Source organism: Cebidichthys violaceus, unplaced genomic scaffold, assembly GCF_023349555.1.
Source record: "Cebidichthys violaceus isolate CVI_PGR_0920_01 unplaced genomic scaffold, fCebVio1.0.p SCAF_1, whole genome shotgun sequence".
NCBI lineage: Eukaryota > Metazoa > Chordata > Actinopteri > Perciformes > Stichaeidae > Cebidichthys > Cebidichthys violaceus.
This window is the reverse complement of record NW_027176262.1, coordinates 9,034,180-9,178,358: the sequence shown is the minus strand read 5'-3', so window position 1 is coordinate 9,178,358 and position 144,179 is coordinate 9,034,180. Positions and strand designations below refer to the sequence as shown.

General features: G+C 40.8%; 5 protein-coding genes across 8 annotated transcripts in view; 2 read left to right on the top strand and 3 right to left on the bottom strand.

Moving 5' to 3' along the window:
- dync2h1 (dynein cytoplasmic 2 heavy chain 1) overlaps window positions 1-23,496 on the bottom strand; it is a 107,008-nt gene extending 83,512 nt beyond the window's left edge. The window contains 36 exon segments of the mRNA XM_068709569.1: window positions 724-929; window positions 3,777-3,927; window positions 4,066-4,179; window positions 4,332-4,444; window positions 4,621-4,738; window positions 4,846-4,978; window positions 7,156-7,310; window positions 7,527-7,595; window positions 8,955-9,113; window positions 9,851-10,021; window positions 10,594-10,708; window positions 10,804-10,959; window positions 11,612-11,817; window positions 12,041-12,190; window positions 12,508-12,635; window positions 12,912-13,027; window positions 13,307-13,434; window positions 13,919-14,147; window positions 14,418-14,557; window positions 14,822-14,920; window positions 15,087-15,248; window positions 15,497-15,592; window positions 15,710-15,905; window positions 16,157-16,332; window positions 16,615-16,739; window positions 17,224-17,335; window positions 17,443-17,556; window positions 17,967-18,101; window positions 19,098-19,184; window positions 19,335-19,480; window positions 20,476-20,620; window positions 20,976-21,094; window positions 21,717-21,855; window positions 22,254-22,427; window positions 22,631-22,848; window positions 23,406-23,496. Coding sequence (XP_068565670.1) covers window positions 724-929; window positions 3,777-3,927; window positions 4,066-4,179; window positions 4,332-4,444; window positions 4,621-4,738; window positions 4,846-4,978; window positions 7,156-7,310; window positions 7,527-7,595; window positions 8,955-9,113; window positions 9,851-10,021; window positions 10,594-10,708; window positions 10,804-10,959; window positions 11,612-11,817; window positions 12,041-12,190; window positions 12,508-12,635; window positions 12,912-13,027; window positions 13,307-13,434; window positions 13,919-14,147; window positions 14,418-14,557; window positions 14,822-14,920; window positions 15,087-15,248; window positions 15,497-15,592; window positions 15,710-15,905; window positions 16,157-16,332; window positions 16,615-16,739; window positions 17,224-17,335; window positions 17,443-17,556; window positions 17,967-18,101; window positions 19,098-19,184; window positions 19,335-19,480; window positions 20,476-20,620; window positions 20,976-21,094; window positions 21,717-21,855; window positions 22,254-22,427; window positions 22,631-22,813 — 4,965 coding nt within the window. The 5' untranslated portion in view covers window positions 22,814-22,848; window positions 23,406-23,496.
- Window positions 23,497-26,989: 3,493 nt separating this feature from the next.
- On the top strand, window positions 26,990-34,345 carry LOC137871664 (butyrophilin subfamily 1 member A1). 4 transcript variants are annotated; one of them, XM_068709542.1, is made up of 8 exons: window positions 26,990-27,023; window positions 28,810-28,835; window positions 29,924-29,985; window positions 31,298-31,600; window positions 32,392-32,664; window positions 33,364-33,489; window positions 33,631-33,663; window positions 33,883-34,345. In XM_068709542.1, exons 1-8 carry the CDS (start codon window positions 27,021-27,023, stop codon window positions 33,927-33,929), a joined length of 873 nt encoding a protein of 290 aa, XP_068565643.1. In that variant the 5' UTR covers window positions 26,990-27,020; the 3' UTR covers window positions 33,930-34,345. The 4 variants fall into 4 exon arrangements, with proteins under 4 accessions (XP_068565643.1, XP_068565638.1, XP_068565646.1 ...); XM_068709537.1 differs by having other exon boundaries at window positions 33,631-33,670; XM_068709545.1 differs by having other exon boundaries at window positions 33,364-33,506; window positions 33,631-33,670; window positions 33,883-33,928.
- A 57,475-nt stretch (window positions 34,346-91,820) lies between these two features.
- fzd4 (frizzled class receptor 4) lies at window positions 91,821-101,006 on the top strand. Its single transcript, XM_068709526.1, has 6 exons — window positions 91,821-92,483; window positions 95,665-95,802; window positions 95,998-96,384; window positions 96,708-96,853; window positions 97,506-97,753; window positions 97,894-101,006. The coding sequence occupies exons 1-6, from the start codon at window positions 92,232-92,234 to the stop codon at window positions 98,310-98,312; spliced, it is 1,590 nt and encodes a 529-aa protein (XP_068565627.1). The 5' UTR covers window positions 91,821-92,231; the 3' UTR covers window positions 98,313-101,006.
- Window positions 101,007-122,938: 21,932 nt separating this feature from the next.
- Window positions 122,939-131,113, bottom strand: rab38a (RAB38a, member RAS oncogene family). The gene is made up of 3 exons (XM_068717663.1): window positions 130,717-131,113; window positions 127,462-127,742; window positions 122,939-123,886 (listed from the first exon to the last, which is right to left on the bottom strand). Exons 1-3 carry the CDS (start codon window positions 130,916-130,918, stop codon window positions 123,731-123,733), a joined length of 639 nt encoding a protein of 212 aa, XP_068573764.1. The 5' UTR covers window positions 130,919-131,113; the 3' UTR covers window positions 122,939-123,730.
- A 721-nt stretch (window positions 131,114-131,834) lies between these two features.
- Window positions 131,835-138,100, bottom strand: ctsc (cathepsin C). Its single transcript, XM_068709517.1, has 8 exons — window positions 137,774-138,100; window positions 137,063-137,208; window positions 136,220-136,374; window positions 134,746-134,901; window positions 134,447-134,565; window positions 133,070-133,201; window positions 132,663-132,895; window positions 131,835-132,533 (listed from the first exon to the last, which is right to left on the bottom strand). The coding sequence occupies exons 1-8, from the start codon at window positions 137,931-137,933 to the stop codon at window positions 132,267-132,269; spliced, it is 1,368 nt and encodes a 455-aa protein (XP_068565618.1). The 5' UTR covers window positions 137,934-138,100; the 3' UTR covers window positions 131,835-132,266.
- Between the last annotated feature and the right edge of the window lie 6,079 nt (window positions 138,101-144,179).

Genomic DNA, 144,179 nt, shown 5'->3' with positions numbered 1-144,179 from the left:
CACTCACGATCCTGTACCATTAACATTATCATCTTAAGTTATTTAAGGGATTGTGATAGCATCATGGAAGGTGCTTGGAATGGCTCATAACCTGCATAATCAAACTGAACAGTCATCATGTTGGCTTTTTAAATGATTTAGCCACTATAATAAAGGCTTTTTTCCTTCCTTGTTACTTGTTTTTATATTTTGGAGTGCCAGGGTTCCCTTCCAGTTTATCCATTTTTCCCCCCCGTTTTCCAAGACACATCTTTGATCTACGGTTGACAAAGTAACCAATCATTCTTTTTCCCAGTAACACCAGACCTTGAATTTCCCCGGTAGGAAGCTTTGGACAGAACTATCTATAACTCATCAAGCATGTACAAATGTGTATGGGTGCCTGTTACTACATTGTGTGACACTGGTGTGACACTACAAGGGACCACCATTAAGTGGTGGCTGAAATGTGAATGTGAGACAACTAATTAGTAAGTCAATCTACAAAAAAATCAATCAAATTCAGGTGATTAATTGTTCCTGTTAGTCATTTATCAAGTGAAAATACACATTTTCTAATTACCAATTGAGGTTTCTTTTTTAGATTTTATAGTCTGAATGATCAGAAAAGAGTTAAAAAGGTTAACTGCTGCCCAAGAAACATAAGTGTGTCTTTTTTTTTGTGTCCATTTGGTCAATTTTAAAGGAAGAGTGCATCAAACGTCTATCTACATGTCAACACACCTGGTATTCATATGTATAGCTGAATTGCGCATCCACCATATGTATGAGGCAGCATTTGTCTGCTCCCATGTAGAAGCGAAGCTGCTTCTTCCAGGCCCAGGCGTCCGGGCTGGTAACTCCTGCCTGGTTAAGTTGCTTCACCACACTGATGTTGTGAATAATATCCAGAATCAAGGCTTTCAGCTTCAGCTGCAGGACACTGGACTCTGTAACACATGCATATCAGGATGGTAGAATTTGTAAAGTTGTGCAAATAACAAACTGATTTTAAATGAGGGTCGCTTTTGTGTCATAACCAGTAGTCAACGAGGTCAAACCTATTTGGCAGTTGCAATAAATAACACATATGCACCAGCGTAAACAGTGAATTATCAAATATTATCCACTGGGCTGTATATACCTGTTGGTTCAAAGCAAAATCTTTACATTCAATTTCTCTGCCTCCCTTTCTTTGAACAATTAAATTAAATATGTAAGAATCGTATTACCGTTTGGTTTAAAAAGTAATTACTACTTTACTTGGTGTTCTGGGCTCAATATCAACCCAAAGTCCTTAGGTAGTCCCAACAGGTCGCTCGTTTTGCTGCTTTGTTGTGAATAAATGGCTTTTATTGTAAGCAGACAGAATGGCAAAGGGCTTTTTGTTACCATAAAACAGTAGTGTTTGACAGCTGTAAGGACAGCTGCTTAAAGTAAAGACGCAGGATTGAATCAATTGGTGAGGAGAATAAACGGGACCCCTCCCTGTGTAAACGACCAACCACTTAGAGAGGGAAACTTTGTTAGGACATGAATACAGCCACATTCATATTCTGGAAAGTCAATACCACCGACCTATGCATAATACATAAAAATGACATAAAAAACATAAAAAGCAAAAAAAAAAGTAGCCAAATGAACACCATCTTGTCTTGTCTCTGTGCCAGAGGCCTGTGTCAGAGGAGACCACTCTCACTCCCCACCTGGGTTTATAGCCCATTTATGCAGACTGGGTAGTTAAATTATCTTTCATGCCATTACTTTAGCTACTTTAATCAGTACTGCCACTCCAAAGCCTCTTCAGCCTACCTGGTTGTTTTAGGGAGTCAGTCATTTAATGAGATGTTAGCATGGAAATGGGTTCAATTTCAAGTGTGTATTGATGGAAGAGTTTTAAATGCAAGACAGTCCCAAAATGAACCATATTATCTGCAATTATGATAACACTGTGCTGAAATATTTGATATTTAAAAAAATTAAAATAAAAAACGATGTAACTGATGAGGAAAATTGTCGATAGTAACACTTTGTGCAGTTGAAACAAGCACTGTTTTCATAGATACATTTTCATGAGAGAGAAATTTGAAATTTTGCAGCAATGTACCGTGAAATGATGCCACTACCAGGGTTATGGAAGAGCTTTTCATCTCATGCATGAATAAGAAACGTTGATTTAAATTTAAAAGCCCTTTTTGCAAATTCAAGTTCTGTGAAAAAAAACTCAGCTGTCATGTTTTATGTAGCCATATATTCAGCCCCCCAGACATTAAATTAGCCTGCAGGCTGGTGCATCTGCAGCTTGAAAGGGTACTGCCCCTCTGCAGCCTCTAGTGTCTGACTGGCTATCAAGAGATTTACACAAGAGCAGTCATTTGGCATTAATCTCTCGGGCCTAAGTAACAACCCATGATTTTGATCAGAGCTCAATCCTTCGAAACACAAGAGGGAGTCTGATAGTGTCAGGAAAAGCAAGTCGTAAGTATCAAGTGTTTATAGAGCACGGCAAATTGGGGAGGTTGACATTATCAGGAATTTGATCAGAAACCAAAAAAGCAGAAGAAAATGGGGATAAAAGAGCAGGACAACATCCTGAGCATCATTTTAAAATGTTACAAACATGTCAAAGCCTTTAATGATCTCTTGAAAAAAAAAAACATCACAGGGTACAGCACTGCTTCTTTCAGTTTCTCCTGTCTGGGTCTGTATCGGTCTCATGCATCACAAGTTGTTTTGTTCCTCAATTTTGAATGACTCAGATAAAGGTCAGAGTTTAACAGGAAGATACAGGATATGGCTGAATATATTTAAGGATAAGGTAAGAGGGTTGTGTATGCACTAAAGCCAAACTGCATGACTATCGCTGTCAACATTTAACTTTATTCATTCAACATGCATGAAATGTGTCCAGGCCAATGTTTAAAAATGCATTAATGCATTTTGACCACTGGTGGTCAGAAAAAATCCCAAAAAATCCAAAACAAGCTGGATAAGCCCAGACACATAACGCATGGAATCTTTGTCTGTTTACGTGTGCGTGTATCTTCACATATCTGGAGAACGGTTAATCCGATCTACTTCACACTTGCGTGTATTTCTGCGGACCCAACAAACTGCAGTGTAGAAGTTGGTTCAATTCGGTCACGCATCATGTTTAATATCAATACACTTTGAATAAACAAGAAATCTACGGGACATATCCATCAGTAGCGCGTTGTGTACATACTGTACAGTGTATTGAGAGGGAACTTCTATTAACTGTGACAGTGCTGAACGGCATACTGGGTACAGCTTGTTCCCCGCCGCTTGCTTCAATATTAACTGCTACACCGCCGAACAACATGCTGATTACAGCTTGCTCGCTGTGGTTCTAAAAAGTACATTCAAGAACAGATAAGAGAAAGAGAAACCTGACGGACAGACCCGAGATATACGGGACATATTTATTAGGGATTTTCCAGGGAACCCTCCCTCCGATCGACTTCACATTTGGCAAGTGTATTGCTCAGGACCCAAAGAAGTGCAGTGTCAAGTGTGTGTGAAGCGGTTCTCGAAAGTTATACCGGCCTCTTCTAAAAGGGCACGTTTTGAACTTAATTTGAAGCACATTTTTAGAGGCAGCATGGTCACATATAAAGTCATTGAAACAAACAGAGATCAAGACAGATCCACATGAGCAACTTGAACAACAAGCTACAGCTATAGCTAACATCTTTAAAGTACATTGAAGATACACCAGTCTGAGACTGATGCAAATAAATTCACCAATGCACACACACAAACACAAACAGAACTACCTGTATTAGCGTGATCGTCAGAGCTGGTTTCCACCGTAGTGTAATGCTCTAATTTGGCATTGAGTTCCAGCTCCAACTGATGCAAATGTTGCTCTTTTAGAGCTCTTTCCACATCTTCAGTAAACTGGATTTGCTCAGCCAGACACAGAATCTAAAGAAAGTTCAGACACTTCAGTGTAATTAAGATGTTTTTTTCACATTCTGTGTCACAAATTACTGACATACATATGTGATCTTGGATCTCAACTTCAACTAAGTATTGTGGGTTGTGTAAAAAGTGTGTGTGTACCTGTGATGGGTAGCAGGAGGGGTCCACCTCCCCTTTCTTCCCTGCAGATATACATTCAAACAGCAGGTGCTTCAGAGTCTCCTTCATTTCCACAGACAGCTCACTTAGCCACACCTAGAAAGACGGAAAACAGTTCACACAGAGCTACAAATAAAAACAGCATACTGTACATGCGAAGCTGGAAAGTGTGTCATCAATTATACTCTACATCTAACACAGAACATATAGCATATACAGTTAAACAAAACTCTGCAAAACAAACTTACCTCCACGAGGCTGGAGATGCGTATGAGGTTTCTGAGTGATACTGTTTCTCCTTCCAAAGAGCACATGGCAACAATGTGCTGGCACTGCTCATCAAACACAACACTGTGGATGCCTAAATGGATAATACGCACGCAGATTATCTTCACTGTCCAATAGATTATGCCGTGATACAAGGGATACGAGGATGATGAGAGAAGAGCAGAGCAAAAGATAACAGCGTGGAAAAACAGAAATGAGCACAGTATAAGAAAAAAGACAAGCACATAGAACAGAACAGGGGTTTCTGACCTGCAAAGAGTTTCCTGAGATGTGATTGGATGACAGTTGGGTTGGTTGCCTGACCAAGAATCTCTAACAGATCATCATCTCCTATGAAATAGAACCGTGGAAAGGCAGAGCGTTTCTCCTGCGACAACCGCACACAATAAAAAAAAGTTGTGATATTTACCACTCATGTTAAACATACTGTGTGCTATATGTAGTCTCTGCGTACAACAATGCATGTGTGTGTACCTCCAGGAACTCATTGAGTGACTTCTGGCAGCGCTGCAGCTGGTCCAGTATGGTGACCAGGGAGTTTCTGATGCCAGCCCTTGAGCTCAGAGAAACAACTCTGTTGTCTCTCTGAATGTCTGACATTATGGACCTGTTACACAAATAGTGTAGATGTGGATGAAACACATTCTGCCTGTAATACAAATTATATTTGTCCATTTATCCCAGAAAAAGGCCATCCTACTGTTGAACTGAATATTAAGCATACTAAACCTGAACGTTTTAACAGAAAATGAATAATAAATCAAAAGAAAACAATGTGCTGTGGAGCAAGAACAAAATGTACAATCAGTATGGGATATACAGTTGTGGTCAAAAGTTTACATACACTTGTAAAGAACATAATGTCATGGCTCTCTTGAGTTTCCAGTTATTTCTACAACTCTGATTTTTCCCTGATAGAGTGATTGGAACAGATACTTCTTTGTCACAAAAAACATTCTTGAAGTTTGGTTCTTTCATGACTTTATTATGGGTTAACAGAAAAAGTGACAAAATCTGCTGGGTCAAAAATATACATACAGCAACATGAATTAGCAATTTTGGTGACTTAGAAAGTTGTGTCAATGAAATGAGCTTCATAGCATGGCCTCTTAACTTCTTGTGAGTGATTATGAGTGACTACAGCTGGTGACTTCTCTGAGGCCATTTAAATAGGGCTCATTGGATACAAACGCTACAATGGGAAAGTCAAAGGAGCTCAGCATGGATCTGAAAAAGCGAATCATTGACTTGAACAAGTCAGGAAAGTCACTTGGAGCCATTTCAAAGTAGCTGCAGGTCCCAAGAGCAACAGTGCAAACAATTGTTTGTAAGTATAAAGTGCATGGCACTGTTTTGTCACTGCCACGATCAGGAAGAAAACGCAAGCTATCACCTGCTGCTGAGAGAAAATTGGTCAGGAGGGTGAAGAGTCAACCGAGAACCACCAAAAAGCAGATCTGCCAAGAATTAGAAGCTGCTGGAACACAGGTGTCAGTGTCCACAGTCAAGCGTGTTTTGCATCTCCATGGACTGAGAGGCTGCCGTGCAAGAAGGAAGCCCTGGCTCCAAAAGCGGCACCTTAAGGCTCGACTGAAGTTTGCTGCTGATCACATGGACAAAGATAAGACCTTCTGAAGGAAAGTTCTGTGGTCAGACGAAACAAAAATCGAGCTGTTTGGCCACAATGCCCAGCAATATGTTTGGAGGAGAAAAGGTGAGGCCTTTAACCCCAAGAACACCATGCCTACCGTCAAGCACGGTGGTGGTAGTATTATGCTGTGGGGCTGTTTTGCTGCCAATGGAACTGGTGCTTTACAGAGAGTAAATGGGATAATGAAGAAGGAGGATTACCTTCAAATTCTTCAGGATAACCTAAAATCATCAGCCCAAAGGTTGGGTCTTGGGCGCAGTTGGGTGTTCCGACAGGACAATGACCCCAAACACACATCAAAAGTGGTAATGGAATGGCTAAATCAGGCTAGAATTAGGGTTTTAGAATGGCCTTCCCAAAGTCCTGACTTAAATCCCATTGAGAACATGTGGACAATGCTCAAGAAACAAGTCCATGTCAGAAAGCCATCAAATTTAACTGAACTGCACCAATTCTGTCAAGAGGAGTGGTCAAAGATTCAACGAGAAACTTGCCAGAAGCTTGTGGATGGCTACCAAAAGCGCCTAATTGAAGTGAAAATGGCCAAGGGACATGTAACCAAATATTAGCACTGCTGTATGTATATTTTTGACCCAGCAGATTTGATCACTTTTTCTGTTAACCCATAATAAAGTCATGACAGAACCAAACTTCATGAATGTTTTTTGTGACAAAGAAGTATCTGTTCCAATCACTCTATCAGAGAAAAATCAGAGTTGTAGAAATAACTGGAAACTCAAGAGAGCCATGACATTATGTTCTTTACAAGTGTATGTAAACTTTTGACCACAACTGTAGGTACAACAGTGGATATAGAATGGAACAATGACTGAGGTTTAAATGCCAACTTTAAGCTTAAATGTGAGGTTGTTCCACATACAATGGATAGTGCTTTGTTATAGACGGGGAGTTTCTGGGAGAGGGCAATGTGCCTGCTATCGCTAGGTCAAATTTAAAAGATCTACATTTGACCTGCATTATTCTGTCAGACAAACAATTTACAATATAAAGCAACAGCTCTCTGGATGTGACACACACACACACACACACACACACACACACACACACACACACACACACACACACACACACACACACACACACACACACACACACACACACACACAGAGTACCTGAAGTCTTCATCAACACGTTTGAAGCGGGCCTCCTCCCGGGGCAATGCCCCTCGTCCAAAAATGGGCTCTAGATAAACCCAACGCCTCTGGATGGCATTCAGACTCAGCAGGTACTCGTCTAAGTCTGACAGACGAACCTCCCATAGACTGACCTGTACATACATGGACCAAATATAGTAACATCGGCTAGAGCTGCTTCACTACAGATTTGTAAACCCCAAATAACTAAAAATGTGCAGCAATATAAGACAATTCATTTGATTGAGTGAACACATGCTGTATCTTTAATAAACAGAAAGGCTTGGGAGATTTAAAAATAAAGCAGTAAAGATTATAAAAGCGTATTCATAGATTTTGTTTGACCTAACCTTGTCTTGGAAGCTGCGGTAGTAGGGAGAGTCTTTCAGAGACTGCAGCAGACAGCGGTTATCTCCCACCTGGATGGGCACAGAGTGGTGATAAAGCCAATGTTCGATAATCCTTGACAATTTGTTTTAATGGTGCCAGTAGATACGCATTTTCATGCCTTCCAAGTCCATCCACCAAAGTGGTCGCCTTTAGTGACCTGTCTGAAATAATGATTCTCAAAAGGAATTTAAAAAAAAAAAAAAAAGGGAAATTCAGAGAACAGCTGAAGGAGCCTTTGCTAATAATTCAAGGTTTTCAAAAGCATTGCTCTGCATGCAGACTTCACTTTTGTATACTGTCTCATTAAACAGCATTATGCTCAAAGTCCAGCGTTTTGGCCCACACCTTTATCAGAGGAAGAAAAGGTAAAGTGCTAGAGACAACTTTATATTTGTATATAAATACATTAGAAACATGCAAGAGGCATCTTACAAGAAAATTACATTACATCATTCAGTAATCAGGATAGTGTCGGTTTCTGTATCATCTGTATCACTACCTTTCAGACCATCTTGTGGTCCACGAGATACCCACACACTCACACATGTTTAGCAAGGAAATATATTCAGGGACCACACACACAGATGTGCTTTGTGTTCAGTAGCATCTTAAAATCAATTCTAAAACTCAAAAGTGCCTAAGTGGCCTAATAAAAATATGAAAATATTGAGCCACATTGTAACTGCTGTGTTAAACTGCTTAGCAAATATTTGAGTGCATCAAAGTTAACATTTAAATGTATCTTCCTCTGCCTGGATTAAACTACCGGCATTCTGTCTTTAGTTAACCAAGGCTCAAGTAAGTTACACTAAAGACCATTGAAGCAGTCAAATCATGGGTGACTCTGTCCCACAATACCATATACGTCAAATGTATATCATGGGGCCGCCCAGATTTAATAATCAAGATCGAGTCTTAGTCTTAGAGAATAGGGATAGGATGATTTCTTCTTGTAGAGGGCTTTGGGCAGAAAGGCAATCATGTCACAAGTTACTGAAGATGACAGGGATATTAGAAAGTTGTGACGATGTAAAAAGCTAAACAATTTTTAGAAGTTACTCAGTAGGCAGGTGCTTAAGAATCCCTTGATGGCAGGCATGTCAAGTAAGCTGAGAGCAGTTAGTGGAGATGTATAATCAATAAAAAAGGGTAACACACCCTTCTCATTTTGGTAGATGCCATCTGCTTTGTGCAACTGGGTTATGGTTAAAGTTTGGCTAATGAAACTATAACCAGTTGCAATAAGCTGTAATTAACTTTGCTGATTAAGCCTCAGTGCCTACCCTAAGACTTACCCTAAGTCTGCATGACATCATGCAGTAAGTGTTTGTGTTGATAGACAGTGCGAGAGTCCATATCTGTTTGTTTCGGTGTGCTTGTGTGTCTACCTGGTTGACTATATCCTTCCAGTCCTTGATAAGGGTGAGAGTGCGTCGGCTGCTGTCTGTGTACTCCGTGAGGTTGAAGGTAGCTGCAGCTCCCCACAAATCCAGCTCCCTCAGTGCTTCTCTGATTGTCACCTCTGCCTGAGCACGACTGTTCAGGTCCTAGATACAAGAGCATTCGCACACACACACATAAACTTCATATACATTTATCACATTTAGCCTATAAGATCCACCTGTATTACTCCTCTGGGCTGGTGGTTAACAACTTTTATCTCTGCATTGCCTGTGTGCTCTCTTTAGTAAAATATTCAAAAGCTGGAAAACATTGTATGAAAATGTAGATGTGGCATGCCACGATGAGAGAAACACCATGGCATGTACAATTATCCTCACCAAAAGTGATTAATTATACATATTGTTACTATATATAATTACTGAATAATTCTGATAAGAAATAAGAACAATGCAATTGTTAACTGCAATGATTTAACTGCAATGCAGTTAAATCATTCCTTAATGTCCAACACTACGATAAACAAAAGCTTGAAATGAGAAGAAAAGGGTTGGCTGTCTATTAGGATTTGTTAAAAACACACAAGGAATGCTTACATTTCATCTACATGCCCAACTCATAATTATATACTGTATGTGAATATGTCTGTAACCTACAGTATATGGTCATGAGCGTTTCCTTTATTACGAATACGTGTGCAATTTCTTACTTGCTGCTGCCTCCTAGTGGCCCTGGTCACAAATTGCGCTAATGTGGGTAACCATAAGGATTCATACTTAAAAAGACCAAACAAAAGATGAGCAATTTCAAGAGGTGTGTGTCCCTTTAGAAGTGTAGGCTTCCACCCTGTATGTATTTGCATAAGTGTGTGCACACATAGTACCTTAAGCTCCAAGGCCTTTTCTATGATGGTATTCGCCACACCGAGGAGGTCATTAAAGATGAGTCTCTCTAAAGTCGTCCCTCTTGGAAGGCCAAGCAAACGGAACATGTCCAACCAATGGTCTTGGGACAGGTGCTCCCCACGCACATATTTCAGCACTGGCACCAGGTTCTAGAAATGCAGATGAAAACGTGAAAATAAAGGATGCAAGATCTTCAGTCATATCAAATCTTGTGTTAAAGATAAAACTTTAACCATTCATCGACGCTTTCTTTTTTTTCTTGTTTGGTAGAGTTACAAAATGTATATATTCAGAACCGTTTCATTTGTTCTACATATTATGGTCCCCAGAGGTTAAACCCTTTTGATTTTGATGATCATGTTACCTTTCTTCTAGTGCCACACACACAAAAGCTTCTACTTGCACAAAATGTATTGCATTAAGCTGATTGTCGTGTCATTTTCTGAACAAAAGTATGTCGCCAAAAAGAAGAACCCTGCTGAATTTGGTGATTGCTCTCCCATTATGCTACACTGACTAATATTTGAACACCCTTGCAGGTTCTAAGTACACCTGAATTGTCAGTAAATTATCCAAAACTCATTGTCGAGTGTAATAAACATTGTAGCCTTTAAGTCCTGCTCGAGGGTCTTGCTTGAGATTTTGAGGCGTGTTCCTTCAAAATACATGAAGAATGATGATATGTTAATTGTACTGTACTGTGTGCTGTACTACTGTCTACCTTGTATTTGTCCACTTCGCCTTGCAGCTTAACAGACATGGCAGTAGGCTGCTCCAGCTTCCTAAGTCTGTCCTGCCACGCAAACAGAAATTCCTCAAACGCATATGTCTTACTCCTGTAAAACAACAGAATCATACATATTAACACACAGTTGTAAAAATCTAAATCATGAAGATTGAGGTCCAAGTCTCAACTTACACCCCCCCCTACCTGAATGTGATCCAGTCCTCTTGGGCCTTCTCTGTAAAGCTTTGTTGCCACTCCTCATACAGACCCCACATCTGGCTGTACTCCTCCATGTCTGTTTTTGTCTTTTCTGCCAGAGAGAAATCTGGACAACCCAGATCAAAATAGGCACAGTCCTCACTGAGGAGAGGAGAGGAGAAGAGAGAAGTCAAGTCTGATCACTTCATTCAACAGTGCTGTCAAGTGCAATTCAGGAGAGGCACTCATCATTAAGTCATGATGTGTAAGACACACACTTTTTATTTCTTTGATTGTATTCAGGCCTGACATCTTGTCGTAAGAATATGAAACTTCACAAGAAGGAGAAGTTCTAGTCTGGGGCAGCAGGTGCCTCTGGCTGTAGTTTAATTGGGAGGTGACCATGAATAAATATAGTATTTCATGTCATTTCAGATTTGGTCTGCATCAGTAATAATACTGAATAGCTTCAAACAGAAAAATATATCTATAGATAAACAGAGAGCAGTAAGCCCAAGGACATTAAAAAAAAACCAACTAAGAAACTATTTCTTGTTGAGTCGCTAACTTTTATAGTGTATCTGAATAATTAGTTAAACTTATGGTTATAATCTTATCACATCAGATTTAGTAAAGCTACTAGCAATCCAACCAATATAAATTATTATTATTAGATGCTATTTTCTGGCCTGAGCACCACATTTCATCTAACCACAGCATGTTCTAAAAAGATGAAGGCAATAAACATCCTAATTAGCTATCCTGAAAAAAAGTATAAATACAGCACATAAAAAAATAAAAAAAATAAACGTACAGCAGTTTACTGCGGACAAGCTCTAGCTCCTGGAACTCGTGCTGCTTGTCCCTGATAGTCTGGAGGCACGCAACAAGGGCAGCATGATCACCAGTCTCAAGCATCTCATCTTTAGGCTTCAGCTGGTCCCAGCGAGCCTTAAACCTCTCAAGATCCGCCCTGTAGGCGTCGATACGACCAGCAGCATTGCTTCGCATCACTTCCACCTAAGGGAGGAACAGGGCAAGAGAAAAGCAAGTAGCACAAGAACACAGCCAGAGAAAGAAAGGATGGGGTGATTTGGGGGTAAATGGGCAAAGGAGAGGAAAGATAGAAGGGGAAAAGAAGAAGTCTCAAAAAGCTGCTGTTACAGAAAAATTATGATAAGAATTTTTCTAAACATGATCCAACGTGTGTGTGTGTGTGTGTGTGTGTGTGTTTGTGAGTCACCTGATCTTTGATCATTAGCTGGTGGCTCTCCATGACAAGTTCCAGTTTGTCCCACTTGGCCCTCAGTGAGGACAGCGAGTCCAGGCCCCCTCCAGCCACTGCTCTCAGCAAGCGGTTCTTCTCCTCAGCACACTGGAACTGAGGTAGGATCTATACACATACATACAGTATATAATTAGTTTGTTTATTTCCATTTCATGTCAAACATTTGGCGCATTCCATTTGGAATTACAAGGCACTGTGTTTATATATATATATAACAATGTCAAAGACTTTATTCTTTCATTTCTTTGACAGGTAGTAAAAGGATTTGACTGAATGAAGGAAATTAACCGTTGGTTCTAAAATCCCCATGATTTGGCAGCATGACTCAGAAAGTATGAGAAAACAATTTTCCCAAACCTAAAGCATTAATAATAGCATTAAAGATGGTTGCTAGCCAGTGTTTAGAAGTGTTTTTGTCTTACTTCTGGTTTGCGGGTTAATATCTGGCTATATTTGCTACTGGCCGCACCAATCTCCTCCATGCTGTCTGGTCGAGTGGACAAGGTCTCTGTTGCCTCTGAAACAAAACTGTCTATGGCCTGGGTGTGCCCTGCAAGCAAGAAGGAAGATCACATGCACAAAGGAAAGGAAACAAAAAAGGAAAGAGAAAGTAAGACCAAAGGGGATGGCATTGGACTAAAAGAATGAAAAACAAAATTGAAACACACAAGCCCAAATAAAGAATTTGAAAAAGGGAAATATTTGGCTTGTGATTGGTGTAAATAACACTGATAACGTTATATAACAATGCAATGTTAATGCTGTAAATGAGTAAAAACAAAGTGGGGGAAAAGTGAAAAGGCAATTGAGTTAACTATGTTTTTACCATATATGGACTTCCTGAGTGATAAGAGCAGAATGTCAAACAGCTTCTGGATCAGGTCATCGATGACAGCTTTCACTGGCTCACAGTTGACTGTAATACAGTCTACCTTCTCCTGGCTGACAGAGGAGGAACAAAAGGATCAGTGCCTGTGACTCTATCGTTATGGTGTCAATTTCCGTATTTGTGGAGTCAAATAACATGAAGTGAACCGTAATCCTGGTAGGGCAAATAAAATGCCAGCTACAACTACAAATGGCTAAAGAAGAACTCTGTGAGATCTGAAAAAGCTGAATCATAGCAGAGTACCAAAAAGAAAACTTGTGTTTGTGTTTGGTTTTCAGTTGAGAAGTTATAACTTAGTTATATTGACTTGTGTTACTATGTGTGAGATATACCTGGGCAGACGTTCTGACTCCTTCCCTCTGGCCTTCAGGGCCTTGAAGTTTCTCTCCCAGTCTTGCACAGAGTTCAGATGCGTCTCCACTAACTTTTCTAAATCAACCTGACCCAGCACCACCCACTCCTACAACACACAGACACACAGAATCACAGTGGTTGGGTGCAGTGCATGTTTCCAGATTATAATTGTTTCTGCATCAAAGGTGACAAATTACACGTCACAACAAGACATAAATGACTAAAGAAAACAGAACTAATGAAAAGGAGAGATAAAAAGAGAAGTCTGGTGTTGACTGAGGGCTTTCCCCAACGATTTAGATATGCATGGTTTCACACAGAGGGGAAAAAATAATATGCTGTGCTCACTGGGACAATAGGTAATGTAAAGGGGAAAAATGCTGACTATGAAAATAACAGAGCTTCCGTATATAAATAGAGAACTATAAATAATCCAAGTAGCATTCTTTCAACGAAAATAGTACAGTAATGGCTCATTTCAATGCTTCAATGAGCAAAAAGTGAAAGAAGGTATTTCTTTTACAGGCCAGTCAACTAACAATAATCAGTTAAATCAGTATTGATATCAAAATAATTTGTTGTTCAGGCACCTTGAACTTGTGTTGTATCGCCTGCAGACGGCTAAAGAGGTCCTCTGCCTTGCTGAAAATGGTGAGGTACCCAGAAGCATTTCTATCAATCATGACGCTGAAGATAAGCTCCTCCCCCTGGGCACTAACTCCTTTGAACTGGTTTGGGATTGAGATGAACCGCTTCATCTCCCTGAAGTAGCGTGCTCGCACTTCCTCGAACGGAGGACGGAACTGCAAACGGCCCTGCCTAATCACAAGTTCAAAGAAAAAAAAGGTTAAAAAAAAAAATATTTAATCCACACTACTTAATAATGTTGTTGAGAGAAAAAGAAAGCGGCAGACAGACAGGAAGAGAAATGGTGATATGACCAAGTGGTGGGGACAGAAAATCAGTGCTAGTGATTCAGGATAAGGGGAAAACACCACATATGCGTGAGAGGGAGAGAAAAGGGGGATAAACCCACACAAAATGAGTTACATGGCAGAGATAAGAGAGATGGAATGAGAAAATACTGACTTGAAAGTGAGGTCTATGTGTATTTCAGGCAGGTTCTTGTTCAGAGCTTCCAATCCGGTCTGGTACTGGTGTTCAAGAGCCTTGTACAGCTGATGGTTCCAGTGTTGACGCCATGCCCGCATGTCATCAGACCTGAAGCCCTAAACACACGCACATACATGCATTCGTTTTCCAAGGAGGGAGGAGGAACATTTGTTGTACAGGTTGTGTACGTCCAAAAAAAAGCTTAGTAACTAAGCACTATTATAATTTAGTTCCATGCCTATTTACAATGATAATCGCAGTAAGCACAGAGCTCCCCCTGAGGGTTTCTCCAAATGTTTATCGTCATGAATATACAAAAGTATTTATTCAGTGAAGCTATGAAGGCCAGCGGCAAACACACTTCTGACTGTAATCAATACCTGAGCCTCCAGAGTGGCAAAGCCAGTACGGAGGTCCTGAAGGCCATCCTTCCACCGCTGCTGATGTCTCAGTAGGTCCACATTCATCACTGTCACCACCTGAGAAATATACCCAAATACAAATACACAGCAAGACGTTAGTGACTAATCTCAAATTATGATTCCAAAAGAATATGCTTACAACAAGACAAATTGTGTTAACTGCCTATCTATTCAATCATCTAGTAAAACAACTGAAGTCCAAAAAATAACAGCATGCTACAACCTTGTCAATGAAGTCAGTGTGCCATTTGCGTAACTTCCTGTTTTCGGTGGAGAGTCTCTCAGCGGCAGACTGCAGCTTGGCAATGTAAACTTCCAACTCTTTGGGGTTGTCCCAGGTGATCTGCAGTTTACCACCCGATTCCTTTGACTGCGAACGAGGGTTCTTAGAAAGAAAAGCATAAAGGTCATACTCCAGTCCAAAATATGAACTTCGGGTAGAATTTATAGGTGACAAGTGGGTTGTTATGTTAAAGACATTTCAGAAACTATAGTTCCTTTACTTTTTCATGCATTTAATAAGAAATTCCAGTTCCTTTTTTATAACATTAGACTTTTATGAAAAAGAATGATTACAATCTTAAATATATAAGGCAAAGCTAAACAAAACCCTGATAATTTCCAGCTGTGTACCTTGATGACCTGTTCAAAGGCCAGGGCAAGACTAAGCATCATAGGTCTCTGAGAGGGAATCATCTGCTGGTCAATGGTGTTGTAGAAATGGGCCACCTGCAACGCAGTAACACTTTGTTACAATATCAGCTTTTGACAAGCTAAAAACAGAAATACTAATACATTAATGAGGAAAGAAAATGTGTTTGTGTGTGTCTTGACCTCCACTCTCACCTGCTTTAGGACAATGGCTTGTCTGTAGAATTTGTCTGCAGTATTAGAAGCCTGCTGTATCTTGGCTGGGATGGGAAAGCCCAGGGCAGAGAGCTGCCGGACCTCCCTGAGCAGGCTCACCAGCCTGTCTGAATACTGGATCTTTAGCCTGCCGTCCACATGGTCCAGGTCCATCACACGGTTACTAGCCTGGAGACTATACAGCGGGAGAGAATTACAATTCGATCCACTCAAACCAGCACCCATTCCAGCAGAACTGCCTTTGATCAATGTGCTAAATGTGGTGATGATGTAGGTGAAAAAAAAAAAAAAAAAAGCAGCACTATATACAGTCTATTCACAAATGAAAAGGATCATTGAGGAAATAATAAGATGAAATTCATAGTTGCTCTGAACTTTCCCTTGGAGGTCTTGTTAGTTAATGTCACAGTGTGTAAAGTTTCCAACCTGATTCCTGACTTTGGGTCAGCCAGTCCCGACAGTATATCTCTTGACCAGTCCTCGAACTGTTCCTGTTCATAAGCCCTCAGAACTTCTAGCAGGTCATCACAGAAATGCAGGAACCCCTTGAATCCAGACAGCTCTGAAAGCAGTGCTTCAGCTATGCGAACAGAGTCCTCAATCTAATGTAAGAATGCAAGCACAGGAATATAGAAGAGAAGGGAATCAGAACACACTATTCTTTTCATCGTCATCGGAATTATTTGGATTTGTAACATCAGCAAAAAGCAGTTGGTGTATTTTTAGTCATTTTCATATGATCACCAATCTGCCTCATTATCTAACGAAAGCTCATTCTCTTACAAATGGAAATCAACGATAGACCAGAAGGTCCATGCTATTATATCAGTCACATACAGCACATGTGAGCATGTGCACATGCAAAGACAGACACACTCAGTTACCTTGTGCATGAGCTGTTGGACCCAGACAATTCTGTTGACCACCTCAGGCAGGTTCCTGCCAATGAGTGGGCCAGACTTGTCTCCAGGGCCTCCGTGGCATCGACTCTCAAAGTCACTCTTCAGGCCTAAGAACATTTTAAAAAAGTAGAGAGGGGTCAAAGATGAGGAACAACAATGTGTCACCACTGACATCATACGCATCATTTAACATCTAGCATTCAGTCAGTTGTGACTCTGACAAGGAATATGATTTTTGACTCAAACTGCTGCAGTTGGGCGCTGCAGCAGGGTTTTAAAGTGCCTTAACTGCCTCCATGAGCTGTCTGTCACAGCCACTGACTTCCTGTTGTTTTTAGAAGACCAGGATGCACCTGTCCCTTTCACCTCATGCAGTGTCTTTGCCTCACGTCTTTGATTTTGAAAACCTCTGGTCTAGACAATATTACTATTACATAAAATAAATGCATCACTGTTTTTCAATAGTAAGTTATTTTAGCAGCCACATTAAAATACATGAGCGTAAAATGTTTTTTTTGTAGACACAATAACCCACTGTCACACTATCTCTGACACAGACACAGATAAGTGCTTTGGGGAAGAACTGGGTACCCTTGTTGTAGTCCAGTAGTCTGGCCAAGAGGGTCTCTCTCTCTGACTGCAGCTCTTTGCTGATGGCGGGACGTCTGATTAACTCCTTGTGCTTTTGGAACACCTGCAACAGCTAGACAACAAACACACATGCACAGGCACTTACGGTAAGTTCCCACATCAACACACACCCACACACAATATTAACAACCTGAGCTGACGTAGTTGGTGTTTTACTACCTGTTGTGGGTTGTCCTGTACATCAGCAATGTAGCTCTTTAGTCTGCCAGCTACCTCCTGCTCTGACGGAGTCATTTGGCGCTCAAACTGAGCCACTGCTGCTCTCCAGAGAGGCTACAAAAAAACATACAACAAAGAGTCATGCTCTAAGTTAAAGAGGGATGTTTCATCCTTGCCTAAATAGATTGTGTAGAAGATGTGACCAAATAACCATCATTTCCTTTCTATGTTTACAGTCGCAAGACAAGTACTTATACTACAGTATCAAAGTCAATTCAGGATGAGGTGGCTTGAAAATGCACATCAGCCAAACGCTCACAAATTGGCTGTAGCTGGAAAGTGTGAGCATGATTGGAGAATCCCTCAGTTTGGATAGTAATCTGTTGAAAGTGTCATCAAGTAGCCACACATGAAGAACCTGTACCATATCGTGCCACTGAACTTAACAAAATACAGGCATGAGGAAGGCTCAAACAAGGTAATTCAGAAGTCTCACAAACAGTATGCACACTCATACAACTAACCTCAGTGTACGGGTTGTAATGCAGAGGGTTGAGTCCAGAGAAAGGTTCAAACACACGATCCGAAGTCAGAGCCTGCTGCTTCCCTCCTGGTAGCAGACGCAGCAGTTTCTCATGAACCATTCGGAGAGTCACCACCTGGTAGACGTAAACAGGGAGTGTTTTCACATGTTATCTATTTCAACTGTTTTATTTATGTGTTTGGTTGTAAGTCAACGACATAAATTACAATTTGTAACTGACTTATCCGACTGTGGCTCTAATTCTAAGATGCTGTATGTATGGGAATGGGAGACACATCCTAAAAAATAGAGATCTCTATAAGCGTGCTAAACTGACCAACGCCAACGTCAGACCTGCTGAACAGGAAAAATATTTCATAATTCCCACATTTGTCATTCCGTCTACTGGGGAAATTATAAAATATATTGTCAAGAGGAAAGAGGCATCTGTGTGTATGCGGCAGTGGACAAATGTCTCTGGATCAATCAAGGTACTTTCCCATGTGTTTGTAGCCTTTCTAAACTGATAAACACTTTGCCAGGCGAGGTAAGGTTTTAACTGCATCATAGATCTATACCACAGTTAAGCAATTATCTACAAGGGAAATGATACTGGTCTGCAAACACTTTAACTTTATTGTAATAGTCAAATACATACAGGTACATATGTACATGAAATTTGACCTCTTCTCTAAACACTGAGCCACAGCTGCTCTGATTTTCAGAAGGAGTTGATAAGGTTGTCCCAATCCAAAAGGCTCCTTTGAGCCCAAACAGGATCACAATTTGTGTAAAGACCAAAGTTAGGATAAAATCTGTACATATGAACATAGAATGAATGTCCAATGTGAGTAGCTTGCTTTCTGGATCAATAAGGTGCCTAACTAGTGTTTTTGTCAATACATGTATGGTTCATTTTCCCTTCCTTGTTCTGGTGGAAATTCCATTGAAATGTGACGTCTGCTCTTTTGCAAACAAGCAGAAACTAAGACGATACTTGCGGAGGTAATCTAAACACAGAATGTGATGCAGCCAGCGCACCACAATGTCATGTGAAAAGGAGAAATATGCACTGGCATTGTCTATTCTACAGAAAGTGTTTCCTTGACTCTTGATTGAAACCATATCTTACCTCATCCAATCTTTTTGCAAGGCACTGAAGGGTTTGTGGGCAGTGCTTGTTTCCCTTCCAGGGGTGTGGAGCATGTCTCTTCCACACCTGAGAAAAAAAAGGCAATTAAATGTGTATTCAGCTTTTCGTTTTTCAGTCAAATATTTGTTTTATATATTCATTAGAGTAAACTGTAAAAAATTAGATTTTTGGAACCATTTTGTGCATACTTATTTCCTATTTTAATCTCTTCCATACCTGTCCAGTTAGATGCTCACAGGCAACAACCCACTGTTCACAGATGGCAACCCCCGTTCTCATGTTCTCCCTCACGGATACAAATGGCTCCTCAAAAATCTTAAGGCCACTCAGCTTCTTCTGCACATATCTTCCCAGGGCTCCACCTTGTACACAAACAAACACAAAAAAAAGAAAAGAAGACAAAATTGCCACATACAGAAGTCCAAACACAGGAAAAGCACACATGCACACATTCCAGGACTACCAAAGCACTTTTCATTTTTTTTTTCATTTTACTTGAAGGCAACACATTGTTTCTTACGTAGGGTGTCAAGGCACTGAGTCAACATTATTAATAAATGATTGCATCTCAAGCATTTCAAAATTTAATTATTGGCATGCTATGTTCTGGTCCTGCTTTGAGACCGCCGAGTGTCCATCAGGCAGTTTTTTTTTCAAGCAGAAAGCGCTGACAGGGCACTTGGGAGGACTTCATCCGAAGTGACGACACACCAGCGTCTTTCTGAAGACATCACAGATTTTTAACTAGACGCCCTCAGAGTGGCCGCACAAAAAAGTCGGAGGCTCAGAGCGCTCTGAAAAAAGCTGCTGGGTGGACCGCTTTCTCTCTAGGCGGCCGCATCCACTCTCTACTCATTGAAATAACTGAAATTTGACGCTGGTGTTCAGGGAAAACAATATACAGACACTAAGTCTCTGGAAATTAGGATAACTGTTCAACATGTCTATTTTTCAATGGACTTGGGAAGGCTTTGGCTTCGTATAATAAGCATGTAGATAAGATTGGGACTTATTTTAATCTCCCCAAGATATACAGCGCAATTTAGAAGATATCAGTTGTTTTGTGAATATGACAAATGTGTTATGGGAACAATGTTTAGGGTAAAACATCATGTAGGCATAGATTATTGACAAGCCATGGTCTGTATATAGAGTTGGTACTGCATACTGAGGAGTTTGTAAGAAAACAAAGTCAGTTTCAGTAATCAAGAGATGTGCATTTCACCAACAACCACAGTAGCTAAATGATCTTTGTACCACAGAAGTCTTGACGCACAATGCAACTCAAAAACAACATCAGCAAATATATTGTTTTCATTTCCTGGTTTTGGTTTGTGAATGTGTGAGAGAGTCCCACCAATAACGTCCATGAGTCGGGCCATGCGTGTTTCTGGATAAGGCTCAAAATCAGTCTGCCTCCACATATCATCCAGAGTGTCTCTGCTCTGTTCCACCAGATCCATAACATCCGGCATGGACAAGGCATCAAGACCACCATACTCCTGGTGGACACACATAGTTAGTTCCCCATTAGTTCACTGCAATTTGAAATGTCAGCTACTAAATCAATTATTAAACAGCGTTCAAAACAGTGTGTGAGATAATGTAAATGTTAAGAATCAAAGTTAAAGTTAAGACATAAAATAACAAAGTGTACCAATATGTAATGGCTTTCTTTTAATAACTGACTTATCTATGGAATCATTGCTTAATACAGATACAGATTATATCTTAATTTTATAATTAATTTAGCAACCACCTTGTATACATACTATAGAAATAATATGTAGTGAATGTAATTTAAAATTTAATTTTTTCATGTAGCCACTCCTGATAAATAAATGTTTGCATGCATACCTTTCGTATGAGTTTAAATTCCTCAGTGAAATAGGTGGCCCTTTCTCTCACACTGTTCTTCTCCGCAGACTCAGAGAGATCGTCCCAGTACTGGAACTCATCACTGGGAGTCAGGATGCCTGAAAGATTGGGGGAAAAAAAATATGAGTACATAGTTTGAAAATCATAATGTATCTTTGTTGTTATCAGATACGTGAACAAATGCAGCCACTACACCACCGTGCAGCCCTATTTCACAAAATCACATGCAGAAAGTCCTTCCAAAATCCAAATGTTTGTAAAAAAAAAAAATAATAATAATTTTATATATATACATATACATATATATATATATACATATATATATATATATATATATATATATATATGTTTGTAAAAAAAATAATTTTATATATATATATACACATATATATATATATATACACACACATATATATATATATATATATATACACACACACATATATATATATATATATATATATATATATATGTGTGTGTGTATATATATATATATATATATATGTGTGTATATATATATATATATATATATATATACACATATATATATATATATATATATATATACACACACATATATATATATATATATATATATATACACACACACATATATATATATATATATATATATATATATGTGCAGCTTATATGATCATTCTGTATGCACTACAACTCAGACCTGTGTATTTGTTTCTGCAGAAATATATTCATGCCTACCGAGAACATCTTCCTCTGTGCGGCCCCTCTTGGCAGAGGGCTGTGCTCCAGACTGGCGGACCACTGAGCCCAGGCCAAGCTCCAGCTCACTCAGCAGGCCAGCCAGCTTAGGGTCAAATGCTGAACACCAGCGCTCATCCTCAAGAGAGAGAGAGGTGAACAAGATAGACACTTTTTAAAGTTTTAGACTAAATAGTCTTGTTTTCTGCTCCAGCCTTATTAATCTCTTAATCAAAAGATTAGGGGAAAACACTTTAAAAGTATTTATGTACATATCCTAGTGGTGTGGTAATATTTATTTACAATAATGTGTTTGCAATTATCTCAAGTTTTTCAATTCTAATAGTCAAGGAGAGTGTTGTTTTTTTCTAAATACGTTTTTTTATTTAGAAATGTGTTCAGAAATTGTACATCTTCCTGTAGTTTTGTTGACTGTGTGGTCCAGCAGAATCTTCCACTGTGGTTAATGTTACTACCAAAGCCTACATCTTTCAAAAAGCATCTGTGGAATTCTTTAATACACAGAGACTGGCTTACCTTCAGCAGTACAGGCGCAAAGACTTGTCTTAAAGCCTGGTAGAGGGTGTTGATGGGAGACTCCAGCATAGACGACACAAGGAGGCTCTGGTGAAGGTTGTCTTCTGTAATCACTGTGGGATGCAGCTTGAAGAACACCAACACCTTCTCTCTGCTGTCCCCCGATGCTCCAGTCTGACAAAGGAAGGTGAAATATTTCAAAAGGATATGTGGATATGTGTAAGGTTATGTGGTACATGACCTGCACACGTACATACCAGGCGTTTAGTTTGACACATACAGTGAAAAAAAAGGGGGTTTTGATCAAATTCTTTCACATGGACAGTTCAATACACTCTAAGAAATTCTAACATTGTAATGCTTTTAACATGTGTTACCTTATTTGACAAGTGAAGCACACTGTCATGTCTGCTGACGGACAGGACAAATTCATTTCCATCGTCCAAGAAGTTATTGAGCTCTGGGCTGTCAAGCAGAGATGGCGAAGCCTTTATCCCATAGAAGTTTCCACTTGTGGTCAGGATGAACTTTTTGCGAGCATCATCTGAACCGTGGGTCATCGTTCAGCTGCAATGATGTACTGATGCTGAGAAAGCTGTACAAAAAAAATAACAATGTAAATGACCACACTTTGGGAGGGATATGGCTGCTATTGTGTTACAAATCACTTTTGGACGTCTCGTGGTTATTTCTATAGATTTAATAAATGTGCCATCTTAGGGCCAGGCTAATTACTGCTGCATCAAGAGACAAACTGGGGCCATATCAGGCTTTGACTTCAGTTTACGTTGATCCTTGCGTTGGTTACGCTTTAACCCAACTAACGTGGTGCTAACGTTACCACTGCTGGTATCGCTGCTAAACTGTTAGCTAACTATACTATCTTAAATGTGCTAACGTTAACGTTAGCTTATAAAACCAGCATGCATCCAGACAGTCTGCTGTCTCTTTTAACGTCAAATGGGAAGGACTAAAATAGGGTTTACAAAGTTATGCTGCAGCATTAGCTATAACTAAGCATTGGCAAATGACACCAGCTACCTTGCTAACGTTAGCTCGCCACGTCTCTAAAATAAAGTTGCGCATTTTACCTTACATTAGCTGGCTTGACTTCAGCACGCTATTCAACTAATAGAAACCGTGGTCGCATACCGTTTTTTTTCACCAAATGTTCCACTCTCGGAGCTTTTTTGGTAACTCAAATCATGGATGAAAGCTTTAGCAATCCGTTACTAGCGCCTGTGTGTAGCCAAGAGTATGCTTGCGTGGTTACCAGGCAACTACGATCACTTGTACCACATGACACAGCGGAACCTATAACTGGAACTAGAAACTTACGCAGTGTACTTACGCCATTTGCTTAGAATAGCTGCTCAGGCAGGCAGTTTCAGCCGTGGTTAAGCTTGATAACTTTTTTCCCCACATAGGCCTATTTTAAGAAGCAAGGTATTTTATGTACAGTATATATATATATATACTCCGGGGAGCCTCTCCGGGGAGACATCACCTTAACGTGGTGGAGAGGTTTGAGTGCCCCCATGACCCTGAGGGCTATGTTGTCTGGAGCTTAGAGCTCCTGGTAGGGTCTTTCATGGCAAATTGGTCTCAGGCGAAAGGGCTAGACTAAGAATGGTTCAAAAACCCCAATGAAAAAACTAAGAAGAGTTGAGGAGACCCTGCCCGGAGGAAGCCCGGGGCCCACGTCTGGAGCCAGGCCCAGTCGGAGGGCCCGACAGTGAGCGCCTGGTGGCCGGGTTTGCCACGGAGCCCGGCCGGGCACAGCCCAAAGCAGCAACGTGGCACCCCCCTCCTCTCCATCCTGTGGGCTCACCACCTGCGGGAGGATACTTCTAAGCTAATTAAGATAGTTTATAACTTGCATATTCATGTTTTCAATATCTTCAATAGGTCTTTTTTTCACAGCAGACATCTTGGCTTCTCACAGTTGATATAGGTGGTACTAATACCATTAGTGATGGCTATTATTCCCTTGTTCCAGTAAACCATGATAGTGTACAGTGAGTCACGTAATGACAGCTCCGGGTTATCAGTATGATGGCCTTTATTGTTATTGTTGACCAGAAGGATTAACAATAACACTGATGCATATTTACTCAAACACATTTCTCAAAACAGCCTCTAAACCATTCCTTGCTCTTGCCCCATGAACTATCAGTTGGTTACAATCCAATTTTGTGTGCAATCCAAACTCCCCCAATTTATTAATGCAGCAATATTCTCAACTGGGCCCTAGAGTTTCCCAAAGAGACAAGCAGATAGCAGATACCAGTGCCAACTGCAGACTTTGCAGCAGCATGCAGTGCTATATATTTGCTTGTAAAACTAACATATGTATTGGTCATTTGCTTTAGTTTAGGGGAGCACTTTTTAGACAGGAAGCTACTGAAGAAAGGTGGTAGTATATTTGAGATTGTTCTTGAGTTTCAAAATCCCCCATATAATGAGAACTGATTTGTTTAACTACTTTGCACATTTGGTTATGTTCTTATAGCCTTTCGTCCCACATACTGCCCATTGTCCCTGAAAACCACTGAAGCAAGGCTGTAAGGGGCCCTATGGGTGTTAACTTCTGCATTAGCATATACAGCCAATTTTATATAAGGCATTGTCATCTGTTTTGTAATACATATGTAAGATTCATTACAAAACTGATTTATATTTCATTGTTCTGTTACGTTTTCCTGGATGTCAAAATTCGAATACCCTCTCATTCAATAAAACAAGCTTTATCAGCTAGGTTAGCACATATTACTGGACAACAACCACAAACATTCATGCCACCTCTACACCCTACAACGCTTATGTCAGTATCTTTTGATAAGGTAAGACACCGGAAACACGGTAGCATACTAAAATGTGATGTTATGATGAAAATAATAGGGGTGAGTCAAGGGCAAGTGAGAAGGAGGCTCTACTTTCTGGGTACTTTTTGTCAAATATTTCAGGGATACACATGAAAAATCCCGCTTATTCATTGTTTCTTCCCTAAATTCTTCTTCTAAATTAAGGACTGACGGTTTTCCTGTAATCAGCATTTCCACTCCCAGGTAGGATAAACCGTTTCTGGGGCTAAGGATATAGACTCACAAAACCTAAGGTAATGTTTTCTAACCTCTTTTCACAAAGTCAATTAAAACTGTAAGTGGGTAAAAAACACTTTATTATGTAAATCTTTATTCTTAAAGTGTCAAAGTAGATTAGAATAGAAGTTTATACATTAGAGACTGACCATTTTGTATTCACTTCAATTAGCTGGGAACATTGAACATCACAAACTTATTGAATGGTGATTAACAGGAATTGAATGGCTAATGATATATTTAATATATAGAAATATTTTAATATTATCTCATAAACAAAGTGCTATAACAAAGCGATTGAAAAACAGTAGTGAAAAGATGTTCTACCGATGTAACAAAAGAACAAAGAACAAACTTAAATGTGAAACACTTTGTGGTTAGCTGCAGATGTTTTCCAGGCAGACCAGCTGTGGGAGTGTACTGTATGTTTTGAGAAGCACACCACCTGTATCCAAGAAACAGCATTCGAGAGACATTGTGTGGCATATTCACCACAAATTGGGAGATGACAGATTACAGATAAAGGCTGTGATGAAAAAAAAATTGCGCACAATGCAATCACACATTTTCTTACAATCTTAAATTTGGCATCATACTGCTGTATTTCACACCAAAACGTTATTCTTAGTGCCTTAAATGGTTACATTCACAGCCCCAAAAAGGATGAATATTTATTGATTTGTCACCCTGAAACCGATGAGATGGCATATTTATTATTGCATTAACTCTCTGCTTTCACAATATTAAATAATTGTATTACATATCCAGTCTCCTAACCACTGTTTTTTCTCAGTGGAAAATCATTGTCTCCACTTCTCTAATGTCATGCCCAAAGTAAAATTGTGTAATAATGGCTGACCGTGTGATTAAACTAAGGGTAACTGTGTTCTCTAGTTCCCTCTTCCCTCTCACTGAGTTAATCAGTTCAGTCAATTCCGAAACAAATCATTTAAAAAAACAAACAAACATAGCAGCAGAAAATTATGGATGTGGTGCAGTATTCTGCCATGATAAATTATTGTGATATCTCCTAAAGAGTTCACACATGGTCAGATGAGACTTAGCTGGTAAGCAGACAGGGAAGTTCATCATGCTTCCTGATATCTTCTGTGACATGGAACAACTGAACAACACATACACATGAACTCATACAACCCTCACACCCTCACAATTCTGTGGAAGCCCACTTTAAGCTGCTTAACAGTATATAATCAAAATGAATCTCAGCAAAACAATTATTAGTTACATATATTACTTATTATTATTTGCTACTATCAATCTTTAAAAAAATAGACATAATGACATGTCACAGCAGGAAGAGCACAGGTGTACATAATAAATTGAATGAAGCTGAATTCCATTTAGCTGCTTCACTTTTAGGGCCCTGAAGTAATACATGCTGGCTAACTGTAGCACTGCCAAGGCTGCCTGGGACACTTGAATAGAACAAATCCATTGTTAATAGTATTACATATAATAACACATGTGCCTGTGCTGTATCAAAGATACAACAAGTTTTCTTCAACTAAAACAGGACTGTTCAATGTTCAGGTTGAACTCATAGATTGCTCATATGATGACTCACAGCTCCACCCATCTAGCTTGTATGAAGAGGAAGTCCCTTTCTCTCACTCTCTCAGACTGACAGAGAACGCTTCACAGCACGATGGTGAGTTTGTCCTCTGTTCTTTTACTTGACTCTTGTGAAAACAAGACATTTTATTGTTGTCTGTCGCGTTGATGCCAGAAAGGAAGACTGTCTCTCATGCATTTACATAGGTTTCTGTGTGAAAGAAAAACTTAAAACGCCATTTAACAGGAGCATGTGAATGCCATGTATGTTGGAGGTGTGAATGTGTGTGTGCGTGTGTGTGTGTGTGTGTGTGTGTGTGTGTGTGTGTGTGTGTGTGTGTGTGTGTGTGTGTGTGTGTGTGTGGACTCAATCAAAGCCTTCCCATGAGGGGTTGTATGTTTTTTTAGTAAACTAAACCATAGCAGAAAATATTTTTGGCCTCTAGGTCTAGAAGATCTTACAGAGGGAATAATATGTGCAAATAAGCACTGCTGATGTATTTATTTTAAATTTGACTCATTTACTCAGTGTGTATAACTGAGAAAGAGAGAGTGGAACATAGTGATTGTGTTAAAAGTGTAAATACTTGTATTTGCTGATTTCATACATGACTGGTTTATAGTCATTGAGTGACTTGTGTTGAGGAAGCCTACATTCCAGGAATGCCAATTCATCACAAAACAGTTATCTAGTATACATGATGCTGTTTCTTGAAGCTGTGTAGCAATAGCAGCAAAAACAAATAATCTTATCCTGACACAAGTCTGTCACCTCAATTTAATCAGTTTCACCCAACACAAAAAGTAATCTCGTATTTTGACCCACTGGAAGTATCACACAGATGAGATGAAATAAAGGAATGTGTGAAACTGGTGTGTGGTTTCGTAGTATATCTGATTGGCAAAAGGCAGCCTCTAAAAAAAAAATGCAGCAGGGTATGTAGTGCTTTGTAAATCATGTTACGTCATGTGGAAATTCCTATTCCAATAAAGCCTCACTGTGTAAATGCTTGATTACTACTGTAAACTGTTGGTATATTAGATATACTGTAAGTGATTTATGACATATAACTCAAAGTCAATCATAATGCTCAAACAATCCTCTCTGCTTGCAATATCTTTAGTTTGCTCACTTGTATACAATACATTAAACCATACACTGTAGCCTCAAAAATATGATATAGTGTTGACTCACAGAAATTAAAAAAATACATATCACATTCAATACTGAAGAAGACATGATGCCTGATGTTTATTTTAATGATGAGTCAAGAATGTCATAGTTATGAATGTATCTTCATGATCCATCTGGTATCACTTTAACTGAAACCTTTGTAATCATATGGCCCTTGGGAATTCCCTGAGACGTGGTTTCTGTTAAGGAAGACACTGCTGCTTATTATGAAGCACGGTGTATGTAGTGGTATTCCCCCTAGGAGCCCTTTTTTCCATGTAATTTTTGTTACAATATAAATAAATAAAAGAAAACTAGAAGGCACCGTCTTAAGTGTGCGGGTACAGGAATACACCCTTCTGCACAGTAAAATGAACGGGCTTTCTCAGATACTGAACTGGGACTTTCCTCTGTCTTGGTGTCTGTTGAAAACACTCTTTGGATGTTTTCTTTCAGGGTGACAGGAATCATTTTCCTTTGCAAGACTGACTGTCAAGGGCCAGCCAGATATTTCACATAAGATAGCATTGTGTTTGTGTATTCATTCAAGAGGCTGTGTTTACTTTATGAATGACTTTGAATTTACAAAGTGGGCAAATTTAAAAAGAATCAGTGACAATTTATGGTACATGTGCACTGATTTAAAAGATAACAAATCAAAAGATAATCAGTCCTATCACACTGTTTAACTTGTTTGTCTTTTCAATAGGCATCACGATGCAACCCACATTTCCTGTAAGTACCACAGCCTTTTTCTATTACGTCATGATTTTGAGCAGTAGACATGACAATGCTATAGCTAATCTATTTTTAAATGCTAATCTATTTTTAAATGATCTGTATAATCTACCACGACCACGATCTGAACTCCAACCCTCATCAACACTTTTGAATTTTCTTTTGGGTGAGTCACCTAAGATGATTTCCACAGATGAGCCAGTGATGTAGTCATTAGTATTAACGTGGTCTATGTGAGCATTACAGTCAAGACACTGAATACTTCCTTCAAACTCCCTCTCCATTTAAAATGCTGGTAGCAGTTTTACTGTGAGATAACCACAAAAGATTGACAGGAAACAAGTAAAACAATTATCTGTCTGAGAACTACCTTACAGGTTTCATCATGGTACAAATAATTACCTCCTTTGTGAATTATTAAACTCTACTGCTAGTTGCTACTGGGATAAAGTCTTGCATCGTACTACTACTGAAGTATTCCAGTGCTTTAAATCTAATAATAACCTAATGAGTTTATGACCTTGCATCACTCAGTGGAGCTATTGCTGCATGGGTCAAGGGTCATCAATTGACGCTCCTGTGCTAAAAATGTATGTATGGACCCACATTATCCAAAGGGGCAAGTATACTGAGAACTGAGAGTTGAACTTATTGTGTAACAAGTATTTATTTCAGTAACTCTCCTCAGACTGTTTGAAACTACATTGGAGTCACCTCTGGGAGGAATGAATGATTGAAGTACTTTATAGACCCATAAAGTAATATACTCACTATATTCATACTGCTGAACTGTGTGTGGGGTTTCACATTAATATCACCTTTGAGTGTGTACTTGTTTTTATGTCAGCTTTAGAGAGATTGACGGTTGTTGACAGATTAGGGCAAGTTTAGTCAATACGAGCATGTGTGGCTCATAGCGACTAACTGAACCACTCAATTGCAAAATCTCTGGGCACAGGGCCCAGATGGCTACCTGTCAAATTATATATGCATGCCTATGTAGGCATCTCTTTGTGTCACTGCAACGCCCCAGGGTTACCTGAGTAACCATGTAAACAACGTTTTGCTTTCTTCTCTCTTCCCAGAATCGGAAGGCTTTCTCTCCAGCTGCTGGTTTTGACTATGACATGGCCCTCTGCTGTCACAGGTGAGCAGTTCTGTCCTATCAGTGCCTCAACAACACACACCGTCATCTTGGTTTTATAGTGAAACAAGTTGAATTATCCAACTCTGCAGCTCTACAGAACTAAATTCTCTTTAACTTCGTTGAATTGGTTTTTAAGGAATATTTCACCATTTTGGGAAATATGTCTCTTAATTTGCTTTCCTGCCAAGTATATTCTCATCCAAATCTCGGTCGAACTATTCATTAACATTTCCTTTAAAGATCACATCCCCGGTCATATTGTGCACCTATTTGATAATATATGCAAAAAATAAATAAAATTGATCCAGTGATCTTTTCTTCCTGTAAAACAAAATATGACGTGTGCTTAAGTAAGCTAGTCACAACCAATTTCAACCAATAATATCAAAGCATTCATCTATCAATCAATCTGCAACTTTTAGCAACACATTAGGTGTGTGTGGAGTCACAGTCCTCCGTAGCCCCGTGTTGCGCTACATTCTAAGCTCGTACACTTTTTAGCAATCCAATCAAATGTGAAGGATTTGTTTTAATTCCCTCTTGTAACTGTACAACGCTCAAATATTCCATTTTACTGGGGAACACATCATAATACAGAAGCACTGGGACTTTAAGGCCTGTAAATCACAGAAAAAAATAATGACTAGCTGGTGAAGAACGCAACGTCTTTGTTGATGAAAGATGAAAACCAAAAACATAAATGGTGTTCCCAAAAACACCCACACACAAGGTGACAATGAAAAGAAAAACCTGCTTGTTGCTCACTGTAACGTCACTTTCGATATTGTGACCTTTAGATCATGTACGACATGAAGGGACCACTATTAGTTGTGTATTTTACATAAAACTCAAATAGGCTGATGAGGAACTGAAACAATTCTACTACGTCATAAAGAGAAGCTATAAAAAAAAACTGAACAAAAACCCTTCACACCACCACAGCCTAAAGTAAGAACTGTTTACTCATCTTTTATTGCTTAAGTTTATTTCAAGTTGAAAAATAAAGATTGCAAACCTTTTTGTTAATGGTTTTACTTTCTGACATGCAACATTGACTCAGTAACACTGTACACAACTCTTGTCCCCTTCTTGATTGTATTATTATTTATCATATTATACTCCACATCTCATTATATCTTTCAACACTTACATACACGGTGCATTATTTTTTATCACATTTACAAAAATGCGTACAACTCATACATTCTGTGAAACACAATTTGTCTGCATTCATAAAGACAATTTCATACTGTTTCATGGAGGCTTTCCCAGCATGCTTTAACCCTTTCTCTTGCTTCCATTTTTTTTCCAGAAAGTGCTGCTTTGATTCAGCTCAGAGGGGAGGTCGGTGGAAAAGTGACCTTTCACTGTCCCGTTGACAAAAAACAGACATTGGAATTTTTGTACTTCCAGAAAGGCGAAACATTTGTGAACGGCTACCATGCATCAGGAAATGTATCAACGCAGACATGGGAGAACACTAGAGTGGATCTTGACAAAACTCTACTCATGTACAATTTGAAGGTCTCACATAGTGGTGACTATCAATGCATTATCCAGTACAGTGGAAAGTGGAGAGTTGAACCTGAAATACACCTACACCTCAATGTCACAGGTATGACATGTGTATTTGATTGTATGAGTTTTAGGTTTTAATTTCTAACACTTGAGAATGACAGAATAATACTGTATGTAGAGTACTCTGATAAAGGCACTCAGCTCATTTCTAACATTGTAGGTGAAGAATAGTTTTTTTCACCTGAAAGTGGTGCCAGTGAAAATTATTTGACAAAATCATTATCTGGGTTAGCGCTTCTCAAATACCTGCACACTCCCAGATGTTTGAGCAATAGTACAGGAGAGATTTTATTGGAATGACAAATGACAAAGTCAGTGCCCACCATTTGAACTGATTACAGCACAGAAGTATGTGCATAATACCTAGCCAGCTAAGTTTAGGAAATCCTTTACCATGCAGGTATTGAACCTTGATTGTACTGTTAATTGTTAAAGTGGGGATGTGCTGTTTGAGGTAAAATAAATCTGATTCACAGACCAATTTATGACTTGCATTCTCCAAGCCCACTTACTCAGGGTCTGAGTAGTCTGGAGTCCATCCCAGCATCTCCTTTACCAAAAGTAGGGAAACTATCAACAGGTTATCTATCTCAGGACCACTGCTGTGGATAGACTTAAATGCCTTCAGTATAATAACAAACAAAAAAAACCTTTGCCTTTATCCATCACTGTCTCAGTAAAGGTGAATTGTCTGTGAGTTAGTGATCTTAAAACTTAGGGAGGCTCTATGGCTCTATGAATATTGCATCATTGAAAAGGTGAATGGCTATGCAACCTACAGTACTATTACCTGACAGTGCCCTTTTTATCCCTGTCTCTTTCTCCTAGCAAACTACAGTAAACCTACACTCAAAGTGCACTGCAGTGATGAAAATCATCACTTTAGTTGCCTAGTGAACTGTACCTCACATGGTGGCTACCCAGCCACTGAGGTGACATGGAACATACCGGGGAGTATGAAAGTTGTGAACAACAGTAAGATGACCGATCCAGACACCACAACATTCCACATCTCCAGCATCGCATTCGTCAACTGCTCTGACGGAAAGCTGTCCCTCAGCTGTTCTGTGGGCGACGTCAGCTCAGAAATGCGCCCAGTCTGTGAGTAGGCTACCCATTCAAAAGTCCCAAAGGTTTCTCTACCAAATTCTGTTTTCAACTTTTACCCCTGGGCAAGTTTTGGGAAGTGTGAAAGACAATGGAAACTCCTTGGCATAGATCTGTTTTTATGGCTAATGTTAAAGGAATGTGTGAGGGAATTTTTGCATCCTTTTACATCCTGTTACTGATTTTCACAAAAGAGTTTAAAGTTTGTGTGTTAAGATTCTAAAGCTTAAACAAGACTAAGTGTCTACAGCCAAACCGGTCTGCGAGGACTATGTTCACCATCTTAGTTTAGCATGTTGGTTGGCATGATAACATTTGTTAATTAGAAATAAACAATACACTACAGCTCAAGGCTCCAAAAAGATCGCTGGGCTTTGAAGCAAATTTTACATAGTGGTCAAATAGTGGAATAACCATTTCCGTGTCTGTCAGGTGATGCCATTGAGCCACTAAAATACTTTTTCCCACAGACTTATATTGAGAAAGAGACATCAGTAACTCAGCAGAGTAACTCATCTTACCAGTACGAACACTTGTGTAGCTTATTATTTAGCTTATTTAAAATTCACCTTAATTGCAGTTGGAATTTCAGACGGATATTTTAAAACCAAGGCAAATAAAAACCATCACTATGGGCATGTACCATTTTATATATAGTTAATATGTTTTGATAAACACTGTTCTCATCTGAAGGTACACCCAAGGATCCACTTGTCACTCGCGGTCCTAATGTGATTGCAGCAGCCATCTGTGCAGTGGTGGTTGTCAGTATTATGGCGGCAGTGCTAGGGATCTGGCATTGCAAGAAAGGACAGAGAAGTAAGGACAGATATTAGGTTTGTCACAATGTAGCTGTGCTACATACATTTGCATATCTGTTTTTAAAAATACAAAGATGAAAGTACGAATGACTGAGCATAACAGAGAAAAACTCACAGCAGATTCTTTGTTGGTTTTCAGGAGCAAAAGTAGCTGGGAGTCAAGAAAATGAATGTGAGGAGTAAGTGGATGTTTGCAATTGGCAACAAAAATACTTGTAATACTTTGATTTCATTCATAAGTAATGTAAAATATAAGCTGATAAAGGGTTCCATGAGGCACAACTGCAATGAAGAAATGTTGAAATTCATGACGGCTAAGTTTTACATCACATCGAAGTCTTGTAACCTCTGACTGTCCCCCTCTTCTCTTTTTCCTTTCCATTTTCTCCAGGGAGGAAACAGTCCTCAATGAAATCAAGGAGTCTTCTTGAGGGTTGAATTGGTTAAGAGGAAGGTTCGATTTTTTCCCGGACCGTAGAATCTACAACTAAAACTGTATGTCACGCAAATGTACGTTACATTTGTGACTGACTGCTGCATACAAGGCAAGAACGGCCAGAGTCAATACTCAGAGAGACTCACTGGGGACCTCCTGCTCTTAATATTTCGCTGACACTTGTGACTATTTAAGGGTTTAAGGAAGTATTCCTTATCAGTATTCTTTTACGGGTAATGTACAGTGCATCGTTTAACTGAGAATAGGTTACTTCTCCAAAAAAAGGCTTTTCCAATGGTTTGTGGTGAGATTGTTGTTGTATACTGGAAGACAGTCTGTTGGGGAAACACCTCCCAGCATCGTGAGCAATGAAAACAAAAATGTTGTATGTAACATTATTAAAATACTGTGTATTGTCCATTGTTGCACTGACCTCTACGGGCAGAAATGGGATCTGTTACACATCCTGTAGGCTTCACTTTTTAGACTGTGTTTTACTATTTTTAAATGCAGTATAATGTTTTTTTGCACTTTAAAATTGTATTTTATTATTTAATGCCCATAATAGAACCGTAAACATTAGTCAGCACATAGTTTACTTTAGTTTTACTTTAACTTTGTCTCTCAAAAATGAGGTATCAGCTTTAAAGTATCAAAAGCTGTGAACAAATATTTATGAATGCAGAAAAGATGGATGTCAAAATATTGTTTGCACAGGAATTTGTTCTCTGAAGTACATACATTTTCTGCAATAAGTTCTTCGTTAACTGTCATTACCCTTATCAAACTTTTGACGTTTTTCTCTCAGGTGACTGTTCTCATTTGAAATATTGCTATTTTTCTAAATATTTATTTAATTTGGTGTTTTTGTTTCTCATTATCAAATTGCACATCCTTTACACTATTTCATTATTTCTTTCACATAATTACCAAACAATCTCATAGGGCTGCTTTCATTTTCTAAATCTGTAGGAAACACTCTTGTAATATGGCTGTTCTGTATCTCATTTCCATAGATAAAAATCACTGAAATATATAATCAATTAAACTTGTTAAATACTTCTTTATTGTGCACTGAACCATTGCTCTCACTTTTCACTTCACTATATGGTCGAATCACGATATTTGAACTGCTGCAGTAGATTGTATTTACACTGTTTTAAGACTTTTAAGTCTTTTAGTTTCACAAACTGGTAGAAATACAGCATTACCCCAACTTGTGTATTTTCAATGCAATTTCTTGCCACTAGATGTTGCACTAGCACCACAGAGTCAAGACAAATCTGCTATTATGGCTGATCGGTGTTGTTAGTGTTGCGTGTACTATAACATCTGAATATTGTTTTGAAGTACCACATCAATGAGCCAACCTGCAAAAGCAACTTCCTTTCCTCTGGCTCTGGGAATAAAACCATGTTCTATATCAGAACAATTTGAGCACAATCCTTTTTTAACAGGGATACATGATGCCTCTCTGACCTCAATGTGTGGTCACCTGCCAGAAGAAGGATGAGTAGCCCTGTTTTACTGGAGGAAACAAGAAGAGAAACAAGAGCAGGAAAAAGAAGAGGATGGTAGAATAGATGTGAGATCACATCAAAGGAGGGAGGGGAAGAGATGTCAGTCCATGTGCTCATTTGAATGTATTGAGACAAGAGGGTGTCCTGTCTAACTATCATTAAAGATACACATCTTTGTCTATATTCCCACCACCACTCTCTCTTGGACCCATGCTCTTTCTCCTTCTTTGCACTTTTTATATTCATAACACTTCTCCATTTCATTTCTCTTCCTCGCTTGCTTTCTCTCTGTCTCATGAGTCACTGTGACAGGCTGTCAGTCCACCTCTCTGCTCTGTGTTTACATTGGGCAGCAGAGCAGCACCAGGCTGGTTGCACTTCAGGAATGTAACCCCCAAGGTCCCTGCCCTCCTTCTCCTCCTCCTCCTCCTCTTTTTCCTTCTCCCTACATCCATCCTCCACATATTTTTTTTTTCCCACCTTCATTCTTTTATCTCCTCATTGCACAAATTCACTTCTTCCCGCTCTCCTCACTTTCCTTCTGTTTTTTCTTCCATCGTTTTCCCCTCCACTCCTCTCCTCCTTCTAATTATCCTCCCCTCTGCTCCATCAGTCCCCTTCCTCTCCCTCTGCCACCTTTCTCTCCTCTTTTCTAACCCATGCTTTCTGCCCTCTGAACCTCCACTCCCCTTCTCCCTCGTCTTTTTCTATTCCCTCTTTAAAATTCAGAGAGCATTGTCCAAACTCCCCCCCCCCCCCAATTCCCTGTCATCATCCCCTCACCTCCCACTTCTCCCCATCTCTCTGTCCTCCCTCCCTCATTCCTCTGCTGTCTAACCCAAACAAACCAGGGAGGACTTTCCTCTGTGGTGGCTGTGGGAGAAACACACCACATGTCAGACTTGGTTTAAACATAAACATTAGTCAATTTGAGGTACTGGAAAAGGAAATGAGACGCTTAAGTTTAACATGAGATAGAACTACTATTAGGAAATCTTAATGATACAACTTACCACAGAATATACAAAAATCAGAGCAGAGAACTGTATATTTTGGTGTATATTGCCAAAAGTATATTCCTGGAATAGGGAAACTTCATCAAAAGAGTAAAACCAATGGACTGCACAGAAGTTGCAAATACACACACAAAGCTAATTCCATTGATATATATGACGTACAAAGCATTTAATTTGTTTGAAACAAAAGATTTTAATACCTTTTGTATTTGTTGATGAATATCGTTGATAAATTCCACTCATTTCAAAAGGTATTAAGCATGCAATAACAACATTTTTAATTTACACATTATGGGTCAAGACAAAGAAAGTAGATCTAATACTTATGAACAATATACGCACACTTCTGTTTTCCATGTTTTCCAGTGACGCAGCAGAGTGTGTAATCTCCTGCTTATTGGAGAACCTTTTCAGTCAGAACAGTCCGGTCTCAGCAAGCGGCATGCGACCTCTGCCACACTGTGCTGTTTGGCGTCCATACCAGGGGATTTATAATCAGATTATGCTAGTTATGAAAGTCAACTAGATTAGTTTTAGTGCGGGGAGCCGGAGCACAAGGCATCAATTCACTGAGGGTGAGCGAAGCTGATCAGCATGAGGGAGATTGGATTGTTAATATTCTCAAAATAATACCAGATAATACAGTCTCTGAAGCTTTTTATTGTATGCCTGTGTGTGTGCATATGTGAATGTGTGTTTGGTGTAGAAATGCAAACAATGCAGGAAATAGTGGAACCCTCAACATTAATACAATTTGAATTTTATTTTAAAAATGTCAGAAAACATCGATAACTTTGATTTATTTGTTTTTACAAGACCTTCTAATATGCTCCCGTCAAATGCAAAGAATTTTGTGTATGTTTTAGTAGATACCTTTTGTAAATGGGGAGGTTGGAAGGAACAGAATGAGGCAGATAGAGCAGAGACAGCGAGGGACCGAGCAGGTCAGGAGGTTCAGCTCTGGTGCTTCAGCTGAGTGATCATGTTGTTGCTGTCAGTGCAGAAACCCTCTCCCTGACCTCCAGAGACAGGAGAGGTGACCTGGAAGCATTTATCACCTCTGTGCTTTCTGACCCATGACCTGAGGCCTGAGATAGGGAGAAGAACACTAACACACCAGAGAGAAGAAGGAGGAGATAAAGAAAGACATGGGGAAGGGGTGACCAATGCAACAATACACAAGTAGCTATTTGTTATACTAAATTTGTAAAAACAGAACTGTTTGTCAGGTTGTTCAGGAGTGGAATTTGCACATTTCTGGAAGAAGAATTGCTTTTAGTACTTTAAATTTATAATAACAGCTTTATGAAACTGTTGGAAACCAGTGTGGACTTTGTGAGTGTGCATCAATGGCAATATTTCTCTTGGTCAGAAGACGAAAACATTGCCGGTGTATATTTGTGGGCCCGCTTTTGGTTGTGCCAAAAACCATCAGCAGAGACTTGAAAGAGCTTAAAACAAGTCGGGAGAGAAATGTTTGCTGGCTTGGAGCCCAATAGAACTATTGACACCTCTCTGTATTGGCGATACACCAAAGGAGTTCTTGGCCAAGGCCTTTTCATCTAGGCCATGACCCAATACCTAAAGTTGTGTGTGTGTGTGTGTGTGTGTGTGTGTGTGTGTGTGTGTGTGTGTGTGTGTGTGTTGATGAGCAAAATCTGAGCAGACATTGACGAGAATGACATCTCCTTTGAGTATTTATAGTACTGAAAGCAATTCTTCTTAAGATCTGACCTTTACTTTTACACACAGACAAGCTCCCACAAACACACTCAGTGTGTGTGTGTGTGTGTGTGTGTGTGTGTGTGTGTGTGTGTGTGTGTGTGAGAAATTGTACAGTAGACATTGTTCTCAGACAGGTGATCACGCTGAAGCTGACTGTCCCGTGGGAGGATCGTATGAGGTGAGATGAGCATGAGGGATCGGTGGGTAAGATGCCCAGTTGTCTGCAGACGGTTGGCAGCCTCATGTTTCTGCAGAGGCGGAACATCAAAGACTGTCAAAGGTATTTCTAATGCGTGTTGTGTAAGACTGTGAGTGACAGCACACAGACATTTGTTACTTACTACAACATTGTGTGTCTTAGTTGCTGGTCCACAGCACTTTTCTACTGTGTGATAACCGAGGATGGATGTTCACATTTCACAGCCTACTACTGTGGAGACTACTTCTGGATACTGTGACATTTTCTGTTACACTGCAAGCAACTGCACAGCCATAAATTGCAGACTCTTGTCTTATTTGCTTCATGCACATCAATATGGAAGACATTGTAGATTAAAGAGACAGTATGGTTTTGTTGGTTGGAGACAAGCCAATGAAAATGAAAGAGATGAATTAATCAAATTTGGTCCATAACTAAAACCTGGAAAATTTGTGTTTTCTTCTTCTGGATTACCAGCGCCCAGATATTATATTGTTTGAATTATCAATAATCAAATCAAGAAATGTAATGTTATCAAATCTTTTCAGACGAACAAAATAACATCCTCAATTAATAAAGATCGCCAACTGTTTGTTAACAGATGTGCAGTTTAGATAGTAAATACTAAGTATATGTAAGTTATGGCACTGAAAGATGATCACGCTGTTTGCTGTGTGTGTGCATGCTTGTGTTTGTGGATGCATGGAATCTATGAACTCTGGCAATGGCTGTTGCACCAGCTGTGTGACATGTATCCTGTTATTTCCTCAGTAATTATTCTGCATATCAACTGTTGCAAGAAGAAAGATGTGAAATTTAAAAAAATTGTTTGAAAAATAATGTGTTCTATGTGTGCTTGGACCAAAGAGCTGTAGATGAAGGGGACACAACTGAAACTGAGAAAAGACGTGAAGAAAAGTGGCTGACATGCTGTGCAAGCTGGAGATATTTGACACCAACAGGTCCCTACGGCAACCTCCACTTAAATTTATCTCGACACCCCAGACGTGGTGAGGGACTTGTGGAAGGACTGGGTGCACAGACACTAAGATGGCTGAAATATAGACAAAAAAGGCAATTTATGTACAGAAGAGACATTTTTGGACTATGTTTTCCTTCTGTATTTACCAGAGCAATGACCTGTGTATGAGCTTGCATGTGAGAGAGATGAAGATACGTGTATTTGCATGTGTGTATTTGCGTGTGTAATAAGAGACACCTGAGATGGTTAGAAGGTCATTCCTGGAGTCTGGTCACATAGCTTTGATCATTTTCTCGTCGCCTCAGAAATAGACCAGCGAGGACAGAGCGGGCACAAACTCTCCCTCTTTACGTGTGTGTGTTTCCAAGGGAGAGTGCTAGCTCAACAGCCTGGCAGGGAATCCACACTTGTTTGTAGTGCACAAGCCTGTGTTTGCATGACTGCACTAATGCATTTGCACTCATACCTTTGTTTGGTACCGCTTGCATTTGCTGTGTGAATATGTTCATGCGCATGCATGCAAATATGTGTGGGGGCAGTGTGTGTGTGTGTGTGTGTGTGTGCATTCATGTGAGTGTTAAGAGGTGTGATCGTGGTTTAAATTCTTAAGTTGTCAAAACAATAAATTTGAGCAAGAGTCTCAGATCAGATTCCGAGAGCTGCCCTACATCAGACTATTACGCACTGTTTACATGCAAATAATGACATGTAATAACGATTTTACTCATTTCTAAGTGAACAAGAAAAATACTGAAACACATAAATCTGTTGATCAATTCAATCACTCTAACCACAGGTTATTAATGGGGTGTGGTATTTTAACAAGTTTGCACAGAGAACAGGTTTACAAGGAGTAGATGTCTTAGAAAGAGGTGCCCTGCTCTGTGTTTGGTTTATTGAATTATGACTTCAGCAAACCTTGTAAGGCAAGGATTCATTCAGTGCAGAGTTTGAAGAAGGCCTTAAAGTATTTAATTTGGCCATAAAGCAGCACACATATAAATGGGAAATGACTCACCCTGCAGGCCACCAATCAGAAAACCACCCAACGGGCAAAAATGATTCGTCTTTTCCCTCAGAAAAGCAGCTGCACTCACACAGAAATGAAGTTAGTGGAAACACTGGCATCACCAATGACATCATTAAGTTAAAACATTAAAACTCAAAAACTATCTTTTAAAATAATGGTTTATTCACAAATTCAAATTCTAAAAAGTTATATATTTTTGCTTACTTTTGCCCACTGAAACTTGCTGGAAATTACATGTTTTCATACAAAAGCACAAAATTGTGAGCTAATTTATCCTCTTCCCTTGCAGATATTAGCCTTTAGGCTAAGCACCACTGGTTGGCCTTCCAATGGAGAAAGCAACAGAGTATAATTAACTCATGTAATGGAGCCGTGCAGTCATTCAGACAGGCACAGACACTGTTTTATAGTCACATGTTTCACTCGCTATGAGAGACCACAACTTAATATAAACAAGTTGGTCTATAAACTGATATGGTGCTTATCCTTCCCACATACACAACCGGTCAGCACTAGGCCTTTGGTTGATACCACCACTGCCTGGTATCAAGAAATATAACTCCCTCCAGCTCCTTCCAAATACTTGATAATATGCATGTAAACATGCTAACTGTTGGTATGTGAACATGCTTGAGTCAGCAAGGTACCAACTCAGCTTAAGACAGTCAAGTATTTTAACATAAAGCTGAGCCTAAGATGTCCTAAAATGGCTACTGTACAAGGAAACCCCCTTTCATTTAGTTAAAAGCTAAATTCAAAATTCAGAGCATATCTATTGCCTCCACACAGCTCTCAACATGGTGATAGCTGAGCCGGCGGCTCGCAGTTAACGGTGTTAGCAGTGAAAACAACGGCAACAGTGCTGACAAAGCTAACAGTGTTTACCCAGAGGGTGGGCGCTACGCTTTCTCAACGACGTCGAGCTAGCCAGTGGGGCACACTCACATGCACACATGCACATGCCTGTCCGGTTATGTTAACAAAGCACAGAGTAGCTTGGATTACAACACACACAGAGAGAGAGCGTCTTCATTCTCTGCTCAGGTAGACTTTACGCCACTATAGTTTTACATAGCAAATAAAGCATTTGTTTAATGCTATCATATACAGAATCTTTTGCAATATAATCTGTCCAGTAGCATCAAACTCTGGTCATAATTTGCTATTTATTGTGTCACTATGGGCAGCAAAGTTATCTCTCCTTTTGTCATTCCTGCAACAATTATAAGCATTACAGTCTCATACCGCTAGTGAGGCATTAGACTTCTTTCTTATTGATATATAAGAAAGTGAGAAAGGAAGACAGAAGGGCTGACAATGCATATGTGGTTGAGGGTCACTTCCTTACCACACCCATCCTGTTATATTCAGAGTTGTTATTAGCCTTGTGGCTCCCGAGTCACCTGCCATCATTGCAGCTGTCATGGAAATATTCAAACTCATGTCCTGATAAATAAAATGTAAGGCTCAAACAAAAAGACAACAAATCCCTTAAGCAGCCCCCCTGACCGCTGAGAACACCATGTTGTCACTGGCATACACAAGCAGAGATTGATGAAAAGACTATAAATGTGCTTGAAGTGCATTTATGGAATTTTTTTGTGCTGGCAGTTCCTGCTCACAATGATGCCGTTGGGCTGGTTCCTATTTCTGTGCTAAGCAACAGCAGTAAATTGTGCATAGCCACAAGTCACCAGGTGTTACACCAGATATGAGGTCCAGGTCAATGTGAAAGACAAGAGCAAGATTAGATTGATGCATCCTTTGTGTGTTGTTCTGCACTGGGTTTCAACCAAACATGGTCTTTGTCAGAGCTAACCTTTGCTAGATGAGGACTTTGGTCTTCTTTGGAGCCGCTACACAGAAAAGTTGATGCTTGTTTGAATAAATGCCCAGACAGAAAGGAGTATCTTTGTTTGAAAATGCGCACAGAGACCATGTTTGGTTGCATTTCAAAACCTGAGAGGCCCACAGGCGCCATCAATCCATTATAAAGGTATTGCAGCATCTCATCTTTCTCAGAGCAGAAACAGAGCATCAGGCGGGGGGATGCAACGCATGCTTGGCCGACTCTCCCAACAGTACCAGTGAGACAAATCTCTGGAAGCAGAATAGACATTGCTAAAGTACGTCACCATGGGACACGGTTCAGCCTCACCTTCTTGTTTCACAACCCAGAAAATAGCTGAGAAAGATGTACTTTCACAGAGACAAATGCACCCAAACACGCAGACATTCTCTCTGAGGCCGGAAGGAAAGACAAACACTGAACACACAGACACACACACTCACAAGGGGACTGGGTGTAAATCAAAAGCATGTTGTATGCAAACAGACCAAGGGAAAGCAGAAGCCCTGAGGATGGGGAGGAAGATTGTGATACAGAGAATTTATAACGAGAGAGTGGGGAATAACTACAATTTGGGTCTACTCTAAATCAGATTTTGTTGTAGCTCATGTGAGACTTTTTTCAATCCACATCTGTGAACAAGTAAAAGTAGAAACTAAATATTCAACATGACTTCTTTAGATCTCAGTGAATGTATTTGGATGCAATATACCAAGATAATTGTGGTTGTTAGACTGTAGAAAACTGTAGCTAGCATCTGGGCTGCCTGGCACATTGAGATGAAGAAAATTAGCCGTTGGCTTTTCAATTTATGGATTTATACTGTGAATATGTAATATGCAAGCTGGTTTCATGAGTATAAAGCAATATAGCCCAGAATTGGGAGTATACATTTGTAGTCAGATTCAAAATAACATTGGGCTTCGTTCTGTGTCTAAGGCGTATAACAGCCCTGCTCACATGCCTCTGCTATGTAAGTCTAACAAGACAGACATCACTACGATCCTGGACACACAGTCATCATTATCAACACCTTAAATAAATTTCTACGGTCAGAGATACTGTCTGGAGGCTATATGGCGTATCAAACAACAATGTTTTGTCAGCTCTGCTGTTTATAGCCCAGTTTGCAGCCCTACAATACAATACAACTACAATAAATGTGTCTAACATATAGTTTTTTTTAAGGCTGTTCAAACTTATCTTACCTGCTACATATGTTTAATATGTACAATATCCTTCCCTACATCTATCTATATAATAATACTGTAATTTCCCTTCTTTCCCCAACGTTTCCCCTTTGTTTTTATTCTCATCATGTGTGAGGGGCGGTTGGCAAAATCAAATGTTGACTGATTGTGAGGCCAACATCTTTATTGGCCTGGGTTGGATAAAGGACTTTTTTTCTATTACTGATGAATAATGGTGAGCAATTACAAAGCATTACATACACACCCATTTAGTTTAGATTTCAGCTGTTATCTACTGTAGAACCCCTTTACTGTATGTTATCCGAATGTCTTTTGTTTGTGAATTTCTTTCTCTTGCTCCCCCTATACACAAACACACACACACATACACACACTGGAAGCAACTCTCTCCTTGAGGCCATCAATTTGTTGTCAGTTATTGATCCTGTATTGTCACAAGGAATAACAATAGAGATGTCTTGACGTTTGGATATTGAGATTCATCAAATATACATCAAAAGGGCCTCATTGATTTGAAGACTTTCAAGGGAGATGGAGGGAGAAAGAAGAAATACACAAGTGTGAGCTGGGTTTTTTAGCATGATCCACATATAGCTTCTGGCAAAACAGCTACTATGACTGCAACTTTATTCACAAACACATCTATAATTTACCAGAAAAACATTGTAGTACAGAACACTAAATCTTTGCCATTGTGTTTTTGTTGTGATATGTTGTCTTGGTGATCTGGCAAGCATTTCTGGAGGAGAGCTTTGTTAAAAAAACGGCCTTTCAACGGTGGATTTTTTAATAACCACATGCTCTTACTGTGGGCAGGTAGCTCTGTTTGGCAAACAAAAGTCCCCAAAGAGCCAGAATGTGAACTACCTGGCAGTGTTAAATCTAACCGAATATAAAAGTCATATGAATTTGCACAGAATAGACAGTGGGTAGTTAATGTGGAGGAGGACATTGTCTCTAAACCACAGACACTAATTTGCTACTGATGGGGAGAGCATGTGTTGTGTAGCTAGTCACAAGTTAACACTCACAGCCAATCTCACCCAGAAGCTTTGTAATTCCACAAAATGGCTGGCATGCTGCTGGGCCAGGAAAAATCTGCTCAAAATACAGTAACAGCCAAGACACATTTTTACATGTTCAAAAATATTAAAGAAGGCTGCCAAACAAGAACAAAGCGCCTGTCCAGAATTTTGATCCAAAAGCGTTTTTAAACCAAGACACTGGGATAATAAGACATTGCATGACCTGGAGGCTGAGCCAAACCACAGAAAATGCATCATCAAAATATACAAAATATTTGTCGTCAAACCTGTTTCCCCCGAACCCTGAAAAGTCGATGTGAGGTTTCTGTGGGTTACCACTGTTTTTCTAAAAGTAATTTTCACAAAACCGAAAGCAGCTCAGAACAAAGCGAAACAGATGAAAACCTGATCTAAGAAATCAGAATAACAATCAGTCTTTCACGTTGTTTTTGGCGGAGCTCCTTAATAATAAGGAATAAATTGACTTGGAAGCATACCCGACTCCTCAGTCTGTCCGCCCCCCTGTCTATCCAAACTGCCCTTCTCCCCCCGCCTCCTACAATTACCCCCTCCTTCCCCGCTCCCCCGCTCAGGCAACCCCTTTGCCCTCTTGTATCCGGCCATTTAGCGTGACAATCCATTATTTTGACGGCTCCCTGAGAAAGAAAGAGAGAGACAAAGAGACAAAAAAACAGGGGTTACTTTGACTTTCAGACATGGGCCCCAATTTTCTTTCCTCTTCATCCTTGCCTTCGTCTTTATACTTCCTCCCTTTATCTCTTCTTCATCTACCCCTCTTTTACCCTTTCCACTTCACTTTTCCATCATTCTATTTAGAATTCTTCTCTCTTCACTTATTTTCCTCCACCATCTAGGTTCTCACCCCCTCTTACTCCCTGTGCCTTTTTCTTTCCTTCCCCCTTCCTCTCACTCCAGACCCATTATACCCCCCTTAACTCTTACCCCTGCAACCGTTCTACACCCCTCCGACTTTTTGGCTCTGTCTTGCTTTGTTGCTGGCAGTCTTTAGGGAACCTGATAAGGCCTCTGTAGGGAGGAGCCAGGGTTTAAAATGTCTCAAGTGGATCGGCTCCAAACAGCCTCCGCTTATATCAACCGTACATCGACCCCACCCAAACATTGTAGCACCCTGACACCCTAAGCATCCTCCACCTTCACTTCCTGACAACTCCAACAGCATCTCTGCCACCACAACATCGGGTGATTTCCAAGCCACCTCCCGATTCCAGCCACACACACTGCATGTACACTCTTAAATGCAATTAAAGCAACACCTCTATCCTCAACATCCTCTCACACCAAACCTCACAGCCTGTTGCAAACCCAAAACACGCTACATCTACACTCTTATTCAAAGTATATATATAACAGTTAGTGTGTTGTTTACATGTAAATGCTGTCTACTAATTTGCTAATAACTTAAGGCAATACTCTGCCGATTGCAACTATACAGATTAATGTTATGTTAACATCTTAACCAGGTTTTCTTACTTCTTTTATGGTCATACTGGCAATAAGCATAACTTGATTAGGAAAACTGGGTTATGTGTTGATGTTTTGAATTACGCTCGTCATGCATGCAGTGTGCTATGGTTACTGGTGTTTGGTGCAGATTCGCTCAGATGCAAAGCAGTGGTATGAAAAACCATGTATGTGGTGATAAAACAAAAGTAAAATGGTTTTCATGTTAGACTGGATATATATATGTGTATATATATATATATATATATGTATATATATATATGTGTATATATGTATATATATATATATATATATATATATATATATATATATATATATATATATATATATATAATACATGTATTTAATGTTTGCACACTGCTTATGACTGCTAAAGAGGGGAAGGTTGAAGTAAAGTGTTACTTGAAAGTATTTGTGACTGAGTGCAAGAGTAGAATCAAATCTAGCTACTGCATTATTGAAATTACAAGTGCAAAAGGAGTGCAAAAATCTGGGCCTTAGCACATAGTTTCATGACTTTAAGAAAATCATGTGATAGAAAAAAAAAAGTTAAGAACCCGCTCCTTTCCTTTAAACTGTTCTCACTCCTCATAAGAATCAGCCAACCCCCCAAACTCTAACGCTATTTCCCTGTGGATTCTGTAAAATGTGTGTCAGGGCCTTAGAAGTGTGGCCAAGGCAAACACCTGGCACAGCTCAGCGATCTGCTACATTTCACCTTTTACCACAGAAATATGCACTCAGGGAGTTCATACGCACAGACATAAACTCATACTACAGGGCAGTCTCAGTTTCAGACAGTGTGTGTGCACATTAACACACACAGCAGATGCTGGTAAATGCCAAAACATTGACACACACACGCACACACACACACACACACACACACACACACATGTGCAGGCGTATGCAGACACACAGGCAAACAGTCGCTCTAACGGAGGGAGAAACAAGTGACCGCCCCCCTTCTCGCTTTCTGTCTCTCTCCCTGGTGGTGTGTCATGTTTCGGGGGGATAATAGGTGTCACGGTGAGACCCCTTTGGTCTCAGCGCTCTGGGGGACTCTAATGACACACACACACACACACACACACACACACAAATGTGCACACATACGCACATTCAACCATGTGAGCACAAGCAGCTCATTCTCTGGACCATGGGAACCAAAGATGACTCTCCACTCCCCTCACCTTTCTCTACCTCCATCAGTTTCTTTTTTTCCCTCCCTCACTTTCTCTTTCCTCCCCTTTTTATCCATTACACACAATCATCTGCCTCAGTGTTTCCTTGGGTGATTAAACAAGTAGCTCACTACTGAAGTCTCTCTGTCAGTTTCTTTGTTTCTAATCCAGAATGAGTCCAGATGTCAAATTTATTGACGGTATTATTGGGTCACTGCGCAGCAACAGTAGCAACAAAATCTGAATAACCCATCAGCCAAGTTCTAAAGCATGAATGTGATCCATTTGGAAAATCCACCAGGACGTTGTAACAAAATCAGCAAAGTCAGACACTTTGCTTTTAAGAGCTTGTGATTTCGTAATGCAACAGGGTAGAATCAAAAGCCAATTACTTTTTTATAACTTGTATCTTGTGTTTGTAGTTTTGGATGCCATTTCCATCAGTTATGATAAAATGATACGATCAGAAGTTAATTACTGAGATGTGGGAATGCAGCAACATTACTGAGATAGAAGTCAGATGGGGCAGGGTACACGAGCAGTCAGACGATCATGCAGGTTTTTAATAACCGCCTTGGTTAGCCAAACGTGAAAAGCCAACAGTCATATTTTTACCCAAACCGTTTCATCACAACTCACAGGTCAACTTTCTGGATCAACTTTAGAGCAGCAGTTGTGTGCGTTTTTGTCAAGAGTTACACATTACGATCGATACTATTCTCATATCTGTCCATTAAACTTTAAGCTAAAGCTAAGAGTCTGATAGCTTAGCATAAAGACTGACAGCACAGGGAGTAGTGTTTTATAGGCTAATTGGACTATTTCTTGGCCAAGCACTGCTAGTTGCACAGTGATGACAAGACACCAGTAAGTCATTGCAAGCAGCCAAGAAATAGTCCTGCACCTAACTCCCAATAAAACCTCAACATGCTGATTCCAGACTTTAGTTTCATTAAATAAATTAGATATAAAGTGGTAACTTGGGAGCCTTAGAGATTTTAGTAAGACGATTTTTCATATTTTTCAGGCTAGTTGTTGCTCCTTGTTTGCTACCAAAGTACCAAAGTTGTTTTCACGCAGTTTTCCTGTGCAGTGAGGGATTAATGCAGGTATCATGGGTGACCTCACTCTCAATCGAAGCTCGAAATAAAGTCGTTAAGATAATTTGGCTATCTGTTATTTGTTGACCACCTGATTCTTGCCGATGTCATGGCATATTCCCAAATCTCTGCAACTGCTTTGATGAGGACAATATTTTCATTACCAATTGAAACAATGACTGAAGCTAAAAAATAATAATAATAATAATAGAATCCACATTGTAATATATGAGATTAATCCTTTAAGACTGTCTTCATTCTGCACATTCCACAATCATTAATGAAGTCAATTATGATTTAAAAATCCATGTACAAATTTGAAAGACCTATTTTATGATTATATATTATTATATACAGTGAAAGAGGCACAATTACATCCATACTTGAAGGGTTTCATTCAACAACATCAAAATGAGACTTGTATTGCAGGATTTTTTTTTTCGTCAGCAGCCCCGTTCAGGATGACAGACATATGATAAACTACCATGACCTACACCTGTATCAACTTTCATGTATTGTATTACTTATCCTCTTTGTCTACCTTTCTAATATGATGGGCTGAAGGACAACTCCTCACAGCCACGAGGCAGAGAGGGGAAGGGCTGACGTGAGGAGTAGGCGAGTATACCTGCGGGTGTAGTGTAGGAGGTTTCTGTCTTCACCTCCTCTCCTCCCTCAGGCTCCAGGGGAGTAAATATGTGTGTGTAGTGGTGAAGTACAATTGTTCATTTCAAATGTGTGTGTACAGTATCAACATGTTATTAAATAGCATTCTGTTTAGTTGTTGTTAGTAATTACTGATATTTTCATGTACTTGAGTGAAATGTGAGCCATTAAAAGCCTCTCTTCTTTCACCTCCCAGACACTTTGGCCAGGTGAGCTTCTGGCCTCAGCCTCTTGGTCTTAATATGATGATTGAATCTTTTTGAGAATTTGTTTTTAAGGAACTAATAGTGAATTCCCCAGTAAATACTTGTCATAATCATGCAATTATGAGAGACTGCTTAGTAACTGCTCTGTATGATGCATCACTTAACTTAGGTTGCACAAAAAGAGCAACTTACGATCAAGTGATCAGTAATGAATGATTGGTTTGTAGTTTGTGCCTCTAAGTGGCTGTTTTAGAGTTATACAAGGATGAAAGTCATAACCTAATCATGACCTGATGATTCATTAAAAGTCATGAGCAGGAGTGTATCGAGAAATAAAACACTTATCTACTATAAAGTCTCAGAGCCAGAGTTATTCAGGAACTACTGATTAAGGTTTCATAAATTATTACATCATTTCTGGTTAATTTCTCAAAAAATTAAATCAAAAAAGTTTATTAGAAAATAAGCACCATAAGGGGACGTTGGATTTTTCGTTTACATTATTGTGTCACATGTCTCTCTGGACATCATTATCAAACATGGTATGGTGTTTTGTTTCTCTCTCAGAGAGAGGCAGAATACCATTTAGAAACAGAAAAGGAGTTAGTGGAGAGACAAGGAGGCAAAGAAAGAAAGATAACCAGAAAAGGAGTGAGGACCCTGAGCAAAGAAATGCACCATCAGGCACAATGTCCCGATGAAACTAAAGTAATACTCTAGCTGTTAAATAAAGGGCAGCTTTATCCTTCACAGAGAACAGAAACTGTTCAAGTGAGACCGATTCTCAGGAAAGAAAGAAAGTACTGAAACTTCCAGAGAAACTTCTCAAATTACTCTTGTGGTATAATCCATTTCTCTGCTGTGATGTTCTGCATTTAAAAAAAAAATTGCATAGCTTTCACCTGATGTGACTAATATCTTCCCGCATGTGTAGTGAAGTTTTCTTTTGGTAAAAATTTGGTGTCGATTTTGGGTTGCATTCCATATTTGCATGGAAGCAGCCACCTCTCAGGCCTACAGACGGTGAGTGTTGGATATTAAAACTATTTTTAGATGTGTTTCAGAGTCCTTTTGTCCTTCCATGTTCTTAAAGACCATTTTTTCAGCCATTACACACATTTCTCTCTTCACACAACCACACACACAAATTATTACCACATTTATTAATATCTTAACAGGGTTTATGACATCGTCTACAATGTCACTGAACTCACTGCTCTGTCTGTATGTGTTTACTGTATGTGTTCATCCTAGCAACGGCTACTTGGTGTGCAAAACAAACCAGGCGGTTTTTTTATAACCCTATGTGTCTGAGCACTGGTGTGTGACTGGACATGTTCACACTTTCCCCCCCCCCCCATACACTCTCACTCCACGATCACATTATTATGACTTAACCCTGGAAGCTTACAGAGAGATGCAACACGCTTAATGTTTGGCATGGCAACGTGGGTCTGAAATTCAAGCTTTCACTTAAACTGGAAACTGAAATTGATATACAGCAAAAAAAAACTTTTATGTTCCTGTTTACATACAACACGTCTTGTCACATTTTGTATCTCATGACACTCAAGCAGTTCACACATGATCCATGACATGTAATCTGTTGATGGATTAGTAACATCTCTAGTGAACACCTGAGCTGTCTGAAACAGTGTCTTCATACACTGCTGCACTGCTCCTGACATAAACCTTAAGGTTAACAGGCAGGCTAACTATGGTGTCATGTCTACAAAATAGAGCAGCCATATATATCGTCAACACCTGGCGGAAGCAAGCGTCAGCATCCAACATTTGACAGGCATGAGTTATATGAACTTGACACGTAGTGTTTGAACACAGTGTAAGAATGATGTTGTTGCTGCTCAGTTCTTAGTCAACAAGGGTTGTATTTTTTTTACTCGTCTCCATAGGAGCTGAGGTCATTTCTTTTCACCTTTGTTGTCCTGAATTGCTCCTGATAGCCCTGAGATTAGAGGACAAAACTCTTTTAAAGTGCTTTCTAACATCGGCAGGCAAACTCAACACCACTCCCAATGCAACCGTGACATCAGCTCTGGCAACCATGACTTCCCCTTTTTTTTGGGCTTAGACAGACTTGTATGCGTACACACACCTACTGTTGAAAATAAAGAGTGAAACCTGCAAAGGCTGTGACACACAAACCTGTGCTTGTCCTTTCAGTATCTCAGTCCCCGGTTCATCACACCATGACTCCTAATTGGCTGGCACCCATCAGTGTATGTATACATGCGTTTCCTCTGTGTGTGTGTGTGTGTGTGTGTGTGTGTGTGTGTGTGTGTGTGTGTGTGTGTGTGTGTGTGTGTGTGTGTGTGTGCGTGTGTGCGTGTGTGTGTGTGTATGTGTTAGGGCTGATAAACTTTGCTAACCAAGCCTTTGTCTCTGGTTTGAGAGTGTACGGGAAAATTGGCTCAGGGTGACAGCTAGTTTCCCGTCTCCCGATTTTATTTCAAAGTAAGTATTTTGTCTTCACAACAGTGAGGAACATTTCATTTCCAAGGTGCTCCCTCACTTCTGTCTTTCTCCCTCTGCATTACTTTCCTCCATGTCAACCCTTCAATCATTCTCTCCCACAGCATCACCCTAAATGAGACCAGGACCTGTTGACCTGCCCACTGACCCCTCTGCTGATCACCAACCCCCCCCCCCCCCCCACTGTATGTTGCCATGGTGAGGCAGGAGGATTAGTCACTATGGAAACAGTAGCCATTCTTGTCCTTTAGCTTTTGTTTTTCTTAGATCTTGAGAGTAGCAGCGAATATTTGTACTTTGTAGGTCAAGAGATGAAACTTTGAGTTATTGGTGTGTGTGTGTGTGTGTGTGTGTGTGTGTATGTGTGTGTGTGTGTGTGTGTGTGTGTGTGTGTGTGTGTTCGTGTGTACGACAGGGGAGTATGGAGGGGTAACCTATGACCCCTGGATTCTTGTAGTCCCACTAGCAGCCTAATCATTCCCAGCAGAAATAATTGGAAAACTAATACACTCTTCTGCGCGCACGCACTCACGCGCACGCACACGCACACGCACACACACACCTCAAGTGAGACATTTCAGCTCTGTAATTTAATGTTTTTCATTAGGACATGTACTCCCACATTCAAGCAGCTGATTCCTGTCAAGGCCTGCAAACACGCACACCCACACACACAGTATTATCAAGCTAAAGACAGATTGACCCTGTACACTTGGGAGATTGTATCTGTTGAAAGGGAGGGTAGATAGGAACATTTGTGTTTTACCATATTATTTCTCTGACAAAACTGCCGTAAACTTTACAACCTTTTTCAAAAATAAAAAATAAAAAAGTAAATATCTTCTAAAATGATGGTGCATCCACACAGGAGGCATTTTTAAGTCTTGCACGTGTCTGACGCAACTTGCATCTATTTTAATCAATCCAGCTATCTGCACATTTTATTTGTGTATGTGCAAATTGTGGATGACCTACACTCAAAAGTGTGTTTGAAAATGTAGACTACCTGAGTGAAAAGGTTCCATTCGTCAGCCTATCTGCAGTGGTGGAGGTCACCGCCATGGTGTCACTAAACCAACTGGCAGAACAATCCGTCATAAGGTCAAAGTTCAGCTCGAAGGTGTCTAAATATGAACTGAACACCACACCACCTCCACACAGACACTCTCACATGCGCCCATGCATGCACTTGATTAAGGTAACAGATAGGGTCCAAGCAGTCTCTACATGAGCTGAGTGCAAACTAAGTGGAGTCTTTTACAACACACACAAATATAACCGACAGCCCACAAATCATCCAAATCGTCTCGTTTTCAGCTACTAATAAGGTGTATGGAGAGGGTATGTGACTGTGGGTAAACAGAGGGCTCTGAGTGGAGATTAGACGCAATGTGAACTTGGATTAGTTTAGTTTAGATTGAGAAACGCATGTGCTCTTACTGCCGTACTTATACAGGATCGTAAAGTACAATGGTCAAACATGGTGCAAAGAATGTTTTATGGTAGTTGACACCATTACAAGAGATTTGTGTCAGGCAACTATCAATCTTCTTTGACAGACATTGACAATTACACCAGAAATTGATTAAGAGCTTGAAGAAATGGAAGAGAAAACAGAAATAGTGCCAAAGGAAAAAGACTTAACTTAAAGAGAGTTGCAGTGTTGTTTACACAGACTTTGAGAAGTGACAGAGAATGGCTGCTGGGAAAAGTATGGATTTTTTTTTGTATGCCAAAATGGACAAAGGAAAAAGATACACATAATAGTGTCACCATCTGGGAAATCTCTCTCACTTTGACCATTCTGTAGCAAAACAAAGAGAGAGAGAGAGAGAGAGAGAGAGAGAGAGAGAGAGAGAGAGAGAGAGAGAGAGAGAGAGAGAGAGAGAGAGAGAAGAGAGGGGAACAAAAACAAAAGAAAAACAAAGTATGAGGTCAAAAGGTTTTAACTGGCCAGAGGTGGAGTCAAAGGTTAAAGCTAAACTGCATCCTGCCAACAAATAGCATAGGTAGCAATGTTATCTGCATATCAAACAGTTCTGCAGACAGTGTAGGATAATCATACTCTTGTATTGTATTGTGTAGAAAATTATATTGTTTTATCTTCCGTGTAGGTATCTGTCCCATATCAAAAAACTGTACTTTAAAGTTTCAAACCATTGCATCGCCGGCTACATCCACACAAATACATTTCCGCTTAAAACAGGGGTTTGAAAATGAAAACAAACTACATCCACATGGCCGTTTCAGCATCGTTTTCTAAATCATTTCCGTCCATATTAGCATGCATGAAAACAAATATCACATGACTATTCAGTACTCTGGGCATGCTTGTGCCAGTGTAAACAGGAAGTAGATTGGTTGCTTAGTTACAGAAAATACAACCGTATTATCGTACTCTTTATTAATAAAAGGTTGTGCTTGATTCTTTACTTTAAAATGAACACCTACAAATCAAAGTTTACTAGATTATGGGTAAACAAATTTGGTCCACACATGTTTCTCACTCATTTCCCTTCGGTTTCATTGTTGACTGTTGTCACTCGTGGCTTTGCCGGGTGGCTGAAATTCCCTGCTGCACTTTATGCTTTTGTTCTTTACAGTTTTTCTGTGAACTTCAGATTAGTTTTGCAGAACAAAATAAGCAAAAGGAAAGCTGCTAGTATCGACAACAAGATCAGCAACGCCTGTCAATGAATCCCTGGTAGACCTGGCTGTTTGTTTTCTTCCGGAAAAGGGTCATATGATAGGGGAGTGATAAATCAGGGAAGAACACGTTGTTACTATTAAGACCCAGTCAAGTAGGGAGTGAGCTGCTGCCTTGTGTATTATAGTATTTTCTTTGGTTTTGATAGAATTGTTAGTTTTGCCTACCCTGGGTTGTTGTGAGCTGACTTTGTCTGGGACAGTAAGCGCCCTGGCTTGTAGTTTGTGGACTCCTCCTGCACTAGGTTAACTACTCCTTAGTCGTGCCAACACATTAGGGGAATGCTGTAGTGTGTTGTTGGATACCAACCAAGCTGTTACTGTCTATGCGAAGCTGGGTTTTTTGCACTAATAAAGATTTATATTTTAAATACAACACTGCTTCCTGCATACACACACCTTAAAGGCGTCTGAACCTGATATCTGTGGCTTTGGGGTACTACAATAATATTTGTCCAATAGTCTGGCATTGGTAGCCAAATGTGGGTTGAACACATGGTTTTTTGAAACATGAACTATCCCTATAAAAATGGGGAAAAACAGACATGTCTCTATATCCTGCACACATGCAGTAATGTTCTAAATGGTTTGAATATGTATGTGTGTAAATACACTTTAGTTCATCTCATCCATGAAAAACAACAAATAAATTACATAATATATTGTGTGCATACTTTAGTTTTAAGAGGAAAAAAATTGATGACTAGCCTATCAGGGGACGAACCAGGCTATCATTTACTCATGATGTAACCAAAAAAAATCTGTGAGAATTGATATGAGTTGTGAAAGTGGCTGGGGAAGGAGAGGAGAGAATGACAGAGACAGAAGTACCACAAGAGGGCTCCTTGTCCGTCACAGATAGTGGACACACACATACACAAAGTCTCTCAACAATGCTACAAAGCTTTTCTCATCAAACACATGTAATGCCAGCTGAACAAGAGGCCCGACTAATCAACTCTGAGGTAGGTGTCCCTGTGTGTTCGGTCTGATCCAGGCCTGCTAATAGAGTGCCAGGAATCACTGGATTAACATGACAGAGACCTTCGCTGATCCTCAAAGAAAGACCAGATAGGAAAGTAGTAATCCTCACACAGCTCACATTAAACTAGGCTGTGTTTCTACAGACATGTTACATTTGGCTTATCCATGTTGCTGCAACATTAGGTTTAAATGAAGGCACCCACTTTTTACCTGTCATATTGAGGAGTTTACTAGGTACTAAAAAATATTCCATTTTATTGGATTCTTTATCTTTGTATTTTACAGGGACAGTGCACATTGGTCGACATTACTGCAATTGTGATCTTAGTGGCTAAAGTCTTGTCTCTTTGCCACATATTAAGTTATCCATCAAATATGTAAATACAGAACACATGAAGGCATGTGAAACATGAAGAAGCAGCATTAAATACTGAATAAAGTGTGATAAGCAATATGCATAGCAAGAAATACATTCAAAGCATATACATGTACAATCATTATATCCATGCTGCAGTTTTTTGTACAGTATAATGATTGAGTTTATGGTTTTGTTATTTAACTGTTGAGCTTAAAATACCTCAGTTTTAAAAGGTAGAGAAGCTCCCACATAAACACACAGAAATTCAAAAGTGATTTAAGTATTCCTGTTGAACACAATGAATTGACATAACTTTAAAAACACTACCTTCTTATTATCCCTTGATTACGTACACACATAGAAAATTTGCCTAGAGAAAATTCACTTTTGACACGTGGCCTCAATACACTTTTAGAAATCATATGCTGTACGCAACATGCACTTTTTACATAAAGTTGGCTGGTTTTAGTTCATCTTTATCGTCTTTGTAATAGAGTCTACTTTTTGTGCGACACTGGATCTCAACATTTTGGAATAAGAGGCATAATGGCCAGCCTTGTTAAAAGTGATGACAAGCTGAAAAAGCAATAGAGGGGCAGAGAAAGGGGGAGAAAGGGAGAGAAAGTCAGCGAGAGAGCGAAGGCAAGAGACGACAGAAAAGGAGGCAGAGGTCTGTTTTTATTGGACTGCTTCTGGAAGCAACAAATGTTCCCTTAAATTTACAGTGGAAAGTTCTTCCACAAAGATTGTTGCAGACTTAAGCACAGAATAAGAAGAGAAGGACAGGGAGAAGGAGAAGGAAAAGGAGAAGGGATGACCTCTAACCTTTGTATGAGTTTTTGTGGAGCCTAACCATTTCCATTCAAATAAGACCTTACCATAGGTCATTTAGCCGAGAGTGTTCGATAGTTATGTCATGGAAATTAGCAGCAGTCCAATGTATGATTCTCCCAGCTCTAATTTATTACCATAACAATGGACTCATTTGGCTAAACATTTACTGGTAAAAAGCTCTCCATGTTGTGTAGCTCTGTGGTCTGCTGATAACAGAGGCCATGTTGTAATTGGATGGTGCAGTAGCAACTGGATGGTCAGTAGAACAACACAGGCAAAAAGATGTTGTTTCCACTCAGCAGAATTCAGAACATTTTCACATGAAAGACTGCTCAAAGTGACATTTTGCCAAAATTCCAAATGACATCAATTTTGTGGTCTACCACATGTACTAGTACTATGCTCTTCTTTTCTTTGTCTCCACTATTACAAAAATACACACATACCCTTCCCCATATCCTTAAAGGTCAGGGGACAAGTGTGTTTCTCTACCATCTAAACCCCTTTTCTTTTCAGCTCGTCCCTCATTCCTCCGATGGCAAGTTCCCCAGGGGACAGGTGTGTCGCTCCCCCCATTCCTCTCAATCCACCCCTCCCTGGCGCCAAGGGACAGGTGTGTGGTGTTGTGGCCTTGCAGTGACCTCCTTACCTGGGGGGCAGTCAGGGGTCTCCTCCTCCTCCTGTCATTCTTTTCTTCATGCACCTATAGGGCTGCCTTCCACCTGCTGCGAAAACACACCTGCTTATAAGGAGGGAGTTTGGTTCTGGATCTGGAGGTGGTAAACAAGGAAGGGTGTAAGGGAGAAGATCGGGGTAAAAGATCAAGAGTGACAAAGATAGAGTGGGGGACGGGGACGGGGGACGGGGGGGACGGACAAATGCAAGGGAGTCACACATCCCCAAGAGTGAATGTACTGAGTGTGTGAGTAAATAGCAGAGCAAAGAGTCGGAGAGAGTAAGACAGACATGCGATACGCCACAGCCCACCAGTTTTCTTTGTTCTTCCCCTCCAGCAACTGACAGACAGGACAATAGCACCTGGCACTGCTTCTTCTCTCTCCATCGCTCCTCCCCTCCTTTTCTCTCTGCATTCTCCTCATCTGTCGCTCTCCGGCTCCATTCATCTACATGTCGCACACAGCGGAAGTTTTGAATAAAGCCAACAAAACCTCATAATCATGTGTTTTGGGTATTATGTGCTGGGATGACTCTCACCCCGAGTTTCCACTCTTATCTCGGTGCCTCGAGCAAACAAAGGGCCAAACTGTGAACCGTGGGGGGGGGGGGGGGGTAACGCAGCATGTTGAGCATTGTGACTGCAGAGTGGAGAGGGTAGCAAAAGCTAACAAATACATAAAGTCTTTACTCAGGTGCACCATGTGTACAAACTGGCAAGGTATGCTGATTCTGTATTGCTAATTGGTGCCTTCACTCTGTAATCTGAAAAACATCTGAAGTGTGATTTGTCTGCATTCATTAGCTCCTGAGTAATGTAGCAGTGGATGTAGATCAGAGTTTTGTTATACTCTTATGTTCCAATTCTTGCAGTTCAAATTAGAGCTCCAACTAACATTATTTGAACATATCTGCTGACTATTTCTGTGATTAATCAATTCATTGTTTTGTCTATGAGGTGTCAAAAGAGGTGAGAAAAGCACATCACATTAGAGCCCAAAAGAGGCACCTTGCTTGTTTTGCCCAACCAACAGTCCAAAATGAAAAAAAGGTATTTTTTTCATTATTGTACAACAAAGAAAACAGAAATTCTCACAATTGTCAATCTGTAAATTGTTGGCTTTTGGGCTTGGCAAATGAATTAAATGATTAATCAGATTAATTTACTTTCGATCACGTTGTCAATCGTCTAATTGTTGCAGCTCTTCAGATATGAGCCTTACAGTTCCCTTACAGATAGTGAGTCTTTTCTTTTTCATTATCACATCCTTCTCTTCAGTGCAAATCCCTTTGACAATGTACAATGTATTGTACAAACTAATATATTTTAAATATTCCAAAGCATTTATTTTATTTCACTGTATTTTTCGCTTTTCTTTCTCTCTTGGCTTTTTCCTCGTTTTCTTTGTGAACTCTTCACCCCGTGGTTGCACTTGTGACTGTCTCTGCTTCCCCACAAAGAGCACACAAAGACTCATTCACACACTCATACACCTGCCCTGTATTCAAACGCACACCCGCACATATTAGTGTGGAGACGAAGTCTGCTGTCCTGCTGCCTCAATTGAAATCAGACTGACCTTAAAATATATAGTGGAATTGGTTTTATCTATACTACATGTGTTATAAAACTAGATATACTGTAATGCAGCCTAGAAAGACACGCTTTAAATACTGAGCAGGGAATATTGTGTAGGGAGTGGAAAGCAAGGTATGGAAGGGCCCCTTTCCCCACTAACACTCCTGAGACCTATCCATTGTCCAGCCAACATCCTCTTTGTGTGCGTCTGTGTGTCAGTTTGTATGTGTGTAACAGGATGTTCCTGACATCTCTGAAAAGCAACTTTACCTCCCTCCACACCCTGCACACCCATTCCTGTGCATTGTTTCCTACAGAGAAGCAAGACGGAGTGAGGAGTTCATGTGTGTGTGTGTGTATATGTGTGTGTGTGTGTGTGTGTGTGTGTGTGTGTGTGTGTGTGTGTGTATGTGTGTGCGTAAGCGAGAGACAGAAACAAAGCAAGGTAGTAAATAGGTGCACATATAAAGGAGACAGAAGGAGTGCACATGGGAGATGTTATTGTGCAGCAGAATGTGAGGGTTTTTCTTAGACAGGGAGTCAGATGGGCAGACAGAAGGGGGGAGCCAGCCAGAGATGACAAAGGGACTGAAAGGAGGAGAGGAGAGATGGAGGGATAATGGATGATAATGTGAGAAACAGGAGAGGAGCCAGTGAAAGAGATTATCTGATCTGACTGCACTCCATACGGCAAAGACACAGTGGACACACACAGAAACACACACTGGCCAAACAAGAGAAAACACACGCAGGCTTTCTGGCCTTCTGTCTCCTATTGTCCAGCAACACCTTGCTTTACTTTATGTTGTTGCTTTACAACTCCAATAACATGTAGTAAGTGACGAGCCAATTCCTTGTCAGCATGTTGTCAAGAACACCAGTACATATGATCCTAATTTTCGTGGCTTGAACTAAATTCCTCAAATTTGGGGCTTCCTATGTTTTGGAGCCTATCATTGGGATATTCAGTCCACAATTTGGTGAACACCACCACAAAACAAAAACACAAGGTGAGGATACAGTATCAACAGCACAATGAGAGAAACAAATTTTGTTACACAAAATGCGAGCCCCAAAGGACTTTCAACCCACTATTATTTAAAGATATATTCTGTAAGTGGTCAACAGTGCCACACTCCAACAATGCTGCTGATCTGACGGCTCAGCAACGTTTCCTTAAAAGAATAGTTTGATATTTTGGAAAATATGCTGATTCACTTTCTTTCCAAGAGTTAGATGACAAGATTGTTAGCACTCTCAAATCTGCTACAGTAAATATGAAACTACAGCCAGTGGCCGGTTAGCATAGCTTAGCTGAAAGACTGGAAACCACTAGCCTGTCTCTGTCCAAAAGTAAGAAAACCCACCTACTTGCACTGAAGTATAAAAATGGTATGAGGGTTAATACTTGATGGCTGTACTAATAGTTTTTTTTTGTCTTTGCATTCTGTTTTAACCCGGTATTTCTGCACAGTTGCAGATAAAGATTAGGCTACACTTACTGTATATTATTAGTATGATACCATTCGTAGAATTAGATTCCAGTGGTAGCTACGCAGGATTGTTTCCAACTTGTGTAATCCAAACATTTCCAATTCCTCCAGAGCGCTGTGAAGTCAAAAAGTAAACATTTATTGAACAAATTTAATTATATATAAATTCAAATTTTCCAAAATTCACATGATGAAAACATGTTAATGAAATACTTCGCTTTTGATCAATTTACTCATCTAACTTTGGGCAATAAAACAAATAACCATATTTCCTAAAATGTCAAACTATTCTTTAAAAGCTATTCATCCATGTCCACCAGCAACCTGAACTGACAACCCACCTTAAGATCAGAAAAGGAAATAAGCCAATAACTGACCCACAATGGTGTGGACAGCGCTGTAACGAGTGCCCATGTGAATGGGGTTTGCTAATGGGGACATCATGGATCATAATATTTGGTGTAAGAGGTGTCCTGTGATCCAGCTTTTCTCTCAATAAATGAAACCCACTTCAAAGTGTAAAACACAGAATGAAGGGAAATAATCACTCACTGTGCAACCAACAACCTTTTTACTGTAGCTGTAGCCTGTCTGCTGCTCTGTCTGCTGCTGTGGGATTCTGGCTGCTTACCCAACTGTTGCTGTACTGAAGCGGCCGGACTGTGTTTTGACTAACTCAATGCATAATTCAGTTCAGTGTATTGGGCCAATCATGACTTGATAAAGAGCATCTGTATTGCGTGAGTTGAGATAGTTAAAATCTCACACATAATACTAACTATCCAATTAATGAGTCACAAATACTGGCTGTTTAAGAATATAGGACTAACAAGATTTCAGATTTTCTTGTTTGCTTTAATTCTGTGGGCTGAGTTGACCTGAGAACTTTTTTGGGAAACATGCCTCAAAGGCAGAGGGGGTTAGAGGTCGGCTAAAATAGGGACATACCATTGTAATTTGACCATGAGAACTTTTCCACTTGACTGTTTGGGTTGCTGAGCTAAATTTTTTTGTGTGCGAATATGAATGTAGAAGCATGTGTGTTGAAGTATGTGCATCTGTGTGGGCTGTGTGTGAGAGTGTGTGTGTGTGTGTGTGTGTGTGTGTGTGTGTGTGTGTGTGTGTGTGTGTGTGGGGGGGGGGGGGGGAGGGGGGGGGGGGGGGGGTCTGTGCTTAATCCATAGACAATGAGGGATGTGTATGATAATTCTTGGGCTTTAGCCTTGATGACAGAGGTGCTTTTCCATTAAACTACCCTGCCTCTTTGTCTCTCTTCTTTCTTTCCATCTTTCTCTCTCTCTCTCTCTTTCCATCACCCTTTACCACCTGTATTTTTCTCTTCCACCTCCCTTCGTCTTCCTCTGCTGTCTCTCAGTCATCAATCTCACTTCTCCATCTTTCTCATTTTTTTCCAACGTTTGTCCCTTCATACTGCCTCCCCTCATACTGTACCCATCTAATTTCACTCTCTTCCTGCTTCCCCTCTCTCTCTTTCTCTCTCTCTCTCTTTCTCTGTACGTTTTCAGGCCTTGTACATGTATATGCTGACAGCCCCAATGAGGTGGTCCACTGGCAGACATCTGAAAAATGTACCTGTGCAATTACCCCTATGTAGACACAGAGCAATGGAGAGGGAGAGAGAGAAAAAAAAAAAATTCCATGATGCAGAAACATGTATTTAGAGTTTCAACACTTAACACTTAGGTGCTTTAAAAGTTAGACCCTGCACAGACAGGGTGACATACACCTTAACCTCTGAAAGAAATACACACACATACTTCCACAAGTAAGGGTTACACATGCACTTGTAGTGGGATGATGATTGACTGATGTGGTGTGTTTTGGTGGAGATGCAACAACACAGATAACCCCCCCCCCCCCGAATCTGACTGAGAAGGATTTGTGTGTTTTAGTTATATGTATGTGATAGGTAAGTCTCTTTAAACAAATGGAGGAAGGTTTGTGGTGTCAACTGACAGAAAACAAAGGAAAAGGGTGCATCCCAGCGGAAGTGTGTGTGTGTGTGTGTGTGTGTGTGTGTGTGTGTGTGTGTGTGTGTGTGTGTGTGTGTGTGCATGTTATGTCTGTGTGTGAGAGTGCATGGGAGTGAAACAGAGACTGAGGATATCATATACAGCCTTTCAGGAAGAGCTATTGTCTGTCAGGAAGGTTTATATTGTCAACCGGGCCAAAATAACAAAATAGGGGACATCCCAACGGAAGTGTGTGTGTGCGTGTATAGGCAGCTTATTGTGACAGTAAAATCACATGCTCGTATACCTAGGAACACTTGTGACATTGGATGTAACCTCTGTTGGTATTTGACGGGATGGGTGTGAGAACGGGTCATAAAGACACACATTTATTTCGCTAATTTGTAGATATTCCATTGTCTGGATTTTATCATTTTATTAGTTGTTGCAGGTGATGTTATCAACATAGTTTAACTTTAGGGACAAACAAGACCTCAAAGTCTGAAGTTGTCAGCCTGTACTTTTCAATCTGTCATATTATTTTAGCCCTGACATGTGACAAAAGGTCCCTCAATAATTTGCTGCAGAGCTTTTAGATGAAAACTCAGCTTCAGCCACAGTGAAAGTGAGCCCTATGGAGCCACAGAAAACACCGTTAGAGCTTTGAGGTATGCAAAAGCCCTCCACCCATGACAATAGGACTAGAGGAGCAGCAAGCCATTTTAATTGCCTGAAGCACTCCTTCCATGCTCTAAACCTTTAGACGGCCATATCCACCATTTCAATCAGCACTCTCTCACTCTCTTTTCACTCTTCCTCACATCCACTCTGTGCCTCTCCCTTTCTTTGACTCCCCCTCTTCTTTCTGTCCTTCTGCCTCTCTCTTAACTAGCTCTCTAATTCTTTGCCTTTTAGGCCTTTATTCCATTCAGCCTCTGCTGTGAAACCAGCAAACTAATTCATCTCCAGACAAATTGCCAATCAGCCGCGGACAAAGAGAAGAGGAGAAAAGAGACTGGTCCTCAATAGAGCCGATCGCTGTTTTACTAAACGTTCCTTCAGAGGAGGAGGGGAGGGGGACGGGAGGGGGACGGGAGGGGGAGAGTGCCTTTAAATGTGTGTGTTTGTCTGTGTGACCGTGGGGTGTGTATAATTTTGGTCCGTGGGGGTATTTGTGAGTGTCAGTGGGGGTGTATGTGTGCATGTGTGTGTATTCATTAAGACGGTGTGTGTCCTCATCACCCCTCCTGCCAGGGTTCACCACTTTCTGTATGCGGAGGTTAACGACCTTGCCGTCCAATCACATTCTCCTGTCAGGGCCCCGTCGCCAACAGCAACAGGTGGTCTGGCCAATTGGTATCCTGCAGAGCGGAAAAGTAAAGGGAGAAAGAGATGAGAGGATGAAGGCTGGAGAGGAAGTGAATGGAACAGTCTGGATCATGAGAGCGTAGTTTCCCCAAAATAATTTACTCTTAAATCAGTTTTATGTACTGGCTTGTCGTCCAGGTTCTTAAACTCTGACCGTAGACCCAGATGACACTCTTTGTCCGGCTCATTAGTACACCAAGTAGTCAGCACTGATGTGGACCCACCTGCAGCCAACACATAGCCCCTCTTGGCCTATACTTTTAAGAAATCACACCTTATGTGAAAAACAGAGTGATACCAGTTTGTTTTTGTTTCAGTGCCGTAGCTATCCATTCTCAAGCTAGCTTCTGCTAAATGACATGGAGTCCCCACTGTGTACATTGATCTGATTTGAAATGCCAAAACTGCACCCAAAGCAGGAACGAATGCTGCTAACCTGAGACAATTCTCAACCCAGATTTCTCCAATTCCATATCCTCAAACACTACCCCAGATCTGGCCGCCATATACGAGCCAAAGCTGGCTCACATTTCATCCTCCGCTGCCAGAATACAGTCAAGTGCCCCAACACTCCCCAGCCATAATCAGCCTGACTCAGATGATAACCTGTGGAGCAACTTTAGCCCAATTATAATCATGTCGAGCTGTCATATGACTCAGTGACTCCAGTAACATGGACAGGACAAATTAACTGCTATACACTGAAAATGGGCATTAGTTTCTTAATGTTTCACAGCATTCTTAAATGACTTGAGCTATAATTAAGTTATGAAAATGAAAAAAATATCTTTGTGACATAACATAGATTTCTGCATGTTTGAATGAATGAAAGTCACTTAGAAGCTAAAGAGGGGACAAACTAACAGTGCATTTAAGTACATACATTATTGTTGGCTGTTTCTGAAACCTTTTTTGTAATCCAGTTGGCACATCTACATTTCTGCTGGAGAAACCCAATGCTCTGCATATATATATATATATATATATATATATATATATATATATATATATATACATACATATACACACACACAGCTTATACAGGTGTCGAACAAGGTTTACACAAGAGTGCATTTGCTTGTCCAAGTCTTTAGACAGAGAAAGGTCTTTGAACGGTGAAAGCATTTGATTGGGATCCAAGAAAATATCCTTACTTATAGTAGCTGTGCTACTGAAAAGTCGAATCCACAGCTGACTAGAGAAAAGCCTGCCGTGTCATATATCACTTGTGTCAGTTTTGCTTCAAACATATGTAACGGCTGAGGTCAGATTGCTGAGCAGCTGCATGGCAAAGGGAGTTTTACAGAAAACCAGATTGTAGAACTGATTTCATGCCTTAACTTGAATTTCCCAACAACCTGATTCCATGTGCGTATACAAACACAGCAAATGTCACAAAGACACACAGGAAGAGCATGAGAGAAAGGATGGCCGGAAGGAGGGGGACAGGAAAGGAAAGGGTGGAGCAGCGACAAGTTTAATAGCTCTAGTCTGTCAGTTAATGATCACTGTGATCTCTCGCTCTCTTACTTTCTTTCTTGTCCTCCCTCCCTCAAACTCTCGTTCTCCTTAGCCACTAATTAAGCAGCTAACAGACTCATAAAAAGAAGAAGGGAAGACAAAAGAGGAAGGAGAAAGGCACCATTAGTCTGGGCTGAGTGCCCCTGTCTCGTTAGATAGAGAGTGAGTGAGACTCAGCTCCAGAGTCTGTTTGATCATTAACTCGGTTAGGCAGTCGTGGCTATAAAACCTGTCACCCCTCCTCCCTTTTTTGTGTACTCATTCACAATTATTGAGCTCCGTCATGTCTACTAGTCCTTGGCTTCTATTTGTTTTGCCTGTGAACTTGTCTATCTTGTCTCTCTTCTTAAACAGTGACCGTAAGGTATACAATTCATATCAGCTTCAGGTATCTGTTCACACACATAAAACACAAAGGCTCACACATACCTTCCGTCCCCTACCTCTATACAGACACAAGAAGACTAAGGGAGGAAGCAGGCTAAGGTATCACTGCCAAGAGTTATGCATTGTATTTAATACAACAGACTGTCCAAAGGGGAGGAGATGTGGTCCTTTACATGGTTGTGCATTACACACAAACGTCCACACTTTTTTTCACAAGATGATACAAAGATGATGTAGAGAAACATAAGAGGTTAAGTAAAAACTGTATTTGGCATAAAATTCAATTAAAGTTAAAAATAGAATAATAATAGCTTGTGGTAAAGGTGAGGGAAGACAGTGGTGTAAAATGGTGGAAAGGAAAGGAAAGGGGTAAAACAATGCCACAAGACGAGAGAAACTCAGAAATTTAGATTTAACCAGATAGTGAATATCAGCCAAAAAAGAGGGAACTGAAAGAGGAAAAGGTGCACAAAAGCAAGACACAGAGAGAGACAGACAGAGAGAGAGAGACACAGAGAGAGAGAGAGGGAGACTGAGATAGAGAGGAAGGAAAAGGGGATTTGGGCCTGTTTCCTAAATGTGATTAAATGTAGGAAACCAGGCAGACTGAATGTAGCCCCCAGAGCTCCTGCTCTCACCATTAACCCCCTACCAACTCTGTGCATGTGTGTGTGTGTGTGTGTGTGTGTGTGTGTGTGTGTGTGTGTGTGTGTGTGTGTGTGTGTGTGTGTGTGTGTGTTTGTCTATATGGGGGCAGGGCACTCTCAGAGGAGCGATATAGTACTGTCTTTCCCTAAACCCCCTCTCTTTGTCTGCTATATATATATATATATATATATATATATATATATATATATATATATATATATATATATATCCCATTGTTACAACCCAATCCAAATAAGATCAATACCCACACATGCTTTTCCTATTGCCTTCAAATAGTTGATTCTACATATGCACAGTAAAGGCAGCTCAGTGGAAATGAGTTGGGAGTTTTGTCAGTTACTTAGCAATACAGCAGCAGAGCACTGATGTCCAGACATTTAAAAAAAAGAAAGAAAAAAGAATAGATAAAATAAATGCAGCAAAGGCAGTGATATCCTGACTTTTAGTTGCTTGTATGGATCAAGGAACTATCCTTCATTACATTACATTACAGTCATAGCAGATGCTTTAATCCAAAGCGACTTACAGTATCTATCTATATACCGTAGGCGCAGATACGGGAGCAATTTTTGAGGGTTAAGTGTCTTGCTCAAGGACACATTGACATGAGACTAGTGGAGCAGGAGCCGGGGATCGAACCCATAATGCAACTAATAGTATCCTATTGTTTAACACTCATTTTTCAAACTACACACCTCCAGTTTGAAACACAGGCTTTCTGTTATAAGCGTATATCCTCCAAACCCAAGGTAAAATAACCCTGATGACATCATTAGGGTTATTTTGTCAGACTTGTCAAAGCTCCCTCCAGAGCCACAGAGGACATATAACTGTCTTCATAGACTGAATAGTATTAACCATGACAAGTCATTTGACCTTTATATGCGTAAAATCGGTGGATTGCCCCGCAAGTACAAAATACTAAAATAACAGGTTGCTGTTGTGTTAAAGAAGTTCAGCAAATACCATGATGATTTCCTTCCCAATTTAGGTCGATGTTATTTTTTGTCCTGTCCCCTTTAGAGCACTCAAAGTAGAGGAGAAGAGGTAACTTGACCATTAACTCAATTTTAGACACAGTAGCTATTAGCAAATAGACCTATCTCGCAAAGCTAATGTAGCATTTAACTATCTTTCACTACATAGCACATTCAGCGGTTTCAAAATAGCCAAGTTGTTTTCAGCTGTTCACTGTCACACAAGAAGAACTGTGTAATGACAGCAGAGACTTACATCAAAGTTAACACCAAACGTTTAATGGCCTATAGACAAGCAGGATGTAGGACCTTTTCTGAGATGTTACATATTCTTCTGATACCAGTGAATCTAGGTTTTGAGTAGATTATCTCTTCATGCTGGTTCAGGTAAGGATAGATGGAAGAAATGAAACAAGATTAAATAAAATGGGTGGAACAAACAACAGGATTATTTACACCCGTTGAAACCCTTCTCTTCACCAGCAGCAATTATCCAGTTTTTATCCGTTTGTATTTGTCATTCACTCTTTCTCTCTTTCTTGCCGTGTCTCTCTTTTGGCCTCAATCATTCTCTAATTCTATCTTTATTTTCTTGCATCCCGTTCCCACAGTCTGTGTCTGTCTGTAGCAGGTTCAACCTGTTAGCATATTAAGCTTCACTGAACAACAACAGTGACGTTACGATCAGCACTTTTTGCGTAATTGAGTGAGTTTCAGTTCACTTTCAAATCACAGCTGCTGCCCTGCTCTGGGCCGGATCCAAAAGTTTATTTAATTGATTACCTTGTTGTTTTTTTACATTTATGTGTAAAAGGAAATGTCCAAACAAACATCCCTCACGCTGAGTAGGTCAGAACCAGGATAAACAGTGAATGGGCCAGGACCAACTGTGAGTGTGTGAGTGTGTCTGGGTGTTTGAGCTGGTGCCAGGTTTAATGGTATGAAGGCACATATATGGTATGTGCATGACTGCCTCGACGAATCTGCTAAAATATCTACATTTTATGGGAAAACCATAAAACGTTACAATACCATCAATGTTTAACAAATGTCACTCAGATTTCAGTCTTTATATACAGTTAATACAAGTTATAAATCTTGACATCAATCTCTCTCTTTCTCTCTTACACACACACACACACACACACACACACACACACACACACACACACACACACACACACAAACTTTCAAGCACTATACTCTTTGTCTGCAAAAAGTACAAATCATGTGATGTTTAGTAGCAGGTTTATGAAAAACTGTGACAACAGTGAATGAGACTGAGACTAGAGGGGGTTTTCCTGAGACTTTGTCCAATCAGAATGCCGGAAGCCAAACCCTTCCGCTTGAACACACACACACTCACATTTACATCCAGCAGGGAAATAAGCAGAGCTGAAGCAGTGTGATTCCCCTAATCTTTCTTGCACCATGTCTTCTGTGCCTTGCTCTGCATGACCCCATGACATACACACATACTCACAAACACCCACACACAGGCAAACACAAACATCAGCACAACATGCAGCGCATTCCTTCACATTCAGTCACACATTTCTGCAGCCTAGCGTCATTGATTTGTCTGATAAAACGAAACACAGAACACTAAGTAACATAAAGCTGAAATGGTGATTATTTAGCGTTTTTTTTGCAGTGTGTGTATTAAGCAGGCATGTGCTCATAAAGACTTGAATGAGCTAACATGTGTTTTGGTGTTCATGCATGAATGTGTATATGCGTGCATGAAAGAGTGTGTGTTCAAGTGTACACGTGCGTGTTGGGGGAAATGGGCTAATTTGTCTGTGTATCCTGACCATGTTCATACGTGCTGCTGCCGCTGCTTTAATGAGGAACACATTTGGGCTGATATTACTTCCACATGCCGCGGAGAGACGGGAGTGGGGCTTTTAGAATACAAACAGTGCTTATTCAGCACACATATGGACACACACTAACACTGGTCTTTTTACTGTACTCCATCTTTATAATTGTTGAGACAGTTATGGGGTTAATTTGGAGGCTGCAACAGCGATATAATGAAAATAAAACATTAATACATAATCCAGCCTGAACAGGCCTCAGTGCAAACTGATTTATAACATCATGAATATGTTTCAAGCAATGGATACACAGTTGGTAACACTGAAAATACTATTTTAATTGAGAATAACCCTTTTTAGTCAACAAGCATGTTCAGACCAGCTTACACGCCATACAAGATGAAAAACGTTTTGCTCAATTGCTTATTAAACTATTGCTGTGTACTGATATCTACTATGTATTAAATGTTCCCTGAAATGTGATTTCTATACAGCTATTGGCTTCCATGTAGATCCTGTCTTCTTCAGCTATGGCTCTAATCCTAATTGTACCGACTCGAAGGTCAGACCAGGGCAAAAATGGCCCATTTATTGCACATCATGACTAGAAGATCATTGTTATAACTTACCAGCCAACCCTAAAGCCAAATATTATATATTAGATATTCTGCAAAACAGCAACTTTTTATATTTCTAGGCATGGCAACTGTATAGTTAAGGACATGAAAAGACTGTGGTTAAATACTGTTTGGATCAGGCAACTAAAACACGTAGCTAAGAGCACACTATCAATGCATGTCCATCTACCACCCCGCCCTTCAAACCCTTACTTTCTGCCTTGCAATATAAAGAGCACACCACTTCCTATAATGACACTAAGCATTTAAAAAAATAACAACTAAGATTTAAATTGTATTGTCACATACATACATCAAATTTGATGTCTGAACATTAATCCATCATAAGCATTTAGCGTGTGGGCATTGGATGTAATTTGTGAGGTGCAGAATTGTTAAACGTAAACTTAATTATCTGTGAGACTTTGGAAAGGGATGAAAGAGTCAATTTGAGATAACCAGCAGCAGCTTGGAAAGCTGGACAAAAAACAAATGCAAACAAGTTAAGGCAAAATGTTTTCCATGCAACACATTCTTCTTACGGTTGCATCAAGTACATTTTTAGAATAATTTAAGATCAGTTAATCCAAGAATAGAAAAACACAAGGGACAAAATCAGATTATTGTGTGTGCCTATTACAAATTGGTGCTAAATTGAACATTCAAGTTGTCGGGTTAGGGTTAGGGTTTGACACATACACAATGGATAGATCTGATCTGCTGACAAATCATTAATTGTCAAAGAGGAATGACTGAGTAAGGATTGGAGGAAGAGAAGGAGGGAGAGGTTGTGAGGGAAAGAAATGAGGGGTGACTTGAAAAAGGAGAAGGGAAAGACGGAGGAAGAGAAGAAGAGCGAGAGGAAGTCAGAAGGACGGAACAAAAACAGAGAAGCTCAGAGGGATAAAAAAAACTATTTGTTTTATGTTATCTGAGGGAATGCAGAGAATTGAACGCCTGGACATGTGAAATAGTGCAGACCTACAACCTGAGCCAGATCACTTCCCCTGGAGGAGATATGGGAACAGAGGGAGGAGAAAAAACAAGTAGGGAGGAAAAGAGAGCTATGGGTAATGTGGGAGAAAAGATATGTGTATTAACTCTTATAGAGAAGATGAAGAATAAAATAAGAGATTAATCAAATGGAGAATTTGAGACTAGGATGATGAGGGGTGGAAGACAAGAAGGTTTGGAGGATATCATGCAGTGGGGGGACAAAAAGATGAGGTGGAGGGTGGATGGGAATGAAGGAGAAGAGGAGAAGGAGGAGGAGGGGATCATTAAAGAGCTCTAATGACCTGCTGATTGACGAGGGGCCCAAACTCTGACCCCAAATTACTACAGAGCCTGAGAACCCGTCCTCTGTTCTGCAAGTGTGTGTGTGTGTGTGTGTGTGTGTGTGTGTGTGTGTGTGTGTGTGTGTGTGTGTGTGTGTGTGTGTGTAGTGTGGCGGTGAAATAGAAATGAGCACACTCAAAGTTCCTACACACCCCATGAAATATTCAGACACACACACTTCAAATGCTTTACTCTATTGAAATCAACCAATTGCATTCAAGCAAACAGGATTCAAATATGCATTTGTTAATGCTTACGGGTAGAAAAACACAGCCTGTACCACAGAGCAACTGAGATGGAATTAAAGTTTGCCAGCTGCCTCGCTCTTTTTTTGGTAAGCTTGTAAATCATAACAGTCCGTTTGTGAGCATGTCCAAGGGTACCAAATATCAGCATCGGCTGCAGTGGAAAAAGCTCTGATAAAAATGACTGTATGCTAATAACTAGCTAGTGACCTAACTGAAGCATTTAGTAGATAGAGCCTTAGTTCACTCTAAAGTTGGTGGAGACCAAAAGCAGAAGTAAAAGTGGAGTGAATTGATAAGTCAATGTTCAGTTTACAGCTTGTTTCTGTATACCCCCAGAACTGTTATTGTGGGTTTAAGGCTTGTCCAAAAGGCTAACTGTAGTGTAGTAACCATGCATATGTACACCGATAGTGTTCCAAGCATATTCAACCTCTACTACATTAACATGGACATATACATCAAACAAGAAGTTTGTTAAATCAGGAGCGGGGAGTGAATTGTAGCGACCCATGTGGCCTTGTGTTATACATAGAACTACATAATTAACACCTGTTTGTACCTCAGACTCATCAGAATTATATTTATCTTCTCCATGCTTCGCAGGACAGACTGCTTGGGATTGTACCGGCTTGCAAACGGCTGGAAGCAAACTTCACCAAGCAGGCAGAGGCGGCATCCCGGTGGATTTGGATGAAGCAGAATGAGTGGAGGCAGAGCCAAACCTGGTGATGGGCGAACAACAACATCATAGAGTTGAGTGATGGACAGCAGGTGGAGGACCAGGATGCTGATTCTACCGTCGAGCCCCCAAGAGATGTCATGGGCTTTAAATCGACAAAACATCTAAGAAGGCAGTTGCTCATTTGAAAACCTGCAGAAGCCACTCAACTCAGACCTGGGAACAGCTAAGTGATTTATCCTGGGTCTGCAGATGTGGGAAGCTATAGCAAAGACAAAAGGGGTCTGAAAATACACCATCAAATATCTGTTGAAACCTCTGGGCGACAAGAGATCAATAGAGTTAAGAGCAATAAAAGATGAAGTAGAGGAGCACCTTCATCAAGTCCACAGTGACCCAGAAAGGAGGATAGCCTTGAGGAGATGGAGAAACTCATCAAACCAGCTGAACCAACTATCTTCTTCAGAATAGAGGAACCAAGTTGGCAGGAAGTCAACAACTTTCTCCAGAAGGCCAGAGGAAAATCAGCCCCAGGGCCAAATGGCATTCTGTACAAGTATAAACATTATGAAAGGCTCAGGAGACAACTCTAGAAGTTACTGATGGTGGCATGGATGATGAACTTCCTTGGTGACGGTTGGCTGACTGCTGAAAAACTCAACAGAGATCAAACAATTTCTTCATCATTTTGGAAGACAAACCCTTTTTTGGGGATTCTGGCAATGAGGCTGACCACTTTCAAGTTCAAGCTCATTTTTCAAGACAATGAGTACATGGACACTTCAGTTCAGAAAGGTGCAGTACTGGCAAGCGACAGCCAAAAAATGCCCATCATGGCTTTCTTATTATGTTCTCTCTTTTTCTTAAACACACACACACTGTCTCTCTCTCTCTCTCTCTCTCACACACACACACACACACACACACACACACACACACACACATGAAGACAGTAATATACAGAAGCAGTCAAACATTTATAGCCAAATGAAGACCAGATGAAGCAGCCATGAGATACTACTGGAACACGTGTTCACACACACACACACACACACACACACACACACACACACACACACACACACACACACACACACGCACGCTGTAACAGCGCCATTGTGCTACAATCCCCATTTTTTCTCACACAGCAGGATAATCAGCACTGCTCCTTCATTACTGGGTTGTAAAATGCAGAAATCTGTTTGGACCTGCTTAACATGCAATAAAACTTAGTTTTTTCCACTCACCCCTCCCCTGCTTTTTTCTCTTTATGAGTAAACAAACAAAGTTGCTGTTGTTGATGGATACAAATCACTCATACTCCTTAAAAAATGCCACACACATTTACAGAATGATAGGGGCCTCGCAGTATTTCGGGATGAAAGATAACCAGGCTCATTGTTTTTGGATTGTATTTGTAAAAATATAGTGATTAATCAGTGTTTTGTGTGAATATTAAAAAACAGGTGAACATTTTACACAGTTTTAGCAGCTCATTTGCATCTTCTGCCTGTTTTCTCTTTACTATCTATTACTAGAAGCATACTGTGAGATGCCCTCACAGCAAAAAGACCCTGTTTACTGTAAACACACAAAACACAAACTCCAAAATCTGTTCTATGACAAAAAAAAAACAACTTTATTTTCAGTCAAAATCTCAAAACGATAAATGTTAAAGATAAAACAAGATGAAACAAACAGCTCGTAGGGAGAGAACGAGGGTGCGGGAAAAAAGACAGAGGCTGTGTGTGTTGAGTGTGCGCGTGCAAATGTGTGTGTGTGTGTGTGTGTGTGTGTGTGTGTGTGTGTGTGTGTGTGTGTGTAATTGATAGGAGAATTTGGCCCAAAGCATTGTATGACCTCATTGCTTGCCTGATTTCCCAGCGTTCACAGTTTTACACAAGCTTAGGATCAGGTTAACATAGAATGCTAGCAGGCAAACACACACACACACACACACACACACACACACAATATTCTTCACCATTCCACCACATTTTTCAGCTGCTTAAAAAAGCTATTTTCCGAAGCTCAGACAAACCACAGACTAATTTGGGAGTGCAATTCTGCGGCTGTTGACACATAAACACACACACTTCCACAGCAGAAAAACATACATGCACACAGACACTGCAGGAACACACGGGCCTAAGTGCACCCAGATAGCGTCTTAAAACAACTATTACTTGTGGTGTGTGGTGTGGGATAAGCACTGAGAAGAGATGACTGTTACCTAAAACAAACACCAGGCAGTGAGATAACAAACGGGAGGGAAATTGCAAGAGAGGAAAAGAAGTAGAGTCTGAAGAGGGGGGGAGAAGAAGGGGAGGAAGAAGAAGAAGAGGAGGAATAAAAACATGAGTGCATTAGGTGTAAGCTCCTTCACTTTGCAACCCGCTCCTCCGTAACACAGAAATAGATTGGACTCTGACTCAACTTATTGCAACTTATGTTCAGGTTTAAATATGATAATGGAAAGCAATGCAGAAGAAAAATAAATCATCTAATTTTATAGTTTTGCATTTTCAACATCAAATGTAGTGCATTTGTATATCATGGCAAAACATATAGATATAGATAATCCATTGAAAAAAGGCACCCAAAAGACGCAAACTTCATAATGCCTCCAAATGAGCTTGATGAAATTCACCATCCTGTGGCTTGAGAAAACAACTCTGTTACATTAACATGTTGCAAAAGAAAGAAAAAAGAAAGAAACAAAGAAAGAAAAGAGCCAGCCACTTGACCCCCTAGAGGGAACATTTTAAGGAAGCATATGCAAGTAAAAGACATTGACAACACACATCAAACAAGAATTACAACAACCTCAAATCTACTACAGAAAAAAAACAAGAGAATATTAAGTCTTGAATAAAAAAACTAGAGATGTAGGCACATAGCCAAAGACCTGCAGGGTTTGAGCGGCCCTGTAATGCTCCCTTTGGCTCCTAAGGTGAGAACAAGAACATGACACAACGATACACGTACACACACGGTCTGTACAAGCAGATGGTGGGATGGCGGTAGGGCTGGCAGTCATGGTTACTTTCTGTTTGTTGTGATTCTTTTCCACTTTAGACAATGTTGGATGTAATTGCTCTCCTGTAGAGAGCTGGCAGAGTTTGGTAGTGGAGTTTGTGTGCGCATGTGTAGTGTATGTCAGAGTTATTGTGTTTCTATGCATTGTGTTTGTATAGATGTTTGTATATCCCTTGTAATGCTAAAACATGCAGCAGCAGACATGCTTTTAGTGCAAAATGAGGTACGAGATGAGTGTAAAGACAGAGGGTAGGACATTTGTTCATCATTTGAAAAGTCTGGGTGAGTGACAAAAAGACAAAGATAAAGAGAGACAGAGAAGAAGGACTCAGAGGGTCATTACGGAAAAAATAACTCATTCCATCTAGAGAAGAAGGGAGAGCCAGCTGGACAGCTTCCCAGCCTGTAGATTTATGGCAACGTACTGAGGTGAGACTGAGAAGGGGAAAGTCAGTACAACTCGGAGGGAGCAACAAAAACATGCACCATAACTACCACATTGTTAAAAGATTCCATCCATCATGGTTTGATATGCAACAAGTGAGATTTAGATTGTCAATCATAGAGAGAAAGCACAATGATTTCAGGCAATGCCGAAGAATCAAGGGTTTGCTTATTCTACTGCACTTTTTTTGCAAACACTAGGGTCTATCAGAAATGTCATATAAAAATGCAACTTCTGTGGAAGCTACACATAAATGTGTGTCTCCTTCTTTCACTTGTTAAGACAGATTTTACAACATGGTCACCATGGACACCATAATGTCCTGGGTGTTGTGGGGCTAAACAAAAATTAGTATGGGAAACTACCTAAACATAGACCTGCTGAGTCTCTTGAACATGAGATATTTAAGATCCTATACAGAAAACTCAACACAATATGACAGATAACAATCTCGCCGACACAGGGAGAAGCAGAGTTGGTTACAGAGACAGTGAGGAAGAGGCACAAAGACAAAAACAGACCGAACTAATCCATTCTAACATGGCTGATATTGAAAACAACTGTTTTTCTCCCTTTTCTCACACATTTATTGGCCTTTCATTCACCAAAATCTGTATTTTTGTCACTTTGTCGATCTTTTTGTAAATTTGCAGCACTGCACAGACCTAACTCTCTATTGCCCCCGTCTCATTCTGTGATATTGTCCTTTAATATAGTCAATCATACATTGCAGCGGTTTTGACATAATGTCACGGTTTCTGCATTAATTAAATACTCACGATTGCAGTTCTCAGAGCCCAGAGATCACTGAACACAGTTCATTGTGGAACACAAACTATAATACATTTAAAAATATTTAAATGTTCTTATTAAAAACATTAAGTGTGGACAGAAACTTTTTAAATGTGTCTGTATTAGTGGACATGCCACAGATTTTTGAAAGAGAAAAAGACAGAAACAAGAGACAGAAAGCCCAAACAAGAGAGCAAGAGAGAGAGAGTTGTTTCCATTTGTTGGCCAAGGCACAGCTGGTAGTACAGCACATTTTCTCTCTGTGGGTAAAGAGAAGGTAGGAGGCCTCCTTCCCTCTCCACTAATCACACTTAATGATTCAAATGGGCCTAAGACATACCTTTGAAATCAAATCCACTTATGACCACACAAAAGTGAACACATGTGCACACGCACACACACACACACACACACACACACACACACACACACACACACCAGCAGCCATACAAAGACGCCCAAAACGAGGCACACTTTTATCCAAACTCACACATGCATACTTGTCTGGGAGCATAGCGAGCAATTGTTACAGAGAGGAAGATGTATCTGAAGAAGTGTGTTTGCCTGGATGTTTCCAATCCATCAGCAGGCCCCTAACAAGCTATGCAATACCACAGCTAATTGCTTCTAATTACGTCATAGGCGCGCGCGCACACACACACACACACACACACACACACACACACACACACACACACACACACACTTACAAGTGGCATATGTAAAGGAAAAAGGACTTGAGCCAACTGGTGACCATAAAACACTGGCCCGTCAAACTGTATGTGTGTGTGTGTGTGTGTGTGTGTGTGTGTGTGTGTGTGTGTGTGTGTGTGTGTGTGTGTGTGTGTGTGTGTGTGCGTACAAAGTAAAACCCTGCAGCTACATCAGGCTCCTATAGCGGCATTTCCTGAAACCTCTATGCAGCAAAAGATATCCTCTTTCACCCCCACCCCCAAACACACACACACACACACACACACACACACACACACACACACACACAGAGAAACTGTAGGCTTAGCCCTTGCAGGCTTCAAAGTAATTTGCCGTAGGATAAAATAAAGCTTTACTTTCCATTCTTCAAAGAAATACTTTGTAAGTAAAGAAAGTGTAGTATTGTGCTCTGAGAGGGTTTTCATAAGCGGACAAAGGCAGTGTTTGTTTCTTGAAGTATTTTACAGCAGAGAGAGAGAGAGAGAGAGAGAGAGAGAGAGAGAGAGAGAGAGAGAGAGAGAGAGAGAAAAAATATATAGAAATCTAAATCAGAGAACAGACTCATTATACTGTTACTACAGTATTAACACTAAAGGAATCCCCTGGACGCTTTGTGAGGCCTGTGAAGTTATTCCCATGAACTGCATCAATATAAAGTTACTAATCAGTTACATAAAAGACAAAATACTCTTGCAGAAAAGTAGGTGTTTGTACTCCAAGAAACAAAGAATGTATTTCTCCTTAACCACCTCCTGGCCGCCCAAACACACACCGATGCCTGCATGTACACTCATTGAGAACAGCACTCCTGCTTCTGGGTGGCTATTCACGCTGTGCACTGGCATATACGGCTTTCTTTCTCTCTCTCACTAATCATTTCATCATGGATTTTTATGGTTACTAATAGTAGGGGGTACACAGAGCCGTGTTTGTTCAAAACAGGCCTTTAGATAAATATAAACACCCTCAGAAAGAAATATAATGGTTGGATGGCATTATTTTCATTCCTGATGCAACTGGCATGCACATTTTACCATTTCGGAAAAACTGATTCTTTTGATCACAAGACAACCCATGAGTGTGTTATAGAGTTATTTTTTTAATTTTCTTAGGATTTTTATAGATGAGATTTAGTGCTGCTTTAATTATACCTTAAAATTAAGTGACTTTGTAAGACTTCTACTTGATGCTAACCAGAATTGTTGGGCCAAAGAGTCTTTTATGTTGCTAACAACAATGCCATCACATTGGAGGAGGCAATGCTGTTGTGTTTGGACGATTCCCTTTCTTTTTCTGTCATCGAATGATTTGCATCCTCCTAAACTTCTCCATGCAATGCGATTGTTTATGATCCCAGCAGAAAAACACAACCTATCTGTGACAGACAGAATAACTACTTTGATGCACTGCCCGAATCTTGAAGATTGTCCTCCCAAGAAAAATAGTATAGAATCGTTTCAGCCCAAAAGCTAAAATGTGATGGTTACTGTCTAGCGACACAGCCCTCTAGCTGTTCCACTGAGACTGTGTGACGTTGCTATTGCTATTGAGTCTGCAGAGGGAGGAGGTGAGGGTTAATACTGCTATCATGGCGACGAAGGTCCCCTAACTTTCACAGAGTAGTCATTTCCCCCAAAACCACATTGTTTCCCTAACCTTAATCACGAGGTTATTTCAACCCAATCACTGATCTGTCCCTAACTTATAAGTCAGCTTTGTGCCTAAACCACCTAAACCAGAGAAACAAATAAATGAGTGAGCTCAGAAAAATAACAAATGATGTGGTCTTGTTGATTTTACCGTTTTATTTGGAGAACTTGTTGAACTCCAAGCAGCTGCATCCTAATAGCGGTAGAAATGTTTCAAGATGCCGTTAATCTTGTAAAAACACTTTGGAGAGGCAGTCTACTTCCAGTTGATTGTTGCCTTGACTTTTTGTCATGTATGCCACTTCATAGTTGAGTACCTTCCTAATTGTCCTCATTCTTCAGCTCAGTTTAAACATTTTGGAGGTCTAGCTTACCAGGCAAATTGGAAATGATCAATTACAACATTTGAGCAGTGCATTTAAAAACATTGTTATGAAACCCTTATTTATTAAGGATACTATGTTTCTGAAGAATATTGTAACATTTATTCTCATGTTACAGTACTGAAAACAATGTTAAGATAAACTAGTATCTGAGTTTGTATACTGACATATTGGAGCTTTGTGTGTAGCAGAAAGGAAGAAAACAAAAAGGAGTCATCAGTAGCAGTAGCAGCCTTGAGTAGAGACAGATTCATGGGACTGAACCGACACATATATAAATCAAGACATGGTGTTTCGGATACAATTAACAATACCTTGTTCCATTTAAACAGCTTGTTTTTTGGGTGTGGAGTTCCTTTCGGAGCTCAGCCTATGGCTGGCCTATGCTGTGGGAACCAGGCGAATGGAACATACACATGCACGCACACACACACACACACACAAACACACACACACACACACACACACACACACACACACACACACACACACACACACACCTCCTTGTGTTGAGTTGAGAATCGCAGGCCGTCTGCCAAATCGCAGTCAGACAAAATGGCTACAGCCTTGCTAAATACACTGTGGTCTGTGGTAGCGGTAGCACTCAGTAAGACAAACAAACACACCAGCCCACAACTACCACCCCGCTCAAAGACTGTGTGGTGTGTTTGTGTGTGAGTGAGTGTGTGTTTGTGTGCGCACATTAATACTTAGAGGCCAAGTCTTTGCATCCCTGCATGTATTGATGTAGTATTTGTACTGTATTGATACATAAGCATGTGTCAAGGTTTCTGTGTGTGTGCAGAAGTGCGAGTGTGTTCAGTTGTAACTATACAGAACCAAAGCTAAATTCTGCCGCCAGGATGGAAAGAAAAAGAGAAAGAGGAGAGGGAAAATAATAGCTGTTCACAGGTTAAAAAAAACAAACTATTCCAATAAATTTGCCCCCAATCCCCATCTGCCGCCCCTTTTTTCTTGTTCCGAGCTGCTTTTATGAGTGAAATTAGTCGTCCCCAACCCCCTGACAGCGCAATAAAAAACTCAGCCAGGTACACTTATACTAGGCCTTGGAGAGCGGAGAGCAAAGAAGAAAGAGAAAAAACAGAGATGGAGGAAGAAAGTGGGCCATAGGGAGACAAAAAAGACAGAATTAAGAAAAAAGAAGGAACAAAGAGTGGAAATAAAAAGAGTAAACTGAGAAATATGTGAATGTGTGGGGCTGGTAATGGTAAGAGGTGAACATTTTAAATATCTACAGAAAAGCAGAGAAGGAACAAAAGGAGAGTGAAATGAAGATAAAATAAGGAGAGAGGAGAGAGAAAAGCTAAAGAAAGAGGCAGAAAGTTGTGCGGAGATAAACAGCAGGAATGACTTTTACATCTGTGGCCAAAAATCCCCTCTGGACATGTTCACACACACATCAACACACACGCACACACACACACACACACACACACACACACACACACACACACACACACAGATTCATCCTTGAATATCTACTGATAGTTTTCACACTGAAAACTTTACATCCTGAAATGCACATAGTAGAACACTTTTTTTCCCCTTGGAAGGAAAAGAAGGGATGTGGAAAAACATAAATTCAGGGAGGTCACACACCAAAATGGCAAGAGAAAAAAAAGAGAGAAAGACGAAGAGGGGGCCGACGGGAGAAGAATAATTCCTGACTTGTCACTACATTCGAGACACATGATCTGTAAACTGTAAAAATGTGTTTTTATAAATGTCTATTCACATATTATAGTTCTTCCATTGGCCAAGATGTCAGCACGTGGAAATATTGGTGATCATCAAGTAGTAACATAATCTATTTATTGTAGAAATAAGCTGGCAGACATCTTGACATTTGCATCATAATAATAACAAATAACTTGCGGGAACAAATAACAAGAAAGTCAACATTGTGTCCTCATCATTCTTTGGTACGTCAGAGACTGCTTATTTTTTAAACAGTTATGCGGCTACCTAAAATGGATAAATTATGTTGAAGACGATGGGTTTGAAGATAAAACACTCATTTTCCAGATTCAAGGCAGTATCTTCTAAATCCAGCATTAATTATTGGACCCTTTTTGCTCACATACTCTTCATTCCACTTGAGACACAAGTTCTGAAAATTACTTTTTGTGAATTGTGTGCATCCATCCAAAACTCATTTGCACCTGTGTTATGTTCCTGTAAAAAGATGAGATGTTTGCAATCAATTGCAGGAAACGCCAGAAGGAGTCAACAGCACTATAAACCATGTCCAACTTTCATTTTAGCACTTTTGTCTATAAAGCACTGAATCTTTTATTAAGTAAGTGATGGAATAACATGTATCTGTAAAATATGTCCAGCACCAGAAGTAGTATACGGAACATACAGAACCAGAATCTTGGTTAGTTACAAAAGCACAAAATACTGCTACAAAACCTCCTTGTCCTATGTTTATTGTTAAACCAAAAATGACTTTTAAAGAATAGCGTGCAAATACAAACCAACAGTGTCACACCCCTGCTGTCTCTCACATCATCATCCCGCTGCTCGCTGCACAGTGAATACCCAGAGCTCTATCTCTGCTGCAGTCAAACAGACAGGGACAAGTGTAATTGTGGCTTGCGGTTTGGCTGAGCATTCAAACGGAAAAGCAGCTTGTCCACATCTCTGTCTGTGTGTCAGCAAGGTCCATTTGTCTTCTAGTGTGTGTGTGTGTGTGTGTGTGTATGTGTGTGTGTGTGTGTGTGTGTGTGTGTGTGTGTGTGTGTGTGTGTGTGTGTAGGACTGACAGTGTGCATGTTGATCATGTCTGTCAGCCGCTGTCTGTGGTAAATCTAGTAGTCGTGAGACAAAGATGGGACACATGGACACATAAACACACACACACACACACAAGTCTAACCACATTGGGCTGAGCGGATCTGGTATGGTGAGAATGCTACGGCGGGCGCCCACTGCTGCAACAAACGTGAATAAGCCATTTGTATATAGCATTTTCACACACTCACACTCTCACACACACACACACACACACACACGCACACCATATGCTGGATGACGTACAACTGTAAACTAACATTGCGTATCAAACCTAAAACACCCACATAAGCTTATACTGTAAACACAGACATTACATGTGCAGACAGGCCCATTAATAACTGTAAACAAACAACTCTGCTGTGAAAAAAGAATATTGTAATTTGACAAGTTTTATCATCTCATATTGATGTGTAAAATGTCTACGTGCGAGTGTGTGTGTGTGTGTGTGTGTGTGTGTGTGTGTGTGTGTGTGTGTGTGTGTGTGTGTGTGTGTGTGTGTGCGATACATGTGCATTGTTTCAAGGTTATTCTTGTCCAGACTCTGAATGAGCGGCAAGAAAACAGGAATCTGATTGTTGAATGAAAAGTGTTTGTTTGTGTGTGTATGTGAGAGCGGTAAACTGAGGCCGGGGGCTGAGTCCACCAGACAGAACACATATCAAACACAGTGTGTGTGTGTGTGTGTGTGTGTGTGTGTGTGTGTGTGTGTGTGTGTGTGTGTGTGTGTGTGTTGTGACCTTTTGCCTTTTGGGAAAGTGTTTGTTCAGTGTTCTTACAGTGTAATACAGGAATGTTTGAAATATTTGATATTTTTAGAATTAAAATTGTAACGTTTTACCAAAGTTTCCAATGGGCAAAACGCTATGTCAGTCCTCAGCAGGAGGATTTTGTCTGGATCCTTATGCATTGGGGTTTTTTGCTCGCTGTATCAAACTTGCACCGAACCGTGAGTTCTAAATCGGTTAGGAACCAAACCGTGTCTTCTGTGTGCCGTTACACCCCTAGCTGGGTGTGTGCGTCTGTTTGGTTTGATTTTGGTTCTGTGTGAAAAGGCCCACTCCCTTCACTCCTTGTGTACACTTCATTTTAACAGTTTTATGAGACAGTGCACACTGTACACATCAAAGACACACACAACCGCTGACATATTCAGGGGTATTGACATTTACAATAGTAAGTACAAAGGTTATCTAGTTAACATAAACAATCACCCCGATGGAAAACCTGATATTAACACCCACTTTAAATATTTGGACTGGTCCCTCTTGTGGTTTTATGTTTCTACACTACAGTATTTATCTCTACCAGACACACACAAATACTGTGTCAGTGATGAAGTCATAGGACACCATGCAGGCTGCCAGTTTTCAGGAGCACTGAACAGCTCGTGCTGCTGGGCTCTGCCGGCTAGTCTGGGCTGGCAAAACCTGAACACTAACCTGGTAAATATTAATGCAATACACCAACTTTAGTATAATTCCTTTTTACATTTGATCATAAATCACACATCCTTCGCCCCATATTATCATGCAATTCTATTTTGTAGATAAAACATGTACTCATCATTGCGTGATTGGTTCAGGAGAGAACATTATATTTTTTGCCATTTATGTTTGAAGTCTTTTGCAGAGAACATAACCTGAAAAAGTAGACGCTTTTTAACTTGAATGACATGTGAATGAGCTGCAAAATGATTTATTGACAATAGTTTAAGTGCAAACTTGGACTCCATGGCCCTTGTGGTCCAAGGCTGGGGCAGATCTTGGCAGTGTGCACTGCAGAAGGGCGCCATGCCTAAGCATACAAACAAATATTTATTAAACCAGCTGTTTCAGTCCCATTGAGCATTGGCCTTGTCCTTGTCATTCCCCCGGGACATTGAGTAGTCCACTCTAAGTTGCATTGGCTTCATGGACCCCTGTATAACTGCTTGCACCTCTTTTTTCTTCTTGGTTTAAAAGTGTGACCCAGCTCAATGATAAACCACTAAAGCTCCAGTACATCAAGTAATTCCACAAATGTAATTTTGCAATAGCAGCTGATCAGATAAACTTGAGGTGGAGGGGCAAAATTAAGTCTTTTAACAGCTTTTTCTTAAACCTTCTACAAGGCAAGGTTTATCACATGGGGCATGAGCATACTTGTGCTGATTTAATCAGTTTATCTCACGAAATGGAATTATGAGGAGCGGTTCTCATAGAATTGCACAGCATAGCTGAATACCAATCATTGTGAAAGTTTGATATTTTGCAAAACATTTAGCTACCGATAGGCCACAAACTTGCCCTCTATGTGGTCAGCAAAAAAAACTGAGTATATTACTATAGAGATAACCTTGTGTGTGTGTGTGTGTGTGTGTGTGTGTGTGTGTGTGTGTGTGTGTGTGTGTGTGTGTGTGTGTGTGTGTCTGTAATCCCACGGCAGGGCCAGTGTTTACTTTTCCTCTGGAGACATGATTTCTATTTCAGGGAGCGGAGCAACAAGACGGGGAAGAGACAGGTGCCAAGGAAGTCAGCACAGAGGTCTATGAATAACAAACTGAAGGAGAAACGGATGACGGCGTGTTTGCAGTAGAAAGTAGCTCGCTAGCAGGGAACACAACAAGGAAAAACAATGATTCACTTTTGACTTTTTGAAGGTTACAGTTACTGTCAGTCAAAATCAGATGAAGATTTGATGAAAATCTGCTTTGCCTTCTCCCGTTATCTCTCTGCGAGCACACAGTCCCATCTCTGTCCAACTTTACATCTCTAAAGCGTCCGCTCCCTCTTTCCTCTCTACATACCTCTCACTGTGTTGGAAAAACAGAGCGCCCACCTCCCTTCTCTGTGTGCAGTAAATCATTCTCTCTTTCTATCTCTCTTAAAGCACAGCTGCATGTGGGATGCCGGCGCTTCACATTTTCAACGCAGCAGTTGATAGAACATTTCCACTTCATTGACGGAAAACGCGCACACATACAGTATACAGTACACGTTCTTATCACTTCCTCAATACATTTTTCCGGGACTCAAAAAACATCAATATTCCAGTTAAACGCAACACATGCATAATGTGCGTATACACGTGCAAGCTCTACATTCTCATCCGATGGTGTCACGGTGATCCTGCAGAGTCCATGGCTGAATTATGGTCCAAGGACACTCGTGCAAACACACACACTCATGCTAAAGTGGTTCGAAGGAGTTGTCTGTCAAGTGGTAATCCTACAAGTCAATTATAAATGCTTTTTATGAAAGGTTTCAGTGTCTTGGCTTTGTGCAATGCACAGCAAAAACATGGTTCATGGAAGCACACTTAGTTAAATATGCACACCGTAACGGCCACTCAAACTTGCCAGAAAACCCCATACTATGAAAATGATCACATTATTTCCAGACATAGGTCAAAATATAGCAATAGCAGATATATGTTTGCATTACTACCACTCAAAGAACAGGTTCTAAGTGCAGATTGGGTGTCTCGAAATGTTATGTCCACTCATTTCCTTGTCAAACAAATGTATGTTTGTTGAGGTATGTCACTAATCCTTCTCAGGCAACACTGAAGGCTCCCCCGTAATTCACTGCAGAAACAAATCCACACTGCATTCGTGTTTAGAAAAAGTATGTATTCCATATGAAATACAGTTCAGACATATAGTGAATGCATGCAAAGTAAACCCACCCACACGCAAACGCTGCGAGCAGGGAGATAAATCAGTCTGTGAGCAGGGCTACAGAGATCCATATTATCTGGTTACTTAGTTTCAGCACATTAATAAAACTCGTCCCAGTCACCATTCAGAGGAGAGGAGAAACAGCTGTGTCTGCAGAAGGTCAGGAGGAGGAGGAGGAGGAGAGCTACTCCCTAATGCTCTGTGGGTATGAATGTGTGTGCATGTATGTGAAGGTTATCGTAATTGAGCTTTTACATGATATATTTCCCTTCTGGTAAATTCTGAATAATGACTGCAACAGGACATAGTCACAGCACAAAGAACACATTCAACAGCTCCCTCATTATTTTTGCCCAGTCTTCTTGGTTGACCTCTGAGCTGATGTGCGATGCTGAGATACATTTTTTTTCATCTGTTAAACCTGACCAATTTCTATAATCACAGGAAGCTGCCTCCAGCTGGCGGTCCAGATGTTCGATGGATGGGAGATGACTTGATTTTGCTATTTTTCCTTCAGTGAGCCAAATTCTCACCCACGCAGTCATATACAGCAATGGGGACAATTTTTTCGAGGCGAGCGAGTCCGTCCCCGCTTCCCAACTGGACCGCTACCACCTGCTCATCAGATTTCTGGGAAAAGTTAATTGGCTGCCCTAGGCTGTGTGAGGGGAGACTGCCGTTATGGAAAAGCAGGGTTACAGGGGTTAACTCTCCAACAAGAGTCCGATTTACAGCCACGGACAGGAACCATCTATCAGCACTCTGTTGCTTGTCACTGAACAGGCCAGAGCAAGCCGCCTTGGGCCAAAGCCACCGCTCAAAAAAAGTGCCTGTTAGAATCAAGATTGAATAGACGAGACACTTCCTTCTGCATGGTAGTATCCTGCCAATGATGCTCATGCTGAAGATATTAAAGACATTTTTATGTGGGATATTATCTATGAAGACAAGCAATTTGGGAGATTTTTTTTTCCACAAGCCTGTGGCTTAAAAAAAGAAAGACAAAGACTGAACTTAAAGACATCAAGATACTCCTTAAAATAGGCTCCATCTGAGACCATTCATAAATATGCTTTTATCGTGTGTAAGTGGTGTATAACCACAAGCAAACGAGCAAATAAAACAAAAACAAGTAGGCCAGATGATTTTTATTATCTACTTATCCAATATTTAGTCCACATGATGAACTACTATTCACTGTTTATGGTTAAGAGAGAAAGAGAAGGAGAAACAATCAGAGCCAGGCCTCAACCTAAAAGGAAGGCTGTTCTTGGTATTTTTCTGTGGTATCCCTAGATAGAGGATAAGGCCTCAATGTGATGTTTCTACTAATTAAGCTTAAGTGACAAATCCAATGTAATCTGATGGTATAAACTACAGTATTTAAAACACATAAAAGAGCAATACAGTTATTTGATGTTGTAGAAAGTGGAAGAAATGTACACAGGATATCAGCACTCATGATGAAACCGATTTTCGATCAAAGTAGAAATTAATACTTATTGTTGTCATTCACTGTTTGTAGTTTTAAGTATTTTTGACACTCTTTATACTATGTCTTTATACTACTGACTGAAGCAGCCCAGTGACGTAGCATAAAGAGCGACAAAGTCCGTGTAAGGAGAGAGTCAACTGACACAGGACTTTCACCAAGAAGACTGCCATCTCTCCCCCGTGTGAAAGCAAAAGTCAAATTTGACTTATTTTACTTTACGTAGTTATTTCACCCCAGTCCGTGATCTTTTCCTAAACCTAACCAAATGTTGTTGCCTCAACAGGTTCTGTGTGGTTTGCTTGTTTTGCTGGACATTTGAAGGAGAACGCATAAAAAACAACAAAGACATTTTTGTAAGATATCATACAAACTGTTGTATGAGGATAAGCTGCTTAGGCAGACCCAGTGATCCAATGAGAGGGTCTCACAACCAGAACAGCCAGACTTACTTCTGGAGAGGAAGACATCAATTTCTAGGCTCTAACCTTTTGGGTTATTCCATTTTTTTACAGGCAATTATGGGAAAATTAAACTCCCAGTTTGCAAATTGAACTCTGCCAGCTGCACAACAACAGATGGAGACAGAAGAGAAGCAGATGACTGAACGCTTTAAAAAGGCAAGGCGGGAGAGGCAGTGAGAGAGGCTAGAGATGTAGTGAGAGCGGGAGAGGGATGTTGAAGAAAGAGTGTGTGCTGTTGTGTGTGGCGCTCTCCAGCAGGGTAACGTGAGCCTGCGGTCCCAGAGGGGACAGATCACCTGTAGAAACCCCCCCACTCTTTTCTATCAAATTCCCCCAACCCCCATAACGGGATAAGCACCTTCTCCCACACATGCTGTCCCCCCACTCATCCAAACACCTGCATTCTCATACACAGATGCTTGAAAAGGACCAAATTCTGAGAAGTAAAGCCACACAGCTTCAGACACACACTCCTGTATGCAGAATATCAGCAGTTATCCACACTGACACCATTCCAAGGAGTTGGCAGTCCTATTAATACCACACTTCAAGGACTAAGGGATTGGGAATCGAGCTGAAAGATTCTATCTGGTGACTGATAGACACTTGTGTCTCTCTTTCCGTCCTCGGGGTACTGCCTTTCACTCTGCCTGCCAAGCTGAAAGGTTAGACTGGTTACATTCCCACAGTTCCTCAACAGGGCTGTGGTCAACCGAACGTGTTCATGAATTAATTTAAAGAGAAGGCGGCCAGCGTACTCCACACGAAAGAAAATTACTCTGAATAAAGAGTTGCACTTTGACTTCACCCTTCAAAACCTTGTACTTACAAATATATTTAGTGTTTCCGAAAGAGTTTCATATGATACAGATCGGTAGATTTATCTCATCTTAAGACTAAATATAAACTAGAGAATGTTTTTTATGTGACAAAATGAATATGCGGTATTAAATAGTAATGGCAGTGCCAAAAATAGAAGACGTCAGTGATGAAATCTGAATTAATTTTGAACAACTGGTATTAAATCATTAAGGACAGACGCAGTCCCTGTCCATTTCAGCACTATAGCTGATTTTAGCATCGCTGAGCATTTCAGCTGTCGGCTCATGAGAGACTGCATTATTAATAATCATAAATCAATGTAGCAACATTCCAACACGGTCTAATTTCAGGGCGTCTGATGATATTTCAAACCCAAAACAAGATATAAGTATTTCTTTAACTACCCCCTCAAAGCTGTATAAAACAGTGAAGTTGGTGTTCACTTATTGTATTTGCCCAGCCAGTCTACCTCATGTGGTACCTATAATTCTGCATGCATTTTTTGTTATTATGAAAGTAACAAAGGTGGCAGTGATGGAGAGCATGGATTAGGGAAGTTAAGACTGTGGGGAGGTTTGATCCCAGGCCAGCCAGGGCACATGTCTTCCAGAGGCAGGGCTCTTAAGCATTAAACCATCAAAATGTTAGCAGGGGTGGGTTATTTGGGAAGGAAAACCACACCATTGAGTCCTTTCTGTTGGCATCAACAGATTAAAATCATCACATGAATGTTGTGTTGGAGGAAACTGTGTGGTGTAGATAATTAGAAAGCCCTGACTATTTTTGCTTGGCCTACAGCAGTGGAAATCAGCTTTACTAGACTGCAAAAAAAGATTTTCTCACACAGGCGTCACGCTGCATATCTTGTGTTAAATCTTATAATGTTGTTTAACAATCTCAAAGCATCAGCCCTCTATGCTCTAGATCTGTATAAATGTGTAAAACTGTTTTGGAATACTGGACAAGATTACATATTATCATTGTATTTGGTCCAATCACTGCCATCACTGATATGCTCAAATAAAAATCTTCCCGCTATATCTAAAATATGTTCTCAATACATGTTGATTGGATACTTACTGTGTCCAGGGCCCAGCCTGCAGACACTGTTTTCCCAAACAGTCACCATCAATTAACTAGTCCGCATAAATGTTTATGTTATGCTTGCAGCAACCCGAATATTGGCAGCCTGATTTCCTCCTGCAGCTGATTGCTGGTTTGGTCAGAGAGGAGGTCGTGCTTAGAAGTAGGATGGCCACAAAATAAACTCTGTGTGGATTCATGTTAACCACCACCGAAGTACTAAAATAGGTTATTAGAAACAGCCTGTTTCAGCTGTATTCATGTATACATCTGTGACTTTTTATGTACCCCAAATGGATTCAAAACCTGCAGCTGCCTCTTCTTTGCTTACCAGCCAAATGCCCCTTTTAATGGGAAAGCCTGTTTGCCTGTTAACTCAGTGGTTTTATGGCTTAAAGGGTAACTGTGGTCATTATCCACTCAGTGTGATGGTCATTAGTCTGTCAATTCCAACACGTTGTCTGCTCACCACTGCTATTCACACTCTACTGGGAAAGTAAACAAGAGGGGACGGAGTGTGCTGGTGGCTGGAGCTGATAATGTGCTGCTGCAGCTCCTTATACCTCACCCTCCTTTACCGCTCTGCTCGCCTGACTCTTCTTCTCTGCATTTACTGTTGAAATGAATTGCATTAATTAACAGACTTGATAAAGTGTGTAAAAGTGGATAAAGTATAACCGATCATTTAGCTTTGATTTGGTTCTCCTTTTTCTCCATTTCGTGTTCCCATTCATTCACTGCTTTCTTTTGGGCACACACACACACACACACACACACACACACACACACACACACACACACACACACACACACTACGCCCCTGATAACCATCAGCTCAGGGGCACACTCTATTGTTTCAGCTCAGTGCTAATTACTTCAGGTCTTGACCCCAGTTTTAGCCAAAGAGCTGCAGAGGGGGGATGGTGCGTATGCGCATGTGTGTGTGTGTGTGTGTGTGTGTGTGTGTGTGTGTGTGAGCAGGGAGAAGTGTGTGTGTGTGTGTGTGTGTGTGTGTGTGTGTGTGTGTGTGTGTGTGTGTGTGATGGGGGTCGGGGGTAGGGAGTTCATTGCTGCTGCCAATCAATTGTCACACCGGATTCGCCTAAACATCACAGTATAATCCAGGAGGGAAAACACAGCAGCACAATGAGAGCAGCCAACCAGACTGCTGCTGATGTTTTCATGTTTTAAGTATTTATGTGAGTTTTAAAAGTAACTCTATAGAAGTACCTGACACAAACATGCCAGGTGTAGAAACAAAAGCTAAGGAAAGTATTAATACTGATGGACAAAATAATTTATTCATGTGCATCCCTGCTCATTTTTCTTGTATTTGGCCAAAATAAGATAGATGGGATTTATCTCAAAAAGGCACATATTTCGGGTCCAGCCGCACTTTCTCATTGAGGGAGTGTGCATGAGTGTGTGCCTGTGTTTGTGGATCACATGTGGAATATCAATTACAAATTATCTCGCCCAAATTCAGTTGTTTCAAAGGCTCAACACACAAAACTTCAGTAGAAATTGTTTCATTTCAGAATACTAGCTCTGGATGCATGTAAATTGAGTTAAGTATATTAACGTAAATAATATACAGCATAACTTAATTTAAAGTCTCCGTTTGTCAGACATTGAATCTTATTTGAATTTTCCATTTAAATTCTGTGCAAAATGACATTAGAATATGGTATTTGTGGTATTTGAAAAGGTCTGTGGAGCGCTTAAGTTGAGTTTGATTACACCTGGCGGCCTCAGAATTGTAAATCACTTGAAGAAAAAACAAATCAAGTACTCCTTAAGCTTTCCTCCTCTTGAAATTGTTGCAACAAATCCAAGCACTTCATCACCCCAAGTCCACTTTTACAAACACAGAAAAGCCAAAACAACACTCTTCACTGCAAGTTTCATGCTGTAAAAGAGAAGTCTTCTACCAGGGTGCTACGAGCAAACAAAACCTGTCCAGTATGTGCATTCATTGCAATGCAAAACAGATTTCCAATGCTTCAGCATCACTTAAGGCCCTACTTTCAATTACAATGTCACGAGCACTTAGAGCTGACAGGCCTTTAGAGAGGGAGAGTGGAACCTGTGGTGAAGTTCCAGACGGGCTTAAAAGACCATTAGGGACTTTAAATATAAAATGAAAACACACTCACATTGAAAAATCAACCTTTTAGGTGACTATTTTCTAAAAATACTGCCAATAAAAACAAATGTAAGCCACATCTGCCAGTATAAATACAGGTTCTGGATATTGTCAGAATTAGTTGGGGAACGCTGGCTGATTTTCTTTGCAGGAGGAGAGGAGAGGAGGGAGCACAGTAAGGAAAGGACAGAATAGGATGAAAAAAGAACAAGAAGACAGAAGAAGAGAAAAGGCTGAAGGAAAGGACAGGAGAGGAGACGGGGAAGGGGTTGACACGAGGCTGGCTCTTCTATTTTTCTCTTGGATCCCGCCCTCCTGGTCAGGGGTTGGACAGGGAAACCCAACTCCCGCGCACGGATTGGTCGGCTCTCCTCTGGACGGGCAAAACAGTCTCCCCTCGCAGACACAATAAAGTTTAGAGCTGGACGCTTGCAGGCAGTAGGCGCAAAAACAGACCGCTGTATCTCGTCGCTGTGTTGCGCTTCTCCACACGGAGCTATTAACGGGAAACAACGCAAGAAGGACTGCGGGATTTATCCAAATTTGGGATTTCTTTTTAACTGCAGATGCGCACGTTTTTGTTTTTTTTACTGAAAACACCTTTGATTATGCACAGATCTCGCAGTGATTCACTGCTGCTTTCGGGATATTTTGATCTACTGAATGGCTCGTAGTTGGATACGATAGCCTCCAAAAAACGCACGGACTACACGCGCTCCAGTCCTGCTGGACTATAGCCTAAACACGCGCTGCGGTTTCCTGGGCGACCTAACTTAACTTTGGGTCAGAGGAGGTTATTAATAACGGTGCCAACATTCACAGAGGGCAGCCGCTCAGCGTTGCGGTGACCGTGCCCGGGATTATGTTGTCGTTCAGCGGGGCAGCACTGCTCGTCCTGTCCGGGCTGGTCGGTCCGCTGTGCGTGGTCGAGGCTTTCGGCGACGAGGTGGAGGAAATGACCTGCGACCCGATCCGGATCAGCATGTGCCAAGGTCTCGGTTACAACGTTACCAAAATGCCCAATCTGGTCGGCAACGTGCTGCAGTCAGACGCCGAGCTGCAGCTGACCACGTTCACTCCGCTCATACAGTACGGCTGCTCCAGTCAACTCAAGGTACTGGGATGATGGGAGACATGCATGCTGATGTTAGACTAGAATAGACGGCACACACTGAGGCTGGTGTGCAAATTTAGGAACACTGATCCTGGACTTAAAAAAAGGCATGGCTGTGTCTGTTATATTTGTGTGTGTGTGTGTGTGTGTGTGTGTGTGTGTGTGTGTGTGTGTGTGTGTGTGTGTGTGTGAGAGAGTGAGTGAGTGAGTGAGAGAGAGGAGAGAGTGTAGAGAGAGGGAGGAACAGAGTGAGGTGTCCCAGAGCACATGACAGGGAGCTACCAGCAATAGTGAACTGTTCAGACTGATGGTGCCTGTGATAATGAGGAGCATACTATAGGTTGGATCCCAGTGAGTTAAAATAAGTGGAGGGGTCCCTTCCTTCCTTCCTTCCTTCCCTCCTGTTGTGCCAGGCTGTCATGCTAATTTCAATGAAAATGCCCCCTCTGTCTGTTGACATTCTGAGTTCATGCCCCACACAGCAACAGCTGAGTCTTCAGTGCTATAGGCCTATACTGTACTGTCTTCTTGCTAACAATGGTGCCCTCAGTGTCCTAAGACAAATGCTGCTTGTTTGCCTGATGCACCATGCAAGAAAAAAAATTTGATTGGTCGTCACCGTCGTCTTTACGATTTGAGACTATTATTGGAAAGACTAGACACACAGCGGAGATCAAATTGTCTATGAATGGAGTCCACTTTTTCTGAAATTGCGTGTATTACAGCCCTTTATTTGGAGATGCCTCACACATGTATACACATGTGATCTAACCCAGACATCTGAATACATAAACAAACATTTCCCCTGATGCTCCTTTGTGTTATTATTTTAAGGATGTGGCCACTGTCCTGTCTGGAGATGTGTGCGATTTCTATTACTTCTTAAATTTTCAGTTATCTTTTGTGCCTAAAGGTGTTTAGGAATAGACGTAAAATTATATTTTAACATTCTAAATTAATACAGTGCTTAAGAGACGTGTGTGTGTGTGTGTGTGTGTGTGTGTGTGTGTGTGTGTGTGTGTGTGTGTGTGAGTGTGAGTGAGTGAGAGACAGCCAGACAGAGCAAGGAGCAACTGCAGCATAAAACCAAACTGCCCTCCTCCAGCTGAAAATTGTAATGTAAGATTAGCCGATCTACCCCCCTTCCCCCCTCTCTCCTCTCTCTCACACACTGAAGAGGGAGGAAAGGGGAAAGGGAAACCGTATCCCCTAACATTTGCTCTAATGGGAGGCTTCCTGACAAGTAACCGGAGCAGCTTTTAGCAGTGAAGTGACAACACTCAGGTTACCAACGGTCGGGGGAAACACCCAGAATGTGTTACATTACTGTCGCTGGTGTAATTCCCTGTGAGAAATATCTGCTGCGGTATTAATATCTGCTGCTTTCATGAACTCTTTGTGAATTTGAAACGCGTACAATCACACAGACAAAACCTCGGCTCCCTCTCACACCCGGGGCAACTTTGTTAGTCTGTTTACTCGAACAGCAAATTACTCAGGACAACTCCAATATGCAGGGTTCAGTTTGGGAACAAAGAATATCTATTTGCGTTGAGAAACTTTATACTGCATTCAGATCGGCCAGTCTGCTCTATTTGCAGAGATAAAGCTGCTACAACCCAGATACTGATCAGAGAACAGTTTAACAAATCAAGTTTGAAGGAAGTTCCCGCTGCCTCATATAACTGATTTTGACCTCACATACTTCCCCGCAGTCAGTTATACAGCAAGGAGGTTTTGTATCATGGTTTAGACTCATAATCAAAAGCAAGTCTGTTTGCTTTTACAAATTTGGAAGAATTATTAGCCTGCAGGTATCAGAAAAGTAGCTCACTGATTCTATATCTTTAGTCAGTCAATTTACGTAGCAAACAAATTCTCACAGAAAAAGAGTTGTATAAGGTTTCTGTGTGTATTTATTTCCAAACCTTGACACCATTCTTGGATTCATGTTTCATTTGGGCTCTGTTCAAGGGCTGATTTCAAGCTGCGATTTCTCCATCACTGGATCGAGACCGCAAGCCCAAAACATTTTGTTCCCATTATAGCCGGTTAAAAATGTTGGTATTTCTGAAATGAAAAATGGTAGCAAACCCTCCCACTCTAACAAGTATTTATGTCAGCCCGTCCAAGATCCTGGAGCGTATGTTTGTTTCCTTTACCTGAAGGTAGCCGAGTAAGATCTGCTTTCGGCTTCTGTGTATTTTCATATCATGAGCCCGGCACACTTTTTACACTTCGGCTTCAAACCAAATCTACTGTAAAGGCATGAAATCACCTTAAAGTACAACCCTTTTGTAACTCCAGACTTACTCCCTAGCATCACTACCTCCTCAAAGAGTCATATGTGACTTAAGTCTGCTCACTATCTTCATAACTCTGAGTTAGATATCTATTTCAAAACCATTGCCATGGGACAGAGAAAACTGAGCCTTGGATTAGGGGGGATTACGGAGCATTACATGGCACATGCGCTTAGTGTTGTCAAGTCTGAAGATTGTTTTTTAAAGATGTAGAGTTGTGTGTTCAACCTTGGTGCAGGTTGGAGTTGGCCGTGGTGTCTTGATTCAAGTTGAGGAGTTTCTTATTAGAAGTACAAATAGAGACCCACCACTAGAAGAGATGATGCAATGTATTGAAAGCAAAGGCAGAGAGAATGCAACAGTAGTGAGTGGTATATGCAAGTAGATGGAGGATCCACATGTGGGAGTAGAAGGTGTAGCCATCTACCAGCTGTAATCCTCTTGTAATATATAGAAAGAGTGGCCCGCAGGGTACTGGCAGCACTGTTTCCACTTCTTTAACAATTACTTCACAACTTACATGATTTACCTTTGGCATGACAGTTTGCTTTAACTTCACTGGAACAAAGCTATGTGTTGAATTATGACATAATATTGGACAACTGTTGCACCCTTTACTGCACTTTCACTTAGAATTGGTATACAGTCGTTTTTCCCTCCTCAATACGTTTGTTTCTCGTTTTTCACCCCTAAAAAATTGTTCTTATTTGAATGCACACACAACATATTTGCAGTATCATCAGTCTAAGCTCATTTAATGACATTTTTCTGGAGTCACCATTTACTGTATGCTGTGAAATGTCACTGAAGAACACACATGTGGCAGATTTTAGTAAAAAAATTTCACCTTGTGATCTTTTATCTTATTTTTTCCCCAGTTCTTCCTGTGCTCAGTCTATGTACCAATGTGCACTGACAAGGTTCCCATCCCCATTGGTCCGTGTGGTAGCATGTGTCTGTCTGTCAAGAGGAAATGCCTCCCGGTGCTCCACGAGTTTGGCTTCATTTGGCCTGAGGTGAGTCCCATCACCACAAGAACGCCCTGCCCTGCATGTATCCAAAAAATATCAGGATGTGGTTGAGTGATATGGAAAATGGGATGTACAAAACCAAGGGCTATCTTCAAGGACAATTTTTTTTAATGCAAATTAGCACAAAATGTATCACAGCCCTTATAAGTAACCAAAATGACATTTCCCATCGTGCTCCAGGTGCTCAACTGCAGCCTCTTCCCACCTCAAAACGACCACAACCACATGTGCATGGAAGGCCCGGGGGACGAGGACCCGCCCTACCAGCCCGTCCGCCATCCTCCCCATCAGGAGGACTGTCAGGCACTGGGATCTGCACCTGACCAGTATACCTGGTTGAAACAGACTGAAAGCTGCACTCTACAGTGTGGCTATGACAGCGGGCTCTACCGACGGGGGGCCAAAGTCTTCACAGACGCATGGATGGCAGTGTGGGCCGTGCTGTGCTTCCTGTCGACCACTCTGACGGTCCTGACCTTTCTGTTGGATTCACAGCGCTTCTCATATCCTGAAAGGCCCATCATCTTCCTATCTATGTGCTGTAACCTGTACAGCGTGGCCTACCTGGTAAGTGGGAGGATTACATTTCCCCATTGAGTTAATTTGTTTGGTGAGAAGGAAAGAAAAAAGAATCTATCAAAAAACAGTGAAATGAAAATTATACAATATTTTGAGTATAGTAGTAAACATAGGATATACTATTGTGTGAATATTTGTCATGATGAAAAAGTTACTTCTAATTATGTTCTTTTTTCATTATCAAATACAGAGATTTAATCATGTACTGCTGATCTAAATGGAAAAGTTAGATTTTCAGTTTAATGTAATGAGAATGACTTTATGTCTTTTTTTCTAACGAATGAAATCTCTGTATTTTTTCCATCCTGCAGGTACGATTGACTCTGGGGAGGGAGCGTGTTTCCTGTGACCTGGATGCCACCGCAGTACCAATCCTAGTACAAGAAGGGTTAAAGAGCACCGGCTGTGCCATAGTCTTCCTCCTGCTCTACTTCTTTGGCATGGCTTCCTCCCTCTGGTTAGTACAACACACACACACACACACACACACACACACACACACACACACACACACACACACACACACACACACACACCTTATCGTATCAATCTTTCAAGTCTTGTCCTATCGTCATCAGCTGTTGTGAATGGATTTTGGTGGAACACTTGGAACACGAGACTTGCATCCTGTTTTCTTTAAAGGCCAACTATCCTGTCTCATAACCTCTGTACTAGATGGATTCCTGGAGGCAGCCTTTGTACAAAAAAATACTTTCTGAGTGTGTGCTGCAATACAGTTGCTGTCGCAGCTCTTTTTCTTCCTTTTCCCTTTGTCCTGGTTTTCCTGTTTGTCTTCACTCTTTCCTTTTGGAAGCTCAGCAGACTGCAAGAACCAAGGACTACACTGTCTCCTAAAACATGATCACAACTCTCTGTTATGTAACTAGTCATGATGATGTAATTCAATCAAGGGATTTTTGAGGAAAAGTCGTAAAGTTTTTAAGCAACTCAGTAAACAGTAGCCCGATTTTGCCTTTGCATCTTGTTTACAGGACACTTGACTGTTATCCACTACCAATATGAACGCCAGTTCAGAAAGACAAACCAATAACTGTACACATGAGTAGTGTTTTTGGCTCTTCTCTCACTTTTCTTTCTCTCTCTTTCAGGTGGGTGATCCTGACCCTTACTTGGTTCTTGGCTGCTGGACTGAAGTGGGGCCATGAGGCTATAGAAATGCACAGCTCCTACTTCCACATAGCAGCCTGGGCTATCCCAGCCGTTAAAACCATCGTCATCCTCATAATGCGACTGGTGGATGCAGACGACCTAACTGGACTCTGCTATGTTGGCAACCAGCAGCAGGAGGCACTGACAGGCTTTGTGGTGGCACCACTGGCCACATACCTTCTAATAGGTAATTACAGCGTCATCAATCAGTTTTGTGCTCGGGATTTGACTGAATCCTTGGTTCTTTCAATGCGTAATGCAACTGGCATTGTGTTTTCTCTTTCTGGTGGTCCTTATGCGACTGTTGTTTCCCTCTCTGAACTTCAGGCACTCTGTTCATCTGTGCTGGCCTCGTGGCTCTCTTCAAGATCCGCTCCAATCTGCAGAAGGACGGTGCCAAAACAGACAAGCTGGAGCGTTTAATGGTGAAGATCGGAGTGTTTTCGGTCCTCTACACGGTCCCAGCGTCCACCGTCATTGGCTGTTACCTCTACCAGCTCTCTCACTGGGGGGAGTTCAGGGCCAGCACCCGGGACTCATACGTGGCATCAGAGATGCTTCGGATCTTCATGTCACTGCTCGTAGGCATCACATCAGGTATGTGGATTTGGTCTGCAAAAACCCTCCACACCTGGCAGCGCTGCTCTGCCCGCCTGCTCAGGGATAGCAGGGCGAGCCGGGGGGGCAAGAGGGCACCGGGCGAGGGCTGGATCAAACCGGGGAAAGGCAATGAGACGGTAGTGTGAGGAGGAAGAGAGAGAGAGAGAGACAACGGACAAGAACGGACTTCTACCTGCTTCACTGTCACTTACAGAAACTCACTCTGCCAAACTAAAGATGGAGAGGACGGACAAGTGATGAGAGGGAGTAGCAGGAGATTCTCAAAGAAGCCACTGGATAGAACGGCATCATAAAAGCTCGCCGAGAGTCTGCAAGCATGCCTCACCCCCCTCTAACTGCCTCTAACGGGGGGTTAAGGAGGAGAGAAGTGGAGGATTGGGTCGTACTTAAGTAGCAACAGCAGCCTCTCTACCTCTGTTAGACTTCCTTTGCCCAGAGAGATGGAGAAAGCGAATAATAGAGGAGAAAGAGATCGAAAGGGCGGAACAGAAGCATACCACACACACACCAATAAGCTGTGTAGCACCATGTCTACCTCTCTGCCTCTCTTTTCTCCAGAGCCCTCAGCAGAAGAGACTGAACCTGCTGGATACAGTAACCCTCATGCCGTTGTGTCTTTTTAGGGTCTTTTGATATTTAGAATTTTACACTGGAGGGTCCTGGTGCAGACATTATACAGGTGTAGGTCACCGTTTCCCAAAAGCATCTGACAACTTGAGCTCCTGTGGGGTTTTCACGTCCACATGGGAGAATTAAAATGAAATACCAGACCAAAAGTAATTGAAATCGGATGAAAACATATTAAATATGGCCTTAAATCTGTAATGTGTTTACATTTGAACAACAATATTAAACATTTTTGAAATTTTTTACTTTTTGTACAATATATAAAAGAGCAGCTGATTTTATTGCTCAGAATTTTTTGGGAAACCAGCTCTAAGCTGTAATAATGCACTATAGTTGTATACAATTTGTGAAGTGTCTGTACTTGTCACAAGTGGATTACCAGGGACAGCAGTGATGAGAGCCTTTAACAGCTGCAGAAAAATAACTAATGTCGTTAAAATCACAATATCTTTTCTAACAAATGTTGTGAAGGCAAGAGCAGACAAAGAAAATAAGGCAAGATTATTTTTTTAGCGTGTGTTGTACATTTAAGTAAAGTCTGTGGTAGCTATATAGTCATACCGCAATGAATCCTGGGAGAACCCCAGCTGTGCCTTTTATTGACCCATAAATGTAGAAGCGGTAAGGCGTCTGGGAAATGTAGGCCTGTGTGTTTTACCTCAGCAGTCTATGAAAAGCTCAGCTAACCTCCAATGGTGTGTGCAGTCTTTGTGGGAACCCTGTACTGCACATGCTCTTGAGTTACCATGAAATCCAGGAAATTAAATTAATTCCCTCTGCCCTCCTTTCCAAACATTGGACCAGAGGCACGTTAAAGAATTAGGAGGTTATTAGACAATCACTTGCCAAGAGACACATTATGAAATAACAAAGAGCCGTCACAGGCACATATAGCAGGTAGTTCCCACGAATCTCATCCACCGGCAGTTATGATCACTACGATACCACCAATAATAAGCCCATATATGCAAAACTGTGTCTCCTTGCCGTCTGTTTGCACTCATCGCTCAGTTTTTTTTTAAATCCCTTCAGTTCAATAAGGAAATCACAGAAGCACAAGGAAATTGTCCCTATTAATTATTGTCCGTCTGTTCGATGCTCTCATTGGTCCCCTGCACGCCTGTTTCTCTTTAACCTCGTCTACTCCATCATGGCTCGTTTCCCAGACAATCAAGTCGTCCTTGCAAAAGATTACATTTCAGAATTTCATCTCTCAACATTTTAAATCCTACAGTCCCCTTCTATAACTGCTTATAGACCGTACTATAAGCTTTAATTACAATACGTTATTCCTGGTCTTACTGCTGCACTTACCAAATTCTGCAACTGCTCCTGTGCACCATATATTTGCCTGACAATCTATCTAGCAAAGCTCTAGCGTTTCAGTGAGTCTTTGAATGTATACTACGCGGGTGTGTGTGTCACGTTACACCTTCTACTTTAAGTAGGCTGTTTAAAATGTATAAGGGCTTGAATGACTTGGAGCTTTGCCCCCTGAGTGTCATTTGAAACCAGATAGTGCCTCACGGCGCCCGTCACAGGTATTTTTAACATAATGTTTGGAACGGGACAGAAAATAACTTTAAAGTATGGGCTGCCTTTTTCCCAAAACTAAATGTAACAGCACCCTTATTACATTCAAAGATACTTTTGGTGGTTTTGGTGAAAACCTAGAACCCTGAAACACCAGTGTTTCTCAAAAAAGCATCCATGGCACACTTATTACATTTCCAAAGTCAAACAAACATTACATTGAGTTAAAGTGAATTACATTAACCTCTGACCACCTCCCCTCCGAACTAATGCAGTTTCCCTCTGAAAGCGTCTAAATGTTTTGGCTGTCTCCTCTGGTATGCTCACGCAGAGCTTCAGGTGACATTACCAAGCAATCACTGAACATTTGTGCCTTGCAACAGAGTGTGTGCCACGGCCTAATGAAGATTGAGAACCACTGGTAACACAGGATTGTAAACGCTTTTTGTCCAGATATGCATCAATGTCGGGGTCAGTTCACCGACCCTGATCGTAGCCTTTAAGGTCTAGGCTGTTCCTTTGTGTAGAAAACTCAATTGTCTTGATGATGTCATCAATGTATTATAAAGAATAATTGCTAATTTATCATTGTAAAAAAAAGTGACAAAAAAAATGTAAAAATTGTTTGTTATTTAAAAAAACGCTTTTGTATCAGAAGATGATGAATAAAAACTTTTTGGTTTCCAATATGTGGGATGTAATTTTTTGTGCGCGCTTCAAATAGGCACAATAGAAACAGGTCAGCAACAAATGATTGTTTTATGATTGTATTATGTAATTAATCGGCAGATTTGTTTTTGTGATTTTGTTTTGTGTTAAAATGCCTGTTCTGCTTTCCTGAAGCGCCGAGTGAGATCTTTGATTTTTTTTTTTGTCCGACCAACAATTCAAAACCAAAAGATATTCTGTTAACGTCACATTTGACGAAGTAAAGTAAGAAAAGTGTGTCTTGTATAGACGTCTCCATGCCTTCTAAAAGTGTGAACAAATTAATAAGTTCTTTTCGGGATCCCGTTGCATCTGAAACTCCTTTCCGCTCAGTTGTGTTCACCTAATGGGTTGAACAATGCTGCCACCTTTTGTCTGATTAGATAAATTAAGTGTTGGTGCTTCATCAGGAGGTGACTAATTCCACACGTCTATACAGCAGCAACTATGTTTTGATTTTGCTTACATTTCTTTTTAACTGATAACTTTGGGTTAGGATAACAAATGCTCCATAACCGCTAAATTTGTTATGAATCTGCAGTGGAAACATGGTGATTATACTGTGTAAACATCACTGTACCATCAATCACATCTCATCAGATATGAACTTACAACCTCCGCAACACACACACACACACACACAAAAAAGCTCACTTACAGTACACACAGAAACACACACACCTCTCACTTCAAAATTAGTTGTAATTTGTTTTTTACAATTACACATAATGAATGCAAGATTGTAATTTACCAGCGCATGGGGTAAAATTGCATCTGGAGACACTAATGAATTCTGGGCATGCATGTGTGCAAGTGAGAGAGAGAGAGAAAGTCCAAATATCCAAGTCTGCAGCTCAGATTGCCTTCCTGTAATTTACTGTGAGTGAATTGAGTGTTTGTTTAAGGACACACTCAAAAGCATGAGGTAAAGGGAAAGTGACAGCATCTACTTCTCTATTGTTTCCAGATGTGGCTCCACTAACATGCGCACACACAAACAAGCGTGCACACATGCAGTGCAGCATGTTCACAAACTGACACATTCACACAAATACAGAGAGAGGAGGAGCTAAAGGAATTCAGTACAGTGAAATTCATACCCTAAATGGTGGTTTCTGCATACCAGAGTGTGTGTGCGTATCCGTGTGTGTCAAAGCACGTAACTGAATGCCACAGGTCATGTAATCTCCAGGCTTCTCATTCGAGGCAGCAGTTTCCACGTTTCTGTGGTTATTTCGGGATTCAATAACTTGTGACACTTACAAGTCTTTAACAGCTAACAGCTCCCCCTAAATGCTGATTAAAGATACCAGTGAAATACAGTTCTCACTTTAATTCTAACCCACAAATATCAGATTTTACAGTAAAACCTCTGGATTTCCACTCTTGTGGTGACACAACCAGTTCATACTCAGACGCACACACACACACTCAGTAACACACACTTTGTTCCACTCCGGTTACGAATAGTTAGCACGTTAGTATTCTTTTTTTAAGAAGCTGAAATGTGAAAGGACCCTATTAAAATTCATTGGACTAATATTCCTGGGAATGTACTTTCAGAGTTGGGTTCCCTTGTGTGTAATTGTGCATTTATTTCAGTGTGTGTGTGGGGGTGAGAAAGAGATCAGAATACAAAAGTAAGAGAGAAAGAGTGGGAGACCTGCTGAAATACGGACGAGACAGAGAAAATCCAGACAAAGGAAAGAAGTGAAAGAAAAAGAAAATATGGAAACAAAAATAGAGAAGAGAGACAAAGTGAGAGGGATTGTGTGTGAGGGAAAGGGAAATCTGTCATACTCCATCAGCAGAATGCTGCAGCTGCTCCCTCTCAGCAATGCTGAAATCGTTTTCCCATTCTGCTCACCGTCTACTCTGTATGAATAGTTCTGAGTTACTGCCACCACTAGGGATTCTGGGTGACGTAGTCTTCTTGGCCCGAGAGCCAATTTGGTCCAAGAAGGATTTGTAAATCCCAGTTCTTCGGCCAAACGAGCTAAGGAGTTGAGACTGAAAGCCAAAAACCCAGCCAAGAGAGAGATTGGAGAATTACTCACATGAAGCTGAAACAGAGAGCTCTTTGTACATGGCAGGGGGTGTAAAGGACTGGATTTATTTCATGGCAGGCAAATGTACTGTATATTCAAGGTACATATTATTGTAATGTAAAATATGTGATCTTTACTGCCTCTCCTGCACATTAAGTATTATGTTTTGAGAAAGCAACAAAATGTGCTTAGTGCTTCAAAGTAGATATTCACCGTATGTCTTCCACACAAAGTCATACTATCTCATAAACTTTCAATCCCAACAACATTGGAGTGAACCTCATTAAACCTGCACTTAACACTTGACAGATTGACGTTAATGTGTGAACTGTGCTACTGTTATCACAGTTACACCACGATGCAACAGTGCCCGTTTGTCACCACTAGATGTCACTCAGACCACACTGTCATGTTCCCAAATATCTTATGCTCTGTAATGAAATGAATCTGATAAATACTAATTTAGCACAGACATCACTCACATATATCCAACACTTATTTCGGAAGCCTATTGTACTGCGATCTCTACTCGTTGGACAGAAGAGAAAATCAATCTGCTTTTATTATAATGAATCTGTGATAACAAAACCCCATTTTTAGCATTTTGCTTATGACTTTCTGTCATCTTAGCACTGTTTTAGAGATCAAAATCATCAAATGCGCACTGCAGCATGATAATAAATGACATCAAAATATTAAAAAGTACTAATGAAAACATCAGCAACGTCAGGGCTTATCAGTACTTTGGTGATTTAGCACCGGGGCCCTTTTAAGTTCAGAACGCATCCCTACCTTCAGATAACGTAAAACGCAAATGGCTCCCACTAGAGCCAGCGTCCGTTCTGGGCTGCTGTAGAAACATGGCGGTGCAAGATGGCGGACTCCCTGGAAGATGACCAGCACCCTATGTGGATATAACCGGCTTTTTCTAAGCTAACAAAAACACTACAGTTCTTCTTTTCAGGTACACTGATTAAACATAGTTATGAATATTATACTCTATTGCTGCCAATTAATCCCCCTAAATGTCATATTTTGAGGTAAATTTACAGAAGGACTTTTCTGTGATGCTACTTTAAACTTCTACTTTTATTACATTTTCGATTTTTTTTAACTCCTCCACTTATCAGATCGCTGCTTCTTACTATTCATATTAAACGTTATAATTGAAAAACAGGCATTTTTAATTACTCTGGCTGATTAGACCTCCAGTCAGGTGTAAGATGGATGGAGCCATGCTGGTTATGTACAGCAACACTGCCATAATCTACATACTAATAAGATAATAAAAGTGTAAGTTGTCCTGCCCAACTAGGTGCAACAGAACCAACAGAAAGGTGAGGAAAATGTCAATCATGCAGTTTGTACACACCCACATAGTCCTAAAAAGAGGTCGAATTAGGTAACACATGGGGGTGGACAATGGGTTTGCAGGGCCTTTACGTTTTTTTACATACAAAATATATGATCACTAATAAGAAATAATGTGCGTTCCTCAATCTCATAAGGTACATAAAGTGCACTCAGGGGTGCAATTTATAGGCTGTACTGTTGGAGGGGCAGCAAATGTTTTACAATGGTTAAATGTGGTACCATGTGGGAGGAAGGCTGAGTTATTCCATGTTATTTCAGCAGGACATTTGTCAACTTTAGAAATGTCAACCGGTCAATACAGCTGCTTCATCTATCTGTGCCTCACTCTCACAGAGATACAGAGAGAATGAGAGTGGAGATTGTGGAGGGTGAGGGGGTGGAAGTGGTTATGGAGAAAAGTCAGAGAAGAAGATCGAGGGAAGAGTCTAACAAGCGGAACATGAATGATTCCATTGTTTTCCTCGATCAGAAAGCCGGTTTGGCAAGCCAAATGACTGGAAATGACTCATACAAACACTAATCTATCTCCAAGAGCCCGTCTGGGTTTGTTTCCTGTTTGTTTTTTCCTCTGCGTCTGTGCTTAGAGAGTACAGAAATAGAATGAATAGAAAGACCTGCTGCTGGTAGGTCAGTTTGTTAATGCCATGTTTTCTTTATGTTCTGCTGGTTTGTGGTTTGAACAGAAACAAGTCAGTTGGTCTTATCATTGTTTCTATCTGCCCGTCATCAACCTAAACCTATAAGTCAAGTGTTGTCATTGTTACTATGCCAATAGACACTGGACAGTGGCTGTTTTCAATATTTTCAAATTCTGTTTCTCTGCTTTTCTTCAAATGTCTCTTTCTGTAACTGATAAACAGATCCTATGAATATTTTCTTTAATGTCCCATCTCTTTTTCTAGAATACAAAATCCAGAATAAAAACTCAATTAACCACAACTGGATTTTCTGTTATGCTTTTTTTTTGTCAGCCACCTGACCTTATCACTCCTCAGATGACATCAGCATGTAAACATCCAAGAAGAAACTGAAATGCCTGGGACTCTGTTCCAGTCAAGAGAAATGAAGATGTGACGCAGACGAGTGGGACTACGAGGCATTAGCTAGCGGCACTAAAGGTAGCTGCTAACATGCTGCCATTTAGCCTAAATAATGCTGACCATGTTCACCATAACTGATCACCAAAGTTATTTGAATTCATCCCGAGCGCAATATGAACATCGACACGCACCAGATTTCATGGCAAATCATCACATGGCTGTCATTTCACTAAAAAGCACAAATGTCAAACTGCTGGTGGCGCTACAGGGCAAGTCATAGGATCGCCAAAGTCAAAGTGGTGACAAAGAATGTCTGAATTAAGTTTAGTCCCTAGAGCCACGAGGGATTCTTTGGCTAATATCACAAATCCAGTTGCTTTGACTTAGTACGTCTAGATATCCTATCACTCGATGATTCGGTCTTAGATGTAAAAGTAGATTAAACAGTTAGTCAATGGATTGGTGTGCAAACATATATATGTTTGAATGGCTCGTGTGTCTGCATGTCATATCGGCCATCTCATCTCATGTTTGACAGTGTTTGTGGGTGTGTAAGTGTGCGTTTGTTCCCCTGGGTCAGTGACTTTGTACTGCCAGTTTTAAACTTTGGACGCCTGAATAGCAATGAGACAATTAGCTAAAGCCTATGATCCAGGACTCACTGTGCCCTGCTTATTAGAACTGGTCCAGCACACTACAGCTGCACCCCTGTCACACCGATATGGAAATTAAGTGGCAGACACACACACACACACACACACACACACACACACACACACACACATAAATACACACAGTAACAAACCAAAAGTCATCAGATAAGAAACAGAAATGTAGGGAAAATAAGAGGAAAGAGACAGAGCAGGGGAGGAAGAGAGGCCTGGAGGGTCAATGATAGTATCTCTTTTTCTTTGATGTTTTATCAGCCACATGACAAATAAATATATGACCTGTTTCCAAGAGTTTGTGCTCTATGAATAATAACCAGAATTATTAGTCGTCACAAATTATTCACTTGCAAAAAAACTAACCATCGAATTTGATGTACTCCCAATTAAATTAACAAGCTACATGAGCAGTGGAATGAGGAACATAACGACAATACAAAACACTTTCTGCAGTGATATATTGTAATGAAACCGCCAGCGGTGGTCCGGTATTGGTTTTACTGCAGCGTCGTCATCATCTATTTCTATCTTAGTATAATCATTGATGAAAGGTTGGAGAGGACAGTTTACATCCAATTAGTCTGGAGAAAAGCAAATAAATCAACTATGTGTACTTTTTCTAAAACCCAACAATTTATCAAGCAGATTTGTAAAGGGATCGATAAAGAATTGAAAAACAAAATCCTCTCGATGCCCATCCATAATTACTAACCCCATGTGACATCAACCTCAACACATGAAGACCAAGTGGTTTAGGATTGGGGACATTTAATAGACTTATTTTTAACCTGTGGCACATATCCAAGAGGATAAGTATGTCACAAAAACTGCCTCGGGAAAAGCAGAGAAAGTATTAGTGGCAGCTACAAAACTAGATTAAATGAAGAAAAAATTATTAAATAAATAAATAAAGCGTAGCAACTTCTATACAACCACACACACACATTATTACAACTGCGCGCATTTGAGAGTGTGTGTGTTTTGTTTTTTTAAGTATTCATTCAGCTTTGGCCCGGAGGTAGCATAAAGCAGTTACACTATAATGTGGTTACAGTACATCACATATAATGAGAAATTGTTTGCTCACAGGTTATTTCTAACAATGATGTTTATGTTTGATCAAATTTGTATTATAACAGCTATCATGCAAATATCACAGCTGCCAACATTCTTATTAGCAGGCCAGAAAAAATACCAGAAATATGCTACATTAAGCCAGAAACCAGGTGGGCCACTGTGGCCAATCTCGTCTTTTACTGTTGGTGGCAATAATGCTGTGGGACGGTGGCAACTCAGCAGGAAATGAAAGGAGAATGGATTTGTTTTGAGCATAACACAAAGGAAGGAGACCACCATGTTTGTATTTAGTTGTAGACTTACAGCTGGAAAAGATGAGTTCAGAGGGGGGGGCACAAACTGGACCCTAATTATGTTACCCCCAAAAGGCATGTGCACAGTATCTGTAGGTAGGCTAAAGTAGAGAAAACAATCAATGTGCTAACTGGACAATCAATCATTTCCTCCTTCTCTAATGAAGCGCACCAAATACTACAACACTGTAAATATGGATGCATACCTGCTGTTTTCATGTTGACTATAAATTAAACAGTTTTGTTTTGGGATTGGGAGAATGACCAAAGAACCATACTGCCAAATAATAGCATCTCTCATGGAGCGCTGGGCCATCAGGGGAAAAGCCACATGCATAGTGACAGATGCTGCTGCAAATATGAATCTCAATTATACTATACAATCATTTATATTTGGTTTGGCAGATAGTGTACTACAGCAACCTGTCCTATCCAATGCCGCTTATACCTGCTAGATGTGCAGGACGGGGGTGGACACCTGCTGGAACAAGTTGTTTCCTTCCACACGCTGTGGCATGTGTTCAAGCCAAGAAAGCCACTGGCTCAGCCCTGGTCTGACAACAAACTCTATCCCCCGATGACTGCAGAGGAATATCACAATACAGGTGAAAGCTTCAGTGCGCCGTCATCCTTCACTGATGCCACCATGGAGCTGTCAGAGGAGGAGAGGGTTTCAGGCTCCAATGCAATAGCACTTTCAAAAATGATTGAATACTCTGTCCTAGAGAGAAATCCCTGCTGTGACCACTTATTGCAGTCCACCTAGGAGAGAACCTGAGTCCAGTGCTGGACCCAAGATTTAAGACCATGCCATTTTTAGCTAACACACAAGTGTACTATAACATCAGCACCATGAAATCATATACAAAGACTTGTTTTTATAGTTTGTTGGCTGCACATTAATCATCCTTCTCTGCCTCTAAAATGCATTTATTGTGTGCTATTTGGATAATTCAACGCAACTGGCTTCCTACTTTTCTTGTGTTCTTATGGTGTGAATCACCCACAAGGTTAAAAACTGCAGAACTCACATTCCATTTGGTCGAAATGTTGAAGCCACTCAGAAGAATGGCATATTCAAAGACTTGAAGTCCAACTTCCTTTGACCAGGGAGGTAGCTTCCAAGTTCATATCCTCAATATTGCCTCAGGATATTTTAATGACGCACACATTATGCATGATGAGTTGTTAGGCCTAAATTCTGGTTTTACTACAGTTAGAACTGTTCAATTTGGCCGCCCGCTCTAGGCCAAAAACACATTGAAATAGGCCTAAATGGATTTCATGGCATTGTTAGGAGGGCAATGAAACAGCATTTAGACCGCTACGAAGGGTAGATAAACACTTTAAATAATATCATAAATGTGGAGAAAGAAAGGTTTTAGATACCGTTTTTGTTTTGGCCAAGCAAAACTTTCCTTGGGAGGGTTAGGTTGCACTGGGGGACTTCAGACTCTTGACCACAGTATTTCCAAAACCCTGCCTATGGCACTGCCAGTCACTCACTTTGACTAGATAGCCCATGAAATGGATGACTGACCAACCCTCACAGACACAAAATGGCAACTGATGCAATTGTAACATTTGGCTTCGGTTTTTCTCAGAAGAAATGCTCAATAACTAACGCAGTGAAACCAGAAGTCATGTACTTTATGCTAGTCTGCTCTGCCTCCCAACTCTCCTCTCAGTCAGGTAGAGTGGCCCTGGCCCACCGATGACGTGATGACACCTAAATAAAATGCCCTTGAAGCCGACAGCACTCTGGTTCTATGTAGTCGAATAAAACCTGACACTAACACTTCTGTGGTTACTTTTATTGCTTAAGGGAAAGTACATGATAATTAGTTAAAACATACATTTACATTAAACCTACTATATGAATTTTGAATTATACAATATGAGGTATGATAATGAGGCCTAACTGGTTATTGTGCTGTCTACAGCCTCGGATCTAAAGAAATGTTTTATTTTTATATTATTGTTGGATATCTCTTATATTTGCACTACATCTAATAATCCAGGTTTATTCAGCACCTTCACCTCTGCAGAATCAGTGTCTGCTTACAAAAATGCATGATTAAATCTTCTCAGACATTAAAATGCTCATTACATCTAAGATTGAGGCTTGGTCCTGGTGGGCAGCCTCCCTGCTGTCTGAACCGAACTGACTCACCACCAAAGGGTGATCAGTACGTAGCGCTGCACTTTTGTTTTTCTCCAATGATCCATGCTAATGTCCACAACATATGCCTTCAGGTCTCATTTAACAACTACGAGTTGATCACCAGCCCAAGGAGTTCTTGCAGTAATTACACTAATAAACTATGTGTTCCGGAAAGTCCAGGAGTAGCACATTGAAACTGGCTGCTATATACTGGGAATTAATATCCCACTCCACCTCTGGCTCTTTTTTGCTTCCAGAGAAATGATGCACCAAATTCCCTAAGCCAGTTCATGTTGTTAAGTTCAACATTACGTTAAGCTTCATCCATTCTGCTCTGCCCTGTTCCCTTAGCCATCATCCTTCACCGCGCAAATGTTGAGCAAATATTATCTTTTCTCGAAACTTGGGAATTTAGGGAGTCTTTGCAGTATTCTGCAGAGCAAGCATGTAGTGTGAACATTAGTTCATCACTGGTATGTTCTCCACACGGGGTTTTGCAATGATTGAAAGCACATTGCAGAGTCTGGGAGAAATTATTGTTATAGAAGAAGCTAAAGTACATAGACACGCAGTTGAATGTAAAACCACACACACATCGAGCACTAATGCATTTGAAGTGTTTCTCTCTAGGAATACATAATGCTTCTCATACATGCACGATCACCCGTACACACCGAGGTGGGTGATCAGTCTTATATTACAGCAACGTCTGCGGAGCGGTCTGCAGAAATCAATGGTCCATTTAAATGTCAGACAATGCTTCAATGTTAGTAGAACTGAAATGTCAAGAAAATCCACATTCACTCTCGCTTCCCGGGTCGATCCACAGATGCGTGCACACACACACACACACACACACACACACAAACACAACAAGTTACTTTTCTCTTTCTTTTCACTTCACGTCCATCTTTTACATTTGTCTTGTCCCCTACATCATAGTGAGGATAAAAGATGGCGATGTCAGATAGTAGTCGATCGTTCCATACCTTCAGTCCATGACAACACATCTCAATTAGAGCAGCAAACAGTTATTGTCATTATCAATTATTCTGATGACTATATTCTCAATTTATCGTTTTGTCTGTAAACTGAAAAAAATGCCGTCATAATTCCCTGTAAGGAAAAGATGAACACTCCAATACCCAAAGATATTCAGATTACGATGATATAAAACAGAGAAGAGTAGCAAATTCTCACATTTCAGCAGCTGAAACATTGTTCAGCATGTTTGCTTGAAAAGTGACTAAAACAATGAATCTATTATAGTCCATTGACTAATCCGTAAATTGTTCTGTTTGGCCACATTTTCTTTACATTTGCTGATGTTATTCATAAGAGGATGATTTCTAATGTTTTTTTGGTAACCTTGTGAATTTTTGTGTCGCATCACTATCAGGCCAACATTTTAGTGAAATCGAATGAGCACACTATGAGCTTTGCTTTAGTGTCACCGTCAAGTCCAATTGCCAAGTTCGGACACATGATAATTTAGAATCTAAGATTGAAATTAAATTTGCCGAGTGCATTCAGGTTCTTATTTAATTAAAATGGTAGAAAGGTCACCCTCACGACTAACTTCACGTTTTCAGACATAATACTGGCAATGGTTAAAAAAAGTCCAGTTGGCAGCATGATGTTCGACAGTCTAAGTCTTGTATTGTTGGTTGTAACGCAGCCACGGGGTTTCCCTTTCTTGGTCTTTCACTATACTGTTCCCTCCTCAGCTTCAGTTTCCTCTTTAACTCTGCAGCCCCCCCCCCCCCCCCCCCCCCCCCCCCCATCTCTTTCAACAGACCACTCTCCTCTCCTTCACCATCACCTTCCATTTCCCGCAACCTTTTGTTCCGCATTTGTAATCCCCACATGTACTCATCTTCTCTCCTTCCACCTTAGCCTCATTCCTGGTCATCCTCTCCATCCCTCTACTCCCATTGAGTGCCGCTTAAGGCCATAATCAGTCATCCAGTGCTCACCACTGATTGGGTCCACAGGGAAATGGCAGCAAAGACACAGGTGGGGCGACAGGGCTGTGACTGAGAAATAGGTTTTGTCTGTGTGAGTATGTGAGTGAGTGAGTGAGTGAGAGAGCAAGAGAGCGAGAGAGAGCCAAGTGAGAGCATGACAAGAGATAGAAGAGCTTCTGAACACAGGAAAAGATCTCTGGCCCTCATTTAATTCAAACTTTTCTCTTCTTGTTATGCTCCATGTTTCTGTCAAACAGGCCCACATACACACAGTCAAACAGACAGGCGCTCTCTCTCTCTCTCTCTCTCTCTCTCTCCAATAACCATGCAGGAGTTGCATGCATTATGCATGAATGAGGAAAACACAGACAGGTTAAGCGTGTGCTGGGCAGTGCAGTGTGACCCATCGGTTGTAGACTCCCAGTCTAAATCCCCTTTTAGACAGGAACGTGGCTTGGATTGATTTCCTGAGATATATGAAATGTGTGTGCTCAAGCACAACTGTGGTTCACGCATGTACACATAATACACCTTTGTGTGTGTTTGGTGCTCCGAGTCCTGAATGTTTGTGGTGCAATTTATTCAAACAACCTTTACAGCAGGAGAGCTCATTTAAGTCCAGCACGGCCAAGAAGATATTCCAAGTAGAACAAAAAAACTTGTATACCATTAAAGTTCAAACTTATTTAAAACTCAAATCGTATGACTGCATCAGGCCCTTATTTTCAGACAGAAAGTTTAACTGATTTTCTAAAACTTGGCACTTTGCAGCCTATATGCAGAGAGCTATTATTTCTAATAATATGTGTTTATCAGGACAGCCTCAATAAGATTAAACAGAAAAGAGGACAAACCAATTGCACAACTACGAATAAAAAAAATAAACACTATTATCACCACGGCGGGTGTAACATAAACCAAATTACCTCCTACACAATCATCCGTATAACAGAGCAGCACAGGTGTAAAAGCAATATAAGTCACAGCGGCTGCAGCCCACAAACAGTAATGAGGCTGCACAGTTGTAGGACCACCTGTGGTGCACAGACACATGAAGCTTGGTTGTTGACGCTCTCTTTTGGAGAGTTTGTTCATCTGAACTCACCTGTTAGAAGTACACAATCTGCCTCTCAAAGTATTGGGACGTTTTACCAATCCTCTTGTCCCGTTGCGCCCCAAAGTCAAATTCCAAATTGCGAAAATATTTAAATAGCGTTCAGCAGTCACAGCTGCGGCAGGGTACCTGAAAAGTAGCTGAAAGAGCGCGAGTAAGCGACCGTAGCTGGAAAGCACCACCATGAGCATAGCCACACCCAGCATGCACCTGGTCGTTTGTTTGCGCCCATGGTTGCGCACAGCGTTGCCGGATCGGACTGAAAGTTTCCAGCCCAATCACAGCGAAAATCCCACCCAATTGCATAAAAACCAGCCAAAATCATAATCTTGCCAAAAACCCATGTAAAACAGTAAAACCATTACATGCGCAATATAAAACATATAATAAGCATACAATGCTTCATATCTGCATCAAATAACCAAATATATAAAAATAGATACATATGATATCACAACCCACGAAGAGTGCAGTCAGACAACCAAATACACAAATTCACATGTCGTGTCGATGTTGAGTCAAGTTGAGTAGGTCCTCCATCATCTCAAACCAGGACTGAATTCAACTCATGTCAATCAAATATTTTAAATGAGTCAACAATATGAGTAAATGGATAAAACAAGTTGACAGCTTATTTGCTAATGTTGTTTTCACAATATTTTCCAAACCTGACCAAATGTTGACAAAAGCAGCACATTTGACCTACCAGCCCAACCCTATTTTCCCCAGCCCAACTTAATCAGAGGCCTCCCATTTGAGTGGAAACCAGCCCAATTCAGCAACACTAACTGCACATCATTAGGTGTGTTTGATTTGGGTCACTTAGCGTGCCAGCCGGGTGGTGCATTAAATCAGTGTGAGGGTAGATGCAACCTTTTTTAACCTTTGCCAGGGTGTAGCTAATACTGTTAAGCTTGACCACAACCCATGACAGTGTCATCTTTAATCAGGCATATATAGCAATGCCCTATGCAATTTGTGCTGTTTCAACTAAGTCTTCCCTCGTATTTGACACTATTTAGGAATTTTATAGTGGAGGAGCTTTTTGGTCGACAGTGTGTACATTTGTCTTTCAAAACTCACAGAATAAACTTACAACATACAGACAGACTAAAGACAGAATATCAACAAACATTAATGTACCTTAATTTGTGTCAAATATAAGAGAAGATCATATCTATTTAGTTTCTAATGTTAGATGTCTTTATGCTGTTAAAAAGAGAGTATTTGCAAGCTATTGTGTTATTTTCCTCATTGTGTGATTTTAAATGTTGAGTCTTAAAAGAGGCCTTGGATCTTTAATTCTAAGGGACTGTGAAACTTGACATTGATGTTTGAGATTGATTAAAAAAAGGCTCTGTTGTCAAACTCTTTTTCTAACTGTGCTGTGAAAAATGGATAAGATGTCATCTTCATTTAGGTAGTTAACCACAGGAATGACAGCAAGAACCAATAATAAAAGTACAGTCGGCCCTGTAATCCATACTAAACTGTTTTCAGAACTGACTGTAACAACATGGATTTTTCTTTTAGGATTGATACTTTTGGAAATGGTAAAGACATGCTGGCCTACAGTGCAACAGTATAATATATAATAAGTGTGTGTTGATATTCAGTCATGCATGCCCATTCCCACACCTTAGGCCAATTGCAGATCCAGTGAAATCAATATATTTTAATACAAAACTGAACCTAGTGATGTCAGACGTGGGTATATTCAGCTTTGCTATTTCTTGACAGCAAATCTATATCTCCTCTGAGGGCATCTGTGTGTGTGTGTGTGTGTGTGTGTGTGTGTGTGTGTGTGTGTGTGTGTGTGTGTGTGTGTGTGTGTGTGTGTGTGTGTAAGTGGGAGTTTGGTTTGTAAAGGACAGTAGCAGAAGCAGACCGTGTGCCCATGAAGCTGTGCAGAAGGAGCGTCTGCCAGCCCCTGGCACTCCATCAAAGACAGCAAGATGGGGACAGAAAGAAAAAGAGACATGAAAGTGAGACAGGGGGGATGGAGACGGGAGAGGGCTTGTGTTACGAGGCATATGGCCTGTTCGAGGAGACAGATGTTTCTGTGTGGATGGGAGAGGTGCAGACTCACCCTGTTGCGTCTGCTATTGCAACACCCCCCCCCCCCCCCCCCCCCCCCCCCCCCCCCAGGGGGGAACAGACAGATGTGTGGAGAGGCCGCACTGGCATGCTGCGACTCTCAGAGCTCAACCAGCCTCTCTCTAATGATATTCTCTCATGCCCTCTTCATCTCCTCATCACGCCTCGCTTTCACGATTCCTCCAGAGTTGCTCATACTCATCTCTCAGACTGCTCTTTTCACTGCTTTCTTTCATTTTAGTACAGATCAGTACCAAGCAAAGCAAAAGAAAAAACTCTGAGCAGCCTCTTTGGCGGATTTTCATGCACCAGCCACACCAACAATCCTATTTGCCAAATATTGCAAAGAGTATACAAACTGCATGAGATGTCCCCAGGTCTTTTTGGTGTCACATTATAAGGATGCAGCATTGCTTTGCTTTCATCGTCTTGGAGAACGTATTCAACATCACAGTCAACCTCGTTATATTTCTTTTCACAAATTCCACATTTTTCTCTTCTGTCTCTTCTTTGTATTCTGTCTTTTCTCTCATTTATACGGTGTCAGGTCTCAGGTGATCTCAGGTGTTTGTCCTGTTTTTCTCTAATTCCCTCTCCCAGGGATAGAGGTTGTTGCTAATACAGCTGTAAATCACATTCCATATTGTTTGTGTGTGTGTGTGAGAGAGAGCGAGAGAGAGAGCGAGAGAGAGAGCGAGAGAGAGAGAGAGAGAGAGAGAGAGAGAGAGAGAGAGAGAGAGAGATGCTTGATTAAGAAGCAGAGAGTAAAGCAAAGGCTGGGGCACAGGGAAATGGTAAAGGTGAGACAAGCAGGCACATTGTTTCGCTTTCATAAGATCTCTGGATGTAATTAGTGACTGCTTCGTTAAATGTCAGTTTAGACATTCAGAGTGAATGACCGGGTGTCTGAGTGTCCCACTTTCGAAAAAAATGAAGATTTTGGCCGTGGTGCCAGTTTGTTAAAGGTTTCTTTTAATTAATTTTTTTCTCATGTTCTGGCAAGATGCTGTTTTATATAGCATTATGTTATCAACATGTTATAGCTGCACTATTATAAGAGTCCACTAACTTTCACTGCAGTGTGATCTGGATAAGAGTGTCAGCTGACTGGATGCAAATGTGAACATGGCGCCTGACGGAAAGAGGTCATTTTCCTTGACCTTGCATGTGATGTGAAGCAGTGATATAATAAAGCTCTAATCTGTTTTCAGTGCTGCTGGTGTTACCATAACCACGAACAGTGGGTCAGGGTTACACACTGGTTTTTGTCAGAGGCTAGAAAGACATCACATGCATCCACAAACAACAGCAGACACTAGCTACATGGTTCGTTTGCAAAGTGATGTTTTACCATTGGCATCATGTGATATTAAAACAGCATTAAATGACTCTAAAATCCACATCTATATGATATCAAAATACAAAAGCATATGCATGTATCTATCATCCCTTGGTGCATACATACAAATCAGAGAGATGGAGGATTTACTACATTATTTTGTCACTTTAACGCTTTTCACAAAGTTGTTGCTGATAAATGTTGAACTTTGATGATAATTTATTTAGCTTTGGTACAAACTCTAGCACTGGTGATATACTTAAAATGCCTGAGGGTCACAAGCCTCAGAGTTAAACAGCATCTGTGTTTTGATGGTTAAGTGCTAAAGCAGCAGATTAATGGGCCGTGTGTGTACCACGTAAGGCAGAAAGAGGCTGAGGGAGGGAGGAATGGTGAATTACAGCTCCCTATGTAGGGATATCCCACCAGTCTTTGCAGGTTATTAGAGCGAAAATCCAAACACACATACACACACAAATATACACCCTGGCAGCCTCACTGCAATTTATTACCTCTATTTATATATGTTACAGCCGTGTAGGTGAGGAGGAGTGAGATAGAAGAGGAGGAGGAGGAGGAGGAGGAGGGGTATTGGAGAATGCAGGGAAACGGGGCAAGAGGTAGAGAGAGCGCGGGATCTGGAGAATAACAGGGGAGAGAGAGAGGTAGAAAAGAGAGGAGGGAGGAGGCATTAAGAGGAGTGAGTGTTTTGGTACAAGGAAAACAGATCATGAGAACAGGAGAAATAGACAAAAGAAGACAGAGACAGACGAGAAAAGAGAGAAGTCTGTAGGATTCTGGGACAGCTGAGATCTTGCGGAACAAAACGACATCCTCTGTTGCCATGACAACTGCATCCATGTGAGCAATCACTCGGTCCCATGCTCGCTCGCCCACATAGAGAGAAGACACACATACACACACACACATACACACACACACACATACACAAACACACATACATACACGCTCATAGACACAACTCTTGAACATGCCCTCAAACTCCCACGCTGCCTGGCAACTTACCTCTCATCCGCCCACCCCCGTGTCCTCCATCTCTCCAGCCATCCATCCATCTATGCAGTCTACCTCCCAACACACAGACATCCGTGCTTCCTTGCGCTCTGTCTGCCACCCTTAAATGTGTCCAGAAAGTCCCATCCTTCCTTTAGGGATTTCTTTTGAGTTATCAGAGACAAAAGCCCGGTGTTAAACGCTTAGCAGACTTAAGAAAATATTGAAGTATTGCAGTCTTAGATAGTTGATTTATAAATTTGCGGAGCACTACTTTTCTAGAATCTCTAGTTTAACTTGTTACCGTGGATGTCAATGTGTTTGTGTAGCTGGATTATGTGGGGGTGTGTTTGTTGGTGTGCAGTATTGGTATGCACTGCTAAATAGCGCCGTAAGGCACCACAGAGAGGACCACAGCTGTTGAACTGAATCCACGGACACTCAAAGTGACTCCAGAGTACAAATCCATGCAGATATTTTGAATGTGTGTAAGAAAACACACACTCATGGACACACACTGACAGGACACATCACACTCAGCACAAGGTCATATTAACATGGATTTTCTGTACACATGGTGTTCTGTACACATCCACTAGAGGAGAGACAGTTGGCACAGAGGGGAAGGGCATTGCTGACCAATATCCCACCTAGCTTTTTTCCTGCCAAGGCAAAGAGAGCCAGCAAACATGCTGCTGCCGCCACACACACACACACACACACACACACACACACACACACACACACAGTGGCCTTGTGGAAACCATTAAATCCATACTGACATAAATTACGTTGACATTTCTTACCTCCTTTTGCTACCGTGGAAAGAGGGTCATTTTGGAGAGAATTGGACATATTGGGTGTAATTGTATGATAATGTGATACAAATATAACCCTATTGTTTCTGCAGAGGAGATGTGGCATCATGCACATTGGTGCAATATAATCAGTACATGAAAAACAGCAATTAAAAAGGACAATAAGCTATAACACGTGACGTAGTAAAAATCAACAGAAAAAATCCTCATTTTTTACATTCTGCACGTGTGTCACACTCGCTGTCCAAGGTGCTGATCCTGTCACAGGCTGGGATGCAGAGCTGCTGACATACTGACAGCAATCTGGGCAGTAAATTCTGTTGAACCAAACTGACGCATAACATGTGTAACATAGAGTGAAATGTCCCTCAGAGGAGACATGAAGACATAATGCACTTATTTTTACATATTGCTATTGCCTCTTAAAATGCACTCAGTACGTGCACTGTATTTCATTTTAGAATAAATCTTACTATTATTTAGCATTTCTGAAATGAATGCAGAAATAGTATACCCCACGGCACAAGACACATCACACACATGTCATCACTCCACTAGATAGAGAAACAAATAGCCTTGAATGTATTTGTTTTTTTTCTCTCGCATCTTGTTTTCTGCATGATGGAAGCCTGGGCGTCTCCCATCATGCACTAGAGAAACACCATAAAAAACACCCCAAAAAGGTCACTTATACACATACAGTACCTGTAGGCATTCTAGACCCCCCATTCTACCTGACTTTGATGGCCAAGGAAACTGGAGTATTATAAGGGGAATCCTATGTGGAAGACAATGAAAAAACTCAGCACAGTCAGTGTGTGACTTTTCCTTGCTGTGTGTTGACGGTGCTGATCACCAAGTCACTGTGTCACCTCGTCCACAGACAGCCTGTTCAAACAGAAAGCAGGCTCTGTCAGTCACTGGTGATCCCTGTAAGAGTGTCAATAACAGACCAAATTTGCGTCTTAGGGAACGATGCCAAGATTTCAAACCAGGCACTGATCTAATTGCATACTCAGCTGTTTGTGATGAGTCGGTAAAACTAGTATTTTCAGCATGCCTCTCTAACTGTGTGATCCTGAACTTATGCGACAACCTGCTGTTTTATGTGCGGATTAATAGCAGCCAGTTTACTGTAAATCATGAACTGAAAATCATGACTATTTAAAATGTTGTTGTTGAATAAAAGTCAAACTTTACCATGGCTTGAAAGGAAACCATTTAACAAACAATCCACTGAGCTCTTCGGGGATGTTTCAGTCTTTAACTGTAATAATAAATGATGGCATTCATCTCCCTTTCCTTTGATAACGTGTCTTGCTCAAACACGAGGAGGCAGATCTTGTGGTGTAGGAATTAAGATCTAAGAGCTGTGTTTTCTCTCAAAGGTTAAAAATGTGTTTATAAGATGTTTCTTTTGTCTGACAGTAACGTTCATCAGGTGAAACTACAGCTACAATTCCTCTCATCGGCAATATAGTGTTGCAAAGAAACAAAACAAAATGACAGCTAAATCCTAGTGTGACCGTAAAAAAGTAGTCAAACTTCAACACGTGTACAAGGAGGACCTGGCTACACGCTGCCTGTGTTGTTCTCCATCTACACCTTTGTGCCGTAACATCTCAAACAACTCATTTCCTGTTCTATGGCACATTTAGTGCCGAGTAAAGTTACAGTGTGGGAGCTTAGACATAGACATATTGTACCTGTGGTCTTTTTAGCTCTCCCAGCAGTCTTTGGTGGGCAGATCTTTACTGTCTGAACAACCTTTCTGCTCAGTCAGGCAATGGTCAGAGTTGTGCGTTTTAGCCCAGCTTGTAGTTCATTTTGTATCTGGATTTTAAGTCTATCATATGGCTGAAAAGACACAAAATATAAATGATATAGCTACCTGAAATAACTCCTTTCTTGTTTTTGTCAGTGAGAAGAACAGAAACCTCAAACATGATGATTGGAGCAATTTGTCTCAGGATGCTGAAGCTGAGCAGTGATGGGCTTGACCAATAAATAAGCCTGTTGCATTGCTATGAACATAGAATCAAATGCTGGGTCTAGAGTCAACACAAACTTCTACTTTCTAAAGGGAATGACTACTAATTTACATTGACATTTGAATAACCTTATGAAAAAACAAACAAAACACTCAATTTATCCAACAGGCGTGTAATTGCCATCATCTAAATCTGCCTAAATCTAAAGAATGCAGAGGCTGGTCTTGGTGGCAAAAGTGTACAAACAATATCACGTCCTATACTGTGTCACTAATGCAAGTGTAAACAAATCCTCAAGTGTAATCACTAGTACATTTGTGTGTGTATCTGAGAACTCGGTCTGGCTGTGAAGCGGATTCTCTCCTGTGAATGATGAGTCATCCAAAGTAGGCCTTTGATATTCCACATAGCACTCCATTTAAAACTCACTGAGACTTGTGCTGCTGCGAGGTCACACACACACACACACACACACACACACACACACACACACACACACGTAGACTCACACACAGACAAACCCTCACACTTATCGATCAAAGTTGGAGGTGCAGCCGCTATTTTCATTCATCCGGTGTCTCCCCTGGCTCCTGCTATCGATTCCATTTTACCGGGTGTTTAATTCACAGCCAGAGTACGCCTGCCACAGCCTCCACTTCCAACACCACTCTCAATGTTTATCGACCATATAGTACCACTGCGACCGCACTCAGTGCCTGTATTTTCACTGTGGCTGTTTTATTGCCACGCTCATAACCTTTCAATATTCATGCTTATGTTTTTAATGCCGCAATGGTGAATACCCTTTATCTTCTACGGGTAATTTTTCAATGAGAATTTACAGTGGATGCACTTTTTGGACCTCAAGAGGATTTCTTCTAGCAAAGTTTGTTCATGTAAAGAAATCCTTGCAAACTCCAGCTGAAGGCTATTGCGCACATGTAATACAATCTACAACACAAGAATCGTGATGGCACTCAAAGGTAAAGCTGTGTGTATATTGATGTGTAAAATGTCTACGTGCAAGAGTGTGTGTGTGTGTGTGTGTGTGTGTGTGTGTGTGTGTGTGTGTGTGTGTGAGACAGAGAAAGCTTTGTAAGTCATCCTGAAATCACGTGCAGCTTATTTTCTCCTTATCCTGTATGACTGAGAAGTCTTGTGATTATAGTCACTTGTTATGGTTCCTCTCTCTCTCTCGCTCTCTCTTTCTCTCTCTCTCTCTCTCTCTCTCTCTCTCTCTCTCTCTCTTTTTTTTTCTTTCCCTGCTACATGGGAAAAGAATCTAGAAGAACTACAAGGACAAGGCCTGTAAGTAAAGAGAAACGACAGTATCACTCTCTCGGCAGCTTGTTGCCTTAGAGACCAGCAGAGAGCAAGAGATAAATCTGTGAAATCTTCTGATCATCTCTGTATATATATGTGTGTGTGTGTGTGTGTGTGTGTGTGTGTGTGTGTGTGTGTGTGTGTGTGTGTGTGTGTGTGTGTGTGTGTGTGTGATGAGGGTGCCTGTGTGGGAGTACAGAGAATGGGGTCGGCTTCTGACACACAGCAGAGGAAAATTCCCACATAACTTCTCTCTCTGCTCGCTCTGCCCTGTGTTTTCGCGAACAAATTGTTACATCAATGCTGAAAATCAGATCCAATTATTACAAATTAGAGAGCGGCACCGTCTTTTTCTCCGGTGCATGCCCTCACTTCTGAACCAATATCCGACAGACACTCTGCTAAACTGTAGATTGTGTCTTCGTCTCACTGGGATGAAAAGAAACCACAGTGTTAAACGGGGCACAAAATGTTATCTTCAGAGGGCGTTAATTAGACAGAGAGTCTGTTTGAGGCAGGAGAGAGGAGAAGGCTGGAGGAGGCAAAAGACTGAAAAAGGTTGAGTAACAGGATAATAACGTTTTGGTACAGCATGTGTACAAATCAAGCAAGACCATACTTTAATCTGTGACTGGATTAAAAAAAGCATTTACAAGTAAATCTAAATAGTATGGCCCTAATCTGGCTTCTCCTTTGTGTGGTCGCTTTTTATTAACATATGAAATCACTGAAACTACCGAAGTAGCTATTGAAAATAGTGTGGCAGTGTAGACAACCCCTGGTTTTGCTGTTCTTTACTCTGAGATCTAAAGATCCAAACAGGAAGGAACTTTTAATCTCAATGAAATGATCATCAATATAAACAATTCTAGGGACAGTATCTCATGATCTATAAAGTGTGTTTTCAGATACAGTATGAAGGTGGTGCTAGCTGGCTGGCTGCAGTCACATAGCAAGCCAGAGGCCAGTCACCAGGAAAAATAAATCAAAAAACAAGAACTATTAAACTGGATTCTAAACTTTTTCTCTGTGAAATCAGATTTTTAGCATATTAGCGAGAGTGACCTGTAACACATAGGCTACTGTGAAAAAGACATAATCCTCTTCTAACAGGAATAAATTAATGTTTTTCCACAAGCCTGAAATGTCTCAAAGAGAGAGACACAGCATTGGAAATACATTCTGTGGTTCAGTGCCAAATTGATGCAATTTGATTTGTTAACTTGTTAATTTAGCCTAGTGCATTCAAATGACACTGACACTAAAATGTTCACTTACCCAGGTGTTCTCACTTCCATTGCCTGATTAGACCTCTTCTCAGGGCCGCCTGGGCGTGTTCAAACTGAGAGGCTACAGCCACACTACTCAGTTCAACAGACTGCTCCATCACTCTCCTGTTAATTTGTAACACCTGTCATGAGGGGGGGACCATTTACACCTTTACCATTGTTGGTCTCATCAGCCAGAGTGATTGAAAACTCCTGAGTGTTTTAACATAAAATCACATTCAGACATAGGTCAGTAAAGCTATGGTTTATTCATAAGTGCATGTTAAAAACTGGATACTCATTATATTCCACATATTATGTACATGTTTGTATATATTTATATATAAATGCATTTATTCCATAATTACAAATATTACAAATATTGAACAGTGGAATTCAGATTTAATATAAAACCATTTAATGGAACAATAGACTTTAATGTTGCTTTAAGGAGTCATTCTTTGAAACACATAATGTTTAGTATTTTAAATGTGTTGCCATGGAAATGAGTGGAATCCTACCTCCGTGATGAAAAGTGAGGTCATTCTACACACCTTAGTGCACTTATAAATACAATATGTAGTGAATATATCTATTGAAGACATTAAATAAAATGGTTTAGAAAAGGCACTTTAGTTATCAATATAATCCGCTATACATTATTGAGCTGGCAGATGAGGTAAAACAAGAAAACCCAGTGCCATAAAAATGACCAAATAACATGAAATTAAACCAAATCGGAAGAAACCATAGCGAATAACATAGCTGTAGTGTTATCAGGACTGAGATTGAATTTTGTTCGATATTTGGAGGAAAACAAGACATAAATGTGCTTTCCACCTGTTTATTCGACCATAATGACATGTGAAAAATGTTGTCAGGGAGGGTTGAGGAGAGAGAACGATCCCCCAACCCCCCCAACCACCCCGAGCTACGAGACTGGGAAAGAGTTGGCACCAGTAAATGCTTCCTAAAAAAAAAAAAAACAGCCAAAGTACTTCTCCCTCAGCCTCCTGCTCACAGACAAACTCAACTTTGTGTGTAATGAGATACAAAAGGACATCCAACTGTCGAGGACTGTTACTGGGACCTGAAGCAGGAGGAGCATGTCCCGCCTTTGTCGTTCTCCAACTGGGGGGTGATGGTGTCCGGGACTTCTGATTGGAGCATGTCATTCTCACTGGCAATGATGTGTTTCACCAAGCAGTTAGCCGCTTCATCGATGTTGATGTTTTCCTGAAAGAGAGGAAAAAGTAGAAGGAACAAATAGGAGAGATGGTGGGGAAGGAAAGAGAGGAGGAGGCAAGAGAAATTGATAAATGCAAACCTTTTTATAAAAGGAATAAAACAAGTGCTGCACAAAAAAACCCGGTGAGAGCAGGTGAGTGAACCGAATGGACCGTGATTAAACTGAGTGGACGGATGAGGCACCAGGCAGCAGCCATGCTGTGAGAAGGTACTTTTACATAAATATATTCCCAGCTGCTGCCAGTGGTCTCTGTAGTTCAGTCAGTGACAAATGACAATACAACCTCATCCCTAATTTACATACAAACACAATGCGACGAGTGATCAAACAAGTATAGTACAATGTGTTGAATCTCAACAACAATAGAATTGGAGTGTAAGAAAGTAATAACAGAAAGTAACCATAAATAGTTAGGTATTTCTGATCTGAACATGATTACACTCTCACAGTAGCAAAGACTAATATGTTAAATCTACACAGGCACTTGCAAACTGGAGAGATAAATATTCAAACCCAAATTGAATATACTGATTAATTAATCAGCAATCTGCAGCTCACAAATATAAATCATGAGGTGCTGAATAATGTGGAAGAGTGTGTTTTCTGTCACAGCTAAGTAGCTTTGATTTGATGTTAACTTGACAGAATGAAAGTGGTGTAAACAAAATATAGTTGATGGAACATTTTAAATAAACAGTGCAACAACAGTATGATTTTTGACTGGCATAAATAAATGCCTGAAGTGCAGCTCATTCTATTCTAATCTCTCCATATTTCAAATTTAAATTAGGTACAACTTTACAGTCATTTTGCACCACTGCATTTTTTCCATGTTTGTTATTTTTCATTATGCCATTATGAAAGGTTATTTTTGGTGAATTTTGCCTTAATTGGATACAGACAGGAAGCAGGGTGCAGAGAAGGACATGAAATGCAACAATGGTCTGGAACCAGTTGCAATTATATAATATGCTTCTTACAAAATGTGGCTACCAGGATTCTCGTTTATGAAATCATTACAGCCAATATTATAGAGCTAAGAGACAATCCTGGGAAACGTTTCTTGCCTGATTTACAAAACTATTCTACCCATCAAAATAAAACACAAATGCAAAATGTCCGTTCTCGACAGCACCCACAGATGAGACCGCATCCGTACAAAAGATTTAGTGCGACGTGGACCAGAGCTGAAGGCTGAGTAGTGAGGTTCACACAAGGAGAGTACCAGCAGCATTGTATTGCTGAGATCCACACACATGCACACACTGTCTTAATATGTGATGCAGTAGCAGTAGAAACACTGAATATTCAAAGGATCTAACAGTGTGCTCAGTAGGATGTGACCTCCTGCGGTCTGCAGCAGCTCCCTGTGTCATGTCGTGATCTATCATACTTACTGTTAGATCTGGTACAAAGGATTCTTCCAAAGCAAAATACAACACAACAAAAACACCTTCTCTGCACTCTGCCAACTTCACTTCATTCCCTGCGCATTATTGTGCATGCAGAACATGTGCAGCATTGTTGAAGATAAATGTTTGAAATAATTCTTGTGGCAGGTGGTCAGATCTCACCCTCTCATTTTACAGACTCTATACACTCATTCAGCTAAAAGAGTAACTGTAAACTTTTCTTAGGCAAATGACACTTGAGGCATCAAGATGCATGTCGCTAAATATTTATGGTCTTCTGCTATTTATATTTATGGTTACAAATAAGATGATTTGGCAGGTTTTTATGAAAACAAACACAAAACAAAAAGCTGTATGGGCTTCAGATTCTACAGTTAACACTGCAACCAGTAGAATTTTTCACATTCCAGCTCACACTATGTGACCATCTACAACTTGAACAAATGTCACATGACTGGTGGCAGTGCTTTTAAGTAAAGCCTCTCAATTCCTTTACTGGTTAACTGCCTTGGTTTCAGCCACCGTCATTGCTCTATAAAGACTATAAGACAAGGAACAAACAAATAGTTGGTGGTGTTGATTCAGAACATTTTTAAAGGTCTTTTTACTTATTTGAATTTCTGTCACTTCCATTTTCTGTTAATTAAATAACTAGAATTACCATGTATGCCTCCACCAACGAATAATGTTGCAGTTTACATCCGTGTCTGTGTGTTAGCATGTTAGCATTTGCGTGAAATTGTCATAAAAAGCATCTGAATTCATAAGTTATGGCCAAAAACACATTTTGACCAATTCTATTCAGTTTAACCCTAAGTGCAGGAGGATGTTTGTGCCAAATATTGGCAAAATATACAAAGAAATTCACTCAAGGTGTTCCCAAACATCCAGAGAAAGGGACTTAAAGAAACAAAACAAAACAAGAGTAAGTAAATTCATACTTTTATATAAAGCACTGTAATTGAGAGTGTTTCCATGTTGGTCAAATTTGACTGCAGTGTTTGTACAGTATATACAAATTCAGTACTGTAACAGTTTGTGAGTGTGTGTGTGTGTGTGTGTGTGGGTGTGCACGTCTCTGTCTATTTTCCTCCCTTAACACCCAGCTGTGATATTTCTTCTCTTCATTAGCTGCTATCAGAGCTTGTGTTGCTGTCTCGGTGACTTAGTGTGTAGGTGGGTGAATCCTCAGCTCATCTCACGATCAGGATTCACTCACCAAATTATTTAATTCCTGTCTGCATCAATAAGTACTAAATTGCACTGCACTTTAGTATATTAAAGTTTTTAAGTTTAAGAGTTTCATATTTGTGTTTATGAAACTCTTTTTGTTGCTCAGTAAAATAATTGTAAAAGTTACAGCAACATGCTTACATAAATACTTTGTAACATTGAGTGTAGTGAAATCAGTTTTTTAAGTTTTTAACTTGTAAAAACACGCCTCCTGTTACATTAGTCAGTGCACTGATTCACTTGTTTGGGCTGGGTCTGCATCACATACCAATTCAATTCATGTAATCATAGAAGTGCTGGTATATTCTTACCTTTGGATAAAGCCATTAAAGCTTGCTATTTCCTCCTATTTACAGTCTTTTTGCTAAGCTAAGCTAACCGTGTCCTGGCTCCAGCTTCTGATGCGAGAATGGTTTCAATCTTCTCATCTTACTCGAAGGGAAGCGAATAAACATATTAAGTCCAGAACTATTCCTTTAATACCCGTGTCACTCAGAAGAAAGCAGTGGACTGATATATTCCATCAACATTCCTGGACATGCTGTCTGGATGACAGGAGAAACTAATGCGAGCGCAGGTGACCTGGAATCACATTGCAGGAATGTCTGCTGTGAGACTCAGCTCTGCTCATTGACTGAAGCAGATCCAGAGTCTGTTAAACTCTACACTTTTAAAGGATTTGTTCACATCCTGAATGTGCCTCTGTGGTAGTGTCTCCACAGGGTGATCAGGTGCTGGGTCTGATACAGTCAAGCTGTTTGGGAGTCAGATGCTTCGCAAAGACATTTCAACAGGAAGGACACGCCTGCTTGAGCCTAAGAGCTCCTGTTGAAAGCTACTCTGTCTATCCACAGCACCACAATGCTATCGCTATGTCACTGCTTTGTATTTATGTGTGTGTGTCCCATCTTTCTCACCTTAGCGGACGTCTCATACCATCCCACAAAGCCGTTCTCCTGGCAGAACTGCTCCATCTTTATTCCATTATTGGTCAGTACGTCCCGGCCCTGGTCACATTTATTAGCCAAAAGCACAGTGGCAACATTTTTCCCATTGGCAAGTGTCAGTTTGGAATCCAAGTCCTCCTTCCATTTGGTGATGGCCTCAAAGGAGGCGGGCCTTGTGACGTCAAACACAATGAAGGCGCCCATGGCCTCGCGGTAGTACACACGGGTCATGTTGCCAAACCTCTCCTGACCTAGAAGACACACACGGACAAGGACACGGACGTATACACACAAAGAAAATGATTAGCATTTTGGTGTAAAGGTGCAAAAACATGTTATGCTTTCTTTAAACACGTCTTTTTTATTTTTCACTCCTTTATAGTGGCGATGAGCCACATGCTGGCACCGAAAAAGCTGCAAGTGATGCTGTGTCACCTCAGCAGCAAACAGACACAGAGGCATGAATCATCTGATTAACTCATTTTATCACACTCCTGTCTCATGTGTGCTACCATGCAAGCATTCCCGACATACCTCACCCACTCTCTCAACCACAAACAAAATGACACGCATGTTTTTACTGGTAAAAGTGCAGCAGAAAGAGAGATAAGATGGAGACACGGATAGAGGCATGATTGGAGGAGGAGAGAGGAGTCTTTGGTGTTAGTGTGTGTATGTGTGTGAGCGCTTGCCTGTGAACTGTAGAAATTCCTGACGGTAAAATTAATTCGATAAGCTCTGTAGGAATGTTGTATCCACACTGATTTTTCCCATCCGTAACGTCTGCTAGAGCACCATCAGCACCAAACATTTTCACACTGTGGACTGAACCTAAAACCTCAGCTGATCCTTCCCAACGCAGTTTGCATCGTAGTGAAGAAGAAAGGGGTTGATATTAATTTTCAGTGTACTGTGATGAGGCCCAAAGGAACATTTGCTATTCACCTGCTCTCCTGCACAGGTGGATCAGAGTGCAGGGTCAGCTGCACAACAACTGGGATGAGGTGTGTCTCGTTCAAGGACATACAAGAAGGGCAGAAACTTGAATGAAATATAAATGATAAAAATACTGAAAATAATGGTTTGAAACTTAAGTATTTCGATGTGATTTTAAAAGGCTGAACAGTATATAAAGCCGCTCTAATACGCCTTAAACCAGCTTCACATTTTCATGCTATGTCTGTGCAACTAGCCACGTCACCCTGTCAGCCCTGGACAAAGATAAAAGGGCAGTCAAAAATAGATCAGTTGATGCTATCATTTGTCTTGGGAAATGCACGTGATTTATTGCATCCAAAAACTTCAGTGCATCATCAAATCCCCAAACAAGCCAACGGCAGTGCTGGGTAAAGTAAAATGCCAGGTGCAATTTAATGTACATATTTGCTTTGAAATCAGTGTGTTTATTTGACATAATCTTGTCCCTTCTATGATCCAAACTAAATGGAGAAGCAATATGATACTAAAATGGACGGACTATCCAGAACAAGTCAGGCTTTCCCACCTCATGGCTTCCATTACTTTAGGGCGAGTGAAGGCAGCACATACAGTACCGACATATAGCAGTTTTCACAGAGGGAGACACTCATCCTTAGCTCACAATAAAAGCTTTCTGTATACAAGAGCTTGGGCCTCAAATCTCCCTCACATGAGTTTGAGACACATGACTGCTTGTGCTTACTGGAGAGGGCGCACAGGAGGGGAGAGAGCAGCAGGTCAGAGGATTCTTCTAAACCTCAGCCGACACTCATGTGAGATGAGACTGCTGTAGCCTTCAGGTTTGTTTGGCTTCATTATTTCTGTGTTCCCCAAAGACAATCAAAGCATTTAAATACTGACCGAGAAAAAGAGATTAGAACTCCTTTTCACAGAAGATATTCTCTACTTTATTATCGAAAGGACTGCTCTACTCTCCAGGTCTGAGTGGGTCATATCTGAACCCTAATAAATGCAAACAAAAATAGACATAGATAGTACAAAAAAAACCTGAATCAAAATATCTACAAAGAAGACGGAATATCCCTCAGGAGAGGAAAGTCACTTCTTCTTCAGCAGATTGCGGAGAAGACGTGGGTGGCCACTGGGGGCGCAACAGGTGTACTGTTATATATTGAATAAATGTAAATATGTATGTATGAAAAAATGGATTCATAAGTTAACCAAGTTATTAAGACAATTTGCTATCACGACACAGCCCCATAGAATGAAACAGATTTAACTTAACTTTGTTCATGAAAGGTCTCAAATGTTGTGTAAATGAATATCAATAAAAAATAATATATAATTCAGTGTAGCTTTGTGGCACAAAGGCAGTAAAACTGCCTGTGCCAAAGCACATTGACTATATTCACGATGCTATGTGATTTAGGCCCCATGGTTTCAGAGAAAGTTTCTCTATTTCATAACTTATCTAGATTTGTGTGTGTGTGTGTGTGTGTGTGTGTGTGTGTGTGTGTGTGTGTGTGTGTGTGTGTGTGTGTGTGTGTCTTTCTTGTGAGTGTAATTAAAGAGAAACGTTGCCAAGTCATTAGAAGTGCGTAATGTCAACAGGTCAGCTGGTACACATGAGGAATATTAACCCTGGATAACTCTGTCTTCCTCCTACCAAAATGGTTTGAAAACAACTGTGGCGACATGGTCTCATGCTCCTTCCCTGGATGGTTGTCTTTTTATCACTAACCTCAAACTATCTGTGTATCTGAAACACACATTTTCTATGTTGACATCCTCCATACTTGACTTGAAGCAACTTGTTGCCTTTCCTGAAGGAAAACATCTATATTTTTCACTTGAGCAGCCAACCTCTGATAAATAATTCATATTGTTTGCAAAGTTCTGTCTCTTACCTAAAATGGCATTCAGTGAGGATGAAAAAGGTGATTTTAATAACCACCACTTTATGTAATTGTTTAGTAGATTAATTCAATCAAGTGATACTAAATAGGGGAAAAAACACATACTACTTATAAACATAATTTCTCTAAGAACTATAGCTTGTCACAATGAATTTCAAAATGTAGCCTTAAGCTACTTTCACAAAAAAGACAATTTACCATCGACTGGATTTATTTAACTGGCAATATAATCTGTCTACCAAAGTTGTTTTTGGAAAAAATATTGACCAATAAACCATGATCCATATATTAGAGCAGTAAGTCTTATATACAAATAAATATTATTTTAAAGACATTCATTATTCATTCGTGCGTAAAAGTTGGACTGTACCTGCAATGTCCCACAGCTGTAGGCGCACCGTCTCCTGGTCCCAGTTGAGGACTTTCAGTGCGAAGTCCACCCCAATGGTGGCTCGGTAGTTGGGGCTGAAGTTGTGATGGACATACCGCTTGATGATGCTGGTCTTGCCGACCCCGAGGTCTCCGATCACAAGAATCTTATAGAGATGCTCCTTATTGTGGTTGTTCTGCATGGCGACCGAGGAGGGCGAGAGCTGAGCATGAATCCACCGTAATGGAGAGGGCCGGGGGATGAAAGGAGAGAAGAAGCACAGGACAGCGCGGAGAGGACCGACGAGAGTTGGGAAAGAGTCGAGTGGCGAAGCGAAGAGAAAGGGGAGGTGAGGTACGCGCTGGTTCTCAGAGGGAAGTGGAGCAGAGACGTCTAGACCTTGTGACGCACGCGGGGGAGCTGCCTGGGAGTGCCGGGGTGTATTTTAAAACAGCCAAACCGGAGGGGATAAACTTTTTAGGATTAAGTAAGCAGTGGAAGATCTTTTTAGATTACTTATGTAAAACAGTAGCATTACATGTAAATACTTAAGCACAAGTGCCTCAAAAATAGTTAAGAGTACTTGCGTAAACGTACTCTAGTTTTGAGTAAGTCAGAAAATTTAAAATTCACCCACTTAAAGAGGGTTGTGCCAGTAAATCAAGCACACAAGAAGTTTGCCTTCATGGTTTTCTGCCAAATAGGTTATTTTTAATTCAAACGTATTCATACTTTCCTAAACCTAACCGAGTTAGTTTGTTGCCTAAACTCAGATTTCTGTTAAAGCCCTGAAGGCAGGTTTCTCCCATGTGAGTAAATCAACCATTTATTTGAATCACTCCCTCAACCCCTTATGCAGCTGAGTTATACAGTTTCACTTTCTTGTAACCTCGTGCTTTTTTGAGTGTATAGTTGTGAGTCTTTGCTTGAAGAAGGGGGAAAAGAGAAAAGGAAAAAAAAAATAAAAATAAAAAAAAATAAATAAAAAAGTTGACCTACCTTAACCAGAGATAACAGCCATCCCAGAAAGATTGATCTAAAATTGTGTTCCATCTTTTTCACACACAGAAAACGGTCATCTTGAAATGCTTTCATTCTGTTGAAAAGAGGCTCTACAGTGAGTTTCATCCCTTTATTGATTAAGAATTCCCTTTAAAATGCTCCACAGGGAGCTCATACAAAGTGCCTCACAGAAAAACATGGCAGTCACAGTTTCAATTTGATGCAAGGACAGAATATATTACAACTCTCTCGCTGTTGCTTCCCTGAAACAAAGAATCAAGGCCCTCCATCCGGCGAGCAAACACAAACACTGACTCCTCGGTTACCAGTTCCCTTTAAAATCATGACTCGTCACATCATGTACGGATGCATTTTGATCCAAAATTTGAGTCGGCAGCTACAGCTTGAATCCAAATCATTCATAGGCAGCTAATCAGTGATTGTTGAAATCAAGAAACATTAAAAATGTAAGCAACATTGTAGGCCGACATGCTGAATGCATGGCATCAAAAGAGCAACTCCTTCCTCTCCTCCTCGGTTTACAGCCTCTACAGTTTGGGGATGGGGTTGGCTGCGACCGCGATGCTCTCGATGGCACACTCGTCGCTGCCCCGGCGGATTCGGAAATAGCCGTCCTCGCCCCAGCCTGTGCTCCAGCTGTTCTTGACAATCCAGTACTTCTGTCCGGTCTTGTGGCAGCGGCCGTAGCCCACCAACAGCACGGCATGGTTGGTCAGCTCGAAGGGATTGAAGGGGTCTGCGAGGCCTGTATGGTGGTAGATGCCCTCCTTATAGTGCATGAAGTCGGGGTAGACCTGAGGAAGGACAGGGATGAGTTACTTTGAATTTATCACTTTGTATCGAGAGCAAAAAACACTAAAATTGTTTAGCGAACACATACTGTAAAGAAATAGCAGGTAGAAAACAGTGAGCAGCTGTTGTACCTCAAAGGCCACTCCCATTGGTCCATTCTTGACCAGTTCCAACATCATGGCCATCTCACTGCAGCCGCCATAAAACCCACCGACGTAGCTGTATTCTGCAGTGTACATGCGGCCGCAGTTTTGAGGAACGCCGCACGGAGAGTCCGTAGCAGTGTACGGAAAGCACGACTCATCCACAATGCCGAAATCCTGTACATACTTCCCAATCAGGTAAGGGAAGCCACCATCGCAACCTTAAAGAGGAGAGATGACGGTTAAATCTGGTTTATTCAATAGATCCGAAATTGTTATTAAACACAATAAAGGATTTTTCTTTCTAACTCGGTGAAATTTTGTTTCATGGTCCAAGATGGAAAAATTAACTGATGTGGCCTGCAAACAAGATTTTAGACTGAGAGTTATTTTACCTTGAGAGTATTCTGAACAGGAGACCACTTGTTGCGGGCTGAGGATTGGAGTCTCGCTGTTATTGGTGAGGATTCGAACCCGAGCTTCCAACATTCCCATAGAGGCAAAGGAGTAGCAGCTTCCACATGATGCTGAAACAGAACAGAGTTACACTACAGTTTGAACTAGAACTTTGAGAAGCTTTATTTTTTACTGTACAAGTCAACTGTTGTTCTAGATAGCATATTCTGTCCTTATGTAAATAAAGTGAATGTAATGTCAATATAATGCCGCAACACCACTAAATAATTACCATAATGTCATCAACTCTGACATTATCAAGCAAAGCTATCTTCAGATACTGTAGGTTCATCTGCACATGCAATCTGCTTCAACACCCCTGAAATAATTCTTAAACACATTTGTTCAATAATGCATTAAATCTGTTTATTTAATGTAAAGTGGAGAAGTAAAGTTCCTGCCCCAGTATACTTATCTGCATTAGTTGTAAAGCATAATAATGAGCAAGGCACAGAGACACTGGTTACCAATAATAGTGTGAGTCACCAGGTTCTTAATAAAATGCTCTGCGGAAACAAATTGGGTCAGAGAACAGAGGCGGTGGGGAGTCGCAGGGTGGTTTAATTGTAGAAATGATTCAAGTCAGGGTGACAGAACAGTTTTCATTTGGGTCCAAAACTTAATGTCTCCTAAGACCAATATGGTGCTGCAACTATTTAAATTAAAGATCTGTGCTAGTGGGAAAACTTTGCTGTCTTAATATTTTACAATATAAGATTTAATCAGTTTCAGAGATAAGAGGTTTGTCATGTTGGACTCACAGCTCACTAAAGTCAAAGCTCTCCCTCTCTCAGGATTTCTGCACGCAACAGTGACTTTAAAGAGAAGCTGCAGGTGTAACTGGCTTGGTAGGAAATAATCACACCCAATTTTTCTGACTGGAAACACTGAAGCAAAAATAAGCTCCGCAGCACTGCACAGTGGCTCAGAGGGCTTCCATTGAAACTCTCCAGCCCTCTCCAGATCCTTAAACCCAGCCCTACAGAGGCCCTCTCAGACACTCAAACTACTCAGCACGCATAATCTCCACACACACACACACACACACACACACACACACACACACACACACACACACACACACACACACACACACACACACACACACACACACACACACACACGCACACACGCACACACGCACACACGCACACGCACACGCAACGTAGCTGGCGCTGCTGCAGTTCAGCGTCTGCCTTTACAGACAGCTGATCAAGTGGTAGAGTACGGCTATGTCTGCCTCCTGCAAGGCCTCTGAATGATATGGTTTAAATATCTAATAATCATACGTGCAGAGGACCACAATCAAATGTCACCTTGGTTTCGCACAGGGCTGACGAAGTTAACGCCGTCAACGTTCCTCCAATCCCAGTGCTCAGGTAGAGCCGACACCACCTTGACTTCGGAAGCTTTCACAGGCATTGGGCGAACACGGCTAAAGTTAAAAAAAAAAAAAAAAAAGTTTCACTTTATTTCCAGTTTGTATTGTTCCAACCAGTGTTTGACATGTAGGACGTTAAGTTAATATATCTGAATATGTTTAAATATACAATGATACGTCATGACAATAAAGCTATTTAAATAGAGTAGTATGGGAAATGGGTAAAATACTCACACTGGGATACGGGAGGCGGGGCCTCCTGCTCGGTAGTGCAGCTCCTTGAGAGTGTACGTCTCGTGCTCTCTGTAGGGAGAAGCCTTCCAGGATTTCTGAACAGAGTTGATGGCCTCAATGAAGTCCATGTTGTGTTTGTACGGCTTCTGGAGCAGCCTGGAGGGTGAATGAGGACACATGTGAGGTTGTTTTTAAAAAGAAGACCATTCCAGTAAGAAACTGCACTTAACTCAAAGTTCCTAATGAGGGAAGTACAACTCCCAACACAATACAGGTCATTTGAATCCAGACAGACCTACAGCGAGCACACCACCGACTACAGAATCAAGAGCAGAAAAGATCCTACTCCAGTTAGTGCAAGTACAGCCAAGAGACCAGCAGCAACTCCTGCCTCAACGGGAGCGCTGTCGTTTCAAATGTGTCACTCACATATTATTACTACCAAGTATACATGTTTCAGTTGCAATTGTAAGCCCCACACACACACACACACACACACACACACACACACACACACACACACACACACACACACACACACACACACACACACACACACACACACACACACACACACACACACACACACACACACACACACACACACACACACACACACACACACACACACACACACACTGAATGCTTGTATGGACTTTCACATAGTAGAAACAATGAGGGTTAACTTTCAAAGCTTTGCCTTCACAGACAGAGCTCAAATTCCACCGATCATCATCATCAGTGGAGGAGAACCGTAGTGTCGACTCTAAAGGAGCTGGATAATGTGAGTTCTTCTCATTATGCAACTTCTAGTTTAATCAATGTTTAAAAAAGGAAGCTGGGTGAAAGTTGAACACTGATTGTGAAAATACAAATATTTTATTACTTTTATGATGCAATTGTGTTTCTAAAAGAAAAACTGCATTAGCTTATGATAAGTTGACCGTGTCGGTGGGTAGCTCAGACAACACAGTGGATACAGATAATTAAAAATCAATAAATAAAATCACTGGTGCCAAGAGAAGAGGTGTTTTGTTCAGATATATTTTATAGTTTAAATTACAATAAACGTTAATAACCTGATTTAAATCTAACTGGAACCAAAGAGCAAGAAGCAGCTTTATGTTGCCATAAACTAAAATCAACGTTCATGTTTCAATCAGTCATTTGTGTCACGCCTGTTCACCAATGATTGTGCCTCAACATCAGATTTCTCAGATGTCAGGTCATTTGCAAAGATTACCGAGGGCGAGTGAGGCTAACACAGCTCACATCAGATGAGAAACGAGGGAGGAAATGAAAGTGTAGATTAAATCAGAGAGTCAAAACTGCACAGTACACTGAAGGCACGGACCAACACCGGCTGCACAGAGAGACTGCAAACAAACAAATTTTCCGAAGTACCACTGATGTCTCGCTTGTGTTTGTCCACTTTACAGTCTAGGAACGTACCGAGCCATCACTATGCATGTACCTGCTGCTGAAGACTGGTTTGTAATCTGTTCGAGGTGGTACCGATTTCACTTTCTTCCCCACAAAACAGGCCCAGTTGCGTCCCAGGACATCATGGACCCACCCTGGCAGGGTCTGGTCACAGATGCTGGTCACCTTTTGGCCATCATCAGTGTACTGGAAGTGTAGTGAGGCAATCAGATGAGAGCTGGTAATCCAATACAATGTAGCAAAGCAGTTTAATGCAAATACAAAACAACTCGGGATTAATCAAAGCAATTGAATTAAAACAAGTATTCAATAAAAAAGACATTTCCAGTACATTATTCAGACAATCATTGATTTATAAATGTGAGAAGGAATTATGTGAAGTCCAAAGTCGCTCCCTTCTTCTCATATTGCTACATTAAGATGAATCAAGTCAAGGAAATAGGGAAGTTGATAAACCAGAACATGGGCTAGAAGACAGACGGGCGCTGACACTTCCTTTATCTCAGTGTCATGTGAGCGACGTAAAATAACACATGACTGAAAGACTAAACTTCAGTATAGCCGCAGTCAAATAGGGCATTTTCCCACTCATTTTAGCCTGGCCTAGGTGACCTTTCCAGATACCATATCAGATGAGGGGAGAGGAAATTAATTGATGAACTTTTAATGTCAGGGAGTGTTGAACGATGAATTGAACTTTGAGTGCATAAAGTTTCTGATCAGCTGGTTTAAAGGAACGTGCATTATGGGATATGAACTAGCCTGCTGCAAACCGTTTCACCCACCCAGGAAATGCGTAGTTTATGCAGGATTACCAAGACTAAATACTGACATTATCACTAAAATAAACTCATTGTGAACATGCCTGTCATACCTTGAAGAAGGTGAACCACTTGTACCCATTAATGACCACTTCAAAGCCCTGGTTGTAGATGAGGGTGAAGAAGCCGGTGTTCCCCAGCTCATCTGTGGCTACAGACAGCTTCTGCAGGGTCACAGTCAGCGTGCTCTCACCTGTAGCTGAGAGGAACACAAAACGTACACGAGTTCAACTGCAGGGAATAATTAAACCTTAGATTAATTTCCAATAATCAGTCCTCAACGATGTGGGAGTAGTGAGGCCTACTTAAAGCATCACTACTTGTTTATTAAAAACATAATTTAATGTCTAAATTGATGAAGATTCACACATATGAAGGAAGGGTTAGGATTATTTTACATATCCAGTTTTCTGGTGTGTAAACATTCATTGTATTGTAAGAGAAAGAGTTAGCTTACTGCTAGTTTTCATCTGCAGGTCACAATTAAAACACGCATTGTTACCAGCAGTAAATATTGTAACACAAACACACAATGTCAGTAACAAGAGTAACTTTATTAAAAACTGGTAATGTCATTAAAACAGAGGACAAGTTAGTTTACAACGCAGGTGGTTCAAACCAAACTTCGTCACAAAAAGAGGAAGTGATGATTGACTGGCCCTAAAATGTCACCTGATTTCCAAAATTGCTAAACTACTTCTTCCATAACTCCTAACTAGTCCTCACGGTGTGACTTGCTTAAAACTGTAGTGGGGGGGGGTTACCTTCAGCGGAGCAGTTGATGTCCTTGTCGCGGCCTCCTTTGGACACCTGAAACACCCATGTCCCCTGCAGGTCCTCATAAGTGCAGTTGGCCGGTGTGTCACCCACAGACCCTTCGACCCACAGCAGGAACACGCACACGAGCACTCCGTCCAGCCTCATCTTCACACACACAGCTCAGCTGCTCAAACACACAAAACAACTGCTGCCAGATCGTCGTCTAATTAAAGTTCGACCCTGATTGTTTTTAGTTTTTTCCTGCGCCACCTGTCCCACGTTAACTTCTCTGTTACTCCCCACAAGTCCTCTGCCTGACAATTTATGCAAACTCTTTACAAAGATTCACACTCCAACTTCTACGGTCAAGATGAACGCCCAATAGCACAACGCACATGCGCACACGTAGCTAGCAATATAGCCGGCTAGCTAACGTTCTCTTTAGGTTAAAGCCCACCTAACGTTGACTACTTTTGGATGTTATCAAGAGTATTTCCAACACATCTGCTTATGTATATTATGTATACACGCTTATGCTCGTATATATACTTTATTGTGACTTTATCACTCTTCCGGTCTGTCACACAAAGATACGAAGATTTCCAGCGAACAAGGAACAACACAACAGTACATCTCTCGTCGTTTGTCTGTCCTTCGCTTTTTTGGTTTCGTTTTTCCTTGTCATGTGATGACCCAGCAGATGTGAGCATGCGCAGTAGACGCGAGAACGAGCTGAGTAAATTTGGCGCTGGGGGAGTCATGGGGAGAGCACATTCATGTCGGGGAGGCATCGGAAAAATGTTTTTGCTATTCATTTATGATTTTTTTAAGTTCAAAAGGATATTAGCAAAAACTGAAATGAGAAAAATCTTGAAGTGACACCATAAATATATTTTTAATTTTAGAAAATAAATAAATACATAATAAAAAACAAATATTGTGGCTATATTTATCTTATTTATTTATTGTTACACTACTATTCATTCTTTAATACATGCATGAGAGTGCGTTCTGGGTATGACTTTTGTATCTGTGGTCACATAGTCTACTGTAGGCTAATGTTTAAAAAAAAAACAGCCAGGTGTAATTAATAATTCAGTTTAGGTGTGCCAGTTTCAAGGTCCATCATATTTTATAGTTTCATTATTATTGGCTGATTGGCATTTGCAGAATGCTTCACGATGATTGGCTGATTGACAGCTACTATCAACATTGAGTCGCAGTCATGCAGGTGAGCAGCGTGGATCTTGATTGTCACTGTTACTCTGATGATCACGCTCATGCCAACGCCGCTTTTCTGCCACAGCTCCCTCGACCACCCCAACCTCCTGCTTACTGTAGCTTATCTGCGCTTTTGTGTTGTTGATTTAGCTAAGACTTATTGTTCATGCTTATGGGAGGATTGGCTCTCTGAACCATAATCCTCAGATTCTTTAGGAGCTCCCCTCAGCACAGCCCCTTCCACCAAATTGTGTTACTGTTTGCTTTAACTTGTCAATTTCTTAATGTGTGTGATGAATGAGTAAACCACATCGTGATTTCGCACCCAGTCAAAATGTGACTATCAAGCAGGTTGTAAATACGTACAAGTTTGTTATCTTACAGTTTTTGCCCGTTGCTTGAACACTATAGACCCATGCTTAGACTAAAGTAACACAACTTGAAGCTTTTGTTACCATACCTCAAACACATGTACCCATACCTTAAACAAAAGCGCTGCTTTGCACTCTAGTTGCAATTCTGCAACACACTTACTCCTTTATGCAACACACTTGGTCCTGCATACTACACTCTATTTCATACATAAGACACTTTGTTCAAAAATGAAATCTCAGGGTGCCATTTGGAAAACACATGTATCCAAAATACAATACACATCGGGTAATTGCAACCACTCAAATACACACCTGAAGGCACTTACTTGCAAAACTGAACACCAATCAGCCAGCTACAAAAAGCCCTCAGTTTAGCCATTTCAAGAACTTTGCAAGCATGGATGGAGGGAGAGCAAGAGGCAGAGGCAGAGGTAGAGCATGAGGAAGAGGAAGAGGAGGAGGACAAGGTCAAGGTCGAGGAGGCCATGCACGGACCCTTATTCCTGATGATATAAGATCAACTTTGGTGGACCATGTCATCAACCATGGCCTGACTATGAGGGAAGCTGGGCAGAGAGTCCACCCACATCTAAGCCGCTTCACAGTGGCATCTGTAATAAGAACATTCCGACTATAAAACAGGTATGTCTTCACCTCTCTAACTTCTACTCTACTCTGATGGTATTTACAGCACTCTACTACAGTATATCACATTACCACATCACGTGTACAGGGTATTGCAGGGTGCTAATGCTCCCTTTGCAGCCAAAGTGGTAATTTTTGTGAAACATACCATGATTACTTATAATGAGATGTTTCAGTACAGTGGATGATACAGTATATACAGTAAAGTACTGTAAGAAAAAGAAGCAAACCGATGACAATTTGTGGTTGTATTTCACTAGAATGACTAGAAGACCTTCTGGGGGAGGACGCCAACGCCTGTTCACACAACGGCAGGAACTTGCCGTTGTGGACCTAGTGAGGGCAGACAATGCCATCCGTCTCCACCAGCTACGACAGAAAATACTTGCAGACAGGCAAGTGTTCAACAACATAAACCGTGTGAGCATCACCACCATCAGACGCATCTTGGGAGAACACAACATCACCATGAAGCAGGTCTACAGGGTCCCATTTGAGAGGAACAGTGTCAGGGTCAAAGGACTTCGAGCTGAATATGTACGGGTAAGTGTAACTGTCCTTTACATTTACAATACAGTATTTCTGAAATCCAGTAGCAGCTGAATATGTACCATATCAGTATCACATGGATCCATTCGGAGAGCTACACAGGTACCTGTGTGATGGGGTGAGGGTTCTGTATGTGTAGCACTGTAGTACAGTAATATGTTTTCTTTTTTGTTACAGAGAATCTTGGCCATGGATGGAGCTGCACAGCCTCATGAATTCATTTTCATTGATGAAGCTGGATTCGACCTGAGCAAAACAAGACGACGGGGTTGTAATGTAATTGGCCAAAGGGCAATTGTGCACGTCCCGGGGCAACGCGGGGGAAATATCACAATGTGTGCCGCCATAAGCCTTCGAGGGCTTCTGCATCATCATGCAAAACTAGATGCATACAATAGCCAACATATACTCACATTTCTAGATGCTCTCCATAATATAGTTGTACAGAACAGACCAGATCAGCCCAGGTTTGTGGTGGTATGGGATAATGTCAGTTTCGGCTGCTCTGGTCCAGGCCTGGTTCACCAACCACAATCAATTAGAAGTGGTATACTTGCCCCCTTACTCACCATTCTTAAACCCTACAGAGGAATTATTTTCGGCTTGGAGATGGCGTGTATATGACCGCCAACCACATGCCTGCATGCCTCTTCTGCAGGCAATGGAACAGGCCTGCGGCGACGTTCAGGTGACAGCAATCCGTGGATGGTTTCGTCATGCAAGGGGATATTTTCCCCGGTGCCTCGCCGGAGAAGACATTGCTTGCGATGTCGATGAGGTCCTGTGGCCAGACCCCAACAGACGGCGGGATCCATGAGCCCACGTATGCACAATTGCCATGATTTTCTGTGTTTACAGTATAGTGTTTTTTCTATTATTATTATTTTCTTTTTTGCTTTATCTGAATTCATGTTACTGCAATGTACAGTGCTGCAATGTACAATATTGAGTAGGCCTATTTGCTTTTTTGGTTGTTTGAAAATGTGCCTCCTGAAAATATGCCTTCTGAATAAACAGTGAAAATCAAAGACTGCAGTGTTTTATATAAAGTAGACTAGTGTGTTCCCCCTGATCTGAAAGTGTATGCATATGATGCAAGTATGTGTCATTTTGTCATCAGAGTTACATTTTGACAAAGGAATGTTAGGTTTTGATAGCAGAGTTTAGGTTTTGATAGCAGAGTTTCAATTTGACACAGATGTGAATGGTATATTTCCCAGTGTTGTGTCATGTTTACTTGTGTGTAGAGTTTTGGCACAATGAGCGAAGTTTTGCAAAATGTGTTCAAGCAACGGGCAAAAACTGTAACTATTCCTATGACTTCATGATCTACCATTTTATGACTGCATATACACTCTGCTACTGTATATGGTAGGGTTTGCAGTTTGGTTAAAACAATCTTTATCAGTGATTTGGTCATGTACCAACGTTGAAACACAAACAGGGTAATATATGTGATGCCTTGTTTGATGAGCCAGAAAGACCAAATGACATCACATCAGGAGCTGGCGGCGGGTGGAGCGGCAGCAGATTGCCCTACACACAGAGAGGCTCATCCAGAGGTGATCGGAGGTTGAACCAAAGAAGTGGAACATATTGAGCCGTAAAAGTAACCGCTTCCAATATGGTTGGTGGAAATAGGTCAATAAGGTCTTGTTATGTTTTTCTGTCTTTGACTCTGCTGTTCAGCTCTTGTTTGCCACTTTATAATCTTGTTTATAACGTTGTGGTATTCTAATAATCCCTGTAGAGGAATTCTCCTTTCATTTGTTACCTGAGGGAGATTAGAGTCAGCTTGCCTGTTTGCATGTGTGTGTGTGTGTGTGTGTGTGTGTGTGTGTGTGTGTGTGTGTGTGTGTGTGTGTGTGTGTGTGTGTGTGCGTGCATGCATGCACATGTGTCACTGCATGCTGATAGGTCTGTAGTTAAAGGGGTTAAAGAGCTTTATTTTTTCCAGCGGGCATTTAAGGGAAGTGCTGGAGGCTTTGATCACCATAGTAACCATGACATAGACTGACTCATCTCCTTGACAGACCATAATAAGCACTCATCTGAAGAAGGGACTGAAGAGGTATTAGTCATGCAGTCTCATTAGTGCCATTACACTGTATTTGTGTGGAAGTGTGTGTGTGTGTGTGTGTGTGTGTGTGTGTGCATTAGTGTGCACATGTGCATGTTATGCGTGTGTTATGCGTGTGTTATGTGTGTGTGTGTGTGTGTGTGTGTGTGTGTGTGTGTGTGTGTGCCTATATGCAATAACGCAAAAAGAGAGGAAGAGGGAGACGGAGGGGTGGTGTTGTGAATGTTAACAGCCTGAACCCACTGAGCTGCCTCGAAGAGTGACTCATTGAAACTCGTGTTTCAATCTTGATATTGTTCTCGCTTCCACTGGCAGGAAATTAAAACTCAAGTGACTTTCAGTTCTGCTATATTGGCACCCACAGATTTGTTCCCTGCTTGCATGGCTTCCTCACTCTCGCTCTTCATCACACGTCCTCTTCTTCTGTCGTGCCTCTTTGGTTTCTCTCCTCCCCATACTTCCGACTTGTGTTATATAATTTCTTATACCCGTCTCCTTAACACATACGCCGCACACACACGCGCTCGGGATCTGCGTCATATACTGTACACACCAACAGACATTATGACAAAATGTTAAAACTATTTTTAAGAAAAGCCCAATGTGACGTCTGTTATTATCTTGTTTTGTCCAAAACAAAGATCATAAACAATCGTATTTGAGAAACTTGAACAACAGAATATTCAGTATTTTTGCTTGAAAAAGTAATTGTTTGAGCTCTAGTCTGCATGCAAGTACCTGTGTATTTACAAGTGTACAGTATGTGTGTGAGCATGCCCCCGTCTGTATTTTCCTTCTTTGTATTCTTTGCACAGTCCCTCACTCCCTACCACATAAAAAATCCCCTTCCTTGAAACGGCAGCAGCCATTGCAGCCTGATCAATCCTGTCTTTTGTAGAGGGTTAGACTACATTTATGCAAATGAAATGCAAACGTTGTATAAATTACTGAAATTTATGCAAATGTAATGATAAAAGTAATTTATGTAACCGTTTTCTCCGGTCCTCAGCTCAGACTGGTTGAGTCATATACGAAGCTGTTATTAAACACCTGTTGAACATCTGTGACTAAACTGCTTTAATTATTTTTTAACATGCTGTTTGAAAGCCATTAGACTCCCCATGTCGCTTACCTTAAGACTTTAGCTGTTCAATCATGTTCTAGTTCTACTTGATGGGAGAGAACACATCTGGCTTTTTCTTTGCTTACCCACATTGATCAGCTGTAAAAACAATGCAAGAGCAGCATTTCATTAGGTTGGAGGTGTGGGTGGAGCCACTCCATCACAGAGTGGGGTTGGCCACTCGGGCCTTGTGGTGTCAATATTACATCCTTCACATTTAAATGAAGCCCTCTACGGTCAGTTACCTCTGCCATACGCCAACACCTACACACAACAGAACCGTACGCTGCCGAAGGAAATCTTTTCACCTTCCTCATACTTATGTATTGAACATGCCCACACATGCATGCTATGTATATCCACGCAGCAAATATATACTGTATGTCCACGCACACGCGTGCACAGTCTGACTCTCATTG

Coding starts and splice junctions, on each gene's coding strand:
- ctsc (XM_068709517.1), bottom strand. CDS start 137,933: ATGAGGCTGGACGGAGTGCTCGTGTGCGTGTTCCTGCTGTGGGTCGAA. Junction 133,202..134,446: donor CAGCCCTGTGCGAAACCAAG/GTGACATTTGAT, acceptor GTTCTGTTTCAG/CATCATGTGGAAGCTGCTAC. Junction 132,896..133,069: donor CTGTTCAGAATACTCTCAAG/GTAAAATAACTC, acceptor CTCCTCTTTAAG/GTTGCGATGGTGGCTTCCCT.
- LOC137871664 (XM_068709542.1), top strand. Junction 28,836..29,923: donor CGATGCAACCCACATTTCCT/GTAAGTACCACA, acceptor CTCTCTTCCCAG/AATCGGAAGGCTTTCTCTCC. Junction 33,490..33,630: donor TTGCAAGAAAGGACAGAGAA/GTAAGGACAGAT, acceptor GTTGGTTTTCAG/GAGCAAAAGTAGCTGGGAGT.
- rab38a (XM_068717663.1), bottom strand. CDS start 130,918: ATGCAGAACAACCACAATAAGGAGCATCTCTATAAGATTCTTGTGATC. Junction 127,743..130,716: donor ACAGCTGTGGGACATTGCAG/GTACAGTCCAAC, acceptor TGTGTCTTCTAG/GTCAGGAGAGGTTTGGCAAC. Junction 123,887..127,461: donor GGTATGAGACGTCCGCTAAG/GTGAGAAAGATG, acceptor CCTCTCTTTCAG/GAAAACATCAACATCGATGA.
- fzd4 (XM_068709526.1), top strand. CDS start 92,232: ATGTTGTCGTTCAGCGGGGCAGCACTGCTCGTCCTGTCCGGGCTGGTC. Junction 92,484..95,664: donor GCTGCTCCAGTCAACTCAAG/GTACTGGGATGA, acceptor TTTTTTCCCCAG/TTCTTCCTGTGCTCAGTCTA. Junction 96,854..97,505: donor GGCATGGCTTCCTCCCTCTG/GTTAGTACAACA, acceptor TCTCTCTTTCAG/GTGGGTGATCCTGACCCTTA.